At 39.2% G+C, this 144179-nt stretch overlaps 3 protein-coding genes and 1 non-coding gene across 21 annotated transcripts; 2 read left to right on the top strand and 2 right to left on the bottom strand.

Moving 5' to 3' along the window:
• Positions 1-20170: 20170 nt before the first annotated feature.
• COL1A2 (collagen type I alpha 2 chain) lies at positions 20171-59237 on the top strand. The gene is made up of 52 exons (XM_032111992.1): positions 20171-20382; positions 22548-22558; positions 23177-23194; positions 23862-23897; positions 25568-25651; positions 26963-27019; positions 29149-29193; positions 29290-29343; positions 29631-29684; positions 30060-30113; positions 30643-30696; positions 30952-31005; positions 32713-32757; positions 32954-33007; positions 33114-33158; positions 35215-35268; positions 36684-36782; positions 36868-36912; positions 37022-37120; positions 37698-37751; positions 37851-37958; positions 38821-38874; positions 38977-39075; positions 39939-39992; positions 40365-40463; positions 41220-41273; positions 41896-41949; positions 42076-42129; positions 42229-42282; positions 43081-43125; positions 45239-45337; positions 45999-46106; positions 46932-46985; positions 47552-47605; positions 48154-48207; positions 48316-48369; positions 48471-48578; positions 49554-49607; positions 49701-49754; positions 50689-50850; positions 51565-51672; positions 52110-52217; positions 53136-53189; positions 53292-53399; positions 53610-53663; positions 54002-54109; positions 54787-54840; positions 54971-55078; positions 55485-55731; positions 56151-56344; positions 58007-58249; positions 58817-59237. The coding sequence occupies exons 1-52, from the start codon at positions 20313-20315 to the stop codon at positions 58961-58963; spliced, it is 4095 nt and encodes a 1364-aa protein (XP_031967883.1). The 5' UTR covers positions 20171-20312; the 3' UTR covers positions 58964-59237.
• A 6736-nt stretch (positions 59238-65973) lies between these two features.
• On the bottom strand, positions 65974-66047 carry TRNAN-GUU. The gene has a single exon. It is a non-coding gene; the product is annotated as a tRNA-Asn (tRNA).
• A 5814-nt stretch (positions 66048-71861) lies between these two features.
• CASD1 (CAS1 domain containing 1) lies at positions 71862-101087 on the top strand. 2 transcript variants are annotated; one of them, XM_032111825.1, is made up of 18 exons: positions 71862-72126; positions 77883-77979; positions 78456-78576; positions 80111-80155; positions 82397-82459; positions 83649-83693; positions 86399-86522; positions 88197-88411; positions 89360-89785; positions 90190-90279; positions 90843-90962; positions 91872-92028; positions 93558-93637; positions 94494-94595; positions 95865-96005; positions 96551-96628; positions 97624-97716; positions 98730-101087. In XM_032111825.1, exons 1-18 carry the CDS (start codon positions 71994-71996, stop codon positions 98994-98996), a joined length of 2397 nt encoding a protein of 798 aa, XP_031967716.1. In that variant the 5' UTR covers positions 71862-71993; the 3' UTR covers positions 98997-101087. The 2 variants fall into 2 exon arrangements, with proteins under 2 accessions (XP_031967716.1, XP_031967725.1); XM_032111834.1 differs by lacking the exon at positions 71862-72126 and adding an exon at positions 76136-76294 and having other exon boundaries at positions 98730-98996.
• Positions 101088-101964: 877 nt separating this feature from the next.
• Positions 101965-135312, bottom strand: SGCE (sarcoglycan epsilon). 17 transcript variants are annotated; one of them, XM_032111915.1, is made up of 13 exons: positions 135117-135228; positions 126438-126543; positions 122495-122617; positions 119896-120053; positions 116879-116951; positions 115863-116064; positions 114032-114194; positions 110654-110865; positions 109874-109900; positions 108981-109169; positions 107318-107361; positions 106460-106494; positions 101965-104772 (listed from the first exon to the last, which is right to left on the bottom strand). In XM_032111915.1, the coding sequence occupies exons 4-13, from the start codon at positions 120010-120012 to the stop codon at positions 104722-104724; spliced, it is 1113 nt and encodes a 370-aa protein (XP_031967806.1). In that variant the 5' UTR covers positions 120013-120053; positions 122495-122617; positions 126438-126543; positions 135117-135228; the 3' UTR covers positions 101965-104721. The 17 variants fall into 17 exon arrangements, with proteins under 17 accessions (XP_031967806.1, XP_031967823.1, XP_031967840.1 ...); XM_032111932.1 differs by having other exon boundaries at positions 115863-116061; XM_032111949.1 differs by lacking the exon at positions 135117-135228 and adding an exon at positions 134591-134718.
• Between the last annotated feature and the right edge of the window lie 8867 nt (positions 135313-144179).

The raw sequence follows: 144179 nt of genomic DNA, 5'->3' as shown, positions 1-144179 counted from the left end.
CTGAAAGCAGTAAACCCCATATGACTTAGCCAGAGAGAACACATGGGCACCTACAGGTGAAAGTAGCAATATGCTGCATCAATTGCTCCTGGTATCATCCATAAATCAAACAAGACACTTCAGGGAAGGGAAGAAAAATCACAAAAAGTCCTGCCCTTTTTTTTTTTTTTTTTAAATTAAGTGAATAAACTTTAAATCTATGTTGGTTCCATAACTATAGATTTTTAATTTATCAACCTGTAAAAAATTTCTGTAGTGTATTTTTATGTTTTCTCAGAATCTTAAGGTTGTGTGGAAGCAGCTAAATATAGCGCGAACACATAACCAGGAGACATTATTGAAATAAATTTTAAATATTTACTATTTAATTTGAAGTTTTTAAAATTCAGTCTTGCCAGTCAAAAGAGTTTGCAGAGATAAAAAAGTTTTTATCCTCCCTTTTTTAAAAAAACAATTTAGGGAGGTGTCATTAATCTACAAGCATTTTACCGTTATATGAAAAACTGGCTTCTGCACATGTATGACACATCTAGTTCTATATGTGTTAATTTAAAAGCTTTTACCAAACTGTGGAATATAGAGAAACAATACATTTCTGACAGATTAGTTGTTTGTGTTTAGTTTGTGTTTCATTGATTAAAATACGGCTTTCCTTCATGCATGCATGACACATGATAAAATATAGGCTGGCCTTTCTCAGGCATCACCACTGCCCAGGAACAGGCAGAAATAGCTAGGGTCAATCTGCACATCTATCAGAAACTCCCATGTCAGAAAAGAAAAGCACAAGCCAGCTACTCAGTCCCAAGGAGACAGCCATAGGAGGTTATATCCAGGATGTGATTTCAGTGCATTAATCTTACTACCACATGGGAAAGAAAAAAAACCAGGCAAACTTTTTCCTTATTAGCCAGAGCAGGAAACCCCCACTCATCATGTTGTGAACTCTGAATTTTCCCCAGAACCCAACTCTCCCCAGGTCCTGGGGGAACTTGGCTTCCCAGGTCAAGCAGACAGAGCTTGCCATGTGCTTTCTAGGTACTGCAGGCACTGCATCAGAGCACTTGCAGCCCATTCTGGGGAGAGGCAGAGACTGCTTTGTGCTTACTTTAGTGAAGAGTCCCCTGCCTGCTCAATGGGAGCGGTGTGGCTACTGCAAATATTTCATGTTCAAACTAGGGAGGGGGAGGGCAGAATGTGGCTTTTCTCCTTTTTTTGAAACCTCATAATTTTAAGTGTAGATTCTGAGAGCTGAACTGCCTGTGGAGCCCGAGAGAAGAAACGTAATGGCGAAGGAATCCTATTGCAGCAGGAGCAGCACTGCCACATGGCTAACTAGCTGGAGCAAATCCTGCCATTGCTCTCCAGGCCCCTCCTTAAGGCACAAGTAAACGTGGCTCAGCAGTAAGCTCTCCAAAACAGGGCTCCAGTTCTCAGATGGAGGGATTTCAAGGAAACTGCCTAGGATTGGTAGGCTTTCTTATGAAAGTATTTCCTCCCTTTCTTCCTCCCCCTTATTCTCCTTCTTTATTCTTGCAAGTCCCTTTCTAAGGGACTGAACTGACTGCCAAGGCACTCCAAGATTATGCTGATAGGAATCAGAACAATATTTTCTAGGCTTATTTCTTTTTAGCATCTGTACCACTAGATTCATGGGCCAGACAAGTGTTTCTAACCATGACTTTCTTTAGAAATCGAAGCACCCTTCGTTTTTAAGCCTGTTTGGTGGTAGTTACAATGTATTTACTCCACACTAATAGGAGGACGAAAGGAAACAGCATTATCTAAAATGCAATTAGAAGGGGAGGCCTGTTCAAGTATTTTTCTGAAGTAATTTCCAGCAATTCACATCTTCATTCAAGAAGTGTGGTGCACACAAAGTGATTGCTCTGAATCAACTGCCACTGAAGGCTAAAATGAGAATTTCACTGGACTTCATGTTTAAATAAGAGAGAACTGCTAGATGCCACAGCCAGAGACTATGGTTGAACTAGTCCTTCCCTGCTGCCTTTCATATGTATATCAGAGTAAGAGATATATTTAGGTCTTTAATGTGTGTGTTTAAAAAAACTATGAGTTGTGGGGATTTTGCTGAAAGATAAATGGTTATTATGCTGACCAAAGGGTGTGCCCTTCTCTGAGCTTTCAGTTTTAGGGTCCAGGTTCATATGCTGCAAGTCAACACAAGAATCACTGCTTGGATATGCTGCACAGCACTGATGAGAGTTAGAGGAGCAGAAAAACCAAAAGGTTTTATTGTCGAAAGTAGGCTCTGAGAAAGCAGGTAACGACTCTGTGTTATTATAAGCCCCCTCCTTTTCAGGTAAGCCCAGAACACTGCTGAGCATTTCTGCTCAGACTTCGTCTGAGACTAACAGCCCTTTTCTTCTGAAGGGCTGCATGAAAGACGAGTGGTTTGAATACAATTATTTGCAGTCAGTGGTTATTATCTCTTAATTTTTCACAACACCAGCTTTTAGTGGCTTCTCTTTCTCTCCTCTCTTACTACATTTCATAATAGGGAGAATACTCAGCAAGAACTTTGCCTGGATACTGAAATCAAGGCGTTGCAAGCAGTTTTAGTAAGTGAAAGGAGGGGGAAATGGCTGCAGCTATAAAGAACTTTTGGAGGGCTGGAAAGATACTGTACTTCCCAACAGCTGCACTGCATCAAGGCAAACCACAAAATAGTTTTGCAGCAGCTTCCTAGAGCACTGTGGAAACAAAAGTCAGACAAGGCTGGTTTGGGTGTTGGGTTTCTTTAATGGTCAAGGACAGGAGGGAGAAGGGGACAGAAAAAAACCCCTACCCTGTGCCAATTTAACACTGTGCATATGCATGTGTAAATATGCAGGTAGCTGGCAGTAGTGCTCATCGTCACATGTTAGCCATTTGCTGTGATTTACATGCTGAGTTTTTAGGGTAGAATTCACGGAGTAATTAATTGCAGTATTAATCTACTAAGAGAGACAGCAGCAGACGTAAAGGAATATCTAAGGAGGTAGATAATTTTGATTCTCTGACTAGTAACAGTCTGAAGAAATTGCAATTAGATTACTAGTTACTCCAGATTAAAACTAGTATAAATGCCAGGTTGTGTCTTTATTCTCCTCCTCTGACTCTCCACAAAAGTATAGACCCTGTTGTAGTAACAAAAAGATGCATTGATTGTCTGTGACATTACCTGAAGTTATTCAGATACTTCTAATGAGAGGGTTAAGAAAACTAACTCCTCCCAGGACATGAAAAACTTCAGCTGAAATCATAAGAATGTCTGAGCTGAAGTCCTGTCTCCCTTCCTGCCCCCATTCTTCAGGCTGCACTGTTCTTAAATAAACTATTTGGGTTGGAAAACATTCCTTGCGTGTATTCTGAGTCATGATTTCTCTGCTGCTTTAGATGCCAGGCAACTAGACAAAAGTTTCACTCTGCCTAATCTGCTGAGGAAAAAAGGCAACTCCTCAGTTCCTTGAGCACAGGGAGCCCAATCCAAAGTAAGTCACCACTTTGGGTGCTAGTTGTTGCATGACATGTCAGGAGGAAACACGGGCTCTTTCCTAGATTTCCTAATTGCACTCCCAGATGGACATGAGATGATTCATAGCTGGCTATGAAGAACTCTTGCTTTCCAGCTTTTTTTAAAAAAGATTTTTGGACCAATCCATCAAAAAGCAGCTTTCAACCAATTCTGAAAGAAGGCTGACCACTCCATAGAGACAGCAACAGAAAACTTTTGGTGTAGCAGGGAGAGTTTTCTTGATATTGAAACCAAAGGAAAAACATAATTTCATTTATGTGTTTACTTACCAAACCATTACATGCAGTACAAATTTAGGTCCTCCCTCTCATAAAGATGAGAACTAACTTCCACGGTTACATAGTTTTAGATGGACACAGGTACAGATCCATAAAAACAGTCAAATTATTTAAGATATGTTTACATATCAAGTGTTTATGTCATTGTCTATGTGCATGCATTCAGATCATGTAAACTGCAAAATAATACAATTTACCTTACTCCTTAGGGGAATAGAGATAAAGTAATCTCATTTCCCCATGTTTGTCACAGATTATTTGTCATGCTCAGAGACACTGATCACAGCTCAGCTGGTGACAGATCATTTGTTAGACCACCTGTAGGCAGCAATTCACATCCTTGTGCTTGTATCGTGTATAAAGACTTGTGAAGACAGATAGGGCTCTGTGTTTCTTTTGCCAGTTACAGTGGCTACGGAGTATTTTATTTCAAGGAGTAGTATATGCTTCATCTGCTGTCAAAGGTCGCACAGGTTTACACATGGTAAAGAAATTTTAATATCTCATAACAGTGGAACACAAGAGTTTATAGAAGAGGAAGTGAAGAATGTTCTGTATGAGCTGGAGCAAGCTAATCCACTTCATATCCAGGACCTGCAGCTGTCCATTATTAGCTGTGTAGACCCCATTGTATTAAGCAGCTCATAGAGAACAACCCAGAAATGAAGTGGAAAGTGAGACCAAGTGCACTACAGTGTTTGCATCCACTCCCCATTTCTGCATGCTACTGCAGCTCCGCTCATGACCCGCTGCAGTCTTTCCCACACAGAATATTGCTCCTACTTCTCTCACAGCTGCAACTCTCAGCCCATCAGAAGAGAGGTAGATATTTGGTGCCAGATGAACAGCAGCCATTTCACAAAGCTCCTCACCTTCCCCTGTCTCTTTTCCATGCTGAGCGAACCTAGCTGTTTTCCAACCACATGGCACTCAGTTTATTACACACTCATGCAGTGCAGGAAGTATATGAGAACCCAGATCAGCTAATTATGGGACAAGTCCTGGAACATTTATTTATTATGGGGCAAATCCAGAAGTTATGGACACTTATAAAGTGCTGCTTTCTTTGAAAGGTGGTAATACAAGCAGGATTGGACCTCAAGAAATATTATCACACATGCATACATACATATACACAGGCCTACTTGGAAGGCTGAAGAGCTGCCTTAAGCCATCTCCTGACCCTGGCCATAACCCCTCTAGGCCCCTCTCTGTATCTTTTTCCTCTACTTTTTTTTCTATCCCAGATGTGTTTACATTCTGCCTACTCAAGAGAATTCTGCAAATCTCTGATCAGCCTGATCACATAGCAAAGCAGTTGTTAGGTGGCTCTCTGTAAATACACATATTGTTCAAATTAGGGCTTGAAGACATGGGCTTCCTGTTTGCTCTGGTTCTTTTACAGCCTTACTTGATGAGCAAAGCCTCTGCAAGTGACAATATAATCCTTTTCTGGCAAACTCATTAAGAAGCATATGTAAGAAACACAAAAAATATCTAGAGCACAACCACTTTGCTGTATCAAAGCTAATGTCTTAGGCCTTCAGAACCTTCATCAGCCACAAATCTCTTTAGAACTGACTAATAAAGAGCAGGTCATCAAGACAACATCTTCTAAGTGGCATTTTAATGGCCAGACAACCTCTGTAGACACCTTTGTAGCGGGAAGATAGCTGAAAAGCTGAATTATATCCACTATTGATTTCAGATAGTGATAATGCCTTTTCCCAACCTTGTCGTTACACCAACTCAGTCATAAATAAGGCCTGACATTCTACTTGGTGGGAGTCTAGATATTCAAGGACCCCATACAACTGTGGCGAGCAGTCTAACAGGTGATGACTGAAAGATAGCTCTTGAAGTATTAATTGCTTGGAGAGATGGAATGCCCAGGTGTAGGTAGGGCTGAGTGAACTGACACAACACTAAAGGTTCTGACTGGCATTAGGGCTCAGCCACAAGGTCTGCTTGTGCCAAAACATTAAGATTTCTGTGTCACTTGAAATTAAGGCCGGGCTGGCTAAAAGAAGAATATTTAGCACCACTGTTGAACTGCGTAACTTCAAAGGCCTGCACCATCATGAAACTATTAGCATGCATCACACCTCTGTAAGTCATGTAAATGAAGGCTTGTACGCATAATGCAGGGGCAAAAACAAGGACCCAGGAGGTAAAATGGCAGAGGTTAGCTGCCAAATCAGTGGCTTCAGATGATGATAAATACCTGTCTTATGGCAAATGCCATCATGCTGCCTTTTCATAAAACTTGTATGCAAACACTCCATTCACTGGAAATCAAGAAATTGTCTGGAAACTTAATGACCCCTTGAAATAATGAGATTCTAAGGTCTGTTAAACCGGCAAATAGCGTCTCTAACTGACCTGAGTCTGTTGACTGTATTAATGGCCTGGAAACCAAATATTGGTGTATGCAACATGTTTATCATGTAACTCATTAGTTAGATTTCTAAATGAAATTCGATTTAACCGGTAATATGGAGCATAGTAGGTAAAACAGCAAAATAAGTTTAAAACCAAGAGAAGAAAATTATGAAACTTTTACTGCAGGAAGTGAATGGAAAGGTATTCTCCACTTTTATCTGGCTAATTTTGGCAAGGATGTTGAGAATGAGAGCCAAAGCACTGTCATTTTCAGCAGCGTGACTCTTGCACCAGTGAAATTTTCTGGTGTGCTGCAGTCGATTCTACCAGGTGTGAATGTAATCATTCTTTGGTTCTGAGTCTGTAATAAGTGAACCCCTGCTCCTGCTCTGACCCTTAGCTTAGGAGCAATTGTTCCTTTGGAGAAGTAAGAACTGAGAACCTGAAATTTGTGTAAAAATTGGCACAGTTCTATTTTTAATGAACAACCTTGCAACTGTGAAATGCAGCTCTGTATATAAACAAATGACCTGGAATTCATTGATAAGAAGCTTCCTTTGGAGTCTTTGGTACAGAACTCCTCAGAGCCTGAAATGTTTGACATTAAAGTATATATTTTCTCCTATTTTTGAAATAGTGTTCCAACCTTAGGTTAAAAGAACAGTGAGCAAACTTAAATTTTAAAGACTGAGATGTAACAGCATAGGAATGAATTTGCAACATGTTTTCTTCTTTACCAAATGAAACTCTAAACTCTTAATACTTTCCAGGCATTCCCTCTGTATTTTGAATTAGAATGGGAAAATCTATCTGCTTAAATTATCATGCGAGCTCTTCGATGTTAGTTATTCAGCAAGGTTTCCTTGTAGAACCCTGAAGCATTGCCCTCAAACCAGTCTGAGAGCTGTTGTTGAAGGAAGGCAATCCAATGCATCAAGGCTGCAGAGACAGAGGCTTGCAAGGAAAAATAATACCCAAACTTACGTTTTGTAGCCCTGATTCAATTCCACAAGCAGATCATATTCCTGATATGTGATGGCTTTGTCACACACATACTACATAAATTCTTTCTATCATTTAGCACATCCCTTGCAGTAGATGGGAAATATTGTTGTTCCATACATGAGCAGCAAACACTAATCAAAAGCTACTTCCTAGAATAAAATGATCATACTTCTTTTAGCTAAATATGTTGAAGTTCTTTTCTAGTTAGTACTAGTTTGAAAACAAACCAGTGGGAGGCACCAAGTCAGAATAACAAATTAATGGAAATTAAAGAAAAGGGAAAAAAAGTAAAAGAAAACACTGGTTCAAACTGACAGAGTCAAGATACAACCTGAGTCCCTGTTAGGCAGGGTGGTGGTAGCAGTCTGGTAGAATGGTGGCTGCAGTCCTCTGAAGCAGTGATCCTGTAGTAAAGGGGTCTGCTCTTCTTCAGAAAGTCCAGCGGTGGCTGTGTAGCTCCTGTCCTCTGGAAATCCAGTGGGAAAGGTTGTCTCTGGTGTTCAGTCCCAGATTATATCCACGATGGGATGCTTGGTTCCTCCCTCTGGGTGGAGCATCTCACAATGGGGTAATGAGTCATGAGGCCAAGTGTTGATTAGGCTCATTAACAGAAGATAGTCCGGAGGGAGTTATCTCTGAGTCAGGCGGCAGGACAATGATGGGCAATTAACAGAAAGATAGTCTGGGGGGAGGAGGCAAGGAAACACTGCCCCACCTGATTTCGACAGCTCCTGAGGATGGTAATAGAATACACTGCAACCCAGGACATAGTTGTGAATTGTCTTCTGTTTCTGTTGAACTCTTTCCTTCAGTATTTCCTCAAATGAGGATGAAAGGAACCTCTACACCATTCTTTAGATTACACAACTGTTTTAAGCCAAATTTGCGAATCCAGAGAATTTCTCATAAGCCAAGCAAACCCATGAGAAAATTAACCCTTGCTTATCAAAGGAAGGACTGTTCAGTTTTCACACAGCTTTCCTGTTGATTTAAAATAGAAGCAAGCTACCGCTTTCCTATGGTTGTTTAAGGAAATCCTAAGATACGAGTTTCATGACAAAACTCACTGTTCAAACACAGTCTTCTGGGTTAATTTTGCATAAATACCAAGAATGCCATTCCTCTTGCCCCAAACTCATGTTTGTGCCTGAGAAAGGGGCAGCAAGCTTGTGTGTTTCCCTTCAGTTGAGCTCTTCCCTGCAATAGGGGCAGCAGTTCCAGCAATTTAGAAAGAGCTGAGAAATATGAGAATCTGGAAACAAAGCAATAGGAGTTCAGCTGGGCAACCCCAGTCAGAAATCATCTGGAATGTGGCAACACTGAGATGGAGGGTAAGTTATGCATTTGGAAGTAGCTAAGGAAAATTAAATTAACTCAGAGCAAAGAAAAAAGAGGACTCCTGTACAAATTAAGATATACATTCTCTGCTGCAGTTTTCTTTTCCTTTTGTTACGACTCAGACTCCTCTGACGACCAAATATCTGTACACTGAGGTTGCAGTTTCCATGGGATGGACAAGCAAATCTTGTCTTGAGCTGATGATGCAGAACATACATGAGGCTTGAATTTTGAACAATGCACCTACCTACTTAAGTTAAATGTACTAATTTTTTTCAAGTATTATAGTTTAGAATATCAGAATTTGCAAGGCTGAGTAAACTGATATGTCTGTATACACACAAAGGTTGCAAATGTCTTTGGATCTTGGACACAGCTGATGCTGCTAATGCAGAGCAAGGGTTTGAGCACCGATGAGAGCACAAAGTGTCTCAACATTTAAAAATAAGAGAGAAAAGCACTAGTAGTTATTATAGAAAATAATAAACTAAGGCTCATGTAACTCTTTCACATTCTCTGTTTGAATGCAAATAGATTCAAGCAGTAATTCCTAAAAGCATTTAAACTGAGGTGGAGTTTATAGACCAGTTCTGGAGGACACAAACACAGTTAGACAGTAATGCCAGCAGTACACAGCAGCTTTCAGAAAAGGTGAAAGCTGCCTCATTTGAATGTCTTTCAATTTCCTAACAGGGATACAGAGGAAGACACATTTCACTTGCAACAAACAAATATTTACTTAATTTCATGGAAATAGTGTTATTTGATGGCTAGGAGACAGTTTGGCTTCAGGTGGCTGCAAAACCCACAATCTAAGTCTGCTAGGATCACACAATAACAATGGATATGGTTATCTGCACTCATAAAGGGTGATCTTCTCATTTTCAGTTTAGCCAAATGTGTTAGTTTGAAAACAAACCAATGGGAGAACCCAAGTCAGAACTACAATTTCATAGGAAAATTAAAGGCAGAAAACACTGGCTTAACCTGACAGAGTCAGGTTACAACCTGACACCCTGCTGGGCAGGGTGGTGGCAGCAGTCCAATTAAATGGTGGCTGCAGTCCTCCTGAAGTGATAGATGTGGTTCTGTTGAAGCAGTGATCCTGCAGAAGGGTCTGGTCTTCCTCTGAAGGTCCAGTGGTGGTTATGTAGCTCTTGTCCTCTGGGAATCCAGTAGGTAAGAGCTGAGTGTGGCGTTGCAAACCTCAGATTATACCCAGGTAGGAACGCTTGGTTCCTCCCCCTGGGCGGAGCATCTCACAATGGGATGATGTAATTTTATGAGTTATGCAGTGAGGCTGGATGGCTCATTAACAAAGATATCCCTCTGGAGGGAGTTATCAGGGATGTGCCATGGAGAAGATAAAGAACACTGCCCCACCTGGCTTTAACATCTTACAAAGATGGTGATAGAATACATACCCCTGGTTACATCCTACATTGTAACCCAAGACACCAAATGAAAGGCAAACACTCTAATGTGTTTGAGGGGAGCTTAGGAGGCATGACCCCCTATTTCTTGTCTATAGCAGTTTTATAACAAAGATGCACCATACTCTGAAGGTTTGAAACCTTTCAGATAAGCCTTCAAAACCCAAAGACCTTTTACATAGTATTCACTTAATTAGCTAGTCTGGGTTTTCTCAAAGCACTTTAACCCTTTGTTGATTTGCTCCTTTTCCATTCTATGAGACCTTTTTGGTACAAATAATTTAAGAAAATATTTTTATTTTCAATTTGGATAATCCATGAGGTGATGGTAGCCTGTAGTCCCGGTTCTGTGACCACTGCAGGGGAGGCCAAGCAGCTGCTGAATCAAACCTCCTGAGGCTATCCAGGCTACTCTGACTGCAGCCCTAAATTATGCAGAAAGGGCATTACACTCTGGACTATCCACAGAGTTTATGCCCTTGAGCTTCACAACAAAGCATTCCCTTTTAATGTACACCAGTTGTGGTCAGCAGAGGAGTCTGCTCCCTCACTGTGTAACCTCACTCTGCACCACTACCTTTCCTATAGGGAAATAGCGCCTCAGTTCCACTAAGGACCATGTTAGATTCCCAACATTGTTCCTCAGACATAATCTGTTGCCTTCCTGTGGTGAATCCACTGAGATTGGATTGCATCACACTGTTTCAGGAGTGGGGCCTTCATGCACAAAGAAATTTCACCAAGACATCCTAGTTCTTAATCATTCTTTCTGTAATTTCTAAAATGATAAAAAATGGAATAACTGTAAAAATAGAGTATAATTTGTGAGACAGCAGACATTTGTACACGCACTTTGCACATACTTGCACTGGGACCTCTTCTGTTCAGATCTTATCCATACACCCTACTGAGCATCTTGTTCTGTGGCACAGATAAAAAGCAAATTTACAAATTAAAATATTCTCCACCATATCTGTTTAGCATCATCAGACTAAGCACAGAGTTTAACTATTCTCATGTACAGCCTGCTCAGTAATACAGATTCTGTAGACATGATCTTACCTTTCTCAGAGTCCCATGGACGTACTGGGACTGTCAAGTACATGACTCTTCCATTCAATTTTTCAAGAGCAGTCTAAGGCATAATTTACTTTTTTCAAGAAAGATCCAGGAAAAAAATTATATCCGCAAATTATATAGGAAACAAAAATTATTTTAAATACACTGTCTCAGTACAGATTTTTTTTTTTTTTAATTTATGGATTCTATTAACTTATCTGGTTTTATTCTGTGATTCTTGGAGTTGTCCTGTGCAGGGCCAGGAGTTGGACTTCGATGATCCTTGTAGGGCATTTCCAGTTCAGGATATTCCGTGATTCTGTGACTCTATGTTTAAAGAACCTAGACTTCTTTCAGTATCATGTGGTTTTTTCATTCATAACTACTTTGGAACCTATCAGGTCAGATCAAAGTGTGTCTAATGCAGTGTCTTGTCTCTGATGGTGACCAATAAAAGACATTAAAAAAAAAGCAAATATAAGGGATGATATTTTATTAAAGTATTCTCACTGCCTTTAGCTTCTTATGGTGCAGGAGCTACAAGCCTCAATTCTCACCTGAGAATTTGCCCTTTGTAGAGTTTCAAGGAGTTCACTGATTTATTGCCTAATATGTCAAATATCCTATTAAAGTTTGATATGTGAAGGTATGCTGTGAAAAAAAATTGGAGTACAGCATTAAAATAAGGCTGCTTATCATCTCACAAGACTATGTGGGAGAACATCAAGGCAAGGTTTTTCAAAGAGTGGAAAACATCGTAGAAGAGAGAATGGAGAGCTGCCACTCTTTATCTACTAGTGGTATTTACTATCAAGAAAAGTTAGTACTAAGGTATTTTGTGCTAAAGAATGTCAACAACATTCAACAAAATGTATTTACATCTGAAGCCAAACAGACTCCAGTAAGGAGACAGTTGCATCCTCTCTATTTGCCTGCCCACTGCATCACTCGATAACCTTGTAGCCACTTCAGCAGAACTGATGGAAGAATCCACAAAGATATAAAGATTCTGCAAGTTTCATGTAACTGGCAGGTTAGCTAGAGGGAAAAGACTAAAATCAGCAACTCCAAGAAGAAAAGGCTTCAGTGTAAGTCCAAACCTATCTGGTTTGGTTTACCAGCTGGCTAATCAGTAGGTCTTAGGTTACAATGTAAGATGTAACCAAAAGGTATATATCCTATTACCATCTATGTAAGCTGTTAAGCAGGGCAGTGTTCTTTATCTTCTCTCTGATAGCTCCCTCCGGAGTGCTATCTCTGGTAATGGGCCATCAAGGTCTCCCAGCATAACTCATAAAATTACATCATCCATTGTGAGATGCCCTGCCCAGGAGGAGGAACCAAACATTTTACCTGGATATAATCTGAGGTCTGGAACACCTGAGGAGCATCAACCACTGGATTCCCAGAGGATAGGAGCTTGACAACCACCATTGGAGAAGGATCAGATTTTTCTACAGGATCACCACTTTGACAGCACCTCATCCATCACTCCAACAAGGACTGTAGCTGCCATTTAATTGGACTGCTACCACCACCCTGACCGTCAGGGTGTCAGTTGTACTCTTACTCTGTCACTGTTTCTGTACCATTGCATTTATTTTAATTTTCATATTAAATTGTTTTTCTTACTTGGAAAAACAAGTTTGGTTTCAAACTAGTTTTGCTAGTTTGCTTTCAAACCGCTACACAACACAAGTATGCTGGCTTGCTTGGTGCCAGCATTGGCGTGGGCTGCTTTCTGCCCAGCTGATAGTTGCAGAGGAAGAAGCTGAGCCTAGTGAGAGGAGCAGGTATAGATGTGAGAGGGTAATCTAGGAGAAGGGAGAAGCTGAGGTTTTTAGGATGTTTGCCACGCCTATTCATCTGAATGTGTGTGAGACAGCATCACACAGAATCCTGCACACAGAATACTCTGAGCTGGAAAGGACCACAAGGACCATTGAATCCAGCTCTTAAGTGAAGAACCCGTGACCTTGGTTTGGTTATGAGCACCATGCTCTGACCAATCTGTTGCAAGGTCTGTGGGTTCCACCCCTCATGCAACCACCGTGGGCTTTTTCCAAAACCACATGCTGTTAAAATGAACAACGGCCCATTCAACTGTATTAAGTGCTTTTAACAAAGCACAGTCAGCTTTAAAAATGTTTGTAGGGAGAAACAACACCATACTGCATGACATTCATTGATGCTTAAAAATGGGAATGTTGAGGTATACAATTTTGGGGAACAGCAAAATGTTGTACTCAGCTAAGCCTTATATGAGTGATTTCAGCTGTGGGGATTTCACATTTTCCTCTGTGTGAAGTAAAACTATGCCTTAAGTTCTTGTACTCTGATGCTATAACATTTTTCCCTAGTCTGCAGCAGGAGATTTGTTTGTCTCTTCAGTGAATAGGAAACAGAAAGTTGTGAGGACATCCAGAACTAACCAACACGTAAGATTTCCTGTGCATTCTCCTTCCAGAATGAGGGATTCAAACTCCACATGAAGCAGAACAGGCATCTGTCTATAGCTGCTGTAGGAGATGAAAGCATTTCAGGATGACAAGGGGTGAAAAGTTTTAGTCATGGAAAAGCCTGGACTGACCAGGCAATGTTGTTGCTGCATGCAACTTAAATCTGCATGCTGCCTCATTTTTCAAAGTAGGATTTAAATGCACTTGAAAATTGCCCCCACTGCCTGTGGGAATTTAGTTGCTTCAGAAGCATATTTTAGTGATGTGCACGGTCTGAAACAAGCCTTTACTTGCACTGCTGCTTATTTTTCACTGTCAGTGTGCATACCAAGTGGTATCTATACAATGAAGGATCAGGCTGAAGGTGCTTCCTTTACTGAGATAGATTTCTTTCCATTAAATTATGGGTTATATGCTCTTTGTTGTAGCTGAAAATTATCACTTGATATGGAAAACTACCATTTATTATTATGGTAATTGAAACTCAGGATCTGAAGATAACAAAAGGACTGATTCTTTTCCCACCTGCTGTAAACAGTTATAGTTGAGGGTTCTTTTGATTGTCTTGGTTGGGATTTTTTAATTCTAATTGTGCAGCAAACTTTTTCAGTGGTTAATTTCAAGACAAGATACCAATAATTTGGCAGCTTCCTCTAATATTTCCTGTGTGGTTTCAATTGCAACAGTAATTGTATCAAGCAATAATTGGAGCTTTATATGATACTGTCCATAACAAAGACATCTTCACATGGACCATATATAACCCATGATCATGTTTGCTTGCTTTCAATTACTCCACCGACCTCTACCTCTTACATTTTCCGGTGCAGTCTTGATGCATGCACCTCTGAATTCTTGTAACTCCCAAGCCTGTTGAGAACGTAAAGGAATGGATCTAAACTGATCCTCTACAAGTGATGTTCTCTGCATTTTTGTTTTCCCTCACACAGAAAATCCTGGAAGTCCCCAGGAGCCGAGGCTCTCTAGATATCAATTCCATAAAGATGCAATGCAACCTTTTAATACTGTGATTTGATCCCCATTTCAGCAATATTCTTGCTGGGTATACCAGAACTCATTGCCACATCACCAACTTATTTAGAGTCTGTCTACACACTTCCATTAATGTGTGTTCATATAGAAAAAATATTCTCACCAGCATTATGTTAATTTGCTTTACTAGAATTCACTGAGATTGATCAGCATCTCAAAGGACCACCTGGCTTCATTTCATCTCACCTTATCTTTTAATGGAGAATTTTGATTTCCTTAAGTCAGAATTGTAAGTCTGGCAGATAGAACAGGGGAAAGAAAACAATTAGATGGTTAAAGCTGATTTTTTTTTTAAAGTTAAAAATTCTGTGATATGGCTTAAATACTTGTGATATACACAACTATAGTAAATATTGGCCTGGCTCTGCTATTACTGAAGTCAGTGTGAGTTTTCATTGTATTATCTGAGTGAGAACAGAATCAGAGACTGTGTGGAAGGATGTTTATAACAGACATGCAGGCTTAGAGCTTTACTAAATGAATTAGAGGTGAAGTCCAAATGATCTTAAAAAAAATAAAGTTTTAAAATGAGCTTTAAGATGTAAATAAGTTAGCATATTAATAATTTCATTATTTTATTGGATGACTTTCAGTGTAACAGAGCAATAGATTGAGTTAATAACATGAAAAGTGATAATAACATGAAAAGAGGTCAATGTGTCCTGAATTTATTTAAACATGATAAATTGGTTTGGCTCCAGTAACAACCAACTGAGCCTTCTATCAACAGGTGAACTAGGCCTTTGTTTTGACCTCCTCAATCCCTAAATGTGTAACCATTGAGGAAAAAATTAAGAAAAGAAAAAAAAGAGGAAAAAAATATATATACTTTAAATAAGTTAAACGCCACCCAGAAAGCTCACTGACTGCTGCTGTGGAGGTTTACCCCTTTAGAGAAGAGTAACTAGACATCTGTTTCAGTAAGGCAGCCTTGAGTCATCCTCGTTTGCTTTTGCTTGAGTATAATTGAGGAAAATTTTCCATTAAATTTGTCTACTGATCCCTCTAACAGCACTCCCCAAGGGCTGCCTATCAGTTGCTCCTTTTTGAGAATTCATGACCACTAATCCTGCTGAGAGTAATGGATGATGATTTGTTTCAGACACTAGACAGTCACTGAGGAAGAGAAACTAAATGAAGCAGCTACCATAGCTGTTCACATAGAACCTGTTTATTTCCCATCAAAAGTCAGTTTGTTGGAGTACCTCTCAAAAGCCGATTTAAATGATTCCAAAAGAACTGTCTGAAAATATCAAAAAAGTATTAGAAGTCAATGGCTATGAGCTGTTTGCCCAATGTTCCTGCTTCCTTACCATTTACTGGGACCCTATGGACTCCATCTAAATTATGATCCACGGAGCAGCCAAGTCATGGCTCTGTGCACCTATGCCATGTTCTTAGATCTATGTGTGCCTTTAGTCCTATATGGGAACAGTAGGACTGGCCACAGGAGCCTTAGCACACCCCACCCTTCAACACAGGGTACAGAGGACTGCTGGAAGTTACTTGCAGTATCTTGTCTCTCCTCACGGTTTTTCTGTAAGAGCATAGCACAACCTTTTTTTTGTTTTTCTCTTTTTGTTGTTTTGTTTCATTTTGGTTTGTTTGTTTGGGTTTGGTTTTGTTTTTTTCTTTTTTTTTTTTTTTAACTACGCAGTCAAGAAGAAAACAGCAAGCATGACACAATGAATTGCAGTGAGGGAGATATATGGTACCACTTCCATATTTTTTCCACTGACAAAGTACTAGTCTCCTTGTTGATGCAAGATACTGACTAACCAAGCTGAGATGTGAAGTTCAGAATCGTAAAAAATTCTGTTAAAGATGGCTCTAAGGAAGACGATATGTCTGCCCAGCAGACATCAAGCAAAAACTATCCAAGGTTCCACTTACTGCTGCATTAAATCATAGAGACCCTCATATATCCATTTTACTACAAAAGGAAGACTGAAGCCAGATCATGTCACTGAACCAGCCCCAGTACTAGAAGTAGTCCCCCTGGGAAACTACTTCCCTTAGGCACCTTTTTTGTTCACTCATTACTGCTGCATGGTTGGGCATGCATCCGTTGTTGAACAAATGTTACAGCTTTCATCATTTTTTCTCTGTATTCTAACGATTTTTCAAAATAATGAGAAATAAATCTGGGTTAACATCACCTGGAAACTCCTCTCTTTTAAAGCCTGCCCTAACAGCAAATTTTGCAGAGGATTTTTTTTATTATCATGAAAATTTCAATTTAAATTGTGCCATAGGCATTACTGGCTTTAGTGTGAAATAGTTCCTTTAAACAGGTATGATCCAAAGGGAAAAAGAATTCTTAGATGCTTACTTGTTTAAGCTGGCTGATCAAATCAATTCTGGCACGCTAATGGCTCCAAAAGCTTTCATGTTACTTCTGTTACTTCAGAACTACTTGTACTAATAATGATACTTGCATGCTAGCAACCATTTGCAATAATTGTACTTTATGGAAAAAGTATTGCTGACTTCACACTATAGAACCAAAGTCACTAGGCACTACCTTTTTAAGGAAATACTTTTTCTTCTTTCCCCCAGGTTTCTAAGATTATTTTTGCATGCTTAGGTAGAGAAGATGAGCGTTGTAGCCTGTCTTCACAACAGAAACTGTGACAGTGTCTGTGTGAAAGGGATACCCTGCAGGAAGGTCAGCTTAATAGGCCTTTGTCACTTACCCTAAAATCATTTGGTGTGGCTTGAGTTACTGCTGATGCTAGAGGGAAAAGAGATTCCTCTCTTTCCTTCCTCATCTTTGCTTGAAATACAAAGACAACAGACAACTCAAAGTGAAGAAAAGGGCCGAGGACTCCAAAAGTTCTGAAGGTCAGGTAATGTATCTGGGACTGTTGTGTCAAAGCTGTCGGTCCTAGACAATTTCAGTTATGGATTTTTCAGCATGGTGGGTTGCTGAAAAGAGACTAGCATGGGAAAAGAGCCATATCAATGAATTATTCTTCTGCATCTCTTTTTTTCTATCCATACGCACCAATCCTGAAATGGCTGGAGCATACCAAGAATTCATCTCTTTGGAAGCCAGAGGGGTCTCGTACCATCTCAACTGCTTTTGTGTGTTGCTCAGCTTCTGGCTCCATGTCTCCCTCAGCCACCTGCTTTATGGGAGACATGGTAATTGAAAATCCACATCTTTGCAGAGGATTTCCATTCTTTGGGGTGGGGGCTTGTCCTTCTTGCATGAAACTTTATGGGTAGGATGGATGGAAATAGTGGCTTAGTTTGATTTGGTCAGAGTACATGTGTCTGCATCCTTGCATCTTCCAAGTACTTCACTAAGAGTAAAGGGCTATAATTTATTGAAAATGTGCATAAAATAGGTTTATACATATGCAGTTTGGACAGGTCTGTCTCAGAAGTCTCTTATTACTATTATAATCAGTCAATAACTGTTCTGCTGATGCAGCAGAGTCAAAATGAAGAAAAACTGGCTATAGAGTCAATGATTGATTTCAAGGAACAAGTTTGGAAAAAACCAAACTGTTCACTGAAAGTGATGTCAGGAAATACCTGGACTTGAGCCACAGTGCTTTGGGTCTAATTTATTTATTATTTCAACTTGTTTGAAGCTCACTGAGCTACTTTAGGTTTATGCTGGTATAAACTTACAAGCAGTTATCTTCACTGTCCAGGTTAGTTTTAAATCCTTATTGGTCTAATTTGATACCATTCACATGAAAGCTAATCTGAAAGAATACTCAAGTACCGTTTATGCCATATACTTTTATTACAATGTTTCAATCACATCATTTGTTGTGCTACCATTTTGTGGTCAGACACACTTCATTGGATCACCTTTTCCTAATGCTGTGGATTTTCCTATCCAAACTGCAGGCTTTTCCATTTCATCCGGATTCTTGACAGCGAGGAACTGTCCTGTCCACGGAGGCAACTTCAGGCAGGCTGTCCAGCTGGGAACGACTGCCTCGCCCGGACACTCGCGGATGCATGGCACAGGGATGCTGCTTTCGGTGCTAGCAGTGCCCCTGAGACACAACCCCTGTGGGGTCCTCGCTCAGGTGCACATCCATGACCCATGCTTTCTGTACACGTCCCCCCGAAGGCAGCTGATAAATAGGGGCTGGATACACCCCCGGCACCTCCCCTAAGACAGGCTGAGGGCGAGACGACCCTCTTGGCTGCAGAGTGGTCAGGAGGCGGTGCCAACCTGCTGTCGGGAGCCGTCCCGCGCCCTCCGCCGCGGCTCTCCCGGGGGCTGTGGCTGCTCGCTCCTGTGCCTGGGCAGGATCCGCCTGCTCGGCGGCCCCCGGCTGGGGGAGGGAAGGGGAGAGAGGACGGGCGCTCTCCCCGGCTTTTCCGCCCCGGAGAGGTCCCCCCCACCCTGAGGCGGGGCTGCTATTTGCCTTCGCCATTACCTCTGCCCGGGAGTCCGTTCGGCGAGAGGAGGGGGCCTGGGAGGGGGCGGCTGCCCTCCTTGGAAGAGCCCCTGGGCGGGGAGGGGGGCTGGCCGCGGCTGCTGCTTGGCCTGGTCGGAGGCACCACGTCAGCTCCCCACAGCCGCGGGGGCCGCGATGGGCGACCCCAAGTGACTGCAGCCCCGACCCCGGTCCCGGGGCAGAGGAGCGATGGGGCGGCGCTGCCCGCCGCAAGGGGCGGCCCGGCGCCGCCGGCCCCCGGGGGCACAGCGCGGGCAGCTCCCCTCACACCCACCCCGGCCCCCTCCCCCGGGAAGGGAGAAGCCGTCTGCCGGGCAGACGTGGCAGCCAAGCCCGCCAGCTTTCCCTCAGCTGGGTGGGCGGATGGCCGTCGCGAAGGGGAGCTGCCGGGAGTGCCCATCCTCCTCCCTGCACCCGGAGAGTCCCGTTCAGCGGGCCGGGAGGCGGGGAGCGCTCGGGGCGGTGGCTGCGAGGCGCCCCGGGCTCCCCTCGCACACACACACTGCCCGAGCGGCCGCGAAGCCGGGAGGGGAGACTGGCAGGGCTCTGGCCGGAGATGCTTCCCCGGGGAAAGCGAACCGCCGGGACGCGAACGGGCTCCGCCGAGGGCTGCGGGCGGGCTGAGGGGCTGTCGGTGTCCCCGGCACCCGCTGTCCGCGGGAAAACGACAGGGGAGCGGGACCGGAGTGACCGTGCTAGAGGGGTCGTGCTAGGGGATGGGGAGAGCGTCGCCTTTTGCCTTTGGTTGCAGTGGGACTGCGGAGAGGGGTTGAGCTGGGATCCAGCCTCGTCCCAGCTGCCCCGGCCGCTTCCCCGCGGGGCGGGAGGTGCCGCAGGCCCTGGACAGCTCCCGCTTTGAACGCCGTCGGGGCGCTGCCAGCCGGCTGCCCGGCGAGGCTCCCGGCCGCACTCCCAGAAAAGCGGGGCGAGAGGGGCGTGGGACGGCTGAGGGGAAGGGAAAAAAAAGGAAAGAAAAGGGGAAAAAAAAAAAAAAAAAAAAAAAAAAAGAGACGACGAGTCAGATTTTCCTTCCGAAAGCCTCAGTGTCCACGTCCTCAAAGCATGGAACCAATTTAGCGTCGCCGCCCCCCCGCCGCTGCCGCTGCCAAGGCTGCTGTGGAGGGCTGGAGACACGGGGCACGTGACAGCCGGGGCGGCGCCGGGACCCTCCTGCGGTATAAGTAGGGCGGACCGGGGCTGGGTTAATTTAGCGTCCCGGGCAGCAGGTTTCTGCTAAGGTTGGAGTTACTCCTCGAGACTGTATGCCTGCGTCCCACAGGCGATAGCTAACCAACCGACTCGGCACCACAAGGAGTCTGCATGTCTTGCAACTAGACATGCTCAGCTTTGTGGATACACGGATTTGGTTGCTGCTCGCAGTAACTTCATACCTAGCAACAGGCCAACGTAAGTGCTTTCTGCTTGTTTGTGACAGGGGTGGTGGCAGGGGTGGCTGTCCGGCTTTGTCCCGACCCTCTGTGCTTTGTCCCGATGCCCGCCCCACGCACGGCAGTCTACGGGGAGTTGCCGCTTCCCAAGCGATAGAGACCAGCTCATAAACTGCCACCTCCGTCCCAGATCAGAATCTAGATTCTTTCTTTCCCTCAGAAAAAGATGGCAAATGGCCAACGAGATCCCCATCTACGAAAAAAAAAAAAAGAAACATTTTAAAAAAGGGACAATCTCCCCCCCGCCCCGCCCCAGACGGGCTCGTAGGAGGACGCAAAGCCTCATCTCCAGCGCAGATGCTGGGAGGACATACAAATGCGGGCTGGGAGGAGAGTGCTTGCGGCGAGCGGAAGAACCCAGGCCGCACTTCTGTGAGACTTCGGGCGCGCTTTCCGAAGCAGGGAGCCGGGGAGAGCGGGAGAGCAGCGGCTCATCCATCCCTGCACTCCCTCCAAGGGGCTCCCAGCGGGGCCCGCTCCCGCTCCGCGCGCGGGGCGCCCCCTGCGGGCCGCTCGGGGCGCGCTCGGAGCCGGCGCGGCGGGCGGAGCTGCCCGCGGCCCGGGGCGCTCCCGCACGCCGAGCGCCGGGCTCCGGGGAGGGGAGGGCCGTATGGGGCGGGAGGAGGGAGTCAGGGAAGGAGCAGTGCTCCGCGCTAGTGCGAAAAAGGAGCGAGTGCAGCTCTCCGCCTCTCGCTGGATGAGGATGTAGTGCTCCCTCATCGCAGTGAGCGAAGCGCACCCCCCCCCCCTTCCGCACACGCACCCCACACACTGAGATGGGAGGGAAACGCGCCCCACCACTCGGCTGGGGGCGAAGCGGTGCCTTCCTGCGAGGCAGCGCCCTATGAAGGATCCTCCGAGCCCCTGGCCACCGTGGCTTTGACCCAGGGTTTGGCCGCGTTCCAGGGCGGAGGCGGGAGGGAGCAGCCGTGCGCTGCCCGCTCCTGGCTCTGGGAGCCCCCAGGAAGATGCCCCCCCCCCCCCGGAAAGGTGCCCCGGGTCGCCCTCGTCGGGGCGGGGGGCAGCGGCGGGGCCGTTCTGGAGGGGCGTTCTGGGAACATCCGCCCAACCCCGGCCTTCGCAAAGGAGACGGAGCGGTTCGTGTGGGGGTCCCCGAACACGCCCGCCCCGCGCTTCCTGCAGGGAATTTGGGTGGGCGCCATTGTCACCGGCACCTGGGGGCAGTAATGGCTTTAGTTTTATGTTGGGTTAGCACAGGCAGTCTGTGTGTACTGCGGCGGAATTCCAGTGCTTTCAGCATTTCAGCACTGTTACCTTTTTCTGGACTGCACGAATCATCGGAATTTAGTGTGCTCATACATTGCCAAAGTGACACGTCGTGGAAAAACATCCAACAACCTGTTAGTTACTGGTGCTATTAAATTGCTGGCAGTTAAGTGTGATGTGAGACTCTTTTATTATAGTGAGTTTGAGACAAAATAGATTTTTAATTTCTAAAAAATTAAGGAAGTCAGAAAATTTGTATCTCCAGCTAGTGAAAAAAGAGCTTGCTCACACTTAGCGGTACATAACATACAGAGATAGTTATTTGCAATTTGGCATTAAATAGCTTCAAACTGTTCCCTGTTACACAGTTTTACAGGAAATTGTGGAAATAGGGATTTTGGCTAGAACCTTTCCCCATAAAAAGTGGGATTGGGCCATTGATATTAAAGTTTCAGGTTACTCCTACAATTTAATGTCTTCACACATGACAGTCTGCGTGGGTTTATTAATCTCTTGCATGAACACATATATGATAATACATAGGCGTGGGGGTTTTTCTATGGAGCTATGTTTAAACATGTTTAGAGCAGGTTTATAGTTGATATCTGCCTTTTTACTGTATCAGCCATATTACTTGTCTTGATTTCATTAGCAAGTTTGTTTTGAATTTGAAATACAGGGCGATTTCACCTGTGAGTCTTTCCAATCTAAGATAATCATCTTAGAAGTAAGAACTTATATTAAGAAAATGTTTATTGCATTAAGAAAATCAGCAAAATTTCATCTTGAATAAAAAGCAGCAAATTTAATTTTTAATTTAAAGCAAGTTTAAAATTTAAAACTTATAAAATATTTGATATCTAATTATCTCTTTTTTTCTTTCCCTTCTGTTTGCAGATGTGAGTGAGGTCAGTATAATTTTTTTAATCTAATATGTAACACTCCAGTTAACAGGCTAGGCTTTGCTTCTTGTGGCAGTATTATTTTCTAACATTTACTCCCAAGATGGTCGTGGAAAAGTGGTGATTAAATCCTGAAGGCACTGCCTGGAAAGGTATCCACCCCAATTTCTCAAGTGGGACGGCCTTTTTAAGAGACTGCCTTCATAGGTGTAGAGACCACGAGGGGAAAGTAACGGAGCAGTGCTGTTTGGACATTGTACCTGGCAGTTTGGATTGGAGATGACTCTACTTTAAAGCCAGTTTTACAGTCTAGATTTCATTGCACAGTAGGATTATGAAAGAGCTCAGGTGTGACTTTTTTTTTTTTTAATTCCAATATTTTAGGCTGTAACAGTTATAATATTGTCAGTCTTCAACACATGTTAATACAGTTACGTGCATCTTTGCTATATATAACTTGCCTTCAAAGTAATTTTAAATCACAGAGCATAGTTAAATATACTGTATTGAGAAAAAGTATACTTCTGTAAGAAGATGAGTCTAAGTATATGCATTATTTTAGTTTAAAATACTGGCAGAAACTGTAACTTTCTTTTTTAAATTCTCTTCTTTATTTTTTTCCAGGCACCTGCAGGGCGGAAGGTAAGCATTTTTATTTTTCTTGTGTGTAAATGAACATGATATCAGGTAGTCTTCAGCAGATTAATATTTTGTTGAGTATTGGATGAAAGGAAAATTGACTATGTTGATTATTTTCAGTGTTCTCTGAAAATAGCTGTAGTGCTGAGATGAATAGGTAGTAAAAAGGAGAGAACAATCAATGTTGCATCTTAATACCAGGGTAGATTCAAATATTGAATTAAAGGTGCTTTACCTATGAGCAGAACTAAGCCTACCAAGACCTGAATGGCATCAAAGTATCATTCTTATTTAAATAGAGTTCCTTTGGAAAGATTTACATGAATTGAATAGTACGACAATATCCACACAGGTCTAAAAGGCAAAATAGATTCTGTATTATTTCTAAAAGTTACTGCAGTTAAACTAGAACTAGTTATTTAGTAGGAAAAAAAAAAACAGTTTTGCAAGTACTTCAGCGGTCTGTGCAGTGACAGTTTAATTCACACAATAGTGGCAGTGGCTAATCTATTTCCAGTCGATTATTGCAGACAAAAATATGCTGTCTGTGGAAAATAGCTGTTGGACCTTCTTTTCCTTTTAATGTACTCTATTATTAATGTGTCTTTTTCCCTGTATTGTCCTGGAAAATGTCCATGGTAACTCATTAAGTGTTATTTTCTTTCGGCAGGGCCCTAGAGGAGACAAAGGGCCACAGGGAGAAAGGGTAAGGAATTAGATTGACATTTACTTGTGATCTTTGAACAGTACTTGTTGGAAGACCAGTAGGAAAAAACTAAGTTTAAGCATTGCTGTGAGATTAAATGATTCTACCCATACAAGCTTGCATGTGCAATTTCATTTAAAAAAAAAAAAACCAAGTTACCTATGTACCAAATTCTGCCGTGGCAATACTTCATCAGCCTAATTGTGGTCATTGTGCCTGAACAGATGTGATTGAAATCATAGCACAGTCTAGCTCTTCAAGTGATGATTTGAAAAACATTTTTCCAGCTGCTCACAGTAGAAATAATGCATAGAAATGCAGAGGGAAAAGTTGACATGTAAAGATGCAATCTTTGAACAATATGGTATACGGATAAGCTCTCTACATAAAACCTGAATAGACTAAGCCAGTTTTGAAGATTGTTCATTACCTGTGCCTCCAGTGATGTTTTGGAAAAGCTCTTTTCTTGGCAGCTGGGCATTTGTTATCTAGCTTCTGCCAGTCAAAGTGGATGCTGCTAAAATATACTGCTAAAGGCTCTACTGTAAAAGTAACCATAAATAAGGACAGTTGAATAATTTAATTGTAATGTTCATTCATATTGCTGATATCTGCTTTTTTTGTTTGCTTCTGCATCATTGCTGCTTTTTGTAAAGTGGTATTCTGAAATTCACATACTTATCTGGGTTGTGTGTAGTTACATGTCTTTTTTTGTATCTTTTGAAAATGAAAATGCCGTAGTACTGATGAGGGAGCTCTTGAAGGTTTCTGAGATCATGGTATGCTGACAAATGTAATGGAAGCTATTAGGAGGACTATATCTGTGTGGTCAGCTGGATATTTGCTTTGGGCTGCCACTAACTAAATTTGTTTAATGAAACTAGATGCTTTCTTTGTTCTGAAGGCAACAAGCCTAATTTTGCTTCTTTAGAAATCCATTTATTATGGATTTCATTTAGTACTGAACTGGGTCCAAAATACTCAACAAATTAAGTACCTCACATCAATTGCCATGATGCCAAAACTTGACCACCTTTGTGTACTGAGGATGAAAGAATGTAAGGACAAATGTTACCAGACTGAACACAGATGATTTCAACCTGTTGTAAAAGAAGTTCTGACAGTGGTAGCAGAGGGACAGTATCAAAAATCTGTAGAAGAGCACTGCTTAATTTTAATTGGATTTGCAATTGTACCAGCAAGCAGTCTATACTGATTAAAAACTGACCTTGGACTAACTCTGGATTCATGTTAATTCATATCAGTAGGGCTGACCTTTTCAAATCCTCAGCTGGGCAAATTTTAGGCTCTCAGGATCTAACAGGCTGTGTGGGTCCACATGGGTCACTTGGGGTTCCTAAGTCCAAAGTTTGTCACTTAACGTGAAGCTCCCCAGTTTGGAGATGACGTTTTGGTACCATAAATCCAATATTGCTCCCATAAATCTTCTCAAATATGAAGCTCCAGTATGTATCTGATACAAGGTGTAGCAAGGTAACATAAAATCAGACTATGCTTATTCTCTCAACATTTATTGAAATCCTTAACTGTGCATATATAGCGCTGCTGTAGGGTGTGCTGTGGGTGCCTGGTTGTTAGAGAAGTTACCACATCAGAGATTTCTTCAGCCACTTCTAATTTTCACTGTATAATTCTCTTTTTAACTCTAGGGTCCACCAGGTCCACCAGGCAGAGATGGTGAAGATGGTCTACCAGGTCCTCCAGGGCCCCCTGGTCCTCCAGGTCTTGGCGGAGTAAGGCATCCAAACTTTCTATTACCAGAACTCATAAGCTGTGCTTTGTGACCAAGATGAAATTTATCTCTTCTGAAAAACACTGTTGTTGAATTGAAGAGTGGAAGAAACATTCTCTTGCGAGCCATAAGAAATTGATGGTCCCGGTTCCAGTGGAACTGTCCTTGGGGTGTATATATTCCATGGAAAATATGGATTCTGTATTCAACAGGGACTTAGGAAGAAGAGCAAATCAACCCTGTGATTTAGCATTAAATTTACACAGCGATAATGTGTATGGGTTAGGAATCAACTAAATGAAACCAGTGCTGTTAAGTAGATGGGGAAAAGAAAGCTTTGTGGTTGGATTCAAGAGACAGCAACTGTATTGGAATAAGCTGAAGAAGACAATTCCTTAAGCAAAAAATCAATTGAAAGTTCTGCAGAATTTTAGACTATCGTACATTAGAATTTTTTCTTTTTCTCTGTATTTCTCCTGCAGAACTGTAAATGGGCTGTTGTGTACACACTTTGTGCACAAGTGTCCATCGTGCACTCTCTGTAGAACGCTGGATTTAACTCTTTGCTTGACATTAGCTTGCACAGGGAGCATGAATACATAGACAGTGTTGTATTGATCAAGTTTAGTAAGTCCTTCTGCATGGAAGAATGCTCTTTTGACTTCAGTGTGAACAGCAATAGTTTATTTTGCTGGTTGCAAATATCAAACTGTTTTCATTAATTTTTCTTATTTTAATTACGTTAGTAAAACAAGCAAGAAAAGGCGTTTTGATTGTGTTGTGGAGAACCTTTTTCCATTTTGATAAAATATCAAAAATCCATTGCAGTGTTTCTGAGGCTGCATGGTCCTCAGATGTTTCTGAAGCTGAAGGGCCCACTTCATGCAATAGTTACTCAGGGCTGGTACATGAATTTTACTTATGCATATTTTTTCACTGTTTTGCTTAACTTCCCTTATTGGAAATTAGGCAGAATAATTTGAGAGTTTCAAGAAAGCTTTCAATTTTAAATGAGCACTGAATTTCCATTCCTAATTTTCAGTTCACACTGTTGCAATGCCTCTCTATCACTTGTGCAGAGATATTTAGGTTTGAAAGGGCCTTCCCAGTAAAATCAAGTCTTTTTGGAAATAAGTGAATAGAAATGTGTTTATAATAGGGCTGTATTTACTGAGTTATATATATGCTGCTTTAACAAACCCCATAGCAAGTATAACAAATCAGATGATATTTACATGTAGAATGTTGATTAAAAATACTTTTTGAAGTAAAATTCTTAGTATTTTCATTTCAACCTTTTTATTACCTACAGAACTTCGCTGCTCAATATGATCCATCTAAAGCAGCAGATTTTGGCCCAGGACCTATGGTAGGTATATGACATAGCACACTTGGTAACTCGCATGGATAATGTGTTTAGGATTTTCCTTTGACACTAATTCAGCTGTATTAATGAAAAGAATAGTGTTAAAATTAGTGGTTTGATCATATGTTGACCTTGACTGGAAACTGATCCTTTAATTTATGATGATGTAAAGTGTTTTAAATAGTGTTAGGACTTGAAATATGGTCTTGGATCTGTATATTCATCTCCAATATAGCACTGCTGGGTCTTGTCTTTAACTCTGTTTGTTGACCACACTTCTATGAGTCAATTTATCAGTCTCATAACCTGATGTTAGATAACACATGTACTTTGATATAGTATTACTTTACCCATATTGAGACAGAAAATTGTGTTTTATGAATGAGATTAACTGTAAAGCTGCTCTCTAAAACAGACACAGGCCTAAAAAGTAACTCAGCATCTTGTCTCCATTTGGTGATGATTTTTCCTCCATGGCTGTACAACTCTTTTGATATCCTTGAATTGCACAGATTTTTTAGGAAATGGGCCACAACATTTGGTTCTCAACATCTGAATGTTAGTACTTGGTACTATAAGGCTATTCTGAGGACTACTCAGAATATAGCTCACTGTATACTATGAACAAATGGAATTTAAGGGGTCTATTGCCTCTCCATAGGAATTTCTAGCCCTTTCTTATGTTAGCAAGTATTTTCAGTGTACATAGATAGCAGAATATGAGTTAAATCCACCACACACGCTGACATCACAGACAGTGCCTCTGATGGGTGAGCAGCAGGATGAAGGATGACCAGGGTTATTCTTGGTCAAGTGCTTGTCTCCACTTCCAAAAATACTCTAATATTACAGGGATTTTGGAAAATACTTTGGCATCCACTTAGTTATGAAATACAGGAAAATAGGAGTACCTTTAATCAAGTTCTGCCCTCAGTGTCTGATGATTATTCAGAAAACGTAGATGAGGATTTATTTGAGGTGTCACAATTTCTAAGTTCCAATTTTTGAGCCAGTTAGGTTCATTTGACAGAAACAGCAGTAGAATCTACCTATTTTGAGGAAGTTTTAAGTTTCACAAAGAATATGTAAAAGATTGTGAAGGGAAAAATATTTATGGAATATAATTTGTGAAGAAATTAACAGGATTTATGCAGCACATACGATTCAGACTAGAAACAGTTATTTTTCCTAGAACTACTGCATATTTTCATATCCACAACATTGCTTTAACTTTCATGAGTAAATGCCTGGAATTAATGTGTATTTATTCCTCTTTATAAAAGGTATTCAGTCTTATGGGAAAGCTACATAAGCCATTGAAAAGCTGGCATATGATTTTAATCTTGTAATGAGAAAATCTAAAAGACTTTCCGAGAAAGTTTTAAAAACAATTAAAAACATAATGATTTCTGTTGAAACATCTCCTAAATCATTTGTTTGGACTGTACAAGTCCAAGTTAAATTTTGGTTCGCAATTGTTTGCTTGCTTAGTAAATCTTAAAATCTTAAACTGTTAAGAGAGAGCACTAATCTGCAGAAATTTCCTTTTTTAGAAGTGATTTTCTGACCCTGTTTTTTCAAGATACATGTAAATTCTAAATAATGTCAAGGAGAGTATATTAGTGACTTATTTTGCAAGTGAAATGAAGAAAATGTAATCAAAACCAGAAAACAATGAAATATTTAGATAGAAGTAGATCATTATTGGAAATAGATGTGTACACAATATGTGTAAGAGCCTTTCATAATGCGTTATGACCCTCATCTTTAAACTCTGGACATTTCTGCACAGGAAGGGTAGAAGGAAGAATTCACTAAAGAATGAATCAGTTCACTTGCTAACAAGCCAGAATAGATTAAGAAACCTAATCAAAGTTCACAGCCATAACGGTGCATTCCTAACCATTGCACTGGATTCTGGCACTGGTTTGTTGCCATTGGAAGATGTTTGCACTTGGACTGCCTGAGCAAATTCATGCAGATCTCTTAACTTCCTCTGACTTCATTTGAACATTGCACAATGAAAACTGTGATGCTAACCAGTATTTTAGGAATGCTGAGAATTGGTGTTACAGATAAGTTTTCTATAATTGTGACGTTTTTAAAAAGGTTTTGTAATTTTTCTTCCCTAGGGTTTAATGGGACCCAGAGGCCCACCTGGAGCATCTGGACCCCCTGTGAGTACAGTCTTATCTCTCCTACTGACATTGACATACCTGTAAAATTACAAATTATCTTGTTTGGAAACTAAAAATATCTCCCTTATTTTCTAGGGTCCTCCTGGTTTCCAAGGCCTTCCTGGTGAGCCTGGTGAACCTGGTCAAACAGTAAGTACAGGTTTCATATACAGACACTGGAATAGCACACCAAAGTAGGCTTGTAATGCTTAGGCCCCTTTCTCCTATCCATGTGCACTTCTTTGAATGTTTGGATACTCCTGCTTGATCTTGATACAGAAACAGAGCTAAACACTAAGATTCAGGCTCTCTCCAATTGGAATCATAAACTGCAAAGTCAGTTAGTCTCCAACTACACCCCAACTCAAGTCAGAAAACAGTGGGAAGATGTGTGTGAAGAATGATGCTTTAAGTAATCCTCAATCTATTTTTAACAGGGTCCCCAGGGTCCTCGTGGTCCCCCTGGTCCTCCAGGAAAGGCTGGTGAAGATGTAAGTTGTTATTAAATGTCTCTCATCTCTTTTGGGGTGGTGATTCAAGTCTAGCAACCAGGTTATTGTTAAGCTACGAATTCTATTGACCATATTTTTTACATTGTTAAATAAATAAGTCCCTGAATTAATTATTTTATGGTACAAGAGATGCAGTAGGTTGGGATTGTACAGAAAATCAGATAACTTCCAAACCACTCCAAATATATTATTTAACTTCCTGAATACAGGGAGAAGAAAACTTGAAAGTTAACAGTCTCCCTGTATTTGTAGAAAAAGAGAAGCCTTGCCAATGTATTTTCTTTTTTCCTAATGGTTTGTGTTGTTATTTTATAAAAGCTTTCCTCCTTAGCGCATCTTTATTGGATTTTTTAGGGTCACCCTGGCAAACCTGGAAGACCTGGTGAGAGGGGTGTTGCTGGCCCTCAGGTATGTAGTGATCCACTGAATATGGTACAAACCAGTTCACTAATTAATGAAACCTAACAACCTTTCTGAATTTCACCACATTAATGATCTAGTAATATTCTTTATATGGATTAATACAATTTCAGTCCTTACCTGCAGGGATATCATATAGTTGTATTTTTGTTTTGTTTCCCTGCCCTATTCCCACTAAATGAGTATATATAATGCAATGAGTAACAGAAGTGGCGTAGTGAGGAGTTACACAGGAGCAGGTAAGCAGGCACCTTGGCAGAGAAAGTTTAAAAAGCTGTTCTATCACATGGTAATGCATGAAATTTCTGTGGTTCAGAACTGGAAAAATCAGGTGGTTTACTGTTAGTCTTGAAATAAGTCTGGTTCTGAGAGGTTAGGATCTAGATTCTGTTCCTTATTTGAATGATAATGACCCAAATCTACTTGTTAATTGTGTTGAAAGACTTATGCATCATCTTTCCTTTTAACTCTACTGTATAATACGAGAGACAATCATTCATGCACTGTGTGTTTTTAGGGTGCTCGTGGTTTCCCTGGGACTCCTGGTCTGCCTGGCTTTAAGGGAATTAGGGTGAGTACATACATACTTTTCCCTGAATATTTAAGACTAACAATGCTGCAGCATACTGAAAACCGCTGGAAATCCTCTGAAAGTGAAGAGTGCATGAACCTCTTTGAAGTTTTTAATATTGCGTGATATGAAAGACTTTCTGAAAAATCAGAAGACTACATTAGGAAATAATTTTGTGTGAAAGGAAGGATTTGCATATAGCCATTTGAGAGAAAATCATATATGTATCAATATTTATTTCTCTACTCAATATAGGGACACAATGGTCTGGATGGTCAAAAGGGACAACCCGGTACTCCTGGCAGCAAGGTAAAGATGAAATCTGAAAATGTAGAATGCATTTGTAGCTCTTTCTAGCAAAAGACATGTGAATTCCCATCCAATCAGTCTTCCAGGTTGCCACTGAACATTGCCCAGCTGCAATAATCTAGAAGTCAGTGGATCCATGTAGAACAAATACACACACCTTGTCACGAGAAAACATTCCTGGGGCCCTATTCTTGAGCCCTCAGTCCAGCTGTAATAAGCAAGTTACTGCTTTCAGTGAATAAAGGCTGCAGAACTGGGCTCTTAATGATTGACTATTCAGCAGCACTTCAGAATGATTTTGCTATCTCTCCTCTTCTCTGGATTGTATCCTGCATGTGGGTGGGATTTTTTTAAAGCACGTTAAAATGACAACATTTCATTTTTCTACAAAACTTGTGTGAGACACATGGTCAGTGTAAGGCTTTCTGCTAAAAATCTGGATAGATGCAGTGCTGAGTGAAGGCTGTTTGATCCTCACAGTCTTGTTTCTTTTTATCATTTTCATATTAGTGCACATTTGAACACTAGCCTTAAAAAAAAACACTCTTAAAGATATATTCTGAAATATAGTCTAGAAACATCTCTGGTAAACTCTTTCTCTTTTAGTTTTTTTTCTTCTTTCATTCCACCTCAGTGCCTAATAGTGTTCTTGAAAAATTCACTATTGCAGCATCGTGTTACAGGAAATCCTGACTGATTCACAGGAGACCTTTATTCACAAACTTCTAATATAACAATGAAAAACTCAAATACTAATTCTCCATCTTGCTTGTTTCTAAGAGCTTAGCACGACGTGGTTATAGGGTTTTTAATTGTATCCTAGCATTCTTCAATATCACTGCAAGTTGTTAACCTTCAGAAAAAGTTTAGATAGCAAAGTTTGTCCAGTCATTGGAGATTTAAAGCAGATAAAGCAATTAAGTAAAGGATAGAACAGTTACAAGTAAGAGTGCTGGAAAACACCAGCATATTTAATCAGGGTTGTTCATGATATAACTGTGCTGAAAGCAGTGATGAAGGCAACAACTTGCACTCTTTGCCGCATTTAAGACTAGGTGCATTCAGGTATATCCAGGATACCAGTGCTCTAGGATGAGTCATGTCACTGTAGACCAGCCTAGACCTGTTGAGAAGGCTGTTGAGAATACACTACTAAAGGGAGAGGAGCCATGTATTAATGGCTGTTACTCAAATACTCAGTATTATTGGTCTTAAGTTAAAAATAGCTGAGGCAGATCTTTATTTTAAGCCATTTCAGAGGACTTCGTCACCTTAATCGAAGGCAAAAGCAAGCATCATTCTGCTTCTGCTCTAGCTAAAAAACAGCTGCTGATTGATCTGTGTTGGTAGTTGACTATCCAGGTCCAATCTCTTAAGTGTGTACTACAGAGTAGATGTCAGCATAAAGAACGGGGGTAAAGAAAGCTGAGCAAGTGAAACAATTTTCTCTGGCCCTCCCCTTCTAAAAGGATTCCATCTGGCTGTGTTCCAGTATATGCAGGAACAACGGCAGTCTCTGCACTCTCAGGACTTGATGTGTTACTGTTGTATACTGTGATGCAGAAACACAGACAGTGCTATGTTATAAAGTGCTACAGAAAACACAGACAGTGGGATTCAGAAGCTGAAAATCTCTCTGATAGTGTTATGCTATCTGTCCAAAGCATCCTTTAAGTAACTTAAGCCTCCAAACTTTCTTCTTCATAGGGAGAGCCTGGTGCCCCTGGTGAAAATGGTACCCCAGGACAACCTGTAAGTATTCGCTGCTGCTGTGGGAAATTACAATCTGATAGATATAGTTCAGCCAGTATTTTCTTCAATGTTTGTCATTACTGACACTTCAGATACCCAGATACTCTAATGTAATAGTAATATGACTTAGCAGAGGAAAAAAATCTATATATCTATGTTCAATGAAAAGATACAAATGAGTTAATTTTTCTTTCAGGGTGCTCGTGGTCTCCCTGGTGAGAGAGGAAGAATAGGTGCCCCTGGACCAGCTGTAAGTGGCTTTCCATCTGTCTGTCGTCATGAACCAGCCACTTACTGTGGCTTTCTCTGATAGTCAGCTCTTTTTGCAAACTGTTAATCATGTTCTTTCCTCACAGGGTGCTCGTGGAAGTGATGGTAGCACTGGCCCCACTGGACCTGCTGTAAGTTTCAGTCTTGCTTTTTGACAGTGTGGTTCCATTAGGCTTTGTGCTTCTCTTCCTGTTTTTAGAGGATTTCTTGGACTTGTAAGAAGTTGATTGTGTTGATGTTTTTAACACAGTTCTTTGTTGCTTATCAGACCATCACAAAGAGAATTAGTGAAACATAAACCCTTTGCAGACAATATAATGAGAGCCTCAGGATTTATATTAAACACATCCATTTCAAAGGAACCAAATGTTCTCTTGTTGGCACTGGTGATTTCATGAGGTTTCCCAGCACATTTCACTGGGAAACAGCCAATGCACAGAATTCTCATTTCCAACAGTCTAACAGAACAGTTCTCATCCCAAAACTAAAGAGACTTTCTACTTTTTAACAGGTATACACCATGCACATGTTACAGATGGCTATAATTATATACATCCTGTAAATCATATATGCACAACAGGACATAGCTTTGCGCCTGCAGCATTTTCCTGTCAGGCTAACAGGCACTAACCTTTTTTCATTCACCACTGATACATGAGTTGTGAGCTAGTGTGAAAGGCCCGCAAGATCCAACTCTCCTGATCTGACAGGTAAACAGTAACCATCCTAATAAGAGCTAATCCAATGGAGATTTGTCCATTTAAAAGGAGTTAGTGTTGCCATAATATACCCCTGATTTCAGGAAACCTCATTTATCTCAGCCACATAAATATGAGTACAAGGATATTGTTTTGACACTGTGAAACAAATCAGGAATACACCAGAACAATAGTAATAATAGTTAATAGTGGTTTTCTTCCTACCTTCAAAAACTGAGTCTATGATGAAGCTGTACTTGGTTCTGTTTTGCCAAAGTTGATTTTAATACCCCTTGTCACTTCAAACACCTGTTGTGCTTTAACAGAGTAGAATGTGAGGATGACTGTGAATTTCTCTTCAGTTCTTCCATGTGGAGTGTCTAAAAAATATGTGATTGGGCATTTAATTTGCAGGCAAATAGAGATCTTACAGCTAAGATCTGATGTAGTAGAACCAAAACATTTTAGCTGAAGACATTATGAATGAAAGAAACTGAGTTGCTATAGGAAAAATATTCTGAAGCTGCTGATTGCATAGGTTGTTATTCACAATGGGCACAGCGTTGCATTATGTCCCAATGTCTGTGCCAGGCTGAAGTTATTTTACACATACTTAGGTTATGATACCATAAATATTATGCAAAGCAGTTATTAACACTCATTTTTTAAAACTAAGACAGAAATAATGTTTTATCCTTCTTTCCATTTGGAATTTAAAATGTTAAAAAGTCATTGCAATGAAAATTCTGGAAGTTTATGCTTTCAAATATATCCTAAAGAGGATTTGGTCTTTTTTTTTTTTGCTTATGCAAAACCAGCAACAATTCCAGGTACCCCCTTTATAATACAGTAGGTTATAGAATGTCTGAAGCTAATTCCTCTTTGTTGTACCAGCTGGCCCGTTTTATTACCTTGGATTTGTGAGGCAGTTTTATTATAAATATTTCTAATTGAAAGATGTTAGCTCACAAAAAAGTAGATATCAATTCCCAGTATCGATTAATGAGTTGGATATTTAATTAATAATTGAAGAAAAACGATCCCTTTTTATTTGTATGCATTAAAAAATAAAGGCTATGAATCCATCAGTGTCTCTTCTCTTGTAATGTCTGGTACGTTGGAACTTTGTCCAAATGTAATTATAAATCTCACAGCAGCAAGTAGACATAGTAGAATCAGTCATCTTGCCTTGCAGATGCCTGCCTCTGCTCATCCTCTGTTTGTTCTTTCTCAGGTGTTTGGCCTCAAGGCAAGGTTTTACCAATTCTTGCTTAATTTGCACTGCAAATGTTGTTTAAGCGTTGACCTGGCTTTAACTGTAGTGAACCAAATCTGTCAGTTTGGAACTGCAAAAGACAAACTCATATTCTGAGGTGGTAATGTGTGGAATAAATAAATGTGCATTTTTTTAATCTGTTTACTTCAATAAGCAAGCTGTTTCTGTTGTCACTGAATACCTTTACACAACTGCTTCCCTTTCATTTCCCAGGGCCCTATTGGTGCTGCAGGTCCTCCAGGCTTCCCCGGCGCTCCTGGTGCTAAGGTATGAACATCTGCACCTACTGGTACATTTGACAGTGAAGGTGAAATGTACTAACCAGAGTTTCTAGGCAGCAAAAAACCCCCCACTCCCTAAGAACTAAGAGTACTTTCTTATCAGTTACTCTGGAGATTCATCCTCATCCTGATCTGTATTTGGAGAACTTCAGATATGAATGCTAATTTAAAATACAGCATTTACTTCACAGCTGAAGATTGACGTTGGGCAGGTTTAAGAAGACATATAATCCTTTTACTGCTTCCTATGAGGTGCACTTATATATATACCTTCCAAGGGTGACACAAATCATGATAAGTAAGCAAAGCAGCAGTTAATATCACTTTACAGAGATGGTGGAGGACCAAGAAGCTGCATTTGAGTATTGGGCTACTTCCAGTCTAAGTCCTTGAAATTACAATGCAGAAATTGCATTACAATTTTTCAGGTTTAGGGCAGTAGCATTTTGCTGTTGCGGGCTATAATTTATATTATTGACTTTATTGCTCAAATCTTACCATTTTTTACCTGGGTAAGAGCCTCAATATTTTGAGTGTCCAAGGAAGGACAGAGAATTTAAGGAAAGTATATTGCATATACTGCATTTCCAAATTTTGCTGACCATTTCCACAAAATCCATGTTATTCTGTGTTACAGACAAAACTTAGTCCACTTTTAGAAGAAAATAAAGTATTATTTTCTAGACCAATAATTTGGTCTAGAAATTTATTTTGAACTGCAGGGAAGATGAGAAAAAATTGAGATCCCATTCGGGTTATTCTTGTCAAAAGGCAAGACTTTTGAAAACCATCATGTCTTCTCTAATGCAGGTGTAAGCGTGGTTATAGCATGTAGTTTCAAGAGAAGTCTGTCTACGTGTCCAGGGTGAACTCTGAACTGCTGAAGAGAACTTGTCATTATATTCAGGTTCTTGTAGTGGACTTAGGGAGTACAACCTTCTGAAAATAATAGCAAGAACCTTTTTTCTGTCATTTACTCCACTTTGAGCACTATCACACAGCACTCTGATCAGGCATAATTTTTCATTTTGTATCTGTGCAAATGGCATCTGAAAGTGCAAGATAATGGTCAGTTAGGTCTCATACTGTGGCACCTCAGGCCAGTTCTGGAGGCACATGGATGTAAATGAGACTGGAATTCTAATTCTGATTTTTTTGGTGAACCTTCTGGATAAGCATCTGTTTTTCCTGTCTTAGCCATTAGCTTAGATGAAGCCTAACTAGACATCTCAACTTGAGTGATTTTAAAATTCATTAAAAGCTCTCAGCTGCTTGGCTTTCTGGCCTCTGAAGTGGGAATATACAGATCTGATTATCTTCATGCCAGGCTGATGTAGGATTACTTCACTATTGCCGTAACACTGTGTACACTGATAGAGGGTTCTTCCTTCTCCCCAACAGGGTGAAATCGGACCTGCTGGTAATGTTGGTCCTACTGGTCCTGCTGGTCCAAGAGGAGAGATTGGACTTCCTGGTTCCAGTGGTCCTGTTGGCCCCCCAGTGAGTAACTTGCCAGACTTTATCTATTGTCAGATGTGTGCACTTTTGATTCTGAATTAACCAGTATTGTTATCTTTTTTAACAGGGCAACCCTGGTGCTAATGGTCTTCCAGGGGCTAAAGGTGCAGCTGTAAGTACAACTACACTCACACTTTTTTGATCTGAAAAAACCCAATTCAGTTAATGCAGCAGAAAAGACAATGGGTTCATAATATCTTTTTTTCCTCTCTGTTGGACAGGGTCTTCCTGGTGTTGCTGGTGCTCCTGGTCTGCCTGGTCCCCGTGGTATTCTTGGTCCTCCTGGTCCTGCTGGTCCTAGTGGTGCTAGAGGACTTGTTGTAAGTGACCTCCTATATTGCATGTCTTCATTTGAAAACTGGACACAGTGTCCACAGTTGTAAAAGATCTTCTCTGGATACATTTTTGTTATAATGCAGACATTATTTCTTGCTACACTATAATTTCTGTGTCTCATTACTTGCTTAATATGCTGAGACTGAAAAGGTTCACTTTGCACTCCCTTTGAGTGCAAGGAGTAGTTGGACTCGATGATCCTTGTGGGTCCCTTCCAACTCAGAATATTATGTCACTGTGAGGCTCTGTCCATGCTGATAATATTGAGAGAGATGTGGCAGCAATCTCACAACTAGGCCCTCAATGGGTATCCTCAGCAGAGGAACCAGCCCTAAATGTGTCATAGTTCAATACTGTAATTTCTAAGCATCTTTAACATGTTTGGTTTTGTGCCTTTTAAGCCAAAAATACAGTTGTGCTCATTGACCATCTTCACAACAGAGGGAGGCATGGCATTAGATGATAAAAGAATTTTTTGATTCATGAGTAAGCTCTCCAGGTAGAAGAGAGATTTTTGGAATGATACCTAATTCTGTCATCTCTTTTTGTTTTGGACTCTAGGGTGAACCAGGCCCTGCTGGTGCCAAGGGAGAAAGTGGTATGAAGGGTGAGCCTGTAAGTATGGCAAAATATGAAGGTTTTTTCAGTCAAAAGCCTGATAATATTTGCAACATAGCATCTGATTTCTTCTTTTTCTCTGTTTGTCCTAAATAGGGTGCTGCTGGACCTGCTGGCCCTCCTGGCCCTAGTGGTGAGGAAGGCAAGAGAGGCAGCCCTGGTGAACCTGGCTCTGCTGGTCCCCCAGGCCCTGCTGGTCTGAGAGTAGGTTTTCTTTTCATGTTCCAGAAGTAGAAGCAAAAAGAGAAGTGGAAATCAATCTAGAGTCCCACAGGCAAATTAAATAATTATGAGTAATTAAATTTACATTAATGCTGCTAAGCAGTGATAATTTTCAATTCTGAGCCTTTTGGTTAGTTGGGACCAAACCAATTTTTGCTTTGCATAAATGCTTATTTACTATCTTACCCCTGAAATATTTAGAGATTGCTTTGATTTATCCACTGTGTAATATTTAGTGAGTTATCTTTTGATTACTCTTAAAAGTTTGTGATGGGATTTAACTGCTTAAAACAGACAATGGGCTCACATAATGGAGGGCAAAAGCTTTCATTTCAGTGTCTCCAAGGATGCCTAGTAAACTTTTCATTGGGTGAGAAAGCCACGCCATGAACTTCAGGAGGCATGTAGCTTCATGAAGGAAAAAGAATTCACAGGAAAATAATATGAAAAATTGCAGTGTTTCCCCCTAGATATTTTTTTGGCAGAGATAAGGATTCAGTGTTGCATCTTGGGTAGGGTGTACAGAGTCAGTCAGTAACTCTCTACAGGGAATGTGGAACTGTGTGGGCCAGGCTGTGGGATCCTAGCTGCTGGCTAGAGCCACTGTTAGTTACAATGAACACTGAAAATGATACAAGCAGATTAGAATTTAAAGAAATCTACAGGAAGTGAGAGAGATTTCTTTCACCATACCTGTTTACACTGAGGTGTGTATGCTTAAAGGTGCACTTACCTCAAATTCAGCAGACCTGCTTGGAAGGCTGAAGTCTAGTAAGCACTATCCACCTCAGAGGAACAGGTTTATTTCTTTCCCTTTCTTGATTTGTTTTGTGTTGACTTGCAGGGTGTACCTGGATCTCGTGGTCTCCCTGGAGCTGATGGCAGAGCTGGTGTCATGGTAAGACTTTGTCTGGGTCACTCTTTCTGGAACCACCTTTTATATACAGATTTGTGATGCTTTTTGCTACCTCTGCAAAAATTTTATGTATTTCTTTTGTAGGGACCTGCTGGTAACCGTGGTGCTAGTGGTCCTGTTGGTGCTAAGGGTCCTAGTGGTGATGCTGGCCGTCCTGGTGAGCCTGGTCTTATGGGTCCAAGAGTAAGTTTGAACTCTGTGGAATAAGTTTGAACTACATAAAAAGAAAATTACTTACAATTAATGGACAAAATTATTCAGGAATTCAACTGCAAAAATTCAGCATGTGCTAACCACAATTAGGGCATTTCCACCACTCAATTGAAAAAATCCCATTAGGAATGGTTAAGAAGCATCAAAATGTTTACTGAAATTAGTTACTTTTGTTGTGGTAGCATTTGATTGCCTTGTGATAGAGCACTGTCCTCTTGTACTGGATACTGCATTGACTTCTGTAAGGGGCTTCCACTTGTGATTATTTACAAAATGTGATCATTGTGATCACAATTGAGGGGTGTGTGTCCTCTTTAATGAACTCAAAGGAAAGCAAACCCTACTAAAATGATGTGAGTTGGCTGATCTCAATTATTTTTCTTTTAATTTGCAAATTATTTCACTGAAAACAGCCATTCACTTTTAGTGGTGTTGGCTGCAGCCAGATTATATTCATGTCATTACATTTATACTCCTTATTCTTTCTCTCCCTACCCTACCCTGTGAAGTGAAAGTTTGCAATGCACGTGTGAATGTTAGGCATCTGCAAACGTTGAAACTCACTATCCTCCAAAGCAGAGCCTAAATTAGTTTCTCTGAGTAAAACAGGTTTTCCCTACACTGATTTTTCAACTGGCATGGGAGCACACACCACCAAATTGACAGTCAGTGTGCTTCATGTGGAAATGTGATAGCACTTACAGTCCTGTTTAAACAGTGTATATCGATAACTTGGCACCGCTGTGTGTATGCATGCATGCATGTAGAAAAAAATCTGGTTGTATTGGGTGAGTTGGTTTCCTTCTAAAAACATGAAACTTTTCTTTTCTCAGGGTCTCCCAGGTCAGCCTGGAAGCCCGGGCCCTGCTGGCAAGGAAGGTCCTGTTGTAAGTACCTTGCTTTTTATTCTGTTCCCCCATTGCATGTGAAAGAATGAAGTACAGTTGTATAAAGCAGACATCTCAGCACTGAGCTCTAACACAGCTCTGTAAAAACAGCAAGATTTTCTATTGTATTACTCAAGATCAGCTTGAACCTTTCCATTCATTTCTGTGGGTCTCAGATCAGGCTTGTGTCCTGGAAGGGGAAGCAGAAATACAGAGTTCTACAAAAAGGAGAAAAAGGGAGGGATGCATAAGGATGTGATGTATCAACAATGGTGAAAAGTTAAATGACATTTGCTTCCTGACATATTTCTCCTAAAGCTGAACTCTAATTAAATTGCCTCAGCCATTTAATAATATGATTTCTTTTTCTAGGGTTTCCCTGGAGCGGATGGTAGAGTTGGGCCAATTGGTCCAGCTGGTAATAGAGGTGAGCCTGGCAACATTGGATTCCCTGGACCAAAAGGTCCCACTGTAAGTACAATACAGAAACTTTCTATTACTATGAAGGTATTTCCAGACTAACCTGTAGGTTCCCAACTCTATCATTAATCCAACACATCTCCCTGTATCCTCCTGTGCTGCTCGTTGGATGGCATCCCCTTACATTCAAGAGTTGTTTTAAATTATTTTCCAGCTATCTAAAATATGATTAAAGAAATGAAAAAGCAATTTTCTTAGGTTAGGGATATTTTGACATTCAAGTGATTAGAATAATATATGTCTATTTTATGATTTCAGCGTGTCCATTTTATCATTTCTGTATATTCACATCAGTAAAATTTCTGTCAAATTTGGCCATTAAACCAGTTATTTATGGAGCAATATCCAAAGCTCACTCAGCTTTGAAGAAAAGCTACCAGTGACTTCAGTGGGGTTATTTACATGTCCTAGAGAGGCCACAGATAACAATCATGTCCTGGATTTGGTGTTGCTGTACATACACACACATGCCAACATATAGAAAGTGTATTGCATAGGATACTATATGGAGTGCCATGAATTATAATATCAGAACATAAAGGCATAGAGTTTTGAAAAGACATGTATTTTTGAGCTAATTTAAGTGATCCAAAATGACAGATGGAACTTGTGTGTGTTTTAATTGCGGTTAAAGAAATATTACAGTAAATCTTCTGGCAATGAGAGTGTAAGTCTGTGCTTAATAGTTTAAACTGAATCTAATATGAAGTCTTGGTAAACTTTTATATCTTTTTCTTTCAACTTCAGGGTGAACCTGGCAAACCTGGTGAAAAAGGCAATGTTGGTCTTGCTGGCCCACGGGTATGTGGATAGTTTTCTTTATCACCTACCAGAGCGAAAAAAAAAAGTAGATTTTCCAAACCTCTATAAGATAGCATTGGCTTGTGCAGGCAGGAATAGATGATGAAATTAGCAAAGCCCTTGGGAATGCATTCATTTTAGCTTCATGTCAGTGGGGGCTATTATTTAATGGATAAATGAAAGCTCCCCTTCATGGGGTCTTATCTTACAAAGAGGAAAAAAACAGCACTCCCTGTCCTTAATTCTTAGAGCACAGTGTATGGTTTCTAATTAACCCTGTAAATTTCCAGCTTTTTACTGATAGTTGAAACTTACTAATACTTCCATTTAAGGGACCCAAAAAACGGTCTGCTGTGGGGAAAATGCTATCAGCAAGATTTCTATATTCTGTAATTCCAAAAGACGTTTCTTTAAGGATGAATGTGCTGCAATAACTAAAACAATGATGAGAATTTAAAACTTTAAGAATCTTTAGTACTTCTGGCTGTGAAGTTGTTGCAAGTAAATGGTTAAGTTCAAAATGCACAGTCAGAAACCTTTGGTTTCGGCACATAATCATTTAGAGATATTATTTATATCAAATCAAAAGTTTGATAACAGCTTTCTACTTGAACATATATAGGGTGCTCCTGGTCCAGAGGGAAACAATGGTGCTCAAGGTCCTCCTGGAGTCACTGTAAGTAACAGCCTCCACACAAATCCAATTTGTGATTTACTTTTCATTAATGGGACTTCCCTTTTTTAAATCCACTTTCCTGTATTTCTTCTTCCAAGTTAATCACTTATTTTTCATTCCATTCAGGGCAACCCAGGTGGAAAGGGTGAAACAGGTCCTGCTGGCCCTCCTGGCTTCCAGGTAAGTAACAATGTGCTCTGTTCAGTCTTATCTATGGTTCCCAAAGTGTGAAGAGCTTCTGCCTCAACTAAATTTTTATTCTCATTTCTTTACACTCAGGGTCTGCCAGGTCCCTCGGGTCCTGCTGGAGAGGCTGGTAAACCAGGCGAGAGGGTGAGTGACAGACACGGCATTCCACAGATGGGGCAGGCATTGCATTGAGGGCTGTGTTTGCAATGGCACATGTGGTGAAGCAAGAGCCTGTTGAATCTGTTTGCCAAAACAAAGCAATCAGGGTAACATGCAAACTTTAATAGTCCCTTTTGCATTGGAACTTGTATCATACTTCCTTTTTCAAAGTTTTGGTATGAAACAGAGCAAAGACAGCTCGTTGCTGTTTGGGCCTTAAGTAGAAATAAAATACGGTTATTCCCCCAGAAGAGGCAGTACATGAAAAATATTTTACTTCACATTGCTTTCAAAATCTTCAAGGTTCAATCTAACCTGCATTACTCCAATTATGTTCTTGCACCTCAGTTTGACTTCAGTGAATTTACAATGGCATCCAACTGAGGTAGTTCAGTTGGAGTCCGTGCTCTAGCTGCTGCAGTTACTGTGTGATATAATCTGCAAATCGAGCATCCTATGTGTCATAATCACCTTTAGCATTTATAGTTACATCTGTGTCCCTGTAAAAGAGTTTACATTGTATATACCTGGAAAAAAGAGCTTGTAATTTGATAACTAACTCTTCAGATGAAAAAATACTATCTAATGTGTACTTTGAGATCCTGTGCAGCTGGATGAAAAGGGGTTATTTCCATGTATGTAATAGACTGTCTGCAGATTTTTCTGAAACTTTTCAATATGCTGCTACAATTTGAGAATTTCCATTTGTGGCTAAGAAACAAAGTACAATTTAAGCAAGTAAGTTTCCCTTAGAAATATACCACTATATCTGCTCTCTTCTAGGGTCTTCATGGTGAATTTGGTGTCCCCGGTCCTGCTGGCCCACGAGTGAGTAACTAACTGGAAATCTGGTACAGACTGTCTTAATAATATGTTCAGTAATAATAGTAGCTATTCACATTTCCGTGTTCCTCAAGGCAAAAAGCTCTTCTCTGTTACAGAATAGTGCATTGCAGCAGACTCCCAGGAAGGAAAGATAATATTCTCTGCTCTTTGCAGGTGTCAGGGTATTTGAGTTAGGGTTAACATGGTTGCCAGTGTTATTAAATTTCTGTATAAGCAGTATGAATATTACCCAAATAATGATGTCCTGCATTAATGTCTCTTCCAATGAGACTGTGGATGATAAAGGACTGATCCTACAGTGTTACACTGAGGCCTGATGAATGTGAGAATTTTCATCTGCAGTGCCTGTGTTCAGACCTTCTTAGCCTGACCATTACAGTTTTACTATCCCTTGCTAGGCAGCCCCTACCCCCCCAGTACTGTCTTTGAATAAATAGTGGGCTCAATTCAGAACCTGGAATAGTCATTAGAAGGTATTGCCTCCCACTTCCCTTTAATCCTGAACTGTCAATAAACATCTTCAAAGAGCTTTCTGTGGAAGCCTTCCTGCATGGCAGGAAGATCCCATTTATGTAGAGCAAGGAGTAGTTATTAAAATGCTCAATTAATTATTTGATTTCCAACTCCACCTATAAAGAGATTGATATTTAACCTGCTTCTGTTGCTTCTTCTTTTCTTCTAACTTCCAGACTAAATATGTCCAATGACAAATATTCCCATTCATTCTTATAAGTTATGTCAATCAGTTTAAGCAGCACTTTTGCTCCCTATGTTTTAGTGCCGAGTCTGTATCAATAATCATGTCTGAGCTAAACTCTCATTTTGCCAGTGTATCCAAGCCAAGTTCCCTTTGTCATAGCAGTAGCAGTTATATGCCTCTGCTCCAGCTTGCCCTAAGCATCACATCCCCAGCCCAGGGTGTATTTCATCCAGTATTCCAAATTAGGTCTTACTGATGCTTTATACGCAAAACTAGCACTTCCTAAAAATACCCCACTGCTTGTGCCAGATCACATCTTCCTTTATCATGTCTGCATCATATTGTTGGCTATTACCTTTCCCTTTCAGTCATTTTCACCATTGAAACCTCAGTTTACAGCAGAATTCTCAGTTTTGTGCCTAAATAACTAACCTGGTACTAGTACTCTTGAATTTTATCCCTTTGCTGTGACAGCCTTTTAGCAGGTTATTCACTTCTTCCTGTGTAGTATGCCAATCCTTCTTCCTGTTGACAAATGCTTCCACCTTTGTGATATCTGCATATTTCTTCCTTTTCTGCCTCTCTGTAATTAACAAAATGTTTGAAAAAAAAATCAGTTGAGGAACAGCTCTACAATAGAAGTTAATCTTTTTCATCACTGGTGCTTTCTAGTAGTGTGCTATCTCCCCTTGAGTCAGTTCTTTGACCACATTATAATTTTTATACAAAATTCCAGATTTTCCAGCATAACTAAAAATCTCCATTATACTTTATCAGATTATTCACCAACGTCCATCTTAATCACACTGAGATAAGTTGAGAAATATTTAGTAAAACTGGTGTTTCTATCTTTGATAGATCTACTGTGTATTTAAATCAAGTTTCTGGTTACTTCCATGTCTTCCATATCATATCTATGAATCAGAATTTATCCTTATACCTGTATTAATGTACAGGTCACATTTGTAGGCTTTAGGTGTTACCTTTATTCTCCATAATTCACCAGGCATTTGCCACTGTAAAAATAATTGTTTTCCAGTTACTATCTCTTTAATTTGACTAGAATCCATTATTTGTCCTAAAACAGAATCTCCATTTGACAGTAGAATGCCAGACACTGTTAACAGAAAAAGCACAGTAGCCAAAATCCATGTTCAAGAAGTATTCATACTTTAGTTGTCAGCTGTTATCATGATGCAAGTCTTTATTACTTCATTTTAATATTTTTGTGTCAAAAACTAGAGCCGGTTCTTATGACCAATTTAGTTAATAGCTGCACAATTCTAATGAAAGGTTTGTTCAGATAAAAATGCGTCACACTGTCATTGCTCCTAGCCAGTGCTTTCAGCTACAGAACAATTCAAGGAAGCACTCAGACCAGACTGTCTCCTGTAGGGTGAACGTGGTCCTCCCGGTGAGAGCGGTGCCGTTGGTCCTGCTGGTGCCATTGGAAGCCGTGGTCCCTCTGGCCCCCCAGGCCCTGATGGTAACAAGGTATGTCATTTCCAGCTGCCACTGCCTTACTGTTGAATTCCTGATGAACGCAATCCAAAACCTCTCTCCAAGTGGTAAAGTTCCATTCCAGCTAGTCCACATTAATATTAAATGGGTTTCTGTTTAGTGCCATAGATGATGGTAGGGGAAGTCAGTTTGAATACAGGTTGTCAGCTGGGTATGCTGTTATTCTATTTGGAGATAGGATCCGAGATTCTGACCAAAATTCATGCTGACTTCTATTTATACCCACATCTACTTGTACACAGGAACTTCTTGTGTCTAGTAAGCACTATTTTTCCCCAAACATTAGGGCAATAGTAAGTGATCATCTAACAGATGATGATGTTGGCTTGATGCTAAGTGAATCTGGGTCTTAGTTTTCTGGGTAGTTTCTTAGGTTTTCATGGGTAGTCTTTCTACAGAAGTTTCGTTTGGAACATGGACCTTAAACCTCAGGAGCCTACAGAATCAGAGACAGTGTTCACATCTAGCATCTTCACTAGCTGGAAAAGTAAAACACGTACAATAGCTCAAGACAAAAATGTTACTACTCACACTGTTTACAACCAAGCAGAATGATGGGCAGAATAGTAATGGTTTTGTTCCAAATTGTGTGAGTGACTTGATCCTGACTTACATGATATGCTATTGCTGCTAGGGTGAGCCTGGAAATGTTGGTGCTGCTGGTGCTCCTGGTCCTGCTGGCCCTGGTGGAATCCCAGGAGAGAGAGGTGTTGCTGGTGTTCCAGGAGGCAAGGGTGAAAAGGTGAGGTGGACAACTGCCTTGTTACTGCATGCACAGGTCTGAGATGCCTAAATTTCATTAACTTGGAAAAACCTGCAGGTTATCCCAATATGACTTTTATTTACTGTGAAACGGTATTACTCAATAGTCAGCAAGTAGAGGTTTTGTTGGTCTTACAGACTGACAGTCTTTCCTAAGGTACTATCCTAAAACTTTTTAAAAACCACTATGTATTGACATGCAGATTAATCCAGAACACTAAGCTGTATTAATAAAAAAAAAGAGAGAACAGAGTGCTGATCTGATTTCTTTACTCCAGTGATGGCCTGAAAATAAATTTTTGTTATATGAAGCATATGACATTTTATGTGTCCACCCATATGATGTCATTGTTTTTAATAGCTGTTTTCTTGCTTCATATAGAAAGTATAATATGAATACCCAGAAGAATTTTTACAGATGGATATCTCTTGACCAAAAGAAAAGACATTTTGAAGGGAATTCATATTCTTTATTTCTAATACACATGGACATGGTTTTCAACTTCTAATTCCATTCAAAATTCTTGGGACCTGGGAGAAGCCAAGTAGGTTTCCCATGAAAGAAGCAGGTTTATTCTGAAAAGCATGTCAGTCCTCTTTGCAAACCTTCCCTTTGCAAATCAGTACCTACTCAGCAATAGGAATGAAATAATAATCAAAGTTCATTTCTCCAGAAAACCTAGCATGATAAACTTTTTTTGTGATGTCTAAGTAATCCACAGATTGTCAGTAAACAGCTCAAGACTTCTTTCATACAAACTACTGTGTTCATTAGCAATACAATTTTTCCCACTGTGTGTTCCAGGGCGCCCCAGGTCTGAGAGGTGATACGGGTGCAACAGGAAGAGATGGTGCTCGTGTAAGTATCTTATAGTTCTACTTGATTTTTGGCCTTGCTACACCTCAGAACTTAAATATTTGAGAATGTTCAGGACTTGCATTTCCCACTGTATTGCATTACTGCTTATATCTGCTCATTTTTGATACAAATCAATTTAATTTTGTTGCCCCTTGCCAAGGATGATTGAATTCAGGGGGAGAGAGAGAAAAGTGATCACTTCTCATGCATCCAAGCAGAGAAATTACATGAGCACAGTATTGCACAGACATTGCACAGCTGTTCAGTATGACAGTATCCTCTTTAATTTTATGGGCTCAGCCCAGACAGCTAATTTTAAAGGCAGCCTGCAAACTTACACAAAACTATCCTTAATTTGAGATTCCAGGTTCCTTTCTTAGAATTCATACTTTGGGAAGGAAAATAACAGAATATATATATTTTTTATAAAATCATGTGTCCTTTATATTGAGAACATCTGAAAGAAAGTTCCACACCTTTCTCCAAGAGGAAAGAGAAAGCTTATTTAAAGTAGTTGGTCCTACTTGCATTTTATTTGAAACAGTGTCCTGTCTCTTGACCTGTAGGGTCTCCCTGGTGCCATTGGTGCTCCTGGCCCTGCTGGTGGTGCTGGTGATCGGGTAAGTCTACTCTTTGAATGAAAAAATGTCTAGTTGATACAGTTTACTCACTCATGAATATTAAAGATGAGTTCCATAAGAACCAATTCCATCTTTCCAGTGTGCACAAATTTTTTAAGTTTTTCAGATTCAGAGAGCAAGGGCTGATGGGACTATTCAATAAAGCTTGCCATAGGACCCCAGACCTTTTTCTGAGACGGCAAGAAAGAGGATGCACATCTACATGGCAGCAGGTTATATGTGGAAAAGATTCTGATTCAGAATTCAAATGAATTTTTCCCAGTTGAGGTTAAACTCCATCATCCTCCTCATACTGTGAGAGGAGATTTTGATACAGCCATGAATAACCACACATTAGCTCAGAATGATCCTTTATGCTGTCTCATATCATTAGAAATTATTAAGGTGGATCAGAACCAGAAGCATTTTCAGTAACATCTGAGAGACCCGAGGAGACTCATTATATATATCTGTACCACAAGGTCATTCCTGTTCTGACTACAGTAAGGCCATTTCCCAGTGTCAAAATGGTTTTGGCTGTCTTTTAGGGAGAAGGAGGTCCTGCTGGTCCTGCTGGTCCTGCTGGTGCCCGTGGTATCCCTGTAAGTAACAATTTCTACAATTATTCCTGTGTCAAAAATATGATGTTGAGAAAATTGCCCTTTTAAAGACCATTCCAACCAGTCCTCTCTTCTTTGTCCTCTCTCTAGGGTGAACGTGGTGAGCCTGGTCCCGTAGGTCCCAATGGATTTGCTGGACCCCCTGTGAGTTTTGTTTGTACTTTCCTGTTATTGATGCCATAACCTTCCTCTGTTTCCTTTGTAAGATTTTCAGTTCCTCACTTTGTCTGTTTTTCTGCCCACAGGGTGCAGCTGGTCAGCCTGGTGCTAAAGGCGAGCGTGGGCCCAAAGGACCTAAGGGTGAAAGTGGACCAACAGGTGCCATTGGCCCAATCGGTGCTTCTGGACCACCAGTGAGTGAATTGTGTCTTTGTGAAATGCATAGTTCTTAACATGCAAGCAATACATTAGCCTGAAAGCCTTGAATCCTGAAAAGGTAATGAAAAAAAGAAACAAAACTTCAAACTAGGCTGTGAGAAAAGTTACCATGCTGATTTTCACGCATTACGTAAATTTTATCAATCTATTTATGTGGGCTCAGATCATGAGTCTGGAACTGAAATGAAGAGAAAATAACTAATTTTCAACTTGCTCTGAAGATCAGCCAAATCACTCTATCTTGAACCATTCAGGGGGTGATTGGGTAAGTTCTGACCTGAGGATGTTGACACTTTTCTCTCAAGGATGGGCTGTGCTTTCACAGTCTGATTTTCAGACTCAGTCATCCATATGCATGTGTGCAAATTTTTCCATGCACCCATTTGCAGACAGGCTTTTCATGTGCTGACACCTTTATAGCCCAAAGCTGTATACTGCTTCACATGCACATAGCCCGTTATTGGGGAACTGGTTGAAAGTTCATGATGATGCAGAAAGTCAGACCTACATACTTCAAATACCACAAAATGTTGCAGGATAACATAGCTTAGGTTACTTACTGTATGATTTTAATAGACCAATACCAGGGTCTTGCACTATGTGGCTGAGTTAGTCACAAAGTGCAAACAGAGGACTTGATGATTTCGTCCTGCTTCCACATTTTGACTTCCAGGTTTGTTTAGATGCTTGTAACACTTGCTAGGAAATTAATTTGGATCACAAATGCCTTATGCAACTTTTCTCAGGCCTTATGATACCAATTTAAAATGTCTGTGAGAATTTAATACCCTATTATCAGGATAGGCAGCATGGTTTTGGGCCCAGTCCTCCTTCCACTGGTGTAAAAATCACCCTTAGCTTTCACAATAGTGAGACTGAGCCCTTACTCTAAATAGGGAGCATTAATTGCCTTTGTTTGATCCATCTCTTTTTCGATCCTTCCTACTTAGGGTCCTGTTGGTGCTGCTGGTCCTGCTGGCCCTCGTGGTGATGCCGGTCCCCCTGTAAGTCTTCAGACTTTTAGTACTGACATTGTTGCTTTTCATGAAGTTTTTTTTTCCTTTAAACCTAATCTTCGTTTTCAATTTTGTTTTTAGGGCATGACTGGTTTCCCTGGTGCTGCTGGAAGAGTTGGTCCTCCAGGCCCTGCTGTAAGTAATGAAGTAACTAATAAAGAAGCTCTGTGGGAGAGAAGTCAGAAGTTACTTTGCTTAGGGATAATCCTAACTTTTGTTTTGTTTATATGAATCATAATTGCACTGGAATCATCTCAGGTCCTTATAGGATTGGGTAAGAAAAAATCTAACTGTTCAAACTCCCAGAGTATGACCTATGCATTTAATTTGTGAGTTTTTTATAATCCATCAAGCATCCCTATGTATCTTGAAGCACCCAACCATTTCCAAAAATCTGTATTTATTTGCTTTTGCTCAAATCAATGGCTATGCAATTTCTCATGATGGAGTGGATTAAGAAGGTTATGTCCAATCTGCAGAAGAATGTTAAGGTTATTGTATGTCCACATTTTCTAAAGTACCTGCAGTTCTAGCCCCTGTCTTGAGCAGGGTAAACTCTCATTGTGTTTTAGAGTGTGAATATTTTTTATTTTTCAGTAATAAATTCTCATTCCAGATTGAAATTTGTAGTTTTTATTTTCAAAGCTGTTTCCAACCATTATCAGGCACTTCTTTTCTTAGATGCCCTAGATTTAAATAAATTTTAAATCTCAATATCCAAAGCAAATAATTCTCTTGAACTGGAAGATACTGTTTGTTTGGTTTTTTTTCTCATAGATGTTATAGTTGCAATTAATGTCTCCAAAGAGAGACAGAGCTATATTTTCCCACCAAATTTTGTCACTTTCACCTGCCCAGAGTAAAAAAAAAAAAGAAAAAAAAATCACTTCAATAATTCTACTGCTTCCAGCTATCCACTGCTAACAAAGCAATAGAAGTTGCTGCTTTGGAGCAGCTGATAACCTGTTTATTGCAAGGGACTATTTTTTTACATGGACTTAAAATGAAATTTATCTATGTTGTCCCCAGGTCTATATTATAATGGTATCATATTCATACTCAATCCTAGGGCATCACTGGTCCCCCTGGTCCTCCTGGCCCAGCTGGCAAAGATGGTCCTCGAGGTCTGCGTGGTGATGTTGGACCAGTTGGCCGCACTGGTGAGCAAGGTATTGCTGGCCCGCCTGGTTTTGCTGGTGAGAAAGGTCCATCTGGAGAGGCTGGTGCTGCTGTAAGTTACTGAGTATCACATCTCATTAAACATTTCTCTTCCTGTAGATGTTATGGCTTCTGAGATATTTCTGGTGTTTGTGAAGGGCTTTTCTACTTTGTCCACAAATTTACCAAAGCCTTTATGTAGAAGTTCCACTGAGACACAAGAAATTGTTTATAGGCATGTTTGACAAACATGTCATAAAAGTGAACCTGATCCCTGGGTCAGGGTTTTCTTTCTCTTTTTCTCTTGTGGGGAGTTGCAGCTTTCTCTAACTACAGAATAAATTGATATTTAGTCTGAGAAAACTAAGCACATCTTCTGCTCTGAAATTAATACTCATGGACGGAAAAGGAAGGAACATGTGAATGTCCATTTAGAACAATCTCAATTCACAGCTGCAACAGAAACTCTGATTTGGGGGGATCACAAGGTTCAAGTTGTCTGCCCCCAGGTTGACTTAGAATTATACAAAAAAATTAATTCATTTTGAGTATCTTTAAGCTTTCACATCCAGAATTACTGGCTTTTTTTACAGTCAAACATGTTTCTGTCTGATTGAAGTAAGCACTTGTGTGAAATATCACAATTGTTACTCAAGAAAAAATTATAGAAACTTCTGTGATCTGCAGAAATTGCAACTGAGAATGAAATTTTTAGTGTCATTGTCAGATGTGTATGTTACATTTATTTTTGTCCATTAATATAAATATTATTCTCTTCATGTCATAGGGTCCTCCTGGTACCCCAGGTCCTCAGGGTATTCTTGGTGCTCCTGGTATCCTTGGTCTGCCTGGCTCCCGGGGAGAACGTGGTCTTCCAGGCATCTCTGGAGCAACAGTGAGTATACCATTAGTTAACTGCTTTAAACAGATAACATGTAAAACAAAGAAAATGGAAAAAACCCACACACATTTGAGGTTCCCTCCTATGGGAAACCAGGGAGATGTAGATTCTGTTGTTTCCAATTCTGTTGGAAACAGAGGATATGGACCTACCAGACTTAGAGAAATGGAAGAAATTATGGCTTGTTGTAGAGAATTATTAGCAAGTGAGCATATTTCTCAATGTCAGAAATGTTAGAGGTTTCTAATAGTAACATCTAGAATGAAGATAATATTTGATATAGATAGGTAGGTTTCTTATGTCCTGATTGTTTTTTCCTTCCCAAACTGATTGCAGAGAAATGTTTCACTTAGATGAAGGCCAAAAGTTCTGTCAGGTTGGTTTGTGTTGTATTATAATGTCACATTTTCTTACCACTGTTCCTGTATTAGGGTGAACCTGGTCCCCTGGGTGTTTCTGGTCCTCCTGGTGCCCGTGGTCCCTCTGGTCCTGTGGGTTCTCCTGGTCCAAATGGTGCTCCTGGTGAAGCTGGACGTGATGTAAGCTGTCTTTTAGCCTCTTCATGTTGCTTTTCTTTTATTCTGAGCCAAAGACAAATACTCAAAAAAAGTGCGTGGAACTGGAGGCTGTTCTGCTAGCAAACTTGTACAATGTCTTCAGAGAAAGTTTTATCAGGATTTTTATAGACATGGATTCCTACGCCCAACTAGGTGACAAATTTTTAAAGCACAAGTTGTGTCTGAAATACATCCTGAAATCACTCTCAGAATCTTTTGACTTTTTACGTAAATGCCAAGAAAGATGGAGCAGGGAAAAAAGATAACTTTCAGGAAAGTATAAAAATTGAAGCCTTATCAGGGAAGATTATTTGATAACCTGAAGCATTGTTAATTATATTGTTAATACAAATCTTGCAAAGAGAACAGAGAATATTAATTTTAAAATCCCAAAGTTTGTTTCATTGGAATTTTCTGAAGGAAAAGGGTTTTGTTTGGACACAGTCTAAGAGCTGAAGTGAAATTAACATTTGCAAAGGAAACCATTTAATCTTGTGAAGTACCACAACAAAATAATTTAGTTGTGGCTATTGTTTAGGTCCTTTTCCCTCCACTGGCATTTTTCACCTAAAAAGAAAGTCTCAGTTTTAAAAGACTGCAAGCTACATGAAAACCACAATTGCCTTAGCCTTCTCATTTACAGAAGTGTTGCAAAGCCCAGTAATTTTTTCTTTACTGAACTTTTAAAAACTAAAATATTTGAAGACCATTTTAGTTTTCTGACAACATTAGTATATTTAAGGGATTTGAGAACGGTGTGTATAAGGAAGACGTTTTTCTCTTCAAGATTTATACTATCCTATCTCAATATCTTCTCACTGTAAGCAATTAGACTGAGACAGTTCTGTGTGAGATGAAAGGTGATTGAATTTAGTAATTTTTTTCATGGTATTTTAATAGGGCAATCCTGGAAATGATGGTCCTCCAGGCCGAGATGGTGCTCCTGGTTTCAAGGTAACTTGTTTCCTTTTATTTCATTGTCTTGGAAGAAATATTCCAATATGTGTAAGTCAATAATAACACAAAGTCTCTCTTGTTGCATTCCTTTGTTCCCAGGGTGAGCGTGGTGCTCCTGGTAGTCCTGGTCCCAGTGGTGCTCTGGGTGCTCCTGGTCCTCATGGCCAAGTTGGTCCTTCTGGAAAGCCTGGAAACCGTGGTGAACCTGTAAGTTGATGAGATAATTATATACCTTAACTTTTTGGATTAAGGTCTAAGAGGACTAAGATTTATCTATCATATATACATATATACAAAATACATCACACCTCTACAATGTATAGATAATTACTTCACTTTCTCCAGAGATGTGTTGAGCACGGAACCTTCATTAGAACAATATACAGCAGTTACATGTATTTTCTATTCTTGTTTCAGGGCCCTGCTGGTGCTGTCGGTCCTGCTGGTGCTTTTGGTCCAAGAGGTCTTGCTGTAAGTCTGATTTTTAAATACATTACCACGTTGATGCAAGAAGAGAAAGCATGCTTTATCGATAAGGACTTTGGAAGTGATCAAGGGGCCCAAAACGTAATGCTTAAGGACCTGAAAATATTTAGGGACTTAGAATCTCAATATTAGCATTCTCTTTTGTGGGATCAGTCCTGAAGCTTTTGGGATTGGCACTCTTCCTGGGTGTATTAAGGGGATGTCCATTATATACATTGGGATATGGCTTAACGTAGAATACTTATACTGAATTCTTGCCTTTGACAGTAGTATGTTCTTGAAGCCTTCTAATTTATTCCTCTGACACCTATATCCCTTCCTAGGGCCCACAAGGTCCACGTGGTGAGAAAGGTCTACCTGGTGATAAGGGGCCTAGAGGTCTGCCTGGCTTGAAGGGACACAATGGATTGCAGGGTCTTCCTGGTCTTGCTGTAAGTAAATGGTTTTTAGGGGGTTGAGTATAAAGAGCAAAAAAACCAAAATAAGGTCACCCTAGCAAGGAATTACATATGCACAATAGAGCATGTTAATACCACTTACTCCACTGTGCAGCACCCTTCAAATCAAGAGTCATAAATAGGCTCTTTAACATTCAATGTTTTTGTACAAAATGGCAAATTCTGGTATTGGCATTAGAACTGTGAGTACCATTAGTTGCCTTGAAGCTCAGTTGCATTTGGCTAGCAAAGAATTAAAAAATCCTCTGCCTTTGTTTCAGTATTATTCCTTATTTTGGCCAAAAATTGTAAAACCTTTATCTCAGAAAAGCCGAAGTAAGCTGGGGATCTTCTTCCCTTTAAATTTGGGTATTAAATTTGGGTATCAACTTTAGGAATTACAACTTTTATTTTAAAGCCTTTTCTGAAGCTCAGAAGAAACAATATAAAGAATTTTACAGATCTAAAGATGTTTATATACATCTTTACTCCCTCTCTCTGCTCTTCCCAAAACAAGCATTTTATACCCAACTCCACTAATAAATGTCATTAGCCCTAGATTCCCATTCTCTGAGCCCAAATACATGTTGCCTATAGTTCCCTCTTGAATGAAGCAAACACAAAAATGTTCCCCTGCTCTTTTTTTGATGATTATGTATCTTTCCCAATAGGGCCAACATGGTGATCAAGGTCCTCCTGGTAACACCGGCCCTGCTGGCCCAAGGGTATGTGAATTTCAGAATATATTCAAATAACTCCCATTCTGATTGTGCAGTATATATGTATGCTCCCATTCATATGAATCTCTATTTGTAGCATTTTTACTGTCATTAAACTGTTCAAATGTCCTTTTAGGGTCCACCTGGTCCTTCTGGTCCTCCTGGTAAAGATGGTCGCAATGGTCTCCCTGGACCTATTGGTCCTGCTGGTGTGCGTGGCTCTCACGGTAGCCAAGGTCCTGCTGTGAGTATAACCTTTTTTTTGTTGATTTAACACATTTATGTTACACTATAAGCCTAGCAGTTATGTCATTCCAGAAGCCTAGCAGTTTAATAATGCATGTGGTTTTATTTCTTTAAAAATATATTTAATATTAGGGAAATGTTTAATAGACCTAAACTAAGAGATTTTGTTCACTCCTTATGGCCAGAGAGCAGATACACAAAGGAGATGTGGTAGTCCTACACTGTGCATCTTCCACTGCTTCAACCCACAGCAGTCACCACAGGGCGAGTCCATGTGTGCTGTTTCCAATCAGAGCTGAGGGTGCCAGGAGTTAAGCAGGAATGTCCATGTGTGGAATAATTTCATTAAAAGCACCATATATCTGACAGAATCCTTCTTGTCTTCTGCTTTTGAAAAACTTTAGGGTCCTCCTGGTCCTCCTGGTCCCCCTGGCCCCCCTGGTCCCAACGGTGGTGGATATGAAGTTGGCTTTGATGCAGAATATTACCGGGCTGATCAGCCTTCTCTCAGACCCAAGGATTATGAAGTTGATGCCACTCTGAAAACACTGAACAACCAAATTGAGACCCTGCTGACCCCAGAAGGCTCCAAAAAGAACCCAGCTCGCACCTGTCGTGACCTCAGACTTAGCCACCCAGAATGGAGCAGTGGTATGTTACTGCCAGATGTTTGCCCTTTCTGGCTCAGGGAGTACTTCCAGGTCGTTAGATTTCTTCGGTGAATGGTATCTTTGGCCACACGGCAAAAATATTAAATGACCAATGAAGAAGTTCTTTCTGCCTCTACTGAAAATAGATGCAAGTACATTTTGAAAAGCTCTTTATAGATATTGTTGGACATTATTCCAATAATTTTCCAAAATAATACAAAAATATTTAACCCTTGTTTTCAAATACAGTTTTTCATACGTTAACAATCCAAAATATCTATGTATCCCACTTATCACCTTAATATTGTACCTAGCCGTGATGTTTATGGCCTGAGTTCCTGTATCAGACAAGTGAATATGAGCTGAATGCAAAGTTTAGGCTGAGTGAACCATTGTTCACATTTCTTCCCGTAATGGCAGGCTTCTACTGGATTGATCCCAACCAAGGCTGCACTGCAGATGCCATTAGAGCATACTGTGATTTTGCCACTGGTGAGACTTGCATCTATGCCAACCCTGACAATATTCCTGTTAAGAACTGGTATATCAACAAGAATCCCAAGGACAAGAAGCAGCACATATGGTTTGGTGAAACTATCAATGGTGGCAGCCAGGTAAGTGATGTATGGCAGGGTGATTGTTTCCTACAGCATTGTCTGAAGAGTTCCCAATTCATTGACTCTCAGCAAGCAAGCAGATAAATTCTTAGGGGAGAAATATGAAAAAGCCAACTACCTTTTACCTCACGGGCATAGAACTCTGGTTCTGGCTTAGATCAGTTTGTTTAAAGTACTTCTCATTATTTTTCTAACTTTTCTTGATATCTGCAAATGATCCATTCAGCCTGAATAATGGTTATTGCTAAGGGAAGCCTGGACTGGAATATGATACATATAAAGACAGTCCAGAAAATGTCTGAAAGAGTACGAAAAACATCAGTCTTTTTAATTGATATTTTTTACATACAATACACACAACACTATTCCTGGAAAGATACTTATATTACACATCACAGATTCTGAGTGCATGCCACCATAACATTCAGAATTGTTGGCAAAAGGAAAAGCAAGAACCATGTCTACTTGCATGTTAGACACTGTCCCAGCAAATTGCAAGTAAACTACTTTTGTACAGCTAAGGAGATTTAATTACATCATTCTTAATTGAAATTGAGTTGATATTGTGATGAAGTGTCCAAGATAAGATTTGATTACATGGGGTCAGAACAGTTTAGGGTCCTGTTTCTTACTGTAGCTAAAAGTAGATGCTGTAAAAAGAATAGAGTGAAGTAAAGATTTGTATTATCCACAGACACTACTCTATTAGACTCAAAGAAAATTTCCAGGGTTTTATTGAAACAGGCATTTTTTGTGTGTAGCTGTGGAAACCATAGATTGTCTTCCTTGAACTTACCTGATCTTGTCTCAGAACCCACATAAACTGTTAACACCATTTCTTGGTGTTAACCAAGAACTCTAGAGTTTAACTACATTCACTCATGTCTGGTTGACAGTCTACCTCCTACTAGTTTTATTTCATGCTCTTTAGTTCTGGAGTGACAATAGAAAAGTGATTGAAGACTTCTGATTCATTTTCTTTAAAAGTTCCTAGCTGTCGTGGTTTAAGCGCAGATGGAAATGAGGTACCACTTGCTCAGTTCCCTCTCTCTTCCCCCCAGTCTACCCTAATGGAATGGGGAGGAGAATCATGGTATGTTGAGATAAGAACAGTTTAATAATTGAAAATAAAATAAAGTACCGTAAAAATGGTAAATAATAATGATAATAAAAAGTGAAACACCAAGTGATGCACAGTGTAATTGCTCACCACTTGCTGACTGGTGCAAAGGCCCCCTTTTCTGAACCCGGAGAGGCCACTCTTTAGGGTTATTTCACTCCAGTTTATATACTGGGCGTGATGTTTTATGGTGTGGAATATCCCTTTGGTCAGCCCAGGTCACCTATCCCAGCTATGCTCCCTCCCAGTTTCTATTGCTACTTCTTTCTCACTGGCAGAGCATGAGACCAAAAAAAAAAAAAATCTTTGACTTAGGATAAGCACGACTTAGCAAAAAACCAAGACATAAGTGAACATCAGTGTGTTAGCAACAGCATTCTCATTCTACTCTATCCAAAACACAGCACTGTATCAGCAACTGAGAAATTAACCCTACCCTAGCTGAAACCAGGACACTAGAGCAGCTATCACACATTTCCATAACAAACATCCTCCTTTCCCTAGCAGTACAACTGACTGGGTTCCTCTCTGTTTTTCAGTTTGAGTACAATAGTGAAGGAGTGACCTCAAAGGATATGGCCACCCAACTCGCCTTCATGCGTCTGCTGGCCAACCATGCCTCTCAGAACATCACCTACCACTGCAAGAACAGCATTGCCTACATGGATGCAGAAACTGGCAACCTTAAAAAGGCTGTTGTACTGCAGGGATCCAACGATGTTGAACTACGAGCTGAAGGCAACAGCAGATTCACTTTCAGTGTTCTTGAGGATGGCTGCTCTGTAAGTAATGCAGAAACCATGGGTGCAATGACTGCCCAGGCCTAAGCATGTGATTAGAGACAGAGTTGTGCTTTAGTTTAGAATTAGATTATCTGTCAGACCAGCAAAATTTTGCGTGGTGAAAATACATAGGCTACAAACCCAACCATGCAAGGTCACTAGCAAGTAGGAGGGAAGAGGTTACAAACAAATCCTATCTTGTACTGTGCAGTGTGGCAAAAAAAAAGTTTTCAGAGGGTCCAGATCCAAATTCTATGTAGCAGAAGACTGCTATAGGAGGGGCAGGATCTTTTAAGTCCTGAAACACTTAGGCAGGGTTCTCTTAGGATCTAACATCAGTGTGAATAATACAGTAGCTTGTATACAGCATCACACGTAGGACTACAGAAGATTCAAGTAAAGATTTTCTCTGTATTGGAGATCTGAATAGTTGGATGTGGGTATCTGATTTGCAAACAATAGAAGCAAAATTAATATGAAATTCTTCCAGAAATTATCCATTCAGGTGAAACAATTCTCAGTACTGTGAACACTGCAATAACAATTGCAATGAATCTTCTCTTACAGAGAAAGAACAACGAATGGGGCAAAACAATCATTGAATACAGAACAAATAAGCCATCCCGCTTGCCCATCCTTGACATTGCACCTTTGGATATTGGCGGCGCTGACCAAGAATTCGGTTTGGACATTGGCCCAGTCTGTTTTAAATGAATGAACTAAAATTAACTTAAAGCCTCTCCCAAATTATTCTCTTGTCATTTCTTTTTATAATGAAAGCTGACTCCTTCCATTTCTTCTGTTCATCTACTTGCTTAAACTCTGGGCGAAAGAGAAGGAGAAGAATTGATTGGAGCATTGTGCAATGAAATTTAATACAGCCCCACATGGACTTGGAAGTCTTTCAAGATTTAACACCTTGTTTTGGGAAATGTCAACCTTTGTAAAGAAAAAAAACCAAAATAAAAAGTCATGAAAGTTTGCACCACTTGTGGCCTTTGAATATCTTCCACAGAGGAAGTTTAAATCCATGACTTCCAAAGGTTTAAACTACCTCATACACTAAAATCAAGAGTGATCCACATCTTTTGTAGGAACTTCTCCGTATGATCTGAGGTACTTTCAGTTCCACTCAAAATACAGTGGTGCTAATTGCATACTTACAGAGTATCTTTCCAATACTTGAACTTTGATGGTGCTAGTAGCATTTAAGTATTGCTTCTCTGTTTCTTTGAAGTCTGTCTTAAAACTTAGGATGTCCTGTCTCACCCACAGCTTAAGCATGTGGATAATTTTTCTTCCTCTTTGTCTTCTTCCTCCAAAATCAGGTGTTCCTGCTTTCAAATTTCATTTCCATCTTCTACTATGGGTAAAAAAACACCCCCCATCATTTCTCAAAAAAAGAAAGAAAATGTATTTTGTATATGTGAGATGTTTAAATAAATTGTGAAAAAAAATGAAATAAAGCATGTCAAGTGTTCCAAAAGAAACTATTTAACGAGTTAAGTTACTTGCTTAGATGCATTGGAGATACTCACACCCAGATTTTACAATACTTTGTTAGCACATTGCTATAAAACATTTTGTTAAAGCCTCGTAAAGCTGCCTACAACTGCCTTAAGGGTGTGATGGTCTACTTTTCATTTCAACACTAATGTTTGAAAAGTTGTCAAGAAACTCACTCAGTATCTCTGTGCCTCTGAGTATGAGAAGTTCAGAAGCAGAAATAATTCCCTCCTTTTTTCCAAATACTGAATAGGATTAATGGCTGAAAGAAGGGCCATCATCTCCCTTAAAGGAGGGACAGAAAGCTCCTGGCTGTTGATAGAGCTGTGCTGGCTGATGCTGTGCTGTACTCAGCAGAACTGTCCCTGTGTGCTTTAGAAAGGATGTGCAGAAGTCTATTCCAAGAATCTTAAATTTAGTTGTTTTGTCAGGAAACTCAGTGTTTGTTAGGCCCTAACAGTTTGTTCAGTTGTGTATGAGACACAGAACCATATGCTGAACCTTTGTTACTGACTTTAATAATTTACTGTCACACAAACCACCATGAGAAACAAATATTTCTTCTCTGAGACCTTTTAGAAGACTGCTGAAAACCGTAAATGAACTACAATTCCAACAGCCATGTTTTTGTTATTGGGAAGGTGCTTGGGAGAACTCACAGAGGATCACAAAGACAACAGCAAAATCAGGTAAGGCAAGAGGTGAGAGGGGTTTTGTCAGCTGGAACCCCCAAAGGAAGACATGATGAAAATACCCAGAATAAAGTCCCTGTAACCTGAAGAAAGCACCACTCCAAAGATTAGCAGCTGAGAGTCTGAAGGCAGCTCCAAATGGTGCAAGGGGAGATAAACACTAAAATCTGTTTCTAAAGACAGTTTTTTTGTTCTTGCTTGCAATGAATTGATTAAGGAAAATAGGGAAAATATCAAAACATGATCTTAAGTGCAGCTGCTATGTGTCTGCAGCTGTGTGCTGAATTAGTAAAATGAGAATTTCCATGATGAAATAGGCCCCATTTTTTCTTCACTGAGTAAAACACACTGAAGGTCTGTTTTTAAAATACCTGCATTTACTCATTGGAACATGATGATTCTTAAAATATTAGTATTTTAAGCATTGTTTCACAATTTCAAAATAAATTTGTCGTTGTAAAAACAGTAATTCAATGTTTGAAAATGGTAAAGACTTTATTTCCTTGTATAGATTAACTACAAGACAGGAAGTTCCTACAAGGACTGAAAAGTTAAAATTTCATCCCTCAGGATATGCAATCCACTAGAAGGTATGCAAAGGTTAATGCTAGGATAGGGAGGTGAACCTTTGTTACCTGGGGAGAAAAAAACCCCCAAACCACAGTTAAAGGAGGGACACTTGAGTCTAGAAAGGAAACTACACATAACAAACACTGTCTCTTTTTGTCATCTTCTGATTTCTCCTTTGCTCTCTGTGCTCTATTCCATGGCATGTCCTCCCAGGCAGAGGATACTTTCTATCAGCTCACTGATAACATCCAAATTATGTGTTTTCAGATTTTTGCCCGAAAAGCAGCCTCATTTGGAAATTAAACCTGAAAAAATACATAGTGTTTACCTCACAAATTCCAGGCTCATTAGCACTGAAAAGATACTCCTTCTGCTTTGCAGGTTTTGAGCTCATCAGAACTTACTGCCTGATCACGTATTTTGCTTATGTTATGTACATATTGAAGAAACTGTCTTTCAAAGATCATAGCTGAAAATAAGAGAGATAAATGGCAGACAGGGCAGGGAGCCTTCATATTGTCTAGTTTTGGGAATACAAGATATTGAATAAACTTCTGGTAAAGTGATCTTAATTGTTTCTGGGAGTGGTCTGCCTCCCTGTAACTATTATCTCTGGAGAATTTAATTATCAGCAGCAATACATCTAGAGCATTAGCATAAATTAGCTAAAACAAGAGATTAAAGTTTTTTAAAGAATCTTGGAAGGAAAGGAAAACAGCTGGAGTAACTAAGTGAAAGGCAAAGTTTGCAGCAAGCCCTGACTGTACCACAGCAGAACAGAATCGCTGGAGAAGCTCTGTAAAGCTGGGTAGAGAGACAACTGACGTGTAGGGCTCGGTTGCGATACAATTGCATAAACCAAAGTACTGCAGCACTCAGACCATTTTCCTCCCTGGAATCTGTGTGACTGATGACCCTCACTTGTGTGATCTATAAATATGTTCTCTCTATCAGCTTCTCTTATGCCATCCCCCCAGGAGACGAAGAGATTAAAAGGCTCCTGTCAGTAAGTGCTTCAAATTGTATCTAAGTGGACTTCTGATGTCTCCAGTTCAAATATGCCTTATTGTATCCATGCACACTGTCTCCTGTTGCAGCAGGCTCAGCTGGCAGCACATTGGGCTCTCTGTAGCATGTGCTTTTGCACTAATATGGCCATAGTAAGTAAAAACTAAAGGTAAGGAGAACACAATCCATGTGACCAACATGGAGCAAAAAGAAACTCAAATCATGCAGCACGGTTCTAGAAGGGGCAGTTGTAACCCCGCAGCCCTGTGGGGAGAAATACAAGCCACTGCCAATTGTCTTCAGGATCTGAGTTTGTCAGTCTAAAACATGAATACTGTGCTACAGACAAATGTCCTTTAATACAGGTGAGTGATAAAACAACGTTACCAGATAACATCTACACTTCCACCACTCATGTTTAAGTTGCAGTTTTTGATGTGACTTTTGAATAGTTTTCTTGTAGTGGTTTCAGACAGGATCTCCCAGAATCTGCCTTGCTACCATCCATTTGATGCAGTGTTTTACAGTATTAAAATCATGTACCCAATTCCAATGAGATACCAGCAAGCTTAACTAAAGCTATCATACATGCAAACAGAAGTAATCCCTAATTCATTTAGCTTTACTCATGCCTTATTCTGAGCTCCTTAGAAATCCACTAATTTTCTGTAGGGTTCTCCCATGAATCTCAGATGCTTAACGAATGCAATCTTCAGCGCAAAACCAAAGAAATTCCTGCATGTCTATATTCTAAGGCTGGAATAAATTTATCCTTTCCTGGAAAACATGTGATTGAATATTACATGAGCAAAATTTCCTATACATGATTCCATGCTTATGTATATACTCCAGCTACTCAGGAAATGACGGCTCTCATTAAGGCAAATATAACTATCAAAACAAACAAACACAACATTTGAATATTATTTTGAACACAAGCATTTGAAATACATATATAATAAATTCCAATAATTATTATCAATATCTTACTGTGTTCAAGCTACAGAAATTGGACCTTCGGGTGAAATTAAACTTTTCCCAATTGCCAGTTCGGAAGACAGTGAAACAGCAGAGCAGTTCTCCAGAATTCCCATAGGCGTTGTGCACCACCTACTGACTCACACACTAATTACCAGCCCCTGTTTTATCTAGGGCTTTTATTCCTGAATTCACTGTCATTCACAGAACCACAAAATACTCTGAGTTGGAAGGGATTTACAAGGATCATCTAGTCCAACTCTTAAGTAAATGGCCCACAGAGGTATCAAACCCACAACCATGGTGTTATTAGATCTATGCTCTAACCAACTGAGCTAATCTCAGGGTTGTTATTGTCAAAATCTTCTGTACCAAGAATATCCTAAAGGCTATTTCTTCAAAACATCAGCATCAGAACTCACCCTAAATATGCATAACATATGAGAAGAACACTCATCCAAACAGGAAAGCTCTTGGCAGCAAACTGCAGGCTCACTCAGGGCAGAAAAAAAGACAATAATTAAATTTAGCCTTTTAGTTGTCAGGTTCTATGAATCTGAAATTATCTTCTCTGTGTAGTGGTATAAAGAGCAGGATTTGTTCTTCATTAAATCCTTCCTCCATAATGGCTTTAAGTTTTTTCTGGGAAATTTTATCCCAAGGGATTTACCACTACTTTTTGGTTAAGGTATTTAACATCTCAAGGTGTAAGTCACTGCTCCCAATATATCCCAGTATATTCTCTACAACAGTGCCTAGAATGTGTGACAAGAGGAGTCACCCAAACACAGCCTGACTTAATTTGGGAAAAATGCTTTCCATTACTGTTTCTAGTTAATAATGAGCTACCTTCTAATTTATTTTCATCTTTCAGCATTTAACAGGGAATAAGACCACTCTAATTCCTCAGTTTGAAAGAATATCCATTGCTATTATGGCTGTCTGCACCTGCCTCTATACCACATTTGCTTTACCACAGTCATCTAAAATTTCAATTCCTACAGAAGCGGCCCATTTTGCCAAAATTATTTGTTCCCCAGATTCTGCAATGAGATCCAAAGGACCTCTGCTTATTCTTCTCAGGAACAGCAAAGATAGCAAACCACACCCATGAAGAGCACCTGCCTCAGAGTAGACAAAAAGTAGAATTACAGTTTTACTTCATTTCTCTCATCTACTTTAATTAGCGTATAGATACAAGAGATACAAGATAGGTACAATAGATACAGACAGATACAAGAGGTTCTTTGAAATTTTTCAGTTCCATATGTGATTCTGGAGTACAGTTTCAAATACTTTATTCCATACAGTTCCTGTAACTTTTGAAACTATTGTTTTAGTTGGTAGTCTCCAATCTTCTGGAGGGATTTAGAGTTAAGGTTAAGAATTCCTTCCCTGTGCAAGACAAGCTGGTGGTCTGGCCTTTGGATTAATTGAGTTTGTCTCACACCTTCTTTCTAGGTCCACAGCAATGTTCTTACATTCTACTTACTCTCTGCTGCAGATTAGGCTAAAAATCCATTCTCTATGTTAACTCTACATAAACACCGTGGAAATTTCATATGCAACAACTCAGTAGCTGTTTTTTGTGGGCTTTGCCTGGACAACTCCTTCACCTCTTTGCCACCCATATGGACAATGCACTGCCCAGACACAATATGAAGACTACTTGCTTTGATTTCTACTGACTCCTTCATCTGTTTCTTAGCATGATTACAAAGTTTAGTAGGTTTTTTTTGTTAAACTCATAGCTTTCTACAACCTGAAGCTCTAAAATTTAGGACAGCATGACTTCTAAAAAAATAGCAGTTTTAAACTCCTTATCTTGTATGATCTGGATTTAGTGTGTTGAAAACCAACTGGGATTTGGATTCCATTTCCAAATTGCTTTGCATGTACCATGAAAACGTCTGTGGAGACAGAGAGCTCTGTGAGAGAAGGGCAAGTTCATAAAATAGAATCATAGAACGATTGAATTTTAAAGGGTATGCATGGACCTTGAAGTCCATCTAGTCCTGACCGCCCCTGGCAAGGGCACCTCCCACTAGACCAGACTGCTCAAGACCTTGTCCAACCTGGCTTTGAACATGGCTGGAGTTGGGGTATCCACAATATTCCTGAGCAACGTGTTCCAGTGCCTAACCACCCTCACAGTAAAAGATTTCTTCCTTGTATCTAAGCTAAATTCTCCCTCTTTCAATTTATACCCATTACTACTTGCCCTATCACTACAGTTCTTGAAAAAGAGTCCACAAGAAAGCTGCTGAAGGATAATGGGCTCCAGTGGTTTCACTGCATACAGATTTGTTTTGGTTTTATGCTTTACAGAAAATCATACGCTGTTAGTTAAACCTTTCAGTTCAAGTGTTTTTAAAGCATAAGAAAAAACAACACATCAAAGAATTAGATCTGCCTGCCATCTGAGCAATTATTAAAGTGTGCCATGCACAGGAGATTTAAAGCTAGAAGCAAAAAACAATAGCTCTCCTGTAGATTCCAGCTCACCAGGCTCTTACACAAAATTGCTGGAAATGGCACAACTACTGAGTTACCTGTTAATTCCTAAATGAAAAATCTTTTCTAAGCCTGAGGTGCACAGTAGCCCATGTTGATATTTTGTAGATACGCATTTACTTTTCAACATCATAAAATAACACAGATCCTTTAGAGCTCACAAGCAACACAACAGAGAAACAAAACAGAGAAACAAACAAAAATGACACAATAGGGAAGGTTGCAATATCCTGCTAAAATGAAACTATTTCTATGCAATTTCATTTTTAAATAACGATGTATAGAAATATTTTAGTCTGTTCCATTGCTGATACTTCAGCAAACTAGTGTTTAAGTGAACCTGAGGCTAAACAGAGAATTCCAAGTTTCTAAAATTTCAAGAATGGCTGGGTTTGGAAGAGACCTTAAGGTCATCTGGTTCCAATCCCCTGCCATGGCAGAGGAAAAGGAAAAACACGTCCCTGGGTGGGCTCGAACCACCAACCTTTCGGTTAACAGCCGAACGCGCTTACCGATTGCGCCACAGAGACTCCCTTGGCACTGGAATCTTCATAAGAAAAAATAATTTTCCTACCCAAAATAAATTTATGTTCCTAAAAACATTGATTTCAAGTAGCAGGGATTTAGTGCAGAGATGCTAAAAGAGAACACGGTCATCACATGGCATCTGTATTGCTGGCAGGCAGAAGGAAAGGCTTATAAAGCTGCACAAACACAGCAAAGCTTGGACTGTGGCTGTGTAGGCTTCCAAATGCTGTCTTGTAAATATAAGAATTCTGAATTTTAAGAAGGCACAACTGGGAGCACAAGGGAGAACCAGAAAGAGGAACAATATGAAACAAAATGTTCATGTAAAAAGAATAACTCAATTTGACAAGGGACTAACAGTGACTGCCATTCTCCCTCAACCAGGAGTCAAGAAAAGAGAGGGGAGGGAAATAGAAAAAAACTTATACCTGCATACCAAAAAACTCATCTAAATCAAACATTCTTAACCCTTTACTTTGATGGATACAAAGCTTTGAGGATAAAGTGTAAGCAGCCGAAAGAAAAATAATTTGTGTTAGTGAGCTGAGCTGGGTCCCAGCCCCTTTCTCAGGACTGTGTAGCTGCACAGCAATGACACTTCCCACGATGCAGAAAGGTGAGGCCCCTTGACTGTCCTAAATGAAAGAGGACAGATGACTTAAATATTTGCTATCTGCCCATTTCCCTTCCCTGTCTTCATCCGATCCATCTTTGTTTCAGACCCACAGAGCCTGAAATGAAAACACTATTAAGTCTCGTGTTATAGAACAGCAGATGTATTTATCTCTTAGTGATAAAGCTAAATATGGCCTTTGTACATGTGATTTCATAATTACTTCATTTAATATCAGTCTGATTTTAGTACAGACAATTGAGAAACCATTTTTATAACTGTTACAAAATTAGAAAACTGTAAAAGCAGTAATTTGTGATAGAATTCCAAGATCTTACAGGTTTGAGGGCATATTTGTTTCATCATTTGGATGTGGCAGTACTCAGGCCACACTGCTTGATTGAACGAGTCCACTGAGAAAAAGACTTCTTACACTTTGTAATCCCTCTTCATTAATGCAATCAAATATTTACAATATTGGCTACCAGGCATACACATGCAACAGGGAAACTTGATTCTTAGGGAAAAATTGATTACCATTATGAGGCTGAAAACCCAGCAATTAAAATGTCTGATGCTATCATTTGGCAGGTACCTAAAAGCTCCCCAGACAAAAAATATATACTGAAAATAGTACACTATCCAGGACTCCATTGGAAATGTAGCTTTATTTCTGGAACTACAATATGACCAGAGCAATCTGGCAATGCTGCACCATTTAAACTAAGAAGTGATATGGTTTGGGGTATGGCAGATCTACTAATTAATTATTCAACACTTAACCTGTTAGTTAATGTAGGGAATATTTTACTTATCATATAACAAACAGTATGTTCCTTATGAACACATGATCATTTTCCTTATGAACCTTAAAGATTAAAGGTAAGTGATAATTTGTCTTCCAGCTCTGGTGCTTATATTCCTTCCTATATATACTTGTGAAAAATTATACTTTTATAACTACACAAAAACTCAAAAGGGAAAATATCACATGAGAATGCCCTACTACTCCTCTGACTGAGAATATTTAAATATCAGCTTTCTGTTACAGCTGACTTTATATACAGCAGTCACTTTATCTTCTTACATGCACCCAGTCCTTCTGATTACATTGTGCCTTTGCCTGAGGATGGTAGGTCCAACTCCAGAAGCTACATATGGCTGTAATGCTGTAAACAGGAGAAAGGACATCTCCTGTGAACTCAGTTTATCAGCAAACTCGTATGTACATGCCAGGTTTGACCCGTGAAACAAAGTTCTCCTTCCATTTATGCTGAGCCTGCCAGGCAAAGTCAGGAAGCATTAAAAGAAGAATTACCTCATCTAAATTATACCCATGTAAATGACGTCTGTCCAATTTAAATTCATTTCCTAAATTGAGCAGAAAGTCACCATTCTTCATGGTAAGTCATTCACCTTATTCTAACTTACAAGTAAATTACCACCTTACTTGCTCCAGTTCTACAGAGGGAGGGTGATGATTAGTTTAAAATAGATTGGTTCTCTATGAGTGAATGGAATTAGGTGGGATGAGCCCCTTCATTCCTGACTGTTATTAGACTGACTCATAGAGGAAATAGAGCAGCCAAAAACCACAGTAATGACAGCATCAGTCATGAGTGACCATACAAAACACCACAATCTCTTATGAAAATAATTAATCCAGTTAAGCCAAGGCTACATCTGTAGAAAAAAGAAATGTGAAATTCTTCCAGAGGCATTTTACTTTTAACATTCATAGATATTATCCCACATGCACAACAGTGTCACGTCTCCTCTGCCTCTCAAAGGAAACACTTTTCTCTGGATCTTCTCTCTGTTGCTGCTCTAGGTGTTCCCACTGATGGCCCTTGATGCTTCTGGCAGAGCAAGCAGAAAGCCAACAGGAAGCTGTAGCATTTGCAACCCAAAAGCTGAGGTTTGACTGATCAGAACAGCTAGCAGACTTCTGGTTTACTTCCAGCACACTTAGTTGATCAGCAGACAAGAAAAAAAAGTAGGTACACAATTTACAAAGCAGCTTCTAGTTCATGTCTGGAGTTGGTTTTATAGGGTACTTAGCAATCCCTAATTAGCCTTTTATATCAGGCCTTTTATATATAGTGGTTTTGGTGTGAATTACTTAGGTATATGTCATGATGCCAAATTCAATTAGCTTGTGAAAAACAAGGAGGAACCTTTTAGAAGCAAGACTACATGCATGCAAACCACTTCCTAACTCATGGCACTTCAGACAAAAGCTTCTGAGTGAATGAAGGGGATCTCAATTATCGAACACCTAAGCAATGTCTGCAAAGAAGCAAGGAAGCAAAAGCAGATGTCTTGCTCACATCCATATAAATATTTAATATACACAGGGGAATTATCTTAATTAAGATACTCAACCTGTAACAGTATCAGCATGTATTTGTACAGTCCTAAAATAACACAATTGAAATCCACACATGGAGTTTTCAGGCATTACTGAAGGCTGGTGTTAGGTCTTCATGGCAAATGAGGAATGCCCAGGGACTTCCAGCAGTAGGCAGCAGATCCAAAAGAGCCCTCCAAAGGCTGAAGGACAGAATTACTATTTCTAAGGGTTGTAATTTTCTGAGATATCTATAAACAGAAGAATGGTTGTTTTGATAGCATTTTACTTCCTGCTGCTCTTTCAGAGAAAGAAGCTGATTTAGTTGAAGATCCCTGAAATTCTCCACCTTGTTGTGGAGAGTTGAATTCATTTCATGATTTTGAGAATAAAAATTAAAAATTACATTTCCCTGCTTAAGCATTGCATCCACCCTGAGAAGCTGAGTCAACACAGGAGCTGTGGCAGAACCCCACGCTTTCTGCATCTACACTGCTTATAGTAACAGCAGTAATTTGGGTAAGTTCTGAGCTGCACTCATGGTCATAAATGCACCTTGCAGACTTGTCCTCAGACTTAACATAGTTACATTGCAGAATGAGACAAGCTGAAGTAAATACGTTTCAGTTGGATGAAAAGTCTCACTTTTTCATCAACAAATAAACAGATGAAGAAGAGTATCTGTGGTCTTCAATGACTGCAGGAAATATATATTTCATAAGATTGTTAAGAATTATTAATGAGCAACAGTGCAAAAAGTGACAAAAATATTCTAGCTAGAGAAGATGTTAAAAAGTGTTTAAGTTGCTTCTTCAAGTGTAAAATGCATGTGAAATGAACACAAAGAAACTGGAGCACTAACAGGAATATTTTAACAAACAAGAAGGTTTGTTCACAGAAAGAAGGCTATGAAAATTCTTGTCTTTTTGAAAGAGGCATGAGCAAAAAATAATGCATCCATGAGAATTTTTCATTTATGGAGCAAACGAATCCCTACTACAACCAGAACTGGGGGGGTTGGTTTGTTTGGATTTTTGTTGTTGTCATTGTTTTAGTTTGGTTTTGTTGGGGTTTTTCTGGAAATACATAACCAAGTAACTACCCATCTGTATACTTGGTACCTTTTCTCTCTCCCTCTCCCTGAGAGAATAAATCTGAGCACTTTAAAATAGTGCTTTTATTATTTAAAAAGAATACTGAGAAAGTGAACAAATCAACAGACAGACTTGAATAGAAAAGAAGTATGGGCTATATGTTGGCAGATAGTAAAGACATTGGTTGGATAGAAATGGGATATACATTGAATATATAGTAACAGCACACATCAGAATAATACTTAGAACTCACATTTTGTACTTACATTACATTATGTTTGCATACTGCTTTAAGTTCATCAGTTTTTCAGATAACATTTCAAAATAAAACTTTGTTTGCAATGTGTAGACTTCCTGGGTTTTTTTCAAATGTTTATCTTCTCTTTTTTCTCCACAAAATTATTTTTTCACATATTATTAAATGAATAATCAAATTCAGTGATTTGCAGAATTTCCAGATTAGGGTTTTTTTGGATGACAGGGAAATGAAAGGTTAGTGAAATGAAAATTGGACTTTTTATGTGTTCAAAACCCAGACAATTAATTATTATTATTTACTCATTCAGTTATTTTTTTTTTTTTTAAAAGGGGGGGGGACGACGACGACGACACTCTTTCTGTTTTTTTTTTTTTTTTGGCTAGTCCTAATGAAAAGAGTTCTGCTGCATCTGAGGGAACCTGTCTAGTACAGTATGTACTTCATCATGCACCCAAGGCTTGATAAATGCTCACTCTTTATTTCCCATATTCATTTCCCATCTTCATGTGACTATATAGTGCACACATTTCCTAAGTTTTAGATTTGTTTATGCAGTTTATATATGGTTACTTTATTCTGTGGAAATGTCTTTCCCGTGACCGCCTGCCCTGCTCCAGGCCTGCTGGGCTTGGTGGCAGCTTCCCAGCCCCACCACTGGTGAGGGATTGGATTCGGAGCCCAGATTTCCTGCCCAGCTCAGGTAGCTGCTTGTGGAGGAGCAGAATTTCCCTTTTGCAAATCTTAGCAAAGTTTGATTTCAGCAAGCATTTCATCCATCCCCCAAGCCCAGGTAAATCTGTGGGGGTCGACCTCTTAACCCAGGCAAATAGCTATAGGATGAGAGGACGCAGTCTTAAGATGCACCACGGTGAGTTTAGGTTGAACATTGGGAAGAATTTCTTCAGAGAAAAGGTGATTAGGGGCTTCCCGGGGATGTCGTGGAGTCACCATGGAAGTGTTTAAGGAAAGCCTGGATGTCTTTCCTTAAACTTAGTGACATGGTCCAATTGACATGGGGGTGTTCGGTCATAGGTTGGACCCGATGATCCCAGGGGCCTTTTCCAACATAATTGATTCTGTGATTCTGTGAGTATGTCAGCTTGCTTGTACAGTTACCCGCGTTAAGAGGGAGTGAGCGTCTCCCAGACCGGAATGACCATTTCCTTGTCAACACAAGAGTGACAAGTGTTTAAAAATCGCATTATTTGGAAGAAGCCCTCCCTGTTCAGTGCCAGTTACGGATCGTGTGCGGCACGGACCCTCGCCCAGCTACTCATTCACGGAGCACAGTCCCCACGGGCTCTGCGCCTCGCCGCCGCCCCCTCAGCCGCGGAGCTCGGGCTGAGCGCAGAGGGATCCGGTGGGATCCACCGGGAGCCACCACATCCCCCCCGGCGCCGCGGGGCGGGGAGGCGAGCACTGGGGCCGCCCGCTGGCGGCCGAGGGGAAGCGGCGGCGCTAGGAGAGAGGCCCCGGCCCCGCCCCGGCGGTCGCGGGGTGTGGGGCTGCTCTCGGCCGCGGCGGCGGGGACGGCGGCAGCGGCAGGGTCCGCGTTGGCCGCCGGCGGGGACCCAGTGCTGCCCCGCCGCGCCCGCCCGCCCCATCGCACGCTGTTGTCATGGAGGAGCCAAGATGGCGGCGCTGGCCTACACCGGGGGCAAACGGGAGATCAACTACTACTTCAGCGTGAGGAGCGCCAAGGCGCTGGCGCTGGGCGCCGTCCTGCTCCTCACCGCCTGTCACGCCGCCTCCCGCCGCTACCGAGGTGAGGGGGCGGCCGCGGGCGCTCCGTGGGGGGCCGCTGCTGCCGGGCCGGGGAGGCGGAGCCCCGGTAGAGCCCCGGCGGAGCTCGGGAACCGTGGCCGTGTAGGGAGAGCGGTGGGTCCCTCCGCCCGAGGCAGCCGCGGCGGTGTGGGCAGCGTGGCGCGGCGGCTCGCCAGCTGCCGCGGGACGCGACCCTGGGGGACAGCGGCGGGGACCCGGCCCGCGGGGCCCTGCGGGCCCGGCTTGGGGGTCGCCGCAGGCCCCGGCGGTCGGGCGAGGCCCCTCGGAGCGAAAGGGGCGAGTGAGGCTGGCGGGGCTGTGGCGATGCGGTGTTTGCACCGAGAGCGCGCCGCAGCTCCGGGGACCCGGCCTGCGGCAGGTGAAGCTGCAGGGGTAAAGGGTGACTTCTTCCCTGTCACTCGTTCCCGTACGGCATGATTAATGACTAATTACCTGGCAATTAGTGGTTAAAGTCTTAATTGGTACGAGATTTGGTATATGTTGTTTCACTCTTTGAACCATCGCCTCAAACATAACGAAACCAGCCGCTTTGGTGGATGAAGCGAAGTAAAGAGCTGTTTGGTTTCACGTGTTGTCGGTGGCTGTGGACAAGCTCTGGGGACCGAGCGAGCGCAGCTGTGGCCGTGACCGGCTGCGCCCGGGCGCACCTCGGTTATGGGCGCTGGGAGCTCTGCTCGTTCCTCCTCGCTAGGGCTGTTTTGGCCGTGAAGCAGAGACTCTTGGCACGATCCGTAAATGCAAATGGAGCTGCTGAAGGAAATATTTACTTGTTTCTGTGTCACGCTAAAAAACGTGGTATGTTTTTGTGGGTAAATTAAAAAGTTGATCTGTAGGGAGGTCACTCAGGCTTTGTTGTAGGACAACCGGTGTCGTGTTCTAACACCTGCTGCCAGCATTCATGGTAAACAAGGCTGAGACAATTCATTGTGGAAATGGGAAACGGAGTAGGGATCTTTATGTATACAATTCCCTAGATTTCACCGTCTAGCTGGCATGTCAGTTAAGTCTGATAAACCGACTAGTATTAAATTGGAAGACATGGAAGCCTTTACTGAATTCTAGTGTAGCTCAAGCATGAGGTAATTGAACTTGCCTGTTGTGCAGTGTTCCTTAAGGCACAAGAGAGTCACAAAACTAGACAGGAGGAGGGTGGCAAACTTTTAAAGAGGTGTTGGAAGACTAAGAAAATAGGGACTGCCATATCAAGCAGGTTACAAGGAAAATAAAATATGCATAATTTCAGTATATTCTGGGAGAGCTAAGAAAGGGAATGAGTCTCAGATTGCAAAATGGTGAGAATCTGCTGGCCTTTATGTAAATTGATATGGTCTGTATGAATTGTTACAAACATTTCAAGTTTTTTCGCCTAAGGCTTTTAGTTTCTTGAAGTAATTAGAGGGTAAGGGAGAGGTTTTCCCATAACTGTTTAAAAGGTAGGAGGATATGGAGTCATAGTGAAAACAGAGTTCCCAATTTGGGCTTCTGTGAACATACAATGTTCAAAAGAGAAGTTTAGAAAAGGAGGGTGGAAAAATTACAGCAGATGAACTTTTAGGATGGATAAAAGCAGAGATGCTTTTATCAAAGAGATCATTCTGCAAACCTTCAGTGATATCAAACAGTTGAAATTCAGCAAATGCCACAATACTTTTGACAATTAATGAAAAAAACAGAGGTTTTCACTGATAGTGCACAGCTAAAGCTGACTGGCACCTCACTTACTCTCAGTGGTGTTGGTCACCCACTCTTAGTAGTGGGATAATAGAACTTGGAAAGCATGTACAAAAGAGCAGCACAAATGGCAGAAGAATAAAACAGCTTCTCTACAGGAAATAATGAAATAGAATAAAACTCTGTAGCCTGGACAGAAACCTGTTAATGATCTCAAATATTAGGAATTATTGGGGGAAGGTAAATTGATTGTTACTGTGCTGCAACAGAAAACATATCAATTGAAAAATGAAATTAGCAGGCAATACATTTAAAGTGATAGCAAGAAAGGACTTTCTTTTCCACACAAGATATTTTATACCAAGATTTTATACCAGAAATATCCCAAAAAGGGTTATTCTAGTTTCCAGAGGGCGGATGAGGTGGTGCTGCAAACAGGTTCAAGGTTGCCAGGCTGTGAAAGCCAGGCCATGTCACTGAAGGGATTGCTGTGTTTGTTGTGCTTTTATCCTTTCCCTTTTGTCTGATTGTCATTACATGTAAAGGTTTTATCTAATTTTGGCCTCAGCCATGCAAGTACATGTAATAGATAGGAGCAGCCCAGTGTACTTCCCAGTCAAACTTGCCTGTATAAAATTTGCTTGTATGAAAAAATGCTGAACTGGGGTTGTGAAAGGTCAGATTCATGTTCAGGAAGACTGTGTTAGGGGTCACCTACAATTTTTTGCAAAAGAATGTGAATTAAGAGGAGGTACAAACTGTCTTTAACTTGTGAAGAGTTAAGTGGATTGAATGTTTACATACTATCCTGTGAAGTTAGTGCTGAGTGTTTTTCAGTTGTTCTATTTCAAAGGTACAGTCCTAAACCTTTTTGGAAATAAGCTTTTATTTAAAAGTTTGCATTCTTAAGATCAACAGTAGTAGGCTCTGTTAAAAATGACATTTTTTTATTTTGAATAATAGAGAACAATTGAATTTCCAGCTCTTTGAAAAAGAGAGTATGCTTTTTAGAGAAAGCTTTGGGAAACTTCGTCTGCTCTGATGCTGAATGAAGATTTTGAGATTTCACAATTTCAATGGAATAACCACAATTTTGAGGAATGATAAATTAGAATAATGAGCATAATAAACCTCAGAGAAATTATGCACTTTGTATACCTATAATGTAGTGTATCTAAGTGAGCATAAAAGGGTAATGTGTTGGAAGGATAATTTACACAAAGAAAGAATTTTAAAAGAGTGGTCTGTGTTTTGTGTATACAATGGCGCTTGGAATTCTTTTTCTCAGGTTTTGGGGTTTTTTGGGGGTTGGGCTTTTTTGTTGTTTGGTTTTGTTTTGGTTTTTTTTTTTCTTTTAAGATCTCGTTGTTGGTTAAGAAGAAGTTGTGGTGTATTAAAATGAGCATGTTCTTTGGCTGCTATTTCATCTGCTAAAGCCAGAGTTGAGCATTTCTGGAGGCACTGTCTGGTCTGTAACCTCCAGTTTACTTTCTTGGCTGCTGTTACAGTTTTGTTTTATTCCCCTCCCTCATCTTCTCCCCCTATTTTCTACTGTTATGTTTAAAGGAAGATATCAAACGTCAGTAATGCTCCTAATGAGTCTCAGGAGCTTTCTAATTATTGCTCAGGGCAATAATGAGATAATCAGTACCTGGAGTTGGGAAAGAAGGCATAACCCCTTGACATGAATTATTGTCTCTATGTTTAAAATATATACCATGTGTGATGTTTAGAATGTTACTTCAGTGAACATACTGTAGGATGATGGATTGATCTATTTATGGGCAATTATTGTGGTGGGAGTGCCATGGAGTACAGCGATGTGGGATATGCCCAGCCACTGCCCTGGAGGGATGTCTGCTGAGATAAGAGATTTCGCAACCGCCCAGCAGGACTCCCTGGAAAGGACTTTTGAGTCATGGTGAGGAAAAGTAGACCCACAATCCTTTGGGATACACTATGCAGATCGTTCCGTAACCCATTGGTCTATCCCAGACCCTCTGTAACCCATTGGTCCCCTTGCTGATCCCCTGTATCCCTATAAAAGACCAATTCGCCTCTGTAGAGGGAGAGCTCGTCCCTGGCCTTCCCTTTGCCGGAGGGGACCCACAATAAAGCTCCCTTTGTGCGGAACCAGCCACACGGGCCTCTCGTCTCTCTCTGGTCTGGTTTGGCCTGGAGGCTGCCCTGCAGAGCTGAGCTGGAATCACGAGCTGATATCACTAAAGAGCTGACAGCCTCTGCAAGGGCCCCTCTGCCAGCAGCTGAGAGGAAGACACTGGACCTCGGGAAGGCGATTCCTTTCAGGACCATCTCCCCGGACCGGTCATCTCTTCCTGGGTCACAGCCTCGGACCCCACCACCAGCTGTAATACAGCGATACCAAGCTTGGGTCATGACCTCAAGATAAGGACATCCTCCAGTCTTGAAAACTTGATTGAGAAAGAAGTTATAGCGGTCTACAAATCATGACAGACGTAAGTCCAAGCTGCCTTGTCCCATGGAAGAACCAGGGAGTGCCAAGTAAATCTAGTAGAAACCATATTTCAAATAAAGGCAGATGATTCTTCAAGCATCAGCTGTGGATGTAGAAAACTCTTGTAGAAGGATGCTGTGGGTGCTAAAAACTTGAAGACTGCATGTCCAGTTTAGTAAGTCCCTGGAATGAACATAGTTGGGACAATATTAGGCAAGAACGTGATGTTTACTTGCCCTCTTCTTATTCATCTCTGAGCATCTGCTTATGGCCCCTGTTGAAGGTGGAATACCAGGCTAGACTGACCATTGGTCTGACCATGAATAACTGTCCTTATTTCCTTATGCATCCTTCTCAGCAAGTTAATGGATGTCAGAGGGAGTCTGATTAGTCATAGGTATTCTTTTACATGGTTCACTCTTATATCACTTTGATGCATCTCCTAGTTGTCATCATCTGCAAAGTGGAGGACTTTATATCAGGAATAACTCTCAGTCACCTCATTATCAAATTCATGTTGCTTTTGATTAGATCGGTTTTTTTATTATTCCTGACAGTTTCGTTTTTCATGCAACTTACTTGAAAGGATAGTTTACATGTAGAGTTTGCTACATGTAGAGTTTGCAAGTTTGAGGATCAAGGAGGTGTGTTGCTTGAAAACCAAAGTATGAGTTGAGTGTAATGAAGAAACTGTTAGGTACGGGCAGTGGTACATTGTTTCTGTACGAGCTAGAACAAGTCCCTACCGTTTCATTCACAACCATTTCACTGTTTGTCAGTGCTTGGAAGTGCCAAGTATGACAAAAATGTTGGAGAGCAACTTCTCTTGCAGTGAATGGTGTTCAGTTGTGTTTAGCTATAAGGCAGCAGAATCTGACATGGAGTTGGGAAGATAACAGTCACTGATTTCACAACTGAGATATTTGAAACTTAACATGACCTGAAACATCTGCACCTGTAAAGTGATTAATCTTAATTAGCATAAAACTTACTGACTGGAAAAGATAAATGCAGTTCAGAATGATCAGCAAATTGACATGTAAATATTTTTGGGATTTTTTTTGCATATTAACCCATGTGACCATGTGACCAAATGTCTTAAACAGGGAGATGTAACAGACTTTCTTCCAAATGTTGTGATGAGTTTTGTGTTCTATACAAGATGCTGTGCATGGTGATTCTGTGTAGAAGATTATTTTATTCAACAGTTGTATTCTTTAATTTCATATTAGCATATTCTGGTTAGTAGATTGCAGATAATAACCATAATCTGGTTAGTGGATTGGCAAATTTTAAAGGAAATGCCATTCTAAGTCACAACATCTTTCTGACAGCAGAAGTGGGATCACTAACATTTTGTGACTAGGGCTGGGATTTACAGAACAGTGTTGTATAATAAGTGAAAAGGCAACTTGCAGAAACTTGTACAAGATGTATTTACAATCAGTTAAATTTGTTTACTGCTGTTGATTATTTCAATTTCTGTTTTTCAAATATTGTCAGATGTCAGATTGTTTTTTATAACAGCAGTGGGGCTATGTTTTACATTTCATGTGTCTGAATTCTAATCTTAATATAACATTTTAAAGGTGGTGATACATGTGAGTATCTTCTGTCCAGTGGGAGATTTCTTGGAGAAAAAGTATGGCAGCCTCACAGTTGTATGATGCATAAGTATAAAAATAGGTAAGGAAACTCACGTCTTCTGTTCATCTGGAAAGAAGAGTCATTTTTTGACTGCAGCTGTAGTAATTGTAGTGTCATTTCTTGTTCACTTTATTTTATACGTGTCAAATTGCAAGTAAAAATATCCTAAATAAAATTACCAATCACTTTTTTTCACCTCCTAGTAAGAGAAGTTTTGGGGGTTTTTTTGAATTATGCTGTATATTACCATTTTGAGACTACTATATTTGTAGTACACATAATAGGAAAACCTGCTTAGTTGTTTGCCTAATCACATTAGCAAGAGAGTTCATTTTCAATTCTATGCAAATTGCAATAAACTGTTTATTAACTCAGCATGTTTTTAAAAAAAATTACCATGCCTTAGAGCTGGATATAATGTTTAGAATGATCTATATAGCTCTGTAGAATTTCAGAATACTTCTTTCTAAGATATATATTTTCTGTAACATTACTGTTACTGTTTTGTTTTACAGTGAAGCAAAAAATTGCCTCATAGACAAACATGTTGTGTTTATAGGAGATTCTAGAATTCGACAGCTGTTCTATTCATTTATAAAACTCATAAATCCTCAAGTCAAAGAAGAGGGAATTAAGGTGAGATAGCTTATTTTGGTGATTGATTTTTTTGTTTCTTTCTTCCCAATTTACCTCATAACTCTTGTCTAAACTTCAGGAAAGCAAATTATGCTGTTTGCTGGCCTAGCCATCAGGAAGGAGAAGCACAGAAAGGTCTTTTGAAGAAGAACAAGATTAGACCAAAATAATTGTTTGGTTACAGATGAGATAATTATGAATCTGAGAAGAGAACTAGGAAGCTCAGGAGAAAGCTTGCAGCAGCCTGGGAATAAATTAATGAAGCTGACTTGTCCCATGGCAATTTATGCTTCATATTTGGTTTCTTGATGAGAAAATGATTGCTCCTTTGTGTTTTTTTAAATAGTAGTAATTCATGCCCTATAATTTGTCAATTAAAATGTCAGTTAAATTGCTGATCTAATCTGTTCGTAAAAATCCTTGGGGCAATGACAGATTTCCAGGTCTAACTTGAAACTAAAAATAGCTTCAAGTCTTACCTTCTTCTTGATCACTGATGAAGAGCTGTCTGAATTTTATAAGGTGAAGTATGTAAACAGCCAGGTGGAAGGAGGAAGAAAAGATATAGCTGTATCATTTGTTGAACGTAATGTTGATTTCTTTTGCTATATCATACTTCTTGGGCAATATCTTCATAGATGTATGTATATATGTGATGGAAAAGACACCTTTCACTTTCAACAGTACATCAGATTTGTCAATTATTTAGTAATCCTGTCACTTAGAAGTGCAAGCTGGCATTGTGTGGCATTCAGCATGCAGTCACTTTCTCTTGTCAAAACAAGATGTTTGATTGATCCCAGAACTCTGTTTTTCCTAGTCAATTGGTTAGGTCACTCTTGCTGCCCAAAAATACTGGTGAGATGATAGAGTGTTATAATGGATTTTGAGTTGAGAGTATCTTTTGTCAAGTGTTATTGAAATCAAGATCTCAGTTTGAAGAAGTACACTTGTTCTTATGGACCTGGATTGAAATTAATACTGAATTTAGTAATTTTAAAGGAGGATTGTATATGCATATCTGACTCCTTCCTTTCTGGTTTCTTACAGTTTTCACTCAGAAAATTTAATAATGCATTCTAGATTTTATTTCTGCCTGAGTTTATTTTCTTTTATTCTTTAATTAAAACTGTGTTGCTTGTGTAAAGGAGATGGGCAGATGAAAAGGAAGGCTGGAAGAAGGCAGTGTAAGAAAAGAAAGAGGAAAAAGGGAAAAGTCATAAGTATTTCTTGTGTTGGGAGGCTAAATTTAGGAAAAGATTCAATACCTTTGCAGCAGAGTGACCAGAAAGCATTTCAGACTTTGTTGGCTAGATTTCTTCCAGGAAAAATAACTGTTTTTTCGAGTAGCTTGTTTTATCAAGAAAGCAACATAAATATTTTGTGTGAGTACACTGACATGTTTATACAAGAAAAATTCTTTCCACTGAAGATAAACCTTTGGGTGAGAGCAAGTTAGCATAGGTATGTAAATATTTTCTTTTCATTCTAAAAGTTTTGCTTAGTTTTTATTGTTTTGGGTTTTTTTTGACAGCATGGAAATATCCCATTTGAAGATAAATCTGCTTCAATTAAAGTGGTAAGTTTTTATCTAGTGTTAAACTGCAAGCCATAATCATGTTATTATTTCATACAATGTAATTGAAGTTGCAGTCAGAGCTGTAAAGTCAAAAGAAGGTTAAGACCATCAACATTCTTTGTAAATATTCTATGGATATTTCAGAGTGTACCGTAACATACTATATTTTGAGAGAATTTGGCATGGAGTACTTGTATTGTGGCTTAGTTTTGGGCATAAGCTCTGGAACTGTGTATAATTTTTCTTTTTGTCAGGTCTTATAATTTGGCCTTTCCAAGAATAGCTTTTGCCAGGAAGTTTACTCTTTTCATGCTGTAAGAATATGTATCTGGGTCTTCCTTGGATTGGTAATTGTAATTACCATTGAGTTTTCTATGCTATCTCAACAAGTATTCCTTGCACTGTTTTTTCATGGAGAAATAAGCACAATGTTGGTTATAGTGTGGATATTTAAAAAAAGAAAACAAACAAAGTACGTGAGGCTAGTTTTTCTGAAGGGCTCTGTTCTCCTCTGCCCTGGCAATGGAAATGCTGTCCTGAATAGCTTTCTTTGCTTCCCATGACAGCTATCAGCAGTGCTGGGATTGTGCTAGTCATGTATTTATTTATGCCCTGAAGAAAACTCATTCTCTATTCACCAAAACCAAAGAAGCAGTGTGTTTGCTGAGTTGTCTGAATGTGAATTTTCAGTATTTGTTTGTATACATGTTTAAGATTTTGGGTACAGAATAACATTTTAGGGTGTAAGCCCATGGCAGTTTAAGCATGTGCTAACCAACTCTGTTGGCCTTCACAGTATGTTCCTGTGTTTGTGCTGAGTTATAACTAGCACTGGTAAGCTGTGGAGTGGGTTGTTTCAGGAGTCAGTCAGCCAAAAAGTTACTTTGTAGGATTCAAAAAGTTACTTTTTGTTCAGGTCTGATGTGGCTCATCATGTGGTTATCTGAATGATGGAAAAGATGACGCAGGACGCAAGACAGGACAAAGAGGCTGATGCAGTATGATTTGCATTGACCTAACCTGACAGGATCACATCTTCAAAACTCCTTAAGTCTTGGAAGGTGCCTAACCACTGAGATTTGAGATGGCAGGTCTGGGCTTCTGGGAGATGTCTAGGTAGTTAAGAATATATTCCCAGTCTGCTGCTTCCTTGTTTTGATGAAGTGTTGCTCTTCGACATTATTGGCATGGTAGCTGAATTCCACATTCAGACTGGCTGTGACCCAGTAATCTATATGTGGAAAATACTTGACCAACTAAAGAAAAAATTACTGGGAACAAGTGGAGAGTTTAATTTTGCCCTTTCTAGTCATCACAGTGACTCTTCTGTCCTTTAGCCACTGCAGAGGACTGCATGGTTGCTCACAGGTTCCACAGCCAAATAATGAATTGACAGTACTCAAGTGAACTACCAAAATGTAACAATCCAGAGGAGTGTTTCTGCTAATGGTGTTTCAACATTCTGCGTTACAAAATTTCCTCACAATAGTTTCTGCACGTGTAGTCCCTGCCATTTCATTTCAACATGTATTTTTAGACTATCCAATAGTGCTGTCCTAAGGAGTAACTAAGTGCTAGGAAGTCATGGCTTTAGCTGGGAGACATAATAGCACTAGTCTAGACTGTCCTAGATGAAAGTTGAGCACTGCTCCTGGCATCTAAAAGAATGCTCGTAGGTAATGTGTTTAATAGCCATGACACTATTAGATTTAAACAGCTGATAATTTATGAAGTTGTAAGGTAAATTGCTAGGTTTTGGTTTTGTTTGAAAATTATGATTTCATGCTATCAATTATTTTAAGCTTTGGAACAAAGAAAACCTGCTGGTAAAAATGTGGAAAATTGAGCAAAAAGCAAGTTCTAGTAAGTTATAGATGTGACCTTGGATTTGTCCCTGATTGCATTGGAAACCCAAGGACATCCTATTTGGCAGACACTAAAAGATTACCTTCTTGGTGAAATTCCAACTCCTGAACTACAAATAAAAATTTGTTTCTCATGTGGGAAAAGTTTTGAGGGTTTTTTGGCTTTTTCTCCCCTTGTTTTTCTTTGCTTTCTGTTTTCCATGCGGGAGTAAGATGTCAGGCTTTTAATGCTAACTATAAGGAGATCACACTCTGAGACAAATGTTTTTCCTTTACAGTTGAATTGATGGCAATTCGTTTGGTTTTTTTGCATTTGTTGTTTTAGTCTACTGATTGTCTTTTAAGCTTGCAGAGAAACTCTTCCTTTATTTTACAGGATTTTCTGTGGTATCCAGAAGTTAATGGCTCTATGAGGCAGCGTATCAAATCTTGGACTGAGGTTTGTTTTAAGAGATCTAAAATTTGACTTCAGAGTAGTGAAAAGGGGATGTTTACTGGTGTATATGTTTCTGGGTATCTCCTGGTCTTCCAAGGATGGTATTACTCAGACCAAAAAAGCCCTAAGCAAACTACAAAACCCCTACTTTCTAGGAGCAAGTTAATTTATCCTGTTAAGACCTAAAAGAATTTCAGTCGGGTTTGGCATTTTACTTCCTCTGTGGCTGCAATGACTTCACTTCAATGTGGCCAAATATTTTGATCCTTACGGGTTATTCCAACTTGAGATATACTATGATTCGATGATTTTGTATATATGATAATTTGAGTGTTTCAGAGTGATGGTCAAAGGTAATTTGCAAAATCAAGAATTCCTTGATTTTATTTGTTTTCAATATCTCCCTCAATTAGCATACTAATTATTTTACATGTTTCAGTTATGATGCAGGTTGTCATGTTATTCTGTATGTAACTCTGACAACAAGTAATATGTTTACAGATTGGCAAATAATTTTTTCTTGTTTCTTCCTTAGTTGACCTTTCAATAGCCTGGAGTTATTTAGTAGTAGCGCACTGTGATTCTTGTGGGACTATTTTTTTGCTATCCTATTGATCATTCTTGCACAACGCTTTCCATCAGGATAGCTGAAGTTATCATTTGGTTTTCTTTTTCTGTGGTTTCTACAAAAACTGAGAGCTGCTAGTTTTCCTTGCTATGCCAGGGTAAAACTGGTACTGAGGTGTTCAGGACTGTTTGTTTCTGTATGCTCTTGTGTTTGAGTACGCTGGCCCTTGTCCTTGTCCTACCTAGAACTGTCAGACCCCTGGGGTAGCAATGGTCAGTGCAGCAGCTCTAACAGATGTTTGACAATGCTGAGACTGAGATAAAAAGTTCAATAGTGTTTACAGTTTACTTGATGACCTTAGGAATAGATGTTTAAATAGCTTTTAAAGAGAACTTATGCTGCTAAACTGATCATGATTGTAGATGCTTATTGATACTTCAGGCTTTTGTAGATTCTATTATGTGAAAATTCAGGTATCTGTTCTCTGTAATATATCCGCAGTCTACTCTTTTGTAACCATTAGCTGATGGACAAGTGAGTCACAGTTAATTAAGTATGAGTCTTAATAATAAGTATAATTTACGATTATTTTCAAACTAATTCCTTTTTATTTTTGTGTCTTAGGGTTCTGTGGCAAAACCTCATATAATTGTAGTAGGAGCTGCCACGGTAAGTTATACATGTATGGGGGATTTTAGTAAAGAAGGAAGTTCTTGTAGGATAACTTTAATATTCTCAAGTTGGTTACATGATCAAATTGTTAAACCCAGTTTATAATAAAATATCTGTTTTCAGTGAATGTGCTGTTACAAAAAGTAGTTTTAAAATATCAGGTGTACTTTATTATAGCTGTGTGATGTACAGTACTTGCTTTTGTCAGCAATACTGGTTAATAAACATTAATTCGCTTTAACGTAGTTAATAAAGTTTTTAATTAAAAGCAGATTATTAATTTCAAAAGTTAAATAAAGTATTTGTATACTAACTGAGGTGTATTTTTAATACACCTTTTGCACTCACAAAATTCTACTTTTGAGCATGGCCTGATCTGGGATGGTCTCTTTGACTGCACTTATTTCTTTTATATATATATATATATATAGAGAGAGAGAGAGAGAGGTAAAAATCATAATTTTACATGGATAATTCAACAACCAAACAGATCAGAGTTCTGGAATCTTGTTCCACTGGAAGATTCCACCACGGCTGTGCACTGCAACATCACAGAAAACAGGGCTGACAAGGACCAGAAGAGGTGTCCTAACCCATCAGTTTGTCACCAGGCAGGATAGTTTCTACCTGTGTTGCACTTGACAAGAGTCAACCAATTCTTCAAAACTTCCAGGGATGGAATTCAACAGCCTCCCCTAAGTAGTCTGTTCTAGTAATACAGTCAAGTCAAACAAATGCTCATCTCATTATTTCCACATTTAATGTCCCTTACTTCCATATATTTGGGAATTGGAATTTGAAAGGAATTAGCTATTATATTTTCATACCAGCTGAAATGTAAAGGAGGGGGAGAAATGTGTTGCATTTTAAACAAAATCCTTCAAAAGCAGTTTGGTTCAGAGACATTGAGGCACTCTACCAATCTGGAAATTTCTGGGCATGCCCATCTAAGGAGGAATTCCCTCAGTTTTAAGGGGAGGCCATGTGTGTATGTAGACCTCCATACATTTCCTGAGGGATCAAAAATTCTCATTTTCCTTTAGTTGAACCCCTAAGTTCCCTTCCTCTATAGAATCCACACAAATATTTGAGTTTTAGGAATCGTAGTAAGCCTAGAATATCTTTTCTTAGTCTTAGAATGTAGCATTTATTACTAGGATGAGTCACTGTATTTCATACAGAAAATACCATTATATATGGATAATGTTCTGGCATGCAGAAGCTCAGGTTGCAAAACTACAGGACACTTAGCTAAGTAATTCCCTTTACTCATATGTATACATTAGCCGTAGCTTGTTGCCTTTTGTGGACAGCAGGAGATACAAACTAACAGTATGCAGGGGAGGCTCTGCTCTTTTTAACACTTGTATATTTATACAAAACATTTAATATGATATCCAAAGTTGGACAAAGATAAACATCCCCTATTTTAAGGGACTTCCAAAAAACTAGAAGCTTCAAAAATCAGACACATCAGCAGCCTCACCATAGCTGACACTGGTGTGGTAACCTGCCAGTAGATTAAAACTGGTGTGTGCTCTTGGACTTAGCAGCATTTTGAAATTTACCTGTCTTTAACCTAGCTCTTGAGTTTGTCTTTGGCCTGGACATGTCTGCCTTAAGATGTCAACTGCATAACAGTTTATAAATAGAAGTGAAGTCTTAAAAGCTGGAGGAACTCCAGCTCATACAAAAGTCAGTTGCTTGCTTATTTTGGGAAAAGGAGCTTCTCTGAGAATGTCACTACAGTGCTCTGATTCTTAATTCCTGACTTCCTCTTGTATGGAACGCTGCTTTAACTAACTGTCTGTTAAATTCTGTTGGTGTTTCAAAAGTAAGTATTTAGCTGCTGGGAGAAACTGCTGCTTTTTTTCCAGTGTGAGTTCTCAGTGCAGCTGTCTGTTATTTGGTTTCATGAAGTATTAATTTATATTGAATAACATTTTCAAGAAGTGCATTAATCAGTGTACTTGTCTTACAATTAAATTTTTATGTAGATATTTAGAAATAACTAGAGTGCGCTAAATTTAGGCTAATTGTTTTGGTTTTGCTTTTTTTAGTTTTGGCTACATCAGTATAGATACAGTAACACTTTAAAAAATGCTACATGCATTTTTCATACAGTGTGGGAAATAATTTTCAAAAGTTAGGAGGAATTCTTGTGTGGCTGTAGCATTCTCCCTGTCATTTCCTATAGAAGATTAAACCAGAAATTAAAATGGCTTTCTTTTCCCCTCCTTTTTTTTGTCCCAGTGGATATCTGCAAAACAGATGGAAATATTGGAACTTGATACCACCATCAAGTTTTGTTTGCAGGCATCTCTTGCTGTGGTCAGTTTTTCTAGAGTAGAATTGACTGAACTGGCCATGATTTTTCAGTAACAAGACTGGCTTTGCTACTTCATCATTGGATAAAACCAAGAGACTTTGAATTAAAACATCTTGTGTCATTTAATTTCTGAAAAGCCAAATATACACATAAGTTGAATGTTAAATACTCTGTTTGTAGATGATGTGATTGAATGTAATTATCTGTCTGGACAGCTGCTTAGTCCAAAAGAATTTTTTTTAGCACTTTTGAATAGGACACTGAAGAAATCTAGCTGTATAGAAATAATGAAAAATAGCTACTAACGGAGCAAGGGAATCAATTAAGACTCCTCAGACATACAGGTTCTGAATCTATTTCTTTGTTTCTCCAGTGGTCTATCAAGATTCACAATGGCAGCAACGAAGCCCTTGCACAATATAAAATCAATATCACTTCAATTGCACCTCTTTTGGAAAAATTAGCAATAAGTAGCGATGTTTACTGGGTCTTACAAGGTAAAGTAGTGAACAGTAGGTAACAGTTTGTGCCGTCACTGTCTGTTGAATCATTATGTTGAAGGATATGGAAAACTTAATCCCTACTGCTTACTTGCAGACTGAAAAAGGTGTTGTTTGAACCTCAGTCTGTCCTTTCTTGCAGTTTTAACTAAGCTGATACCTAAATAGCTGTTACTAGTGATAGAGATTTCAAAGCTCTGGCAGGAAAAACTTGCACTATGAACTCTTAATTCTTTGTTAGCTTACTCTCAGACTCAACATGCCAGGTCTATTCTCTCTGTGCTGTGCTCCATACATACCTCCTGGGAGTCAAGAGCACAAGTGCATGCAACAGCAGTATTCCTGTGGTTTTGTTCAATTGAATTTTCAGATTATATTAATTATAGGAGAGGTCGGACAGGTGCATCCTCTGTGTGTGTCTGGAATGAATAGACGCAGTCCTGAGAGTATAGAGAATTTAAGTCTCTAGAATGAAACTTGTTTCTCTACCCTGTGATGAGAAATCATGGCTCACAATGAGTCAGTGAGATTTTTATTACGGCACCAAGCTTACATTGTTTTGCTTTTCTTCAATAAAACTAAAATATTTCCCTGAAACTGAAAAATGAGCTCATAGGTAGAATTTTCTCCTGGTTCCTCTGTCACAGAACACGGCATTTTAGATTATCATCACCTTAGTTAGAAACATAGGCAGATTTTGAGCAATATACCCAGCTGTACCCTTACAGTCACATCCAAGTGCCTATCAAAGGTGGTTCTAGAGGTAAATCTGAATAAACAAATCAATCTTCTCCCATTCCTTTCAAAACCATGTTTATTTATACCAGAAGCAATTGACTGTCAGACATGTCCCACCATCCTCTTGCTAAGGATCTAGTCCATTTAGGTAATCTCTGGGCATCTTAATGGCCCAAATGGGAAGAGAAGCAGTCTGTACACAGAGTTGTCTAGACATTGGTTATCCAAACATAGGCGTGAGGTAGCTAAAGTAAATCAACCTGCATCTCACAGAATGTGTCACAGCAACAGCTTTTCACAGGAACCTAATGACCTCCAGCTGACCTTTTGATCTAGAACCCCATATCACTTTATTTTAAGCTTTACATGATTTCTGAAGCCTGTAGGCAATTAAGTCAACCCTTTTTTCTGTAAAACTGAGATTCTGCCATCAGTTAAACTGGAATCAGTAGGAGCAAGTGGAATATGTTTGTGGCCTATGACTTAGGAGAAACAAGCTGGTTTTTTCCCACAGAAACTAGAGGGTTTGAGAAAGTTATTTATTTTTTTTTGTATGTCTGTTCTGGTGCCTGTCTTCTGCCCTTTTTCCTTTAGAGTCTTCTCTTGGGAGGTTCTGTTGCTGAGAGAAAGCATAAGCAGCTCTGAACTCCAGCATTATGTGCTTTTCCTGGATTCAGAAAATTAAGCAAGCATTCATGTCTGGCCAGAGCTTTCTAACCTACAAGTCCATATGCATTAATAGGGAATGGTGATAAGAACATTTCATCGTAAACAACTCTAGTAACTGTAGCAGTCGTTTATTCCTGTACATTTTTTCTGTACAATTAAACAATTGTGACCTCTTAAATGAAAGTAGCCTGTGCAACTTGAGCTAAGGAAGCTCTTTGACAAGTAGAAGACTAATGTGTTCATTCTTTGTCCTTGCAAATTCAGATCCTGTTTATGAAGATATGCTGAGTGAAAATCGGAAAATGATCACTAATGAGAAAATAGATGCTTATAATGAAGCAGCTGTTCGGATTCTGAACAGCAGCTCCCGAAATTCCAAAGCTAAAGTTAAAGTGTTCAGTGTATCAAAATTGATAGCACAAGAAACTATCATGAAGTCTGCAGATGGCCTGCATCTCCCTGAATCAAGCAGAGATACAGTAAGTGTTTTTATCACTGGTCAACATTAAAAGTATTAATAGTAAAAGAAGATCTGAAATGAATGTTCTGAAATTGCAAACAATATGGGTGTAATGAGAACTGCATTCGTCGGGGAATTTTGTTCCCCAGTGGGTGGGAGTGCAGTCAGTTTTATAGGCATTTTAAAAAAAATAGCAAACGCAATAGTGCGTAACTATTTTAAAATAGCTGTTAATCCACTAGATCTTTTAGAACCTGAGTGTAAACTTCATGTTTTCCTGTGTGTGAGTGAGTTAAGGTGGTAATGACTTGTAAAGCAGTCCTAAGAAGTAAGTCTTAAATTTTCCCCTTTGTGTCCAGAAAATTTGGTTTGGTAGGGAGTATGAAGAAGATAACAAACAGTATAGACCTTCCTGGTTGTATGGAGTGCCTCTGACTTTATTTCTTCTCTTTTACTAACCAATATATATATGCATGCAGTGAGCCCCTCTGAGCTTTTCAGTCTGCCCTTTATTTGAAAGAGCTCTCCCATCATGTCACTTTTGGTTCCATTCCTTTGCAGGTTTCAATTGCTTGAAAGTACTGGATGAACTAAATGTCACCTTACCACATGTTTCAGTCTCACTGTCATGTTTTAGAGACTTGCCTTACTGTACCCTTTTAGGACCATAGCTAGCGAGCTATTTTTCATTTATAGACCTTCTGCATCCAGTAGAGAGAATCCTCCTGTTCTAAGATTAGGCATTTTTGCTTACCTCTAGAAGCTCAAGTATTTTTTGTTTGGAAGAGGTGTTTTCACTGGACTACTGAATGCAACTGGGTATATAGTGGGAGATTTTATCTTTGTAATGATAAGGGAGAATTGCATGTTTTATGTCAGTGCGTGATGCAGAAGAAAATTTCCTTTGATGGAAATGTTAACTTTTTTATTAGAAATTTAATACCAAAACTGCTTATTTTTTTTACAGAATGCAATGATACTTATGAATGTCTACTGCAATAAAATAATGAAGCCCATTGATGGCTCCTGCTGCCAGCCTCAGCCTCCTCTCACTCTGATACAGAAGATAGCTTTCTGTTTCTTTACTTTGTCCATTATTGGATATTTAATTATCAGCTTAATTCATCGGAATAATTATCGGAAGAACAAATCATGCACTGATTTGGAAAGTGGAGAGGAGAAGAAACCTGCCATCAGCACACCTAACATTTCTACTTTAGAGATGCTCTTACAATGCTTTTGCAAACTTGGTCTAATCATGACCTATTTTTATCTGTGTGACAGAGCAAATCTTTTCATGAAGGAAAATAAATTTTACACGCATTCATCTTTCTTCATACCAATCGTCTATATCTTGGTTTTGGGGGTATTTTATACTGAAAATACCAAAGAGGTAATGATCACCTTGACATCCTGCTTAAAATGTTGTTTCCCAATTTGTATGTGAAATAACCAGTTGCTCAGTATTAAAATTAATTTTTCAAAGTCAGTATAACTCATCTGCAAAAAATGCCTTCTCAAGCAGTATGATGTTTGCATAGAATTAGATGCAAAGGCCTTTTGAAGCCATATGAATGTGACCACTTTAGTCATTCACACTCTTTCAAACTGGAATTGATCAGAGCTCAGCTGTAAGAGAGTGTAAATCATGCTAAATCTGTGTCCACTAGACAAGACTTTTACAGTTGAGATCATTTACCCATAAAGTGGTTTATTGTTTTGAACCTTTTCTCCTCATTTTGTGGATGTTCGTTGTTCTTTTTGGAATAGCAACACTCTTGTTTTGTTTTGCATTAGACTAAAGTGTTAAATAGAGAACAGACTGATGAATGGAAGGGCTGGATGCAACTTGTTATTTTGATTTATCATATCTCTGGAGCAAGCACTGTAAGTGATTTGAATTTTTTTTTTTTTTTTAGTGGGAATGCAATTTGGGTATGTTGTTTCAAAAGAAAAATAGTGTAAATGGGCATTAGAACTGAATAGAATGAAGAAGTAATGCTGTTGTTCCAGAAGTTTTAAACATGGCATTAGCAGAGTTAGTTTTTCTCTCTGAGTGTAGATTTGATTGATAAAAACATTATATATGTTACTTGACCAGTGAAAAAATGCATTTGTTTCCTCTGTGTGGAATATTACATTAACTTATTTTTAATTGCTAGCAACTTGAAACTGCTGAAGGTGAGCTTTCAAGGCGCCCGTCTTCAGTCTCTCATAACTAGTAATAGAATATGGCAAGTGTAGAGCAATAAAGAGGAGAAATTGATTTTAACATCAGAGGTTGGGACACCAAAAGAGCTTAGTAAGAAATAGGGCAGTGTACCACAGTGTTTCTTTTCTAAGTTCAATGTGATTTACTGTGATGCAGAAATAGCTTAAAATAGAGGGGGAAAGGAAAGCCCAAACATTTACATGGCCATTTATGAAAGGTACTTTATTTTTCTCAACAGTTTTTGCCTGTGTACATGCACATTCGAGTTCTGGTTGCTGCATATCTGTTTCAAACAGGTTATGGGCACTTCTCATATTTCTGGATAAAAGGGGACTTTGGTGTATACAGAGTGTGTCAGGTAAGAATATCTGCCTACTATTTTTATAAATAAATTTGTTCAGATAGCAAAATATCCATAATATATCCATACTTTCTAAATAATGTGATATCAGATCACTTAACCAAGGTTTAAACAGTAAAAATGGCTGTTAGTTGGTAGTGTTTATCTAATACAAACTTAAACCATATAAATTATATTTACAATGTAAAAAATGCAAGTATGTACACTCTGAAATATCAAGGCAAGTATTTTCTAATAGCAATGGAGTTTCCATTGCATTAGCAATTTACAATATATAGCAATACATGAGTAATGAGCCAGGTGGGCTTTCAAAGACAGTGTATTGAAGCCTACATTTATTAATAAAGAAAAATAATTTTCACACCGTAACAATACTGGAGAACATACCTGGTTTAGTGGCTTCCCTTCCAGGTATTGCAGCATATACTGTAGCAGTTTACTTTTTTTTTCCTAGTGTGTATTTTCTATTGCTGTGAAGTCTTGCATTGTCCCTATTAAACATATGTTTACAGCCTGGTACTGGCATTACCCTGGCTTTAACTGAGCTAGCCCTGGTAGCTACGGGAGTGAAAAAACAGGGACATTAACAGCATCCAGCAACTGGAATACTTGGTCCCTTGCCTGAGAAATAGTCAGATCTGGTTAACCTTGTTTTCATTGCAATCTCTACCCAAGCAGGCCAGGGTAGGACAGGTCCAGAACCACATAATCAACCTGCAGTCTTCCATTGCCCTGCTGATGTTCCCTGTACTACTTTATCTGTGTTTCAATCGAAATACAGTCAGCATATGAGATATAAAATACACAGATGTTTTTGTATAGCGTTAAAGGAACATGCCCTCATCTTTCTCAGCTTTGCCTCCCAGTTTATATATCCTCTGTCTTTTGTTCTCTGACACCCCCCAGGTTTTATTTCGTCTCAATTTCTTGGTTGTGGTACTGTGCATAGTGATGGACCGACCCTACCAGTTCTACTACTTTGTGCCATTAGTCACTGTCTGGTTTATGATCATTTATGCCACCTTAGCTGTATGGCCTCAGATTGTCCAGAAAAAAGCAAATGGTAGGATTTTTTTTTTCCTTTTTGCTATAATGGCAAATTATAACAAATTATAAAAATTATAGAAATGGCATTGTTAGTAGATCTCAGTCTTTTTGTTAGTCAAAATATGTTAAGCAGCTGCTCACAGAAATACTCTTAGTCATAGATGAATTAGGTCAGTTGAAAAATGTTAAGAGCTGATAACAGAACTCTGCCTCTGGTTACAGTCAGATTAGAATACTTTTTAATAGGTTTTGATCATCAGAAATGTGTTTTACCAATAATTGTAATATTAGTATTGAATGGAAATGAAAATCATAGGCTGCAGTGTCTGTGCTTGCTGAGGCGGTGTCTGTCATATGCTCATGGGTGCAGTGTGAACAGGGCGTGTTTAGATTTCTTGTTTTGTGTTGCCAATGTGTCTGTCCATCTTGAGCACCAATTCTGCCTTAGCTGGCCAAATAAGAACATGGGGCTGGCTATCCTACTATCTGAGATTAAGTGAGCTATCAGAAGTATGTCTTGTGATACAAATATTTAAAATAAAAACTGAAGTGAAATCTCAGTTTATGTGTTGCAGTTCATTGAAAAGCTGTAAAGCATGTGATAAATGCTTATTATTTAATTCACCTAGATTAGAACTAAAACCTTAAAAGCCTTAAGTCCTCATTCCCTATTGATGGAGGAATATCCCCATTTTATAGCCTGAAGATATGACAATGAAATATACTAAAATATACTAGGAATAGATGCTGCAAAAATGCACTTAAAGAGTAGTTTTACAAGATACCTCAAGGGCAGGTATCTTCAATTTAATTTATTTTTCTGTGAAGGCACTTTTCTTCCAGAAACAGAGAAATTACCCTTGTGTACTTTGGAGCGATAGTGTACTGTGAAACTAGAAAATCTTTCAATGACAACTTTCAGTTGTTTATGACCCTGTTCACAGCTGCCAATTTATATGGCAGGAGGGGGAGATGATCTCTGTTGCAGCGTTGAGGCTTGGGTAGAGCTTAATACCAGCCGACAGCTTTGAGGAGTAGTTTCTTAGGCTTGTTTTAACAAGATGCTTGCCCTTAATGACCGGCAGTTGAACTTTGGAGTAAAACTGGTATCCCAAAGTTTACAATATTTGCACTACTTGTTTCACATGACAAACAACGGGCGTTTTTATGTATATATTTATTTACATTCACCTAGAGTAAGGACTGCCTGTGCAGAGTGTTTGGGAAAGCAGAGGTTTTAAAATAGTGTTTCTGTTCGAGCACCTAAATTCTCTTCTTTATGTATGTTGTCCCTGTCTTAGACATGAGGCTTAGTTTAGGCTTAATAGGTTGTTAATTGCTGTGAATGTTTATTTCAATGGCTTAAAGTAAAATTTAAATGTAGACAGTGATAAGATATTGCTGGTAATATTTTAATATTTATTTATTTATGAATGGATCTATTACAAAGCATAGCTACACTAAATAATTGGCACTTATTATTTAATGTGTCCTGGGGTTTGCTATTGAAAAATTAATGACAGTATAATGATATTTCTTCCTCAGGGAACTGCCTATGGCACTTTGGTTTACTGCTGAAACTGATTTGCTTACTGACATGTATATATTTTCTGTCATATTCTCAGGTTAGTAAATCCTGGCTATATTTATCCTTAATGACCTAAGAGTTTATTATTACCTGTCTCTATATTTTAATGTGCTCTCAATGTGTACATTTGCTCCAGTATCATAAATACAGAAGAACAAAAAAAGAACCTTTTGATTTCTTTTCATATTTGAATTGGTGTGGGTGCTGGAAAAAAACCACAATTGTGTGTCTTACTCATTGGTTTGTTATGTTTGACATATTTTAAATGTACTGCAGTGAATGTAGTAAATACAAGGGGCTATGCTTTGGGTTTGAGGTGGGGTTTTTTGATGTGCTTAGAGCTACTGGGTTTTGCCAGCATATGGTGATGCATATGGTGGTATGGTGATAATGAAGTTCTGTGTCTTTGGCTTTGATACATCATCACAAGATTGGTTCTCAGGCTAAATTAGCAACTCCCTGAATGCTGTAAGTACTGCTGACAGAAGTCAGGGCAGAGTTTGTCACTCCAGGATCCTACAGGGGGGTTGTGTGGTTTTAATCCCTCACTGGTTTTCAGCCTGTTGAAGTGTGGTCTTCTTTGAACTGTGGAGTGCATATTCCTTGTCACAACATCTCAGTGGATCTCTCCCTTTGAGAGCAGTACAAAATGGAAGGCATGCTAATACCTTAAGGAGAGGCAAAACTGAAACTCTCTTTCATGTGAAGAAGTTTTTTTCTTTTTTTTTATTTTTTTTTTGTGAGGGAAAGGCTTCTAAGGAATCCTGTTATTTTTCTAATGCCCCCTAGCTAGCGAAATAAGGATAGAGTAATATTAAACATGTTATTGATGTAAATTTAGTAAATACAGTTGACATCAGTGTTAATGCTTTTGCCATGTTTATCTTTCACAGGGTGCATTTGAGAAGATATTTTCATTTTGGCCATTGTCCAAGTGTTTTGAACTGAATGGGAATGTCTATGAATGGTGGTTTAGGTGGAAGCTGGATCGCTATGTATGTAACATTTGCATAAATTTATACTGGTCTTTTAAGTGCATGTTTTGATTTGTGGGAGGAGGGAGGGTTGTTTTCCTTTCCTCCAGAGAAAATAGGAGTTTGCCTCAGTGTTTAATAAAAGACTAGGCTGCGCCCACTTTAGTTTTGCAAATGTCTATCAAAGCCTAGCTTACAAGATGGAGGTTGATTTATTTGCTTCTGGATTTAAAAAGTGAAGTGTAAAGTATCCTAGAAGATCTGTCTTTTCTCAAAAATTTTACTGTGAAAATGTGAAACCTGTAGCACTTCAAGTTGTTGAAATACAAGGAAAATTACTGTGGTAGCATTTTTAATAATACTTTTTGGAAGTTTTATCAGTTAAGAATATATTTCTTTTAAGGTTACATTTAAAACATTAAAATCAGGGTCTTGGTTCCCAAACCAGACTATTGTACATATTTTTAAATGGTTTTCCACTGGGAAAGTGCTTTCCTTCCAGTTATTGACCCTACAATGTGGGGGAATAGAACAGGGAGACATTGGTTTTTTTTTCTTTCCTTCTTGGCAGAGGTAAGTGGAGTTTCTAAGATGGAAGCCTTCATGTGCTAAACTTACCCTTAGTGGGATCAGTGGCACACATCTCCCCCTGGGGTCTCTGGGAGGTGAAATCTGGGTTGCAGAGCATTGTCACATCCGGGGCTCCCCCGCAGCAGCTTGGCTGCTGTGCGCAGTGTGGGTTGGGTGGTGCTGCTAAGAGCAAAGCTCAGAATAAACACGGAGGACAAGCACTGCATGGGCCTGAAACAGCCCTGTGTTGCCAGCTAATGAGAACTTAGCATAAGATTGTAAAACACTCTGTTGAAGAATTGTATCTGTGAGAGAGGGAAGCACTTGTCCTGCTTCTTGAATATTTTCACCTGCCAGCTTGGGAGAAAGCCAGAGACTTGTGGTTTTTCTCCAGAGAAAGCCTTTTTCAGTGGTGGCGTAGATTGCAAAGGGAATAGTAGGTACTTGAAAACTTCTTGAAATTTCATCATCTTGTCTTTAATGCTCTCTGAAGCTTAGTAAAGGTTCTTTATTTGTAGGTTTTGAGTTGAGTTAAAAATGCAGTTTATGGCTATCTCGCATAGAAGGTCTGGTTTTGTTTGCTTCAGCAAATCTGGGAAAGGACCTTTTGAAACATAGCTTTAAAAATACTTTTTCTGGTAGTATTTCTATTAAGAGTTTATACCTGAAGTACTTGTAAAAGTCATGTAATATTCATTGCATTCCATTTGTCTTTTACAGGTGGTTTTTCATGGGATGCTGTTTGCATTTATTTATCTGGCATTGCAGAAACGTCAGATGATATCAGAAGGAAAAGGAGATCCTCTTTTCTCCAACAGAGTTTCAAATGTTTTATTATTTATTTCAATTGTGTCCTTTTTGGTAAGTGTCTATTATAACCTGGTATAATCAGGTTTGTAAATATCTGAAAAATAAGTTTTCCAATGTTCTTGTTTAGTCAATATTATCTAATACAAACCTTGAAAAATCAAACCTTTATCTGGAGCTATTTCAGCTGGTTTTTTTTCTGTACAACCCTACCTATCTAGTCACTAAAATATTTTTCTGTTCAGTCAGATGTAGATAAAAACATCATTACTCTTTCAGTTCATTGCAAAGCTTAAAAGAAAATTGGATCATAACAATAACGTGGTAGATAACACAGCTCTTATCTCCACACTTGATTGCTTGTCTATTTTTGATGAAAAAAAGTTGTACTAATAATTATTCATCAGATAAGTATTCATCAGTTGCAAAGGAGAATTTGAGAGAAGCACAAAACTTTACATCATGTAGGTTTTTTTTCTTAGTGTCCCACATCTCAGTGAACCAACTAATACTAAAGCAATTCAAAACAGCATGCTCTTGTTTCATTTTTAAATGTTACATATAATTGCTACACAGACTAATTTTTTAATATCTTTTAGACCTACTCTATTTGGGCTAGTAGCTGTAAAAACAAGACAGAGTGCAATGAGCTACATCCTTCTGTTTCTGTGGTGCAGGTAATTATTAATGCTTTTGAGTACAGTGATAGAATCTAGTCTGTTCTTACTTGGGCTTTTTTAAAAATTGCTTTAAAATATATTTGTGCTTTAGCATGGAATGTCAGATATTAAGCTTCATTCCCGTGTCTGAAAGTGAAAAAGAGTTTAACAACGTTGGCCAGTTTTTCATTGCCTTTAAGCACTGAAATTGCACACTGTGATTGTGCTTTTGATTTATCTGGATGTCCTTAGTGTAGGTTTCATATGCACCGTTTAAGTCCAAACCCAACTTTTGACTATTTGCATAGCAGTGGAAAAGAAGAAAGCTGTGGAGGGGAAGAAAGGTGTAGAAAAGCATGAGTGTTTGGGAGGTATTAGTGTAGGAAGCAGCCTATGGGACCCTCTAGTCACTTTCAGGCAGGGAAGAGGTGGGCCACAGGGCCATCCATGTGGTTTTCTTAAATTTAGATTTTCCTCCTGCTGTGTCCCCTGCCCCACTCTACCCCAGGTGTCTCATTCTGTGCCCTGTTTCTTTTCTCATTAATTTTTCCTGCTCTCTTGAGGGGCAGCATGTGGGACATGATTTTTTAATATTAATTTGTCCATCTTGACACCCTTTCTTTAAAAATCGAGGGTTAACTCAGATTTGTGGCCACCTTCATTTTATGCTGGCATGGTGAAACATGTTTGTGACTGTGCCTAGTAAGCGTATAGTAACATCTGTCAGCATCAAGGCCATGATTTTACTGGAGATATAAATGTGACTTGCTATTCTGTAAGAATATGTGTAAAATATTTTTATTTTCAATACCTACTTTATTAAGTATAAACTGCATTGATTTCTGTTCGGTTTATATTTTTTTTAGTTTTTAAAGAAATTTTAATGCATGATGTACTTCACTTAGTGCAGTGAAAATGGATACACCTTTTATGTGTTTGTAATCAATCAGCTTGTCATCCACAGTCACTTTTTTTGTTTTACCTTTTTTTTTTTTTTTTTTTAAAAAACAAAGATTTTGGCATTCATCCTCATCAGGAACATTCCCGGATATGTCCGATCTGTGTATAGCTCATTCTTCGCATGGTTTGGCAAAATTTCTTTAGAGGTAAGTAGAATGGCCAGAAGTACAGTGAATTAAAACTTGGAAATGTAAGGTGATGTAATTGTCTAGATTGGAATATAACACATAAATAAACACTTAGTGGCTTAATAGGTACCATGCTGTCGTGTTTGACCTCTTTTGGCATTACAGTTTTTGTTGCACTTAAAAATCGTGGCTGTAATAGCAATATCACAGTACCAAGCTTAATTCTTGTGCTGTTTTAGGGGATGGGGTGATTTAAGGTTGTGAGAGTGGGGATTAAATGCTGGAGAATGCTGCGAGGTGTATGCAGTTGGAAGATAAAAATTTAGGCCAGTTGAAGAATTTGCATGAATTATACTTACTAGTGTAAGTACACTTATAAATGTGCTTGCCCTAGATAGCTTCTTGTGACTAATAAAGAAATGTACCATAACAAATAAACCCCTTCTTAATGCAAATGTTACCTTGTTCCATTGAGTGTGTATTTTTAAACAGTAGGAATTATCTTGCTTCCCATTTTATTTGCTGTTTAGTGATATTAAATGTGACATTTTATTGTATTACTAAAATACATTTATAGGAGAAACTTATTGCAATACAGTGTATCTGGAGTACAGGATTTTGTGGGGTTTTTTTAAGGGTCACATTTCACTCCTCCAATTCCTGGTGAACTTCAGGTGCTCCAGGGAGCTGGAGTGCATTCATCAGTAGGTGAAGCATTCTCCCTTATTTGCAGGCCCATCAGTTCAGATCCTCACCAGAGACAGTAACTGAGGGAGGCAGATTCTCCCCTGCTCTGATGGAATGTATCCAGTGTTCCCCTGAGCCGTATTTGGTTAAGGGCCAAGCAAACCCATTTCACTTTGTGATTTAACAAGCTCATAGTTTTGTTTTGTATCAAAGACATGTGGAAAACAGCTTCTTACTGAAGCAGAAGTGTGACAGTTGATGCAATAGGAATTACATGGGTTTGGATTAGTAAAAATATTTACATGTATAAGTACTGTTAAGCTTTTTTTTTTTTTTTTTTGCAGCTTTTCATTTGCCAATACCATATTTGGCTGGCAGCAGACACAAAAGGGATCTTGGTGCTCATTCCTGGATATCCAATGTTTAATGTTCTTGTCAGCACTTTCATATTTGTGTGTGTGGCACATGAGATTTCTCAGATCACTAATGATCTAGCACAGATTGTGGTTCCTAAAGATAACTCAACTCTGCTGAAAAGGTTGCTATGCATAGCTGGATTTTTTTCTGGACTACACTTCTTCTCAGCAATGCAAGATCAGTCAAGGCATTAACTTGGAAACTTTCTTCAGGTTTACTTTGTGTCTGCCTGAACAAAAATTCTCAACTGGAGGTACAAGAAGACATTTAAATTAAGCGTGTGGAAAATGTATATAGTGGAAATGTACATATTTTGTGTGGAAATAGCCTTCTCAAATAATCTGAGAAACAAGAGTGCACTGTACAGAATTGCATGTGAAAATGAGTCTTTTCTACTGGATGTTTGTTTCTGTTTACATATCTGTTGAAACGGGACACGAGGCTGAGCAGCATCCCGGGCGTATCACGGAATGCAGCTGGCACTGGGTGAGCCGACGGCGAGGGGCTGTTCCAGCGCACGGCGACGCGGGGCACGCGCTGCCATCCTCGGCAAGGAGCAAAGCCAGCACACGCGGAGCCTTCGGCACCGCCGCCCGGAGCTGATCCACTGAAACCAGGGCACCGCTCTGAACAAAGCGGTAATTGCTGGGTAGAAATCAGTGCTTTGGGTGGAAACAGTAGTACATGTTCTACGAAACCCTTTATATGTGGAAGTGAAAAGTAATCATCAGTTCAGTGATTGAAGATTATATACAAGTTTACATAATATTTTGAGGGTTTTTTAGAAATTCAAGATGTGTTCAGCAAATATGGTGAATTCTGAGATTAAATTTTTTTATTAAGAAAATTTGGGGTTTTATCCTAAATTACTTGCTTTCTCATAAACTTTCCACTAATTCATTTAACTGTATGTAGTTCTGTGTACAACCCCAGTGAACAAACAAATGAATAATTTTCAGACTCAGTTCAAGATGGACAATTTTTGGAAGTCCCTCCAACCTTTTTCAGTCAGATGGAATCCCCTCATATCCACTCCATCAGATCTTAGGGGAATGGTGATCTTTGACCGTCTCCCTGTGTTTGTAGGTGACCTTGAATTAGGTCTTATTATGGAACTGGTGCCATACTCCATGCTGTAATAATACTTACATTTAAAAGGATGCAAGTCAATCTGTTGGTATCATGAGGAGGAGGGATTGATGGTCAGCTTTGTTGTATGCAAGTGGTTGAGTCTCAGAATTACAAGTGAAATGAGATTGGAGCTGTTTGGAGAAAACTTTTTTCCCATCCTTTTTAGCAGTGCCCAGTCTTTCTTACTAATTCTTTCCTTTAGCAAAAAACCCTGTAATTGAAAGAAATAGTCCTTCAGTGTGACAGTGACAAGCTGTTATTTATGTTCTACTTATCAGTGAAGTTATGGACATTTCTTGGTTGGTTGTGGGTTTGGTCCAAGTGATAGTTTGACCTCTAGTTGCTTTTTCATTTTATTCTTCTGCTATTATTTGTTAGCAGTCAAAAACATAAATGCAATATTATTTTCCAAGCATATGTGCAATTACGTATGGTTATGAACAACATGAATCCTAATTTGTACCATATATACTGCCACATGCATGTTTTTGTTCTTATCCCAGGTAAAACATTGAATTCAATCTCACAGCCATGAATGAATGCAAAACAAATTTGTGAAAAGAATGACTTCAATTTCTATTTTTTTGTGTGGTGGAGAACAGTTTCTGTTAAAGAATGACCAGTCATTCATCATGAAAAACAAAAAAGAAATCATTCACTTCCCCCAAATTTAGCAGTTTTACTAAGCCTGCCAGCTGTTTTCAAGATACTGGAAAGATACTCAGTGTTTGTTCTGGGTGCATATTACTTCCAATGCTTGGGAATTTAACCTCCTCGATCAATAAATTTGATTGACTGAAGGAAAGTGTGTAGGTGGACACCGTAGTGGGGGATAGCAAGCATAACCTTCATCTATGCCAGTATTATGAGCAACAGGGAACTGTGAGCTTGAGGGATAATTTTTGTTTTGTTCTTCACAACTTAAGTATTGTAGATACAATTCTATTTATCTGTTGTACAGACTTGGTTAAAAGATTTATTTTTAATGTTTGAAATAATGCACTTGTTTACTATTACTGTATGTGGGATAAATATATTTTCTTTTCAGGTTATGTAAAAATATGAAGTAATTTAAACATTAAATAAATGTGCTGTGGATGCTTATTTTTGTAATGGGAGCAGCATCATTTAAGTAAAAACTTTCTATTGCTTGACTCCAGCTGCGCTGCAGTTCACTGAATCACAAACTAAGGCAGATGAAATGCAGGAAGATTGCTCTGCAGTAAATTGCACTGTCCCTGAAATTACAGCTCCAACAGCCAAAGCGAGCTCGGGGGCCCTCAGCAGAACTCCACAGCGGAGGCGTCGGATACTTTTCCCTGCCAGGAACTCTGCAACAGAGCTCTGCAGGAAAGCAGAGGAACTGACTTGGCTTTTCTTTGGTCTGGCAACATCAAGAAACCAAACCCAACTTTAAGACTTAGCTGAGTTAAGGAATTTAGATTCTACTTTAGCTACTTAAATACCACTCTCAATAGAAGGGGCTCGTTAAGCAAAGGAAGTACCAATCTCTTTAATCCTGTGACCAGTGACAAAACACAAGGAAATGGCTTAAAGTTGTGTCAGGAGGTTCACATTGGATATCAGGAAAAGGTTCTTTACCCAGATTATGGTTGAACAGGCTCCCCTGGGGAAGTGGTCACAGCACCAAGGCTGCCAGAGTTCAAGAAGCATTTGGACAATGCTCTCAGGCACATGGTGTGACTCTTGGGGATGGTCCTCTGCAGGCTGGGAGCTGGACTGGATCTTGATGAGTCCCTTCCAAATCAGCATATTCTGTGATTGTGATCGTGATTTTATAACCAGGGAGATACATAGTTCAGGTGCCCACACTAGACATTAAGGACTGCAAATCCTCTCTATCCTTTCCAGTTAGGACATCTGTTTAGGCATCGTCCCCAGTTAAACCCTTCACCATTAGCTCCACCCCAGTTCTCAGACCTGACCATGCAGTATTGTGTCTGTAACATTAAAAGCTGTAACAATGTTGTTCAGGCACCCTTTTGTAAAATAACCAGTCAACAATGTCACTACTTTGTGTTTTCCATTTTATTAGGTTATACATTTCGTGTATGTACAAAGACAGCTGTAGGGCTTTCTATTTAATTTGGTTGCAACTTAACACAGTATCAATTCATATTGCCATCATATAATGTTAAAAAGAGGCTGTGACTTTACTGTCTTAATTATTACTAATTCTTTAGCCATTAAGTCTCTTCAACCAGCTTTATAAATCTATGCTTTCAGAGTAACTGTTTTAATAAGTAAAAATAAATAATTTGTTATTAAACTTACCTCAGCTAAATGAAGCTTTCAATCATAAAATAGTCCAGGTATTCTTAATACCTGAGTGCCCCACATCATTAGATTCTTTCCAAAATAGGTGGAGCCTCCACTGCTACAAACTGATTCTTTATGCATGTATGTAACAGTTTATTTCTTTAAATATATTGGCACTGTTACGTTAATACAAATAAGGTGGGAGCAGCTCAACTGGTAGATCCATTGATTGTCATATCATCCTGGAGTTATCAGAAATTGCTATGATCCACACCCAGTACTATTTACAAAGTTTAATCTTAAGTTGCATTAAAAATCATTATTTAAAATCCATTCCATTCATTTTGGTTTCAAAACACTGACAGCTGATACATTTGAAAACAGTAGTATAAACTAATAGAAGACAAATGCTGATTGTACTTGATTTTTTTTACAGCTTGGGTAAAAGATGAAAATGTTTAATTTACTATAAACCTCACTGTGCAGTTTTGTAATTCACTTTTCACTGATAACCACCCAAGCTGCTGGAAAGAAGGGGGGATGTCTGAGGAGGCTGACTGACTGGTGAAGTCTCATCCCTGGTATCTTTTGGATGAGGTAGGAAGGTGTGATGGATGCCACTTGGAAAGTGAGTAGGAATGGCTCTTTATTCCACCTGTTTCAGGAACTGCCTTTAATTTCTCCACTTGAATGCCTGTGCCTTGAACTACCTCTCCTGGTCTAACAACCACCAGCAGGATTTGCTGCCACATTCTGTGGGCTGTGCTGAGCATGCTGGGCAGCTTTGTAAACTGATACTGAAGGTTTGACAATATACAAGTAGGTACCACGTACTGAGCACTGCTTATCTACTTTGCTGCCATAGTTATCATACTTGTTGCACAACATTAGTCTAAAAAGCAGCTCAGGACTCGTTCTATCTGCAGAGATCCTGCATTCAGGTCCGAGCCTACAAACACACCATTGATGCTTAAAAATTAACGTAAATTAAAGTGTTGTGACAGAACGGGGTCATAACTGTAAAAAGAGAAAAACAAAAGCAAACCAAAACCCACAAAACCGAGAGCAACTACTTCGATCTTTTTACAAAATGACCTCATTTTACAGATTCCTTTTATCCTCAGTCTTAAATTCCAAAATTACTCAAATTTCTCTTAGCAGAGACTTCAGGAACCTCAGCTAAGGAAATGTAGCCAGCATTTAGCAATTTTAAAGCAGACGCAGCTTTCTGCTTACAATGCAATGTCCTGATGAACATACAGCTTCTGAAAGAGAAAATATTACAGAAAAAAAGACAAAGCGTAAGTGTCAGCTTAAAACAATGTGATGCTTTGAGGTAAAACCCCAACTGTTGGTGGCAGCTGTCACAGCTGCAGACCCTGATGTCCTGTGTTATGCTGCATTTGAAGATTTAAAGAAGCATCAGAAATTCATTTAAAATCTGGTGAAAAGTGTCAGTAGACAAATTATAGTTGTCTCTTGAAAAATATGGAAACCCCAGTTCAGATCCTTTTAGCAAACTCCATATATTATTAAGCTCTCAGCTGCATGGACAAATGCTTCTCAAAGAAACTACCTCCCAGCAAAATATGCCTTTAACTAAGTTCTTTTTAAGATGTGAAAATATAATCCCTGGTTTACGAGGTACCTAGTTCTCCTGCAACACTGTGTTCCAAAAAGAAAAAGTATGTAGAAGATACAAAAAATAAACAGCATTAGGGCTGTTCATTGAGCATATCACCAAAAAAACATTAAAGAGTGTTTTTAAATTAATCCAGGTATACTGTACCAAATTAAACCCTTGTTTATTTGCAGACATTAATTTTTGCCTACAATAGTTTGTAACAGTTTCTTCTAACATAACCAGATGAATGAATGGACAGATTTTAAATCCTTTATTGCTTACAGGCTTTCAAATAGCATAAATATCTGGTAAAAGAGTTTTATGAGTAGTTTTAGTTATTTTCTTTGGGGGGTTATTTCTTTATTTATTTTTCAAAAATAATTTTGCTCATTATATTTGGTAATCTCTAAAAAATTAATATCTAATAGATGTGCAGTACTATTTCTCAGCCTTATCATGTTGCAAGTTTTCATGCTTGTATACTACTGCTTTTTCTGTGCAAATATTAGGCAATTATATCATCCCATTAACAGTCTGAAATCTCTGAAGTTTTGATTTCCCTGTTAAAACTTTCAGGAGAGATCACAAGACAGAATAAAGCTTGATATTTATTAATACATATATATACACATACATATATATATGTATATATATACATTAAAGATTACTTTCTGAATGTAACAAATATAAAAAGTTATCAGTGTTTACAAATTGTCAAAAATGTCCAAAGTACAAAAGGATACAGTACATCAGTTATATGGAAGTGATTGTACTCCTGGCACTGAAAGCATCATAATACTGTGGGCATGCACAATATACACCAGAGGGACTCATGCATCGACCAGAACAAATAAGGAAGTGAGACAATTTGCTGCCTTCTTTGATTACAAATTCATTGCTTCTGTTAGTTTTCTTTCCTCAGGAATACCATTTACCTGCAAATAGATGAGAATTTATATAATCCATCAGTGGCACATGATGCTTCAACAATACTGGACTGTCAAGTGTGAGCACAGCACATAAATAGTATTTATTATTCCTTTATCAACAACCACATTCAAGAAACAGTACAAGTACAACCTGGATCAAAAGCTGCCATATACATGACAAAGCATTCTTCTGGGAAGGGAGAAGGCTGGTAAAAGATTGTTTAACAGGGAATTTATCTTTCTATTTGGGATCTAACAGACTTCATAGGGAGGCTGAGGCACAAAACAGAAAAGATGGCACATGGTGTACATGCAATATTTGGTCTTTCACATTATAGGAATACCCGATAAGCTTTTCCATCTAAGCACCTTAAACAGTCCTTGTGAATTCTGCCTATTGACAGACAATTATAAAACCTAATGTGACAATTATAAAACCTAATGTATCTTTTCATATTGGCGAGCAGTAGCAATTTTCATCAGTGTAATAAACATTAGATGCCAGTGGTCACCCTTCACACAATTCTTTCCCAATTAACTTTTAACTTTGTGAAATAGTCAAGCATTATGTCAGCTATTAAGTCTGCCTTTTTATATAAGGTTAAAATAAAACCATTCCTTACTGGGGATTCAGATAATTCCTGAAGTGGACAACAGTTATTCTCCATGGTCTGCTCTTCAAATTACTAAATATGGTCTACTGAAGATTTAAAATAGAAATTTCTTATTCATAGCTATGATTGATAAGATATTAAATTCCCTGAGTATATTACTGGGTATTTTCTAGAGGAAAGGAAGAAAATTTAACTATGAATGTCTCATTCTACAGGTTTTTTGGCCTTAGGTGTTCTATTTCTGTAAATTTCTTACCAGAACAGATCAATAAAATCGATTGCTAAGCTTGTACTCATGCTACTAAAAAACTCTTAGTAGTGCCTAAATTTTGTTTTAAATTGTATCTAAAAATCTGGGAACAAGAGTTATGGATATCCTTTTAGAAAAGCTGCACGAGGCATATGCCATCATGTCATGGAAGTGCTTGCAGGATCACCTGCACATCTGAGCTACAAAACAAGGTGTCATTATAAACTAAGGGAAGAGGAGGAAACACTGTGTCCCAAATACATTCCACCTCCCACCTCCCTGCATTTCTGAGAGCTTGTCACAGGCAGGGTCTGTGATGAATAAGAAAGAACAGTTGTATTCTACAAAAATAATGTACTACAGAAAATACAGACATGGGAGAATTCTTAAGATCTAATTTTAGGGCAGTTTTTCAGTGCAACTCCCAAGTGACAGACCCGTGCTAGCTTGTATTTCATACCTTTGCAAAAATGCCTCACTGCTGTCACAGTATCACCAGGTGATTTTGCATCTTACTTGCTGCAAGACAGACTCGAATTCTTGTAATGAAACAGTCACAGCAGAAGAGCAGCAGTGTGACACTTTTATTCTGCCTTCTAAATTCCTGCAGTATTGAGTGTGAAGAGCTGTGCTAAATGTCAACCCAAACCAGTGCTAAAGGCTCTGGACCAAGGCTTTGACTGCCAGGGTCATCCACCATTTCCAGCATACAATGAAGCACACAAATAGCAAGGCTATCAGAACTGCTGTCAGACTTTTTATACCTATGTTTTTAATTTCCACATAACAAAACAACCCACATGGGCAGAAACATCTATTATATACTTGCCTCAAATCTTTGAAATGTTGTCATACGAAATTCTCCTTTAATCCCCGAAAGCAGTAATGAAGAAGAAGGATTTTCAATGAAAAGAAAGAGTTGCTTATGTGACTCCTAAGTTAAAACAAATCTTCCACTTGGAGCTGTAGTTCCCATATTGTGTTCCAAAGATATGTGTCTCTCTAGAGTTTTGATTAAATACCTCTTTGAATATTTAAAAATTACACTTGGCCTCTACTTTTTCCCTGTGTGGTCCTTATCCCCTCTCACATGTCTTTGGCCGTAGGTTTTTCTCAAACCTGAGATGCTAAGTAGAGTCAGCCTTGGTCCACAGTCTGATGGGTCATTCCTGACCTCAGCCAGTACATGAGCAGTTGTGAGAATAATATAAAAGTGATGACTTAGGACATAGGAAACCTCAAACATGGATGTGCCTCACCACAGATTCCCCAGTATCCACTCTATGTCTAGTAACTGCAATAAAGAGCTCATTCTTCAAAGCTTAACTAATATTGGTGGGAATTAGAAATCTGGATTTCCTATCAAGTGTCAGAATATGAAACATGTAGCTGCATTTATGAATCCAGCTGTAGCTTCACATAACAGAAAATTACTTACACGAGGTTTCTAAGTTAGCTGAACCAAATTCCAGCCTCTCACGCAGAGTCCTAACATAGCATTTCCTCCTTGTCTAATCAATCCCATGCCAAAATTTTCACTGATGTATCAAAAAAAAAAAATCTACAATGACAATTCTGTAATACTTTATTTGAAAATAATTTCCACTGTCTACAGACTGTATACAATTTGACTAGTATTTCCTCCACACTGGTCACTTAATAATTACAGTATTTTCTGAGTACTGACCTGCACTCTGCTGCTGTGGAATCTGAGTCTGATGTGGCAGGTTCCTATAAAAAACCATTTAATATCTTTAATGCTTCCATACAAAGTCTGAAGTGTATTATGATGAAAGCTCAGTATTTACACTTCATTTTTTTGCTTATGAAGCAATAATCTTTTTTCACTATGCAAATATAGATATCCAAAGGTTGGCAAAGACCATGAAATAAAGACAATTAGTGTTAAAGTGGTTCTTATTATTTCACTTGTCAGCTACATTCAGAAGGCTCAGACTTGGTGAAATGCCAGAGGTAACACGAGTCACCACGGGTTTCTGATGTTTAGCGAAGTTTGGTTTTTGTAAATGAATATTCCATATTCCATGAATACAGCAAAGGTGACAGCATTTGCAACTTCATTTTTGGCTGTGAAATGAATGAATGGTCAGCCACTTAAGTGAACTGGTCTGACACGTTCATCAAGGCAAAGTTGCATTTTGTGCCCTGCTTAACTGTCTATTTTAACAGCTACCAGATATTTAGGTGTTTTTACAGAAAGGAATTAAGGGTTACAATGTAGGTGAAGCAGATACCCTATGTACAATTCAAGAAAGCCTTTGGTACAGGATTTGGCACCACAGTCATAAAATCTGCTATTCTGTATAGAGAAGCTGTAAAAGATGGGGCAGGGCACCTTGCAGCACTTGTACAAGGAATAATTTATACAGCTGTCCTTTCTGGAGAATTTAGCTTTGGGACAGGGAGAAGAAAACATGCCTGCAGCATGGATCTACATAGTGAAAGGAATTTAGGACAAGTATGTGTAAATTAGGGCTGAGTTAGAGCTGGCACAGGACCAATACCACTGTAGCTATGCAGGCCTGCCATCAGAGGAGATACCAGCTGGAGCTGGTGTTACAGCACAGCACTGAAAAATGCCAGCCACTTCTGAGACCACTGCCTCAGATCTGCTTGGCCCCAGGCACTTCAACCAAACCTCTCCAGAAATGCTTCTTTGCTACAGCTCTATGGACTTGTCTGAATTAGAACATGTGCAAAGAACTGGGTCTGTCTAACTAGTTTCACTAAGTTACTGATAAATGAACTCTAAAAACAGAATTCATTCTTTTTCTGGTTTCTGTCTTGGAAAGAGAGTGGCAACAATGGAAACAGGAGAGACCTATGAGCGTTTTTCTTGGCAAGTCTGAATTTATTATCTGTGTCATGGAATATGTTCTTCTGTTCAATGTCAACATTTCAAACACAAACCGTGTGTGACAGGTACATGATTAACCACTTACAAAGTCTGGATTTTCTGGTACGAAACTACCACCGACTTGGTGGTAGTTTTATACCAGAACCTCAAAGACAGGGCTCAAGAGACAGGATATCTAAAATAGAACAGTTTTAATTGATTCCTCTGTCAAATGTAGTTTTTCTCCAAAACATGCAGAAATCTAACTGTTCCATGCCAAGCTTCTTGCAAGCCTGCAGACTGAAAGCCAGCCATTTAATCTTATAACAGAAGGCCTTTCTTTCTGCTGCAAATGCAAACATCAGAGCAATCTTGAGCTAGAGAGCTACTGAATCCTCCATAAGAAACGCATTTCGGAGGACAAACTGGAATCTATAGTTAGATCGTGCAACCCAGTGAGCATTAAGAACCAAGACCAAGTGTGAGCACTTACTGCTGTGTCTGCATCAGAGGCATGCTGGTGTTGTCGTAGCTGTCCGTGTGAAGGGGCGGGACGATCTCGCCCGTCACAGGGTGGAACACGGGCAGCGTGGAAAGCGGCCACGCGATCTCTCTGTTCTTAGACATGTCACGAAGCTCTTTGGTTGATTTCTGGATAGCACTGTGGTGGACCAACTGGATGCTGTGTCAGAAGGAAATAAAACAGTGAATATCTATTTTAAGTGCTCTATCAAAACGGAGAGACTTTTGCAATTATTATTATTATTCTTAAAGTACAAGGACTGATGCATGCTACAGACTACAGTGCAACAATTACAACCTTTGCACAGTTAAATTAATAAATATTGGATTTATTCCATTTTTAAGGCAGTAATTATTCCATTAGCTTTTTCTGTCTGAATAGATATTTTTCATAGGATTCAAGACTGTGCATTCTTATGGCTGATGTTCCATTTATTTGCTGCAGTTAAAGTTTTGGTTAACTCCTGATTCTTGTGTAGATTCATAAAAGCTTGTAAATTAATTTTAAAACGCGCCATAGTATAGGCACTGGACACTTTCCAGGATATTTCTTCTCATCATTTCAATCACTTTAAAAGACAGGCTGAAAAGTCCAATAACCAGGAGTATTGACTGCATATTAACATACTTATTCTAACAGCACTATTTTATTTTGAATTGACAATCTTTAATTTCAAACCCTTTTTATTCTGCTTTTCTATCCTTGCCAAGACTCTGATTTAAAAGCAGCTTTCACATTTATGAATTAAACCATGAATTAGAGAGAATGAAAGAAGATTATGACACACATGTATGAAGCATGACGAGCTACTGAGAATGAAAATTAAATGGTAAAAGAAAAATAACAGGAAAGAAGACACTTACTCTGGTGTTTGCATGTTTCTCTTTTCCCTAAAAACAAAACAAAATTTATGAATTAAATAATAGCATTGATAGTTGGAACATTAATCTATCTGATGATGAAAACAGTATATGATGTAGAAATGCTGACAAGGTTATTGCTAAACGCAACTTGGCAGCATTTGCAATGGGGTTTATGATGAGGCCTTGATGAACGCACGTAGAGAGATGTGATAGTGGTGACAGACATACACACAGATACACACACAGGGAAATGAAAAATGCAGGTTAAAGAACAAGCTTCTGGCTAAAATAAATTCTGTGACAAAATGAAATTGTAGTTTGTGTAAGAAATGGCAGAAATCACGTTACTTGCTGCTTTCCTTTTATGTGTTTTTCTTTTATAGTATGTCTAAATTCAGTTAATCTCCTCAACCCAGTTTATGTTATGAAAGTTAGCATTTTAGAAATTACTTAATATTCTCCTGAACCAATGATCCTTTTATTAGTATTTTATTTGCTGGGGTAATTTTGGAGAGCTGTGCACATGTGGATATTTTGGGGAGTTTTGTGCATATGTTGAGTATTTTAACCCTTTCTAGAACAACTAAAGGCCCTATATCCACTTGCTTGGAAATTAGTGCATGTGCTTAAGTGCGAAACAGTTCAGTATTACAAGCAGATATCTTTTGGCCTGTTTTAAATGTTTATAATGAACTGAATGGAGATATTCTAACAAATAACCTTCTATGCATTATAATCTTAGAAAAGTCTAGTTACTTATTAGCATGTTAAAGTACTCACACTCCTTCCCGTCGGCAGCACATGATATAGGCAAGTATTAGAAAAAGCACCAGTGCTATTGCCGAGGGCACTGCCAGTGTAATTAGGAAATCCGAGTAATAGTCTCTGCTTTTCAGTGTATCAGAAGGTGGCTTGTATTCTCCACCATCAGGTAATATTCCCTCTCCACGAATCACTTCCTGAAAGGTGGAAACTTGTTTTGTATTGTCAACCTGATACCCAGGGAAAAAAAAGAAGAAGAAGAAAAAAGACAATTAAATAACAAAGCAACAGAATGTAAAAACAGTTGGGTATTTAACTAACCATAACATATAAAAAGATCCATATTACACATTTGATAAATTCTATACAATTTCATCCAACCACTTTTTTTTAAATAATAGAAGCTTACATTTTATGAAGCTTCTGATCAGTGTGGTAAGTGATGTTGTAATATTACTACTCTCTTTTGTGCCTGCATGTCTTTTACGGATTAATTTTAGGTATATCTCACACAAACAGTATTTGAGTAGAAGTTCAGTAAACATCTTTAGTGCAAACTAATTAACTGATTCCGATTTCTTTTTGATTAATTAATCCATTTCTTTAGTCTTCCTAAATAACAATGCTGTCCTCTCTTGTATAAGGTGGCAAAAATGAAGAGTCACGTACCTACAATTTTCTTCCATCTCCTTCTTCATATTGAGCTTTACATCCAGTGCTTAAAAGGTCAAGAGGCATCAACTGAGATGCCGAGGACAGCTCGTTGTCCCCCTCACACAAATTCAACTAGCTTCCAAAGGCTGCGTTCCTGGTCACAATTTTTTGTGTGTGTGTGTCTGTACCCAATGATCCTAGAAATACAAACCTGTTTTGCTGCTAAATTTCCTATTGCTTTTGACTGCCATTACCAGATGACCTAATTTTCTGCATCCATTTTTTTGTTATCTTCAGTTAGATGCTACTGTCAGTTGCTATCAGTGCTAGCTTTATGATCATTGATCTCCAGATCATTAATACAAATAAAATATTTCCTTACATGCTTGACCTTTTGTCTGACTGTTTATCAAGAAATCTTGCAACTGATGGTCATTTCTTTATAATTTACACTTCAAGTCATAAAACGCTGTATTACAACTTAGGCAATAGGTGAAGAGATTTTTATGAACTTCCAGAGATCCTTCTGAGCTTCAAATGTGCGCGCACACACACACATTATATATATATATGTACGTGTTTGTTAAACGAAAATTAATTTATGTATCCTCTGCTCATTAATTCCACAGTATCTTTTATGTTAGGTACACTGAGTTCCACCTGGCTGCTTAGCTGAATCTCAAACCCTAACAATGGACAAAAAATATGTACTTATTGATGTGACTGACAGAGGTCAGTGTGAGAACAAGCTGTCAGAATGCAGCTTCAAGTGGAGTATTTATTACATTGCCCATCCTTGCAGAGTGTGGGACCCTCAAACTTAAATCTACTCTTTGATATGGTGCTAACTGCCAATGCTACCTCATAAATAGTCTGAGGATAAGGATATGATGGCTCTATTTTCTATCACTTGTTTACATTGTGGATATGGGAAATAGAGCTCAACTCCCTCCCAGCCCATAGATCTGGGGAGAATTTCTGTCTCTCAGCTTGCCTTGTGAAAAGCAGACTGTGATTACATAGAGGGAAGCTTGGCTCCCTTTTCCCTTTGATGCAGCAGGTTACAGAAGAAATGCTGCTGGCAACACTAAACACCCCTAAGACAGTTTAAATTCAGTTACTGTGGCACACCGCCAAAACAAGTGCTGAATTGGAGATGGTTGTGTTACAGATGCTGCAGAAAATAACACTTCTCTAAAAGCCTGTTCCTGTTACACATCCCAGGGTGATCTCTGCTTTTCTCAAACCAGCATGACAATGCTGCTTCATGGTTAGTTTATGAGCCACTGCCACTATCAGGCATTTTTTTCTAAATAAGTACTCCTAACCAGCTGCTTTTCTTTCTGCATGGGCACTGCTGACTGTTCTTGCATTAGTGCACTATCCCTCTGCTGCTCCTTTTAAAATTCATCCTGTTTTCCAAGACTGTTTCTCCAATTTCTGAAGACCTTTCTGAATTCTGTTGTGTCCTTCAATGCACCTACAGATCCTTTCACTTTCATGGGGAACTACAAATTTAATTTAATAAGCACATCCCATCATCCAGCTATTAATGAGGAATAGCCACGAATTACTGTTAAATCTGCTATGATTATGGCTACGAACCAGCTCTCCACTAGGTCCTAGCTTCATCAAGGCCATGTTCCTGGGCTTGTGAGACAGTATCAAAAACCTTACCAAAAAGGAATGACATTTGCTGCTCCACCTTGGTTCTACTTGTTCCTTGTAGAAGGAAATTGAAGATTTGACATAGTATGTTCTTGCCAAAGACCAGCTGCCTTCTGCTATTTTTCAGGTGCTGGTAAGTATTGCTGTGTACACTTGTGCCTTTTACAATTTCTCAGCAGAAAGCAAATAAAAAGCAAATAATCTGGGTATTCTTTTGAAACAAGTATTTTCCAACCTTCTAGAAGCTTTCCTAATTTACAGTGTATAGGCAGAAAAGACTGGAAGTTATCCAATCAATTTTGTGTATGAATACCTTTCCTTATACTCCACATGTTTTTTCCATTATAAAAAGCATTAATTATCTCCCTTTCAGCTTCCTCCTGGGTAGTGTCTGAAGCAGCTCAACAACCATCTAAATTTATTTTTTATACCTTCAGCATCATTGTTCAAATTTATCTGCAACATTCTCTTCCAATACTGTACTATTTCTTGATTTTCCTTGCAGGAACTAAAAAAAAAAAACAACCTTAAAAAGCCTCTTTGGGAATTAGTCTCATTTCATGGCAAATACTCTAGTGTTCAGTTATCATTTTTCTTGCATTTGACTGAGAAGAATGTTCCTATTTATTATTTCATTAATCAACATTACTTTCATTCCTTTTTCTATTTAATTTTTAATATAGAATATGTTTTAGAGAATTTTCAGAAACATTTTTTTAACAGCATAGTATTAACTGGTCAGTGTAGAATCAGTATCTGAGAAAATATGTTATGTATGCACACACTTTATAGGGAAGCAAGCGCAACAGCAGTATCAGCATTAAGCCCTGGAGTTCTCTAGCCATTTATAGAACACACTGCTAGTGAAAACAAATACAGTGGTTTCACTGGGGCTCAACTCTAATAGAATTTAGCCTACATAGTAAAATCCTTTCACAATCTTGAGAGTGTCTGCTAGGTGAAAAAAAAACAGTCACAATAAAGTGGAATTGGCAACGTTGTCTGACCAAACTGCCAAAACTCTCAGCTGTACTTCTACAAACATCGCTTTTATGCAACAATAAAATAACTCACCAGAGAGATTTTACACCAGTCAATATGGAATTGAGTGCGAAATTTTTTATCACAGGTTATTACAGGCTCCATTTCTTGACTGCACCTCAGCTGATTTTGTGGGTTTTCCACTTCTCGTAAACACGAAGAGAAAGGAACATCTGCCCCAACCATCACATACACACTGCAGAAAGAGATGAGTGACAGACCAGCAGGATGTCTCAAAAATCCCCAAAGGACAATTATGTACTCTTCCAAACATTACTGCTGTACACAGTAGCATTCAGCTGTTATTTAAAGACCGAAATTACTTTTTAAAAGTATTTTCCTTCATAGTATACTTTTCTCTTTTTAAGCATATAAGTAACAGACTGAAATCAAAAGGATTTTTTTATTACAACATATTCTGGTTTGCTTGTTAGTGTAAATGTTTAATTACCGTCAGTGGTGTCAATTTCTATGAAGTCAGAGAGCTCCAAGTGTGGCTTCCTCATGTAAGTAAATCAGTACTACTTTTGAAAATTGTACTAAAATAGCATCATTTTGTCTTAAGGAAATCTTTGGTCTTACTCATTATAGTATTTTAAAAGAGTTTCTTCCCATGTTTTCAAATTAAATTCACAATGACTATTGCTAAACCTAATACAGATGTGCACATGCTAAACCCCCAGCTTCTCCTGAAAGATTCCAAACTGTAGCTATGCACTGTCAACAAAATTTGCTTCAGAATACTGAAAGCTGAAGGTAAACCTAATACTTGATTTAGCATTACCATACATAAAATAAGAGCTACTACACTAATTGTATTATTCATTGGCATATTTAGATATATGTAACACTGCTGTAAAATACAGTCTGCTGCACCAGGTAATAATGTACCAATGGATTCTGAAACAGAAATTAGGTCCTGGTTGTCACTTGTCATAGTAGGCATTATCTAACTAAATATTTGAAGTGTAGCCACCTACTACAAGTGACTCTGCTATTACTCTGGCTAGTACAGAAGTCACTTTCCTTCTTTAAATGCGCTCAAAAACTCTAGAGACACAAAAGGACTCTAAAAACCAGTATTTTTGAACACACAACGCGTATTTTGAACCTTCACCCCTTTCTTAGATACTATGTGACTCCAAAGTATCTAAAATTATCTAAACATAACTAGGCATCTTTACTTTCACCAGGGAAAAGCACTATCAGAGCCACATTGAAAAAACCAAATCCTTACTAGTTTCCAAGTACAGTATTTCAGAACAGTATTTATGGTTACAAATCACCACTGGAAACAGTCCATTCCTACAGTTTACACTCAGTAACCTGAGCTCCCCAGACACCTTACGACTTTCAGAAGAAAGTCAACAGTGCTCTTGAATCACATAACTTAGTAAGAGTACAGCTAAAAATTACAATGTTACATGCTAACTGCTCTCAGAAATTGAAGTATCTCTGGAATCTCTCCTCTATCATATTTTGCTTCAAAATTTTGAGTTTCATGAATTGGGAATGGTTAAAAACTTGAAAAGCACGCCAAATGACTGCTCAGAAGTAAAACTGGGATTACAAAAAAACCATATTTACTACCAACTGGTTTATAATTAATAGAATTTATTAGTATTTCTTGGGTTATAACATTAATATATAGGAGCTGTGCCCTGTTGTAGTGGTATCTAACACAATAAATCCATATTATAACTGGGGCTCGGAACATGAGTAAATTTTTCCAAACATGAGTAAACTAACTCTAAAATATGAAACAGCAATTGCAAAGTTTCTAGAAAACCTGCAAAAATATTAGGCTTTTCAGTAAGAAAAAAACAAAAAATGAAGCAAAAACATCATACTGACACATGCTTACCCCTCTTTCATGTCATTAATAGGAAGTGGAACTCTCCCTCCCCTGTCAAGGGCTGAAGTAATGTTTATAGCATTCAAGCGTTCTGGCTGCCATACATTTTTCACTGCTCCGAGGAAGTCACCAAGAACTTCACTTGCTAACATTTCTTCTACATTCATATTCCTTATGAAGAATTCCGCTTGATACGGTAAAGGAAAATCTACTTGTGATGAAAAAGAGTGTTGCATTAAACAAAGGCTCCATAAATCAAAAAATAAATCTCCAAAATAGCTGGAGTAATGATTAATGCAATACTACTTTATGACTGATACACCTTTCCAAAAATCTTGTGTTTGAATTAGCTCATTTTGAACCTAATGTGATTATGTTTAATTCAATAGTGAGTACCATTAGCTGCTACTTGAGCTGAAAACCTTCAGTTATTTATAAAACTGGGAGATGAAGAAGCAGACTAGAGGAAAAGAGTATCAGCTGGTAAAACTTCATTAAACAGATATAATTACATTCATGCTAATTTGGGGGTCAAAACAGATCTGCAGCAACAATGGATTCTAACCCACAACACTCCAGAATGTAAATAGGTAAATGTGATAAAAATAACTAATTTTAAGGTCCATATGTCCATATTTGCCACAACCTGTTGTTTTCTGATTCTGCCTACACAATTGTTCATTGCATAAGGCAAACGCAGGACTAAGAAAACGAAACAATATGCAGAAAGACAATGAAATCCTTTATGTGAGGTCCATTTGAAAAGATGGGGGAAATTTCAAATTAAAAACAGTTTAATGAAAAACAAAGATGCAAACAGTTTTCTGTGAGTGAAGAAAAACAGTCCTGAATGACAGAAAAAATCTGGACTAAAAAACCAAAATGAATTAAAGCAGGAAGAATTCTCTTACTTCTCCCCTGTGCCCCTGTGTTTGGCTTGAACAACAGACAACTATTTTACAGTATTTATCTTCAAAAGCAGGAGCCCATAAGATGGTTTTGCTTATTCGGTTCAAAACACATACCTTCTGCTGACATTATATTAATGATCAAATTGTGTCTTGCTGTTTCAAAGGTACGCCTGTTATACGCAGTGATCTAGAGTGAAAAAGATAGGATTACAAAACATTGAAAAATGAAAATTATATCAATCAAACATCAGTGAAAGCTAAATTGATAACTTAGAAATACTTATCAGTTTTTAAGTGCTTTGCCCCCTTATTTTCATTCACTAATATAAAATTCAAAAGGTAAAGTCAATTTATTTATTGCAGTACTACCTTCAAGTCAGAATATTGGAATTTTCTTGACCAGTCTATAGCCAAATACAATTACCGAAGGGATATATGTGAAAATTATATATTTTGGTCCTGATAGAAGTGTTCTGCTACACATGTGTATTCTTTCTCTTCTGTTACCTTTAAGAACCACCGTAAGGAAAGATTGTTTTCTCCGTTTCCCAGTGCAGCCTCCAATCCCCCTCCATCAATACTGTAACATCTAAATTCATCGATAGCTCCTAGGGAAATAAACTACATGGAGAGGTTTTTAAAGGAAAAAGTGGGATGCCAGAAATTCTCATCTTTGGGACTGGTGTTTCGTTCTAGCTTTAGCCACAGTGAAGTCTCCCTCCATGAATGGATTCAAAATAATGCTCCAACACAACTGTTTTTTAAAAAATCCTAGAATCTGTAACTGTAGGGGAAGTGAAAATTAGGAGGTAGATGCAACATTTGTGACTCTTATAGCTGGAAACATACACCCTCATGAATAAAATATGCAAGGATACTAATCTAAAAGTTTAAATATCTAGGATACTTAAAATGCATGCAAGTGGCTACGTCTCAGTGGTGACTGTACTCCAAGGTTGTACTACAATTAAGTGCTCATTCATAAGAAATATAGAACAAGGATGGATAGCAGTATAATTATGTATTATTTTCTCTACCTTTTTTCCCCTGCAAGGTGATAAATCTTTCATGAAACAAACTGAAGAAGACTAATTTCCTTTCTAATTTTAGACTTCAGTTCACTCATTTCAAGAACAAAGGAGAGGCAGAGGAGTGACAATAGTGACAGAACTATGTTGCTTCTCAGCAAACCAAGCCACAAACCACTGTGACACTAACTATTAAATAAATAAAAGTAACAGATGTTGCACTTCTTTTAAAGGATTTGAATGAAAAGAAAAATGCTGTGGAGTATCTACTGCAGGTTTGTTTAAGTGGAGAGGGAAAAGCTTAACCAACATAATCAGATCTCATTTAATGTTACAATTTCATTATAAAATTACCTGAAAATAAATTTGAGATTTCTCCAGTCCTAATTCTGTTAATTTTTCAAAGGGTTGTTTCAACAGCAGTTGAACCACTAGTACTCAGAAAATCAAACCCCTGGTTGTACAGGCTCTCTAGAGGAGCAGGGCAGTACCCACTGTGAGCCTCCACTCCGGCAGTGGGAGCTGCCAGCATAGCCCACACACCACATCCAGGAATAGCAGAATTGCCTCTGTCCTGAACATTCATTCAAACACAGACTGTCTTTGCACAGCTTTCAAAGGAGCTTGAGCTCAAGAATGTTACCTGCCCTACTGCAGTGCTATGCGCAATGCTAGGCTATTCTAATGATCAGGTCTCCTCCAGTTAACTGGCCTACCCACAACACCCCCTCAGGAATTATAACATGATGGAAGTTATATTCAGGCCAGGAAGATGCAATCACTCCTCTCAGAGGGCATTAAGAAGAGGATCAAATGCATCTGCCCTCCTCACATACCATAGAATTAATTCAAAAGCCACATCTAAGACTGGAACTGCAAGGAATTAATTTGTATGCTAGGCAAGATTTACTTCAAATATGGCTTGGGGTCATGCTTAGAATGGAGGTCTCGATATAGATCCTAGAATCTAAAAGCACATGCAAAACATGGCAATTTTAAATAATGGTTTCCTCTACATGAAACTAAGCAAAGCCTGCAAGAAATTCTGCACATGATCAATTCTCAAATGTTATTTGTCCATTGTTATTAGAAATCAAAACAGAATCATGTATACAAAAGTAAGCAAGGGTGAAACTATCTGCAGTATAACTTAACATTCGGAGCTGTCATTCTTGAGGAAGAAAAACTACATCAAATGCAATTTAGAAAAAAAATCAAGGGTTTAAGACAAATACACTGCTGAAGCAGCAAAATGGCTGGAGCAAGTTAATGTGCAGATTTCTTAACACTGTGAACCACACAGTGTCTGAACCAGTCTGCTGCCTATGAAATACATGATAGAAAATATTGTCCCTTTTCCCTTGAAGTTGCTGCTCAATGAATAATTAGTGTTTTTAAACATTTGAATAACTAACTCTCAGAAATATAGTTTTGTCACTGTTACACTCATAAGAACTAAATTCACGAAACTGCTAACTAAAACGAAAGCTATCAATAAACATGAATAATGAACAAGGGGATATTTGATGAAAAATTGAAAAAAATCCCAAACCAATCAAACCAAATCAAAAAACCCAACCAACCAAACAACAAGTAAACAAACAAGAAAAATAATCCCACAACTGCTTATTGACTGAACACTAATATAGTGGGGAAAAGTCTGGCCCATATTTACGTTGAAAGTTACAAAGTTACAAATTCAGTTATTCTTCAAGTACTGTTGTTTACAAAGGGGGGGTTTTTTGTTCTGTATTTTGAGTAAAACTTTAATATATAATTTAATATAATTTACTGAAATGAAATGCCTCTTAGAAAGTTCAAAGGCAAAAGTGAAAAGGTACTGCATGCAGCTTAACTAATTATTGCTTCTTATTAGCTGTACCTTTTAAGTAGAACATGAAATGTCAAACTATCTGGCTTTCTCCCAAAGGAGGATAAAATGGTACCTATGAGAAAATGTTAATATCACAAGTCTGTGTCCATGGCTTATAAACTTTTTAATATTGCAATTAACTATTCAAAAATAAGGGGGAAGTTACTGACAGTTCTGAACCTTACACTCTAAACCAAAATACATATTTTTGAACTTCTGAAAGAAAATACCTCAATGATGGTTGGTTTGCCCACATTTTCTACAGTTGGTGAGCCATACAGCACTCCATCACTGTATGGTGTCCTTTGTATATAGCGTAGCCATCCAGGTCTGTCAGGGTAACCCATTAAATTGGTATTAAATGTTATAGGATCATTACTTATTTCACCTAGATAAGAAAAATTGTATTAGAATATTTACAAGAAAACACTAAATGCTTTCATTTTAATTTTTCAACTAGGAAGTCTAACTCTGCTTTCATGTGTTTTCTGAACCTTTCTAAAAAGAAAAAACAATTAAAATTTGCTAACATTTACCATATCAGAAATAGGTGAACTATTACTTAGCACTTATAGGTATTAAGAAATTCATACCTGGAGAGCATAACCAACTGCAGAGATAATGTACTAGTACTTCCTAGAATCTTGGCTGAGTGCTCATGTTCAGTAACTAGTGGGTCTGATTTTTAGAGCTCAGTTCCACCTCAAATTGAAGCATCTAACCTCCTTACAGACAAAAGCACAAAGGTTTCAGTCCTTTAATTCCCCCTCCCAACTTACTTATATTCATGTTTTTAATGATGGATTCAGGTACTCAGTGTACTGTAAAGAGTGGCTGTGTAATCAATAATGCCTGAAAGCTTCTGTTAGCATTAGGATACACATAGAGGTCTTTGGCACCAACGGCCTGGCAGTCATTTTAATTTAGAGAACAAATTGTTTCAAAAAAAGATCAGACATTCCAGTGAACTGGATCCACTGATGGCTACCAAATACAGTGGTCCAGCTGAAATCTGTAAAAACCCCTCAAGTCAAACTAGTACATCAGTTCTTGTGGTTCTTATTGATACTCTTACAAATGTCTGGATTTTACTTCAGTTTATTTTAGCTTTTGTAAATGAAATCATGCCTGATCCAGTACCAAATCCTCACCACGAAGACAGTGTGCATCTGAGGCACAGAACTCAAGTCAAATCCATTCCAAGCCTGTACAGGCACCTCTGCCCTGCACTTCAACTCAGCTCTGAGATGGCAACAGCATTGTAGGAAAAGTGATGAAAGAAGATAACAGGCAGGCTGGCACAGAAAGCAGAAACCAAGCCCACTGAAGAATGAACAGCTCTCATCTCCTCCAGAGAGGGACAAAGAGAATGAAACGTGTTGCCCAAGCGTAACAAGTCTTTCTTCAGGTACACATTTACACATCTGGTAAAATGAACCAGAACCACACCAAACCAGTACTTGGGTGTAACACAACTTCCCTCACAATTCTCTCAGAACATCCCAGTAAACTAATCTATTGCATTCAGAATCACAGAATATTCTGAGTTGGAAGGGACCCACAAGGATCATGGAATCCAACTCCTAAGTGAATGGGTTGTTCAGAGCTTGAACCCACAACTTGGCATTATTAGCACCCTGCTCAAACCAAATTCCCAGCAGCACAAATGATTTGGGCAAAATTCTGAAAGCCACCTGTGAGACATTCTGGTTTGCCCTTCCTTTGTCAAGGTAGGCCATGGTAATGATCCAGCTCAGCAGACAAAAATAAAAGGATCATGACAAAACCTGACCTCACAGTGACTTTCTCATACAATCACAATTGTCTATGGGAACAGCAATTTTAACAGGATCTCAAACCAGATTCCTATTGCCTTGGAATTACACAAATGTCAAGAGGCTGCAGCTGTAAAGACAATCCATCATTAGTAAAATTTCCAAGTTCCTTTCACCTATGTGCCAAAACTGGGAGAAAACTGGGACAGAGGCCAACTTCACTCTGCCAGTCACCACGACATAACATAAATGAAGACTCAGGTATCCATTTTTCAAAGAGAAGAAATTCGTAAAACATTTAGGTTTACTCATGTTTACTCAAATTTTAACCAATGCTAACAGAAGCTTATTTTTTCTTTAAAGTAAGTCTTAGTAATGGCACTCTCAAATCAATTCAAAAGTTAAATGATGAAACAGGCTTAGATTATGTGTGCACTGTACACAGTTTTTTCCTATTCTTATAGGAAGATAGTCATATAAATTGGATACATTTATTTGTTTTTATTGTTAATAAGCATGGGTGGCTAAATGCTCTCTCTCTTCCCCTACCACATTGCTTACACATTTCCTAACCTGTCAAAACCAGTATTAGGAAGTCTCATATTTGATTGCATCTTCTGTTTTGTCTTATGTTTACTATATGCTTTCAAATTGCTCCTTCATATAGCCTGATACATACCATGTCTGAAAGAGTGATCAGATAAATAGCATTTTTAACAGACAATTATTAAATTTCCACTATTTCATATTTAATGCTAAAGAAACACTTCTTAATATCAGATATATATAATGTGTTATTACACCTTCCCAAATTAAGTACATTTTGTCACAATACACAATTATATGCATCTTTTTACAAATTATCACAAACTAGAATATTTTAAAAGTGTAGGACTACACATTTTATTTAATTTGAAGATATTTCAACAGAAACTAAAACTTGTCCTGTTTATCTTATACATTGAACCTAAGGTATGCTAAATAGACTTCAGTTTTTTAAAACAATATTTTTTCTGTATTTTTATATAATATGGAAGATCTTGGCATCTCATACCAGGCTTTGGGTAAGGAGGAAATTCCCCCTTAAAGTACTCTCTCTCCAAAACATGAACAAACAGAACTCCAGCAGAAGGGTATACATTCCGATCAGAGTGCACCTTAGACAGAATTGTGTACACTGAAAAGCAGAAGGAGAGATAAGAGACAGAAAAAAGGCAAAAATGAGACATGCTGTAGGTAACTTCATGCATTTCAACAGCAATGCAGGCATCTGGGAGAAGGAAAGCAACAAATATTAGACACAAAAGGTTAACAGATTTAAGAACAGAACACAGAGCAAACCCTCTCTTTGTCCAGGATCCCTTCCAAGACTGCAGTAAACAAAACTGCCTATGTTAAGATTTCAAAAGTTGTATAAGCTCTTTATTTTAATTGTAATTTAAAAAATGAGGAAGGCTATTGTAATTTTATAGTTGGTTTATTTGAAACGTTACATTAATAAAAATACATTAAATGAATTATACAATCATGTTTTCCTGATACTTTACACAAAAAAGGAACAGAGGAATACAGAGGAACCTTACCAATCGACAGTTCTCATTCCCCACTGAACAGAAATGGCAGATGTTTCAGTCCTTGTGCAGAAAAGGACATAGCAATGCATTTCAGCTGACTTTCGTGAGTTCTTAAAGCTAGACTTTCTCAGACCAGCAGGCTCAGGAAAAAAACATCTCAAGCTATGGTTAGAGAGCTCTTTTCTGAAGATGTTGTGCTTGTATTGAAGGATAAAACAAAAGGACGTGGGTATTTATAGGCCAGTCAGGTGAAACTGATTCCAAACAAAAAAAATGAAGCCATGTTTTACAGGACTAAGAATTAAACCCTAAAGAAAACTTAATTCAGAACCATCAGCATACATAAAAGTAATAAGCTGGTTTTTATTTAACACAAAATTCATTGATAAGCATATCTTTTTAAGGTATAACACATCTGATGCAGAACTACACACATATTTTAATGAATCAGAAGAATAAACAAATCACTACAATAAATTAGATGGATAAGAAATCACTTCATCAACAAGTTTCAAAATGTAAGTATAAACAGAGAACACTGAATTAATAGGCGTTTCTCAGGTGTCTTAATAAGACTGATTGTCGCTTATATTATTAATTTTATTACTACCAAATTTTAAGTCAATGCCCTGAAAGAATTGATCTTTGCTAGTAGATTTTGTTAGTGAGATGAGGATTACAAAAGTGGTAGATAAAGATGGTAAGTCACAGATAATCACACACAGCTACCAGCCTTGCTTGCCAAACTGAAAGGAACTTTATGAGAAATCACATCTCCAAAAAAAATTATAGGCCATACAGCATGGAGGTGCTGTCATCGGGAAGACAGACTCCAAAAGACACTTCAGAGTCATTGTAACAAACTCATAGGAACAAGCTTGTAGGTCCTAGAGGGGCTAATTTCAACACTTGGATCAATAAGCAGGACGCATTTGAAATGTGGATAAAGCTCATGTAATTTTTTAATCCTGGTGTAATTTTTTAATCCTGGTATAATTTCTCCAGCCTTATAATTATACCAACTTTCTTACTTGGGATCTGCTTAAAAAGGCACCACTAATTAGGCATTAATCACAGGCATTCCAGCCCTCGCACCACGTACTCTAAGTGGAATCTCTCTCACCTAATTTTAGATGCCTACAGAAACAACATGCACCACTGAGTTAGTCAGGCTCCTTTTATAGTCAGTGAAGAAGAAACAGACTCTTCTAGGGGTGGATTTATTTGATTTCTCCTTCAAAATGAGATGAATCATGTCCTAGATTCCAGGCTAAACTGACAAGCTCTCCATGGACTGCAGGAGGCAGCTGAGAGGAGATGCACACATCTGTAATGTAGACCTCCACATTTAGTTACATACTTCCAACTCTTCAAGCTTGATATTGCAGAATGTATAGCTCTGGATATACTATTGATCACATTCCACAGCATGTGCTTTTTCCCATATTTGAAAACCACTTTTAACACAATACTGAACAGAATACCTTTCTAATAATTTTATCTTAGTGACAAAATTAAAATTATCCTGAAATTTGAATTGTTACAGTTCTGTGTGGTTAATAAACCAGTTACTGTAATTTTCATTATGTAGACTTAGGTACAGTAAGACTGTTGATTTATTTACTTAAAATTAGCAAGTAATTATCCAAAAAGCCTCTGCACTCAATTCTATGAATGAGCTGTAAACAGCACAAGGAAGTTAATTAATTTCCTTTAAAATATTTTCAAGAAAAGCTGAGAAAGTACAATAACATTAATAGAAGAGCTGACAAAAACATGGTGGCTGGCTAGAAGTATATTAAATACCTAGAAAAGTCTGGTTTTCCATTTCTGATGCTCTTCCTCAACAACAAAAATCCACTTCAAACACGAAAAACAATGAAAAAGTGATGCATATTTTTCTCCATAAGCAATTCTTTCAGAAAGAAAGAAGCATAATAGAATCAGCAGTTACCAAAAAAAACCATGTAATACTTATTTTGTCTGCTATAGGAAACCTATTACCACCACTAAATGCCTGCTCATTCCTAGCAATGAGACATTCCCTGCTGCTGAAATAAGTATCCCAGTAAGGATTTGATACAGATATAAACACTGATCTTGGTGGAAGTCTAGAAACATCTCTCAGAAGGAAAAAACCCAGAAACCTGTTTTATCTTGTAATGACAAACATAATGGCACAAGTATGACGATCAAGAACTCAAAAGTTCTTGCCCTCCTTGTCAGAGAAGCCCTCTTTGTTTTCCCCCATGAAGTTTCTTCAGAAACAGAAGGAAAATTATGAGTCTTCAGCCCACTACAGCTATCACTAGCTTTTCAAAAATTAAACAAGTGAAATGCTACTTTCTTTGCAAGCTTTTAAAAAACCCACGATCATTTTCGTAAGACTGAGACTGGAGAAGAATGTGTAATCATCATCTTGGGTGATCTAGGGAAGAAAGTGAATATACTTAACAAATTGATACTAAGCTAATAGCAGACTGCCAGCTGTGAATTATCTGAGCAAATTCCCTGTGATAGATAAAAATCTCAGGGACTGTGAAAAGCTTCTGTAAAACTAATCATGGGAAATTAAAAATCTTCCTTACATAGGATCACATCAGATTCCTGCTAGAATCAACTACCTTGACAGCACTGCTTTCCTCTTGCTTGTTTCTAGATCACTTGGAGGACTTTCTATAGATCCCAAGATCTCCTTGTAGGTCTTGAACATGGGCACAGCCCGGAATTCAGACAGGATTTTATCAGCCTGCGTCCCAGAGTCTGTTGCCAGAAACAGAAAACCCCCACCTCCATAAATTTTAGAAGAGTCACCATGTTGGTTGCAGCCTGTATGTTGATGATCTTCAGGAAAGAATTCACCCGGAAGTTTTTGTTTCTGGAAATTTCAGTTGGTTCTCTCCCCGTTTATATTTACCAGATGAAGCACAATCCCAGAAAAACTTGATCTGGAGGCCAATCCCAGTTGCCTGCCTAGATGAGCAATCAGTGCAAAGCTTTTCCTCAGCCAGTGTGCACTAGCTACAATGTTTGATGTATACTTGCATAAATGACAGTAAAATAGTCTTTTTACATTCACGTGTGAGAAGACTTTTTCAAATTGTTACAGAGAAGTTACTGTATTAAGCAAACTGCAGAAGTATCTTCAAGAACCAGCCATGATAAGAAAATGCGCAGTATTAGGTATAAACACAGCCATTATTTCAAGCAAAGCTATAGGAACAGGAAAAGTCAGGGAAGACTAACAAGAACACGCAGGTCTGTGAATGTTTGAAGATTGAAGAAATGTCAAGTTTTCCAAATTACTTACCTTAAAATAGCACCCTACTCCTAAAACAAGGACATGACTAGAAAAGCAAGAGTAATATTAAAAGCAGGTTTGCTTGAACCAACATGGGATTTAAATTTACAACCTAAACTCACCATTCTTCTGAACAGCCTTTATTCTGCTGATAATATAACTGTGGGCTCGCTTAGTCGTCCAGTTAACAGTTCCATTATTGCCATCAGCAGAGCTTAGCAAAAAAAGCTTTCCAGAATAAAACAAATGCAAAAAAAAAATTAGTCATATCAACAGACTTCCACAAACAATCTGATCAGATGGGATCAGCTGCCTTCTACACCATGTTTTGGTTTTAGTCATAATTTAGGAACCACAGGTTAAAAAAATAGAGGTGTTTGGTTTGAATATATAAACATATAATAGTCTTTCTGACAGTAACATTTTTGACACTCATTTTTCCAAATACGCTAAGTTCATGCTAAATGCTTAAACCTCTGTGGACACTTTTGCTAACATAATAGTACAGATAACAAAGACGAGGAAGAGCATTCTCTAATAGGTATATTTGCACTGGCAGAACCTCACATACAGGCAAAAACATATATAAAGTCACTTTCACTAGAATAGTGTATTTCGGTCAAAGTAGGAAAAGTAATATAACCAAGCTCTTCTTTTATAATGATGCTTATATAAAGACACATGGGGCTGAATGCCTTGCAGGCATAACCAATAATCAATTTTGAAAGAAGAACCCATTAAAATGGCTGTCTACATCCCACACAACTTGAACACAGCCTGAAATCAGCTGGATCCATGCAGCTGAAGGTGGAAGTTTCAAATGCAGTGAGGAGCAAGTGATTACTGGAGACAGAAAGCAGCTGTGGAGCTGACAGAAAGACTCCATCTCACCAGCAGCAGAGGTGCCTGAGAAAACTCCCTCCTCACTTCCCACTTTTAGTTCTTGTTCTTCTGTGATGAATAATAGCTATACCATCTGTACAGTTACATGCCAACTGAAAGTGCAGAGGGAAGGCACTGCAGTCAGATGCTAGGAAAGGGAAAGTGGCCATAATAAGTATGTATTTTTATTTTTAAATAGTTTTGGAGTGAGAACTCATGTCAAACCCTGGATCAAAGATGGTTTTGGATTAGCATCTTAATGTCCTTGTAAAAACAGCAATACCAGTAACATCAAGTAGCAGTACTTGTGTACAGATACACCAGTTTGCAGGAAGAAATTAACACTTATTGGAAAACATGCACAGTACATGAAAGAAGCTTAAACATCTGTGGAAACCTCTGACCTGTTACACCACGCAGCTATTACTGACAAGACAGTCTCCAAACAGAATTTAGGAGGCCAAACACATCTCGCTTAAGCAGTAATAAAGATACGCCACACTCAATCTATGCATGTAAGACAGATATTTATTATTGATAATTTCCAGAAAACACCCAAAACTGAATTGAGAATGAAGTGTAATAAAAAATTGCATTTTTAATGCACTTTTAATTTAATTTATTACTTAAATTTAATAATTTAGTTAATGCAATAATTACCATACCAACACTATAGTGTTTCTAACAACTTTTTTTCCCTGCTGAACTGACCTGCCTGTATTGCAGGTCTTACTATAATACCCATCCTAGCGATTATGAAATTTAGTACTGCACAGGACTTTAAGTGTAAATTTTAGTAATTCTTGAAAAACTCAAGAAATTCCTAAAATGGTCAAACAAACTTGTTCCATTATTTCAACAGGATGAGCTGGGCAATCAGAGGCTTGTCAGCTACAAACCAGCACCAGTACCAGACAAAACAATTAATACAAGATTAGATTACTGAATTATTAAATGGAGAATAGTATGAGAGTTACCATAGCTCTTGTCAAAATTATTATACTTATTACAATCCTTATTTAAACCTTATTAAGGATTTAATGCATCATTTTAGGCACTTATGGTGAGCCCACAAGATTTTTCTGATAAAGACAGTAATAATGACATGTCACCCTTAGCTATACAGTTTATCACCTAACACTTTGACCAAGAAAGTAGATACTAAATCATTTTATTATCCATAATTATCCAAATTTTATATTTAAATCCATTTTTAAAAAATAAAAGGCAAGTTCCACAATGTGTTTTTCAATATAAATGACCAGTAAGTGTCTTTGATTTGGGTTCCAAGTTGTGTTGGGTTCAGCTGTGTGGATTGAAGAAGTTACCTGTCCACCTCTCCATGCTGTGTTGCATTTCACAAGGGAATGGGAAAAGCAACCAGTGTGCCTGTTTTCAGATCCTAGAGTTTACAGTGTGATGTTTTCATATATATCACCGTTGATTTGATTTCAAATGACAGGTATGAAAAGCAAGAGAATAGGGCTACTAAAAAGTTAATTTGTTTACATGAGCTTTCTAGTGGGTCTCACAAAGTTTTGGCATTAGCCTTATGCAACTGGGGTGGAGGGAAGAGAGGCGGGACAGAGAGGGAGATGGGGAGGGAGACAAAGAATGACTTGTATGTATAAAATTTACTGATAGAATTTGCAGGTAAAAACAAAGGCTAGGAGACTGACAAATAATAGAGATGACAGAACAGTCTGCATTGTCTGGTAAAAAGATGATCAGTGATGTGCAGTTCAATAGAATAAAATGAAGCTGCACACCAGGAACAAAGGCAGCAGCATGCCAAACACACACTGTGAGCACACAATTCAGGGATGCTCAGCTTGGGTAACAACCTAGAGACGTAAGGCAGGTTGAACAGGGCTTTCACCAGAACACTGGCTAGAACAGCTGATACATAAACAGCAACATCAAGGAGGAACAGGCAGACTTTATTTTTGTACTTGACACAGATATGATCACTGTTCAAATGCTCTGTCTAGCAGAGCCCTCAACAAGCACACTGACAACATGACGAAGGCCCTGGAAGATCTGAATATGATTAAAGGATGACAAAAGAGACCTTACACTACAGAATGCAGGGATTCAAACCATGCATTTTATCAAAGAGACAGTTTAGAATTAATTTAACCAGCCTCGTACTCACGATGAAAAAAATGTTAATAGTGTCAGGCTCTTCAGTCTGTTACACATGTTGCCACAGTTGCTGGAGAACCCACCACTGCCTTCAACAGCAGGAGCAATTCATAGCTCTGTGCCTGGGACTCAAACATGCCCAGATGAAGCATATCACAGTTTTTTCTTCTTTACTCCAATTCTATTTTCCTTTAATTATTCTTTAATTACAATTGTGTTGGTTTATAAATAAAAATTATTTTTATATTAATTTAGACTTTTTTCCCCTTTTTAAAATACATTTGCATCATATTTAACAACTGAGTGTTTAACAGAGAGGACACACACAACAATTTCTGACCATGTAACAATCAGATACTTGACTCAAGTATCATGGGCCAACTTCACCTTCCCCATTCCTTTACTGCACTCTGACTTCCACACAGTATCCTGCACCTTTACCTATCCTCTTACTCCTTTGAAGTAGGATCTCAAGCCCATCTCTCCCACTATTAAAGGAGCCCACAGCTCCAGCTCTCAAACTTCCTCTCTCTCCTACAGCTCTGTCTTCCCCTGGGACCTCACATAAGCACGTGCTTGTTACTCTGATGCCATCGACCATCGACCGGGTTGGGCCACGCTTACACTGCCCCTTACTCTCTTACAGCACAACCCTGCTCCAAAAAGCTACCCTTGCACTCCTCTACTGCATATCCCATCTGACTCAGTCCTCCTTCCTGAATTCAGAGCTGGAAGTGCAGATCCATACACAGCACATTCTTCTGAAGGGCTGCTGAGAATGACACAGCAGAACAGTTAGAAACTGACACCGCAAGCTGAAACAAAACATCTGTGAAGAGAGAACCACCTGCACCAAGGTGCTTGGCCCACAGCTGAAATCAGAGCTTGTAGCCAGGCAGTTACTAAGGATCCACTGGTATCTGCACTGGATACTTGCCCAGTTGGTCACATCATCCATTAAAGGAGGCAGAAGTTGCAGCACCCACCTACTCTCCCTCCTCTTCCAACTTCCATGCACCATCCTCTTACCTACTATGTAGTACATGGCAGAAATTTACTATGAATTAAAGTGGATTCTCTCAGTGGAAATTCACATTGAGATTGGATGTTTTCTAACCCTCTACAATAACAGCTACTACGTAAGAAATAGGAATTATTTTGTGTTAGTTCTCCACCGCGGATTGCTCAGATTCCTCTACATTCCATTCATTCAAACTGTTTAAAAGTCCAAATCTACCCCAGAAATGCGTCTCAGCTCTGTTCTTATTCATCCTTGCTCAGTAGGCAATGGTTTTCCATCTGTTCCGGTGCTATCCATTAATTACTGTAACATCTGAACATTTCTCCTAAATCATTCAAGAAAAGTAACCAAATAAAGCATTTGTCAGTCTCACTGTTAAACTTCAGCATTTGCATTCATGGGAATGCTACAAATTAACTACTGGGAGAAAAAAACCCTCATGATTTATTACTAGTAGCATTTGCCCGCCACCATTCTCCCTCCTACTGCAGGCCTGAAAAGAGAACCAAATTAGGTTAGCATTTCCAGGAAGGTGAGGAAAACATTGTCAGTTCCTGTGGGTCCAGCGTAAGGCCATGAGAACGCCACCCTGTAAGCCTGCTATTCCAGGATGCTCCTACATTTCTACCATATCTTTTGATGTGAATTATCAGGGTAGCCCTGCAATTGCATTACAAATTTCTGAAGTGACAATTGTTCTGAAAGACTAAAGAATTCAGAAAAGTAATTGATTTCAAGATGCTAAGATTTCTGTCAGCTCAATAGGTTGTTCTAACTTCTTATTTTCATGGCTTGGACTGTCAATAAAATAAGCTATATTTAAAAGACACTTTGGCTGTTTGTGCTGCTAATGTAACAACATTTAGACACAGACCATGTTTACATAAACCATACTTTTTGTCATTACATAATGAGCTCCATAACCATGCTATTAACAAAGCAATGTATCATTTCAACCTGTGTAACTTGTTCATGTTAATTCCAACAAAACAATACTCATCGGTGAATACTGAAATCCATGCCTTCAGCTCTCAATCCATAGCACCTTGTTTCACATTGAAAACACTTCAGCAAGATATTCATGCAAAAACTCTTCTCAGGTTAGAGCACTTCTTAGTTCTACTACTTCTTGCTACTAGTTGCTTCAAAAGCAGTTCAGCTGATTAGGAGGGAAATTAATATTTGAATTCTCTGGTTCCTAGTCTCTTCTGTGTCTTTCAAATTCCTATGGAAGTAATCAAAACTAGCAACTCCCTCCTTTCATCTAGATGTCTGCCAAGGAAGGCACTCTACACTGATAGTAACTGCTATAAATGTATCACTATCTATTCAGGAAGAGTCCAAAAGCTCTTCAGATACTGAAAAAAGAGATACTCTTGTCTAGATTTTAAATTATTTTTTCTTAGTTTGATTGGAAATATTCTTTCTTCTAAAGAAAGGGTTTTACTTCCATGACTGCAATTCCTGAAGTACTTTAATGAACTTCCAACCACATCTGAAAACATCATGGAGCAAAAATAAGCCTCTCTACACATTGAACAGTTACATCTTCTGCTATAAAGCTGACTTCTTATTGTCTGGCTTTAGGACCTCTAAGATGTCTCCATGTACTGCCTATAAATAATATGTTTCTGTAATGAAAAGCATATTAATGGAATGGTTGCTTTTCCCCTCCTGTAATTACTTATTCAAGTAAGTACCTGTTGACAGTAGATTTTATGTATTGACCTGGCTCACATTAGTACAGGCAGCATCTCCACAGGCAGACAGACATCCAGAGGCTCTCTGAAGGAAACCTGCTTCTTTGCCCTTATGGTTGCACCCACAAAAGGAAAAAGGACAGGTGTGCTGTGGTGTTAGTCTGAAAACACCAGCCCATCTGTGAAATGTTCTGCCTCCCTGCGCAGGGTGCGGCTTAGCAGTGGAGTGTTGCCAACAGCACTTCTGCTGTCAACAGCAGGACAAGTGCAGGGATCTAGTTCAGCCTCCTGGATCCCTGCCCCAGCCAGTGATTTCACAGCTGTTTCACACAGGCATGTCTGCAGCCCTGCTCAAAGGGGGCATTCCCAGCACATTCTTCATCACCTAGCATAGACCAGTGGAAACCATCCCATACCAGTCCTGGTCAGCACATACATTTCAGTGAACTACTTCTGTGGGTGGACTAGTTTTCAGCCAGATGACCCAATCCACAGTATCACTGTACAAGTTATTCATCACCAAGGGAAGCAGCAAATAATCCCTAGCTGTGCAAGGGCTGGAGAATGCTTTCTGGCAGCAGTGCAGCCTTATCACAAATTAATGTGACCACATAACCACAGCTTGCAAAGTGAGAACTAATGAGCTCTTCCCCATTTTGATCCCTTTATAGGGAAAGGAGAATACAACTCCATTGCTCTGCAACTCCCTATTCTTTGGATAAAACAGGGGTTTCAGGGACAACATGGACACTGACAACTAACTCCTCAAGTGCAGAAATATATGGCAAAACCACTGGCCACAGTCACTCAAATAACCTTTTGATAACCACTCTCTCTGCAGATACACAATATGGGGCAATTCATTGCTCTGTCAAACTAATATGAGAGACATCTCTACTAGTGTAATTTAGCAAACTTTTATGAAGTCTGTTACTATGAAGCTAGAGTCACAGAACAGCTAACTAGTTTGTATTAGAAATGCTTAATCCTATATGTCCCTTCTCACAACAAAGTCCCATGTTTTCCTAGCAGTGGAGGATCATCAGCTTGCATTTGAGAGTCAATACCTTCAATTGAGTACTATACTAGATCTCTAGGAGCAGCTGTTGGACTTCCGAAATCACTCTTACACCCTTTAAATTCTTAATTCTCTTGAAATCCCTGGATTTTGAAATAATGTTTTGCCTCAAGGAGGACAGGGTAAGAGGCACAGTGAGAGGCAGACAACCCTTCTGACAGCAGCTGTCCTCCAAAAAGCCTTTTTTCATACAAATTTAAGAAATGCAAAAAGCATAAGTCAGCTTTCTTCTGTAGATCAAGTGCTACAACAGAAATGGGAAAAACTAATCTGTATTAGTTGAGGAACACTAAAAGAAATCTATTTACAAATCCCATGCTACTTCTCACGTGCCATTTTGTCTGTAAGATGTCTCTTGCCTTGTTAAGTAATGCTGCAGTACTGTAAAGTCTACTTACGATCAGGATTCAAAAAAATGGATCTTCATGCTGGGCTATGGCTCATCTTGGAGCCAGCAGATGAGGTTGGAAGTTCTTTTCTTAGGGAGAACGGAGGGGAGCTCAGGTGAGCTCCTGGGACAGTTTCATTCACATTAGGAACATACTACAAACCTCCACCTTGCCAAAGAACAGATTTTTTATAGGTATCTCTTAAAAGAATGTAACTGAATTAAAGTTCATTGCTCCTTTTTTACATTACTTTCAAACAATGTATTCTTCTGTTTTAACCAATGAAATCTAACTGAACCAACCTTAGAAAGCCCTAAGTGGAAAAGTTATCACTAAAAAACCTTAAGACCTCTTCCCTTACAATGTAGCCTGGAAAGGACTTGTGCATTAAGCTGACAACTCAGCTTCTAGAATGTCATTTTAGTTGACCTTTTTAAAATACATTATTTCAGTTGATACTGAAAGCTCATTCTAAATTGTCTTAGTTCTTGCTTGGTTGCTATTCCACAAACAGTCATGGAGTTAGAGGCAGAAGAGGCAGGAAAAACTTCCACTTAAGGGGAAAGCAGGCTCTTGCATCTAACAAATGCAAAGTTTTATTGTCACACTGAACAACTTCACACTTAAGTTCTTACCATATCTTTAATATATCCACTGCTTCATGTCGTATGGTTGTAAGTAAAAGAAGTATTAGGAGAGTACCTAGATACTATTCAAGAGGATATAGAACAAACTGCTAGCAGATAACATACCACTGACCACTCAGAACTCAAAATAACCTAAATAGATTTCTTGCTCTTAACTTGCTCTTGGTGCAACAAGTCTCACAAAGGCAGTCCTGTGGCTGGGCTGCTGTTAAGTGTTAGCTGTTTGATGTATTTCACTGTGAAGAACCTTGTGGGTGCAAAGCCTGCCTAATGCATGAAAGCTATTATTTTCACGCATTTGGGACCAGGATCAAGAGTTTTTCTGAACCCCTAATTCTGGCACGGTTGGATTAAGTGGTCAAGACGGGAAGAAGGGAGAAAAAGGACAACGCAGAAGTCACCTCCGTACTCACAACAGCCCGTCTCTCGCGGCAGACACCAGGTCGAGCGAGCAGAGAAGAGCAGCGGGCCCGGCCCAGTCCCCGGGAGCGGAGCCTCCCGCGCCATCCAGCGGCTCTTAGCCAGGCCTGGCTCCCGTGCCCCGCCGGCAGTCCCGCTCCGGCCTCACCGGCCGCCCCCGGACTCCCTCAGCCCGCGGCCCCGCCGGGCTCGGGCGCGCCCGTCGTGCCGGGAGGGGCTGCGGCGGTCCTAGGGCGGGGGCGCGCAGGCCGCCGTCCCTGCGCCGCCTGTGGAGCGTCCTCCGGGAGCCGCCGGAGCCGCGGCATGGGGGGATGCTGGGACAGCCCGGCCCCCGCCCTGACAGGGGGCACGGAGCAGCGGGAATGGGGCGCACAGCGAGCCGCAGACAAAGGGCGAGGCGGCGGCCGGTGCCGCCGGGAGGGCACGCGAAGCCCGAGCAGAGGGGGTACCGCGGCGCAGGCCGGCCGCTGCCGGTGGGGCCCGCGACCGCTCGCCGCGGGGAGACGCGCTGTGACCGACCTGTCAGCAGGAGCGTGGTGAGGGCGCTGTGCGGCCACGGCCCCGCCGCGCAGCACCGCATCGCTCCCCGCTCCTCCGCCTGCTGCTGCCGACACGACCGCCGCCGCATCCTCTGTGCCACCAAATACCGCTACTCCTGCCGCTGCCACCACCACCGCCGCCGCCTCGCCCCGCGGCGGCCGCAGCATCCTCCCCTTCCCGCCCCGCTCCTCCCCGCCCCGCCCCGGCGGCCGTCTCCAGGCAGCACGGCCGGGAAATTCCGGGCATGCCGGGAGGAGCCTCTCCCCGCCATGGCAGGGTGAGCGCGGGGAGCGGAGCTGCTCGGTGCGGGCTCCGCGGGGAGCGGGCTCCGCGGGACACGGTTCCCCTGAGGGCGGGGGCAGAGCGGCTGTGGGCCCTGGCGGGGGCTGCCCTGCCCCGCCCCGCCGTGCAGATGTGGCGGGACGAAGCCGTGGTGCCCCGGGTGGAGGGGGCAAGGCAGCGGCTGAGGTGCCTCGCGCAGCGCAGCCTAGCCCCGTGCCCTCCCTTGGAGCCAGGGCAGCGGAGGGCGGCGTCTCACACCTCGCAGGCTTGCCTGGTGTACAGGAGTGTGCTGTGCTCTTGGAAAACATCGTGGCAAAAGCTCTCGCAACAGTAGTTTTCTAAGCACCTTACCCCATCTTACTGGAGAGGGTCCAGCAGAGGGTCTCAAAGACGATTCCGGGTCTGGAGCGTCTGTCTTATGAGGAGAGACTGCCGAGGCGGGCCGCTTTAGTCTAGAGAAGCCTGAGAGGGGATCTCATCAACGCATGTAAACATCTAAAAGGCGGGTGCCAAGAGGATGGTGCCAGGCTCTTTTCAGTGGTACCCAGCAACAGGACGAGGGGCAATGGCCATAAACTGAAACACAAGAAGTTTTACCTCAGCGTGAGGAAGGTCTTTACATTGAGGGCAGCAGAGCACTGGAACAGGCTGCACAGGGTGGTTATGGACTCTCTCTCTCTCTGGAGACGTTTAAAACTCGCTTGGACACATTCTTGTGTGACCTGCTCTAGGTGACTCTGCCTTGGCGGGGAGGTTGGACTAGATAATCTCTAAGAGGTCTCTTCCAACACTAACAATTCACTGATTCTGTGACACCAGCAGTAGGGCACCTCGCAGGCTTGCACACAGATGTGGTGTGCTCTTGGAGGACATCACGGTGAAAGCCCGTGCAACTACAGTTTTCTGAACAACTTACCCTATTTTAAGCCTATATCCCTACTCTACACCAAGGTGGTTTGTTTTTTTCCAGTGTTCAGCAGCTGCTCCTGCAGCTGGTGGAGTTGTGAGTGGGGTGTCTGGAGGGGTTGGTTGGGGTCCCAGCTCCAGGCTCACCTGTGTCAGGTCTGACCATTCCATGCTGTCTCACTTCCACTGTCTGCATTACGCTTTCTGGACTCAATACTGATTTTTGACTGTCATTTAATATCTGTGGCATAGCCCAAAAGCTATGGCAGTCTTTGCTGAGCTGTGAAAGCAAATCTCCCTGTGGAGGATGGAAGAACATTGTCAAATGTAGTTCTTGGAAATGGTGATGTATTTTGAGAGTAGGTGTGTGTGTATGTCATATATAACCACTTAAGACACAGTGCTATGTAAATACCACATTTTCTTTTAGGGAGCTACTCTCTCAGCTTTCTGAATGATACATGTAAGAGTAGTCCCTGTACTAGAACAGCATATTCCACAACTAAAGCCCCATCTTAACAAATAGATCAGATTTTACTTTTATTTTCTCATTCTGGTGGACTGTCATGTTTGATATTTGAAAATTGCACCATTTTCCATGAAAATAACCTTCCTTCATTTTGCATAGAAAATTTTGATTTCTCATGGAATTTCATTAGCATTTCCACTCTAGCAAGCCAAACGTATTTGCAAAAAAGTAATAATAATTGTATGCTTTTGAGGTTTGGAAGAAAGAAATATAATCTGTCTTACTCAAATTGTATTGACCTTATTGAACTCTTTATAAGCAGGGGAAAAAAGACAACTGTAGAAGACTTTACCCTATCTGACTTTAGTCTTGTTACAGCTCTAAATTTCCATTAATCCATCTCACGAAGGCGAACTTTACATAGCAAGAGGTTCTTCAGTATAAATATTCTCCCTGACATTAAGATGCAAAATACTCTGGTGTTTTAGTCAGCCAGCTCATTATCCCAGATAAAGGACTTTTTTCTTCTCATTCTGCAGAGTCTTTCAGAATATATTTAATTTTTAATTTGACTACAAAGGTATTTAAGAGCAGAAATCACACTCCTTCCCCTTACCTGTGCCTAGAAGTACTCCTTGGTTTCGTGGCACTTTATAATTTTGAGTAGGCCTATTTCCTCTCTGAAGTTAAATGGGATTTTTTTGCTCATTCCCTTATGTAAGTATACATAAGATGCAGCTGTGCCATAAGAATCTCAGATAGCCAGCTCACCCTATGATGGTAATGTTTAGACTAACAAGTGAGAACACTGGTAGCTTTCCAACAATAATTTTTATGCTAGCGAAGTGTCTGATTTTTGTAAACATCTGTACTGTCATCAGCTTGTTAACTACCATTTTCTTTCCAAGTATTGCATGTTGAGATGTTATGCCCTATAAAACAGTCAACATATTTTTAATGTAGTAACAGCACTGTAATAGTGTTCAGTGCTTTGCCACCTTTTCATAGAAAGAAGGCTCCGTTTGTCTAAAACATGTTTGTGAGATGTACTGCCTGAGAAGAAAAGGTTATGTGTCATGGACATGTAAGGAAGTGCCACAGGAGCCTGTCTTGTCCCACTGCTTCCTTCATGGCAGTCCTTGTGGGTGGGTGGGTGGGTATCTCTGTCTTTTTTGTTAAGCATATCTTGAGGCTGGGATTCCAAAGCACACGTCACTGACCCAGCCCTGCATGACAGACTGACTCACCTGAGAAACTTTGGCTACTGCAGTGCACTTAAGAATTCTACCCTTACATTCCTAAAATGAAGTGATATGGATGGAACAACTTGTTTAAATCAGCCACCAATGATTTGATATTGATTAGAAATACTCCCTCTGTAAGTATTTCTTTCTCCTGTAATTTAACAGACTACTTGTATTGAAATTAATTGAAAGGGAGCAATAATGAGACATTTTTACAGAAATTGTTCTGTATTCCATATTTACTGCATTTACTTTGGCAAAGAGGAGAGTTGGCTTCTAATACTACAATAGCTTTTAGGTAAAACTTTCTAATTCCAGAGTATAAACCCCTCATTTTTTAGGGATGCAAAAATTACAATTACTGTTTCCCTATGCATTCTGCAGACTTCAAAAGTTTATTTTGTTGTTCAGACACATTAGGAGGTTTATTTCATGCAGAAGGAATACAACCTAATCCATTTGCCTCTCTCTTTTAGAGCACAGGTTGTTCCAGCTTGATCTTCATAGGTACTGAATGCTTGCAAGTGTTTGATGTTTCTGGAGATCAGCCTATCTAAACAAAAGAAGGAAGGGTAGTCTTTTTCTTTCCTTCCTTTTTTTTTTTCAGGCACTCTCATGAGAAAAATATTTTTATATTGTTGTATAGCTTTCAGTAAAGTTTGCAACTACTATACCAAGTCATTATGTAAGACATAAAGAGAACAACTGCAATTCTTGTTCCAGTTTGCAAGTGCTGAGTTTATAATATCACCATTAATTACATTCCAAGGATTCTTATTTCTTTTGTACATCTGTCTTTCTAATGTTTACTGGGAGCCTTTTGGCATGTTAATGTAGTAATTTGTGACTGCAGTACACTATTTGTTTTTATGCAGTGTTTAACTAAATGTTTTATATGCAGCACTGCTACAGGATACTATATACAACAAAAAAATCTTAAAAAATTACAGGGTTACGAATTTTTGTATTATGTCAACTGCATCCAACAGCTGCTTATTGAAACAAAGCACGTTATTCAAAAATAACTTCCACATTTGACCAGAAATAGATTTTATGAGCTGTTTTTAACTGATTTAGCCCATGTATTTTATCTTTAACTGTAATTTTAACGTGTAAAGAGGAGCTCAAAAGATCAAATTACATAATGTAGTAGTTGTCTCTAGAATCTGGCATGTATTTTGGAAAATACCATGTGTTCAGAGAAAGAAGGTTATACATATCCAAATATAGGAGTGATAAACAGGAACAAATTTTTTAAAAAAAGACCTTGGAAGAAATAAGAAGTGCACTGTAAGTTAAACCAGCCCACAAGTGATTTCAGTTTGCTGAAGCAGCACTTGTATAGCCAGCAGCCCTGTGTGACAGTGACTTTGGCCTTATTTTAGAGGCTATAGTTTCACATGTTTGTGTAGTTCTTGGTGGCTTTTAAGACATGCTCTACTGCACCTGAAATACTGGTTCTTGTCAACATTATAGCAAGCTTTCACTCCTTTATATGTACAAATAGCCCATATTTGTCCCTCTCTCCCTCTTAGGACACAGTCAGGGAGCAAGGAATGAAATAATATTGAGGTGTGCTTTTCTTTTATGAAAAGATTCCATTTCAAACATACTTGCTGCTGGGTGCTCACTGATGGCTCACACTATAGTTAAAAAAAACCCAACTATTGACTGATTTCCATCACAATTTTTCCTGTGGTCAAAGCTTTTAGGCAACATGTTGGTTTAAAGAATTAATGTTGCTATCTGGGTTTCAAACTGCTATTCTAGAAAAATACAAAAATAGCTAGACAGTGGTAAGTTTGATTTTTCTTTACTTGCTCTGTATTGGGGAAAGCTGCATCTTGTAAAATGGCACAGAGAATAAATACTGTACATGTAATGACTTATCATAGGGAGAAAAATAGTACCAGAAGCATCATCTGAATCTCTTAAAATGTCTGTTTGTAGTATTAGATTAGCAAACTTCTTAGTCCAGTATAAGTAGGACTAAATTAATATTTCCCTCATTGTTTCTGTGAGCTCTGCCATTTCTAAACTCCTAGGTTTTAAGTTGGCTTAATTTCTTTTAAATTCTCCATAGAGAAGTTAGTTTGATGATTAAATTAGTTTTGAATTCTGAACTAATTATTGTGTCTTCATTGTTCAACAATTCTTACAAAAATTCCATGTTTCAGCCTTTTTTGTAATCCTCAGCAAGAGGAACCTCCCTCACCTGGGAAGGTAAGAGTGAGTGTCTGTTCAAAAGCATTTGTGAAATACAATTATCAGAGTTAATGGCTGAAAAATGAAAGCTTCTAAATTCTGCTAACATGTGGCTTACCAAAGCTATGCACCTTGTGTGGATAATGTAACTAAGGTCCTCTGTACTTCAGAGGTTCTCTGTGTGGAAACAGGAGAATATTTATAGTTTGGATGAACTTTTTTTTTGGTTTTCTTTTTAACAGAGCATAGGCCCTGGAATGCAGCTGCATGATGATACACTCCCTGGATACACAGAAATAGCTCAAAAAGAATTATTAGAGAAAACAATGAGCTAGATGAGCACATTGGCGAATGCAGAGTTAGTAAATCCTAATCTCTGGCAAAAATGCCCATGTCTTCTCCCTTGCCCAACTAATTTATTACAAAATTTACTGGAAAGGGCTGGCATTATCCTAGAACCAATATTTGTAGTGAAAGCAACTTATTATCTGTGAAATGTAACTAGACTGAAAGTGGCACATTCTCATTCAGGGTTTCTTGTGCATCAGCATAGGTGAGACTGCATATGTCTGTGAACTTAAGTCCTCTATTATGTTTGATGCAATAAGTCAGTGGTGCTTTGGAGAAGTAGCTCCCATGTCAAAATGGAATCTATGAATAATTTGGGGGATGGAATACTTTGCAGGAACTCTTGCAAATGCCAAACCTTGGATGTCAGTATCACATTGGCCAGGTTACATAACACATAGGTCCAGCTTAATTAGGAACTCTAAGCCCAAAGAAGTGGAAACATGGGCCAGCACTGAACAAGGTGTAGTTCCTCTTATGGGAGTAGTCAACACCCAGAGCTTAAGGCAAGATCTTTGATAAAAACAAGTTAATCTTACATCCTAGATGATGAATAAAGGAGGGTGTTTGATTTTTACCTAGAGTAAGCTCTTGCCAAGAGTGTGGGAGTTGCAGAAAACACCTCAAAGGAGCAGAGCAAAAGTTTGTGACAGGTGTGTTATGTGCAGATTTAAGAAAACAGTTTGATGAAAAATGGAATGTTTTCAGCCTGAAGGCATGAAATTTGAAAGTGATGTTAGGAGAAAGTGCCAAGGGTCACATAGAACAAAGAACAAATTTTCTCTCTGTTCCAGGACAAACTTTGCTTGGAGGAACAGTGAAATACTTGTATGTTTTCTTTTAAATATGTATCATGTGCTCTCCAATGTGTTTGTGTGAAGTATTACCTAATATGGAGAAATCCAGGCTGAAAGTGGCTCTTTGAGGGTAGCAGTTAAGAAAGACCAAAAAAATAAAGAGCATGCCACAGAGTACAATAATTGGATTTACAACCAGGAGAACATGGAGGCTGGAAGGGCTGAAGTTTCAGGATTGTTGAATGTGGTTCTGTTTAAAGTGGGATCCGAAGGCGTGCCTTATCTAAGCACATCAGAACTAGTTTCAGTAGTGTGGAGTTCATATAGAGAATCTTAGCCTAGTTTTGTGTCTTGTATAGATGTGATTTTATGAGATATATATTGTCTGAGAACAGCAAACATTAACACTTTTTCCCCATATAGCAAGTTCTAAAGGAGACAGATGTTTTTGATTTTCAGAAAAAATGCCACATATAAACAAGATTGTGCTCAGGTGGTTGTTGTTTAACTGCCATGTCTTCACACATGGAGTGCTTATGTCTTTTGGCAAGTAGGACATATTTTGTTTAGGAAAAGCTAATCCTGTATCACTGTATTGTGGTGTTGTTTGGCTTGCAAAGTAACTAAATAGCAGTTGCCAAATGTCTCAGCTTATGAAATATTACAGATCCTGAGGGGGAAAATGTCACAGAGAGTTACTGAATTGCAGCATTTCATCGGCAGAGGTGGAGGATCAGTGAGCTGAAGGCAGGTGATCTGGGAAACTAGAAATTAATCTGGGAAGGAGCAGCCTAGACAGGGTCTTGTCGTTTGCTACTCTCATTGGCTTCAGAAGGAATTGAGAATTTGGCATCCTGGAAAATTAGATCATTTTATATTTGGGTGCCCAAAGAGTTAATGCATTAGTGCTTTTCTGTGAGCATTCATGTTTCAAGATTTTCACTTACCAGTCTTGGACAGGATTTTAGTTTTCTCTGGGTAAGGTTTCTCTATCTGATGATAGTAAATCATGTGAATGCTTAAGTAGCCAAGGTAGATGAAGAGTATAGTTATTGCAGTAGACTGTAAATAGTGCTTTTATCTCATGAATGAAGGTGGGCATTACCACTGTGAACTGGGAATGCTGTTCACTGTAGGCCTGTAATCACAGGGAGGTGGAGAAGGAAGGTAATGTGGAAGTCAGAAATCCTGTGAGCCTCACCTTTAGAAGGGATTTGTGCAGAACTGAAAATTTGGCAAAGCTTTCCTTAACTGTCAGATTTCTGGATCTAGTCCTTTCCATACATGCTGCTGGCATGCTTCAGATCAGTAGGATTCAAAATTCTTCTTTTCAGCTTCTTCTGCAGTAGGAAAGGAAAGGTGCTTTCTGATTCTTCTAGGTTTGCTCCTCTGTGGAAATAAACTACAGCTTTCTGGCAGCCCACTGTTTTTGCCTTCATGCAAAACATTTGGATTATGTGAACCTATAATATTATACACCTTTTTCTGGATTCTTTTTTTAATGCAAAAAGCTGAGTATTGTAAATTCCTACAAAAACATCAGGTTAATAAATCTGACCACAAAACATCATTAGTACCTGACAGTTCTGGTTTCACAAGTCTTGCGAAAAATAAGCCCTATAATGATTCCTCAGGTTTTTATAAGAATTTTTTTAAGCATTCACATATTATTTTTCAATAGATTCTAGCTGTCTTTTGATTTGAAGTAATTGGCAAGAGATGGAATTCAAATGCAGCATTATTCCAGATTTTTAAGTCAAATTGTGGTTGTGATCTGTCATTTCCATAGTTTTTGCATTGTTGGCAAATCTGCATTTTAAATGTAATTGAGTTTCATTGCTCTGAAGTGTTGTTCTGCACAATGAAAATCTTCATCTGTGCCATTTTCTCCTGTAAAGCAAATTCTATGCCAAATACAGACCATAGATATAAAACTCCTTGATTTAATATTATGGACTGTACCTGCTGACATTCTGGAAGTTTTCATATTTTAGCCAGAGTAAGACCTCCATCTCCTCCAGCAACTCGGAATTACTTCGAAGATTTGTTTTAAATCTTTGTTTAGTGTGTGTGTATCTTCCTATTCCATCTGATTAGAACTTTTACCTTTAAATCTCTCAGTTTCTTTTCTTCAAATGTTTAAATGCAACCTTAATTTAATACAATTAATTTAAATTAATTGTATTAAATTAATTAATTTAAATTAATTTAATACAATTAATTAAATAAATTAAATTTTAATTTAAATTAAATTAATACAATTTTACTACAGACAATTTTGCAGGTTCAAAATAGTTTTCCAATTTTAAATTATGGGTCCCTTGTCAATCTCTTCTTTCTCTAACTCTGCAAGATAGTTTATGCACTGTATTTCCTTCCATGTATTAAATGTACCCTGCTCTGTTCAAAACGTTCCTGCAGAAATGGAAATGCTCCTTGCTCTTTTGTGTACAGATTTGTGAAAATAGCAGAGCAATATTTAGACCTCTCTGCTTGTCTGTGTGCAGTCTCTCACGCTCTCTCTTTCCATGTGATGTAGTTTGGCTGCTGGGAGGAGCAAGCTGTATGCCCAGAATGATGGCAGGAGGGATTAGTGCCCAGGTTTTGGGAGTTAGCCTGACTTGTTTGTAATTTTTGTCCTTTCTGTGATATATTCCTTTTCTGTATCTTCTTGTGAATACGTGTTGTCACTCTGGTTAGTTAGGCCTACAGGGAGGAACTAAGTGAAGAGAAGTCTCAGGCACCTTGTATATGCCAAGACAAAAGTGTTTATTTACTTTACTGAAGGTGA

This window comes from Corvus moneduloides, chromosome 1 (genome assembly GCF_009650955.1).
Source record: "Corvus moneduloides isolate bCorMon1 chromosome 1, bCorMon1.pri, whole genome shotgun sequence".
NCBI classification, from domain to species: Eukaryota; Metazoa; Chordata; class Aves; order Passeriformes; family Corvidae; genus Corvus; species Corvus moneduloides.
This window is presented reverse-complemented; position numbering and strand designations above follow the sequence as displayed.

Coding starts and splice junctions, on each gene's coding strand:
- COL1A2 (XM_032111992.1), top strand. CDS start 20,313: ATGCTCAGCTTTGTGGATACACGGATTTGGTTGCTGCTCGCAGTAACT. Junction 37,121..37,697: donor GTGGTGCTAGAGGACTTGTT/GTAAGTGACCTC, acceptor TTTGGACTCTAG/GGTGAACCAGGCCCTGCTGG. Junction 38,875..38,976: donor ATGGCAGAGCTGGTGTCATG/GTAAGACTTTGT, acceptor TTTCTTTTGTAG/GGACCTGCTGGTAACCGTGG.
- CASD1 (XM_032111825.1), top strand. CDS start 71,994: ATGGCGGCGCTGGCCTACACCGGGGGCAAACGGGAGATCAACTACTAC. Junction 72,127..77,882: donor CGCCTCCCGCCGCTACCGAG/GTGAGGGGGCGG, acceptor AACATTTTAAAG/GTGGTGATACATGTGAGTAT. Junction 93,638..94,493: donor ATTTTCTGTCATATTCTCAG/GTTAGTAAATCC, acceptor TATCTTTCACAG/GGTGCATTTGAGAAGATATT.
- SGCE (XM_032111983.1), bottom strand. CDS start 135,225: ATGCGGCGGCGGTCGTGTCGGCAGCAGCAGGCGGAGGAGCGGGGAGCG. Junction 126,544..135,102: donor TGACAGGTCGGTCACAGCGC/GTCTCCCCGCGG, acceptor TATTCTGGAAAG/CTTTTTTTGCTAAGCTCTGC. Junction 103,479..107,317: donor TCCACAGCAGCAGAGTGCAG/GTCAGTACTCAG, acceptor TTTCTCTTTCAG/AAGCTGTATGTTCATCAGGA.